General features: G+C 43.5%; 2 protein-coding genes across 2 annotated transcripts; one reads left to right on the forward strand and one right to left on the reverse strand.

Moving 5' to 3' along the window:
- Positions 1-26,276: 26,276 nt before the first annotated feature.
- LOC147033411 (E3 ubiquitin/ISG15 ligase TRIM25-like) lies at positions 26,277-92,890 on the reverse strand. The gene is made up of 8 exons (XM_085854293.1): positions 92,670-92,890; positions 86,995-87,628; positions 81,325-81,420; positions 78,542-78,775; positions 72,504-72,526; positions 60,205-60,332; positions 52,928-52,987; positions 26,277-26,954 (listed from the first exon to the last, which is right to left on the reverse strand). Exons 2-8 carry the CDS (start codon positions 87,601-87,603, stop codon positions 26,425-26,427), a joined length of 1,680 nt encoding a protein of 559 aa, XP_085710419.1. The 5' UTR covers positions 87,604-87,628; positions 92,670-92,890; the 3' UTR covers positions 26,277-26,424.
- A 32,183-nt stretch (positions 92,891-125,073) lies between these two features.
- LOC147033412 (putative CENPB DNA-binding domain-containing protein 1) lies at positions 125,074-125,412 on the forward strand. Its single transcript, XM_085851484.1, has one exon. The coding sequence runs from the start codon at positions 125,074-125,076 to the stop codon at positions 125,410-125,412; it is 339 nt and encodes a 112-aa protein (XP_085707610.1).
- Positions 125,413-144,179: the final 18,767 nt, after the last annotated feature.

Consider the following 144,179-nt stretch of genomic DNA (forward strand, 5'->3'; position numbering starts at 1 on the left):
CAGATTTTAGTTTCTTTAACTCACTCTTACAATGTGAATATTTTGTTGTACCAAGAGAAACTTCCTCAAATATTTGTCCTTCATTCCTCAATCGCATATGTTCCTCCACTGAAATATAGTGATAATCTTCACCTTTTACTTCTCCAGGTCTTATTGCTCTAGTTGTTGTTGATACAATGCGTATCACGGGGTGTTTTTTAAGTAAATTTACAATATTCTCATTTGTACTACACAAGAACCTTGATTTATGAAAGTTTTTTTCCAGAAGCAGATTTACCCACAAGATTTATAATAATAGTTGTCATTTATATATGTAATTGTTTATAAAACAAAAAATATATCCCTTAATATCTCATCTTGTTTCACAACAATATATTTATATTTTTCAGTCGTGTGCTTCATATAATCCTCAAATTTCTTTTTACTACATAATGTAGAACAATTATCTCTCCAAAAATTATTGATATCTATTGAATTTAACTTGAATAAAATAAAAGTATTAGCATTGTTTCTGATGGAACGACGAGGAAGTTGAAAGTACGATTGACTAAGATAAATACAATTACAAGAAGAATGTCTCCCTCTTGTGTAGTAGCTGTCCATTACCGTTTGGTTTCTCTCATTAACACAATCATCAAAGATAACGAGGTTCTTTTTTGATTTATCCAAATCTTTGGGAGACGGTATATCATCCGTATTATCACTAAGAATACAAGTTATAAGATTTGATTTCTTTTTACATCTCTGTGTATCACAAAATAGTTGAATTATATCTTCAATGATATAATCATTTAGGTTTTTTTGACATTTAAATAAACCTATTATATCTTCTTTTTGAAGACCAGCATTAAAACCTTGTGAGAGTAGTTGATACTCTGGTTGAAAACTCGACTTTGTGAAAATTATTAAATTATCATAATCTAAAAAGTTGGGAGTGAGGAGCATTTTTAAAAGTAAGCAGGTTTTTCCACATCCACTTGAACCAACTATGAGACATCTTAATGAATTTGGGAGATTTTTATGGTTGTTAAATTTTATCTTATTTTCCCAAATAGGTAAAAAATCATTCATTTATATATTTGAAAAACAGGTTATTTAATTTATTATTGGCTTTTTTAGAAACTCTATATTTTATCCTAAGTTCAGGTTTAATTTCAAGATAATCCATTATTTTATTTATACAATATCTTGTGTTGATATTTCCCTGAAAATTACATCCATGAATAATATACAACAACAATCCTTTGAACATTTCTCTTATACGTTCAGTTTCTTCCCTTGTAAGGAAAGGTGTGTTATCATCCTCATACTTTACATTCATTTCTCTAATCAATCTTGTAAAGTAATTCATTTTTGGTGTAAATCTAAAAGAATTATTTTCCTTTTTATATTTTTTATTATCATTAATTAGAAGATAATCACAGAATATACATTGTTTATAGGCTTTTGACTCTGTGTTTAATCCCGTCTTTCACACGCAGGACAATTCTCAAATTTGTCATATGGAGAATCAGGAAAGTCTAGCATATTTATAAAGTAAAACTTTACTTAAACTGAAATTCATCTATACTTTCAGTTGTATATTACCATCGATATCGATATACTTTTTTTCATTATCAGATTCAACGACAACATTTTTTATATTAAAGGTAATTTTAAAATTATCGTTAACTACTATTGAACGAAATGTCATTTCACCTGATATATTAACATCCTTTATTTCATCAAGATTTACATCTTTAGGGTTGTTGAAAAAAATACAAATTTCTCCTTGCATATTACAGATGGTCTTATCTTTTCTTTCTAAAGCTTCATCCATAAGGTTTTTGTTCTTTGATACTTTTTCTTGTTTCATTGCTTTTTCTAGTTTTGAATATATTACTAGAAGGAGAGGAGAAACTTTTGTTAGAGATACTTTAATTGATGTTCTACCAGGTATACTAAAAGCCCTTCCACTGAAGGAAATTGAAGAACTCATATTATTTACCATAATAGTTTTTATCCAATAGTTGTTATATTTATCTTTGTTCAATTTTACATCCTTGACATATTTCTCAGTATCTTTAACAGATGAAGAGATTGATTGAAACTTGTCTTTTGTGTCTTGAAACATTGTATTTATTAAGTGAAAAAGTTGGAGGATAAAATGTTTTTAAGCACAGATTCACCTATAAATTAAACGAAATTTTCATCAAGAAAATTTTAGTTTAAGCAAAGTTTTATTCCATAAATATGGTGAATACAACGTACTGCGATGTTTGTAATCACAAATATAAACATTATAGAAAACACCTCCGAACCAACAAACACACATTTAATCTATTTCATCAAATATCTCCTCTTGAGTTGGAAAGAAAACATTGTGATATCTGTTCAAAGGATGTTTTGAAGAGTAGTTATAATCAACATCTTCAATCACAAAAACACAAGAAAAATGAGTAAAGGGAGACTATTATATTAAAAACACTGATGAGGCATTTAAAGGGCATATAAAAATAAGGATTTTTCAATTTGGAGAACCCGGTCCATCATCAATAGCTGAATCAATTGAAATAGTGAAACCCGATGTTGAAAAATTTATTAAAAAGACATTAAAAGAAATGAAAACTTTAAAGTTTTATATGGGAGTGAAAATGAATATGAAAAGACAAGATGAAGAACAAACTCCTTATATGAGAACAGATCTTCATTTTATAACATCATTTCAAGATTTTTTGAATAGTGGGGTTTATGAAGAACTATCAAGACAAGAGGAGGATGTTGATAATACAGTGGTAGGAAGTGGATTCAATATTTAAAAAATCATCTTTTTAGATATACACATTCTAAAATCAAACCCTCTTAAAGCTTCTTCTTATATTGAATTAACAAAAGAAATAAAACTAAAGAAGGCAGTTGTTAATATTAAGAACAATGATAATAAATGTTTTCTCTGGTCTGTTCTTGCTCACTTACATCCACCAAAATGTAATTCAGAAAGAGTAAAACAATATATGAAATATGAGAATACCTTGGACATTAAAGATTTTAAATTCCCAATGCCATTAACAGATATTCCTAAATTTGAGAAAAAGAATAATCTTTCTATTAATGTATATGGATTAACGGATACAAACAAAGTTCAAATATTAAAAATTTCAAACAACTATAAAAATGAAGAAACACACATTGACCTTTTATATTTTAGTGTTGGAAAGAATTCACATTACACATACATCAATAATTTATCAAGATTAATCTCTTCTCAGGTATTCAGAACAGCAAACAAAATATATCCTTGTAAGCGATGTCTTAATTCATTTCATACAAAAGAACGATTAGAACAACATTCAAAATATTGTAGTAATCATAAATCAGCTGTAATTACAATGCCTAAACCTGGTGAAAAGATTTCTTTTGAAGATTATAATAAATCTATCATGCACCCATTTGTGATATACGCTGATTTTGAATGTATCCTTAAAAAGATAAATACTGCTTCTCCTAATCCAAAAGAACCATATACAAATAAATATCAAAAACATATTCCTTGTGGTTTCTGTTATTATATCAAATCATCTGTTGGAGAAAAGTATAACAAACTTGAACATTATCGTGGAAAAAATGCTTCACAAGAGTTTGTAAAACGATTAGAAAAGGATTGTATAAGACTCACTAAATTAATGAAAGAAACAAATGAACCGATGAAATTAACCAAAGAAGAAAAATTAGAATTTAGAATGAACAATATCTGTCATATTTGTGAGGGGGAAATTAAGGAGTCTAAAGTTAGAGACCATTGTCATCTTACTGGTAAATATAGAGGTCCCGCTCATTCCTGTTGTAATCTTAATTATAAATTACCTTCTTTTATTCCAGTCTTTCTTCACAACAGCGCCAACTATGATACACATCTATTTATAAATGAACTTTCAAAAACACCAGGGAATATTTCTGCTATAACAAACACAAGTCAAAAGTATATTTCATTTTCAAAAATGATATTCACAAAACCTTTAACTCGTATTAGGTTTTTAGATTCTTACAAGTTTATGGGAACACCACTAGCCTACCTCGCATCAAATCTAAGCTCCACGGACTCTTTTCCAAATCTTAATTCATTCTTTCCAAAAGAGGAAATTCTCACTAAAGAGGAAATTCAGATTAAAGAGAGAATTCAAAGTAAAGAGGAAACTCTAATTAATGAAGAAATTCTAACTGAAGATGAAATTCTAATTATAAAGAAAATTCGAACTAAAGAGGAAATTCAGATTAAAGATGAAATTCTGATTAAAGAAGGAATTCTTACGAGAGAGGAAATTCAAACAAGGAATGAAATTCAAAGTAAAGAGAAAATTCTTACAAGTAAGGGAATTTATCCTTATGATTATATGGATTCATTTATGAGATTTAAAGAAACACAACTTCCTTCAAAAGAAAGTTTCTATAATAACCTTTATGAAGAAGAGATAAGTGATAAGGAATATAAACACGCACAAGAAATATGGAAATATTTAAGATAAAGAACCTTGGAGAATATCATGATTTATATCTAAAAACAGATGTTTTATTGTTAGCTGATGTGTTTGAGGCTTTTAGAACACTCTGTCATAATAAAAATTGTTATGGATTAGACCCTGCCCACTATTTCACAGCTCCTGGTTTAGCTTGGAGTGCAATGTTGAAAATGACAAAACAAGATATAGATTTAATCAGTGATGTTGATATGCTTTTGATGATTGAGAAGTCCAAGAGAGGTGGAATATCACAAGTATGTTCAAAAAGATATGCGAAAGCAAATAATAAATATCTCCCAAATTATGATAGTGAAAAAGATAGTAATTATTTGATGTATTTTGATGCTAATAATTTGTATGGATGGGCAATGTCTCAATCTCTACCTTATGGCAAATTAGAGTGGGTGGAAGAAAAGGATTATGAAAAGGCTTTGATGAATATTGTTATTTCTTCTCAAGAGGAATTGAATGACGAAGAAGAAGGTTATTATTTTGAAGTTGATTTGAGGTACCCGAGTGATCTTCATAATAAGCATAAAGATCTTCCTTTTGCATGTGAGAAAGAAACTCCAAAGAAAGAATGGTTAAGTGATTATCATAAAAGTTTTAATATTAAAGGTAAATCAACAGAAAAGTTATTAACAACATTCTATGATAAAGAGGGATATGTTTTGCATCAGAGAAGCTTAAAACAGTTTTTGAGAGAAGGATTGAGAGTAGCTAAAATTCATAGAGTTTTAAAATTTAAACAAAGTCCTTGGGTGAAAAAGTATATTCAATTCAATACAGATATGAGAGCAAATACAAAAGTAAAATTTGAAGGGGACTTTTATAAATTAATGAATAATGCTGTATTTGGAAAGACTATGGAAAATGTTAGAAACAGGCAAAACATTAGATTCGCAACATCTTGGAAAGAAGCTTCGAGATTGATAAATAAACCAAGTTTTGAGAGAGAAGAGGTTTTTTCAGAGAACTTTTCTGCAATTCATATGAAAAAGGAAAGTATTGTAATGGATAAACCAATTTATATTGGAACAGCAGTTCTTGATTTATCAAAGATATTGATGTATGATTATTTGTATAATGACTTAAAGAAAGAGTATGGTGAAAATGTTTCATTGTTGTATATGGATACTGATAGTTTTATCCTAGATATAAAAACTGATGATGTTTATGAAGATATGAAGAAAAATATTGGAGTATATGATACAAGTAATTTCAGCAAGAAGAGTGAGTTATTTTCCAAAAAGAATGAAAAGGTTATTGGTAAGTTTAAGGATGAGTTGGGTGGAAAAGTAATGAGTGAGTTTATTGGATTGAGAGCAAAGGCATATGCTTATAAGTATGGTGAACAGATTGATAAGAGGTTAAAGGGAATAAAGAAATATGTAATAAAGAAATCAATAACTTTTAGAAATTATTATAATTGTTTGATGAATAAGAAAGAAGAATATAGGAAAATGAATACAATAAGAAGTTATAAACATAACATATATAGTGAAGAAGTAAATAAAAAGGCATTAGGAGCCTTTGATGATAAGAGATTTATTTTAGATAATGGAATAGATTGTGTTCCATATGGATATTGTATGATAGAGTGTATAAAATAGATTATGTTTTAACGATGGGAAGATGGGTTAGGGTTTTTAAGGGCTACCGCCGCGCTTTTTCACAATATATAAATGGTTAAACCAAGTATTAATCAAACTAAAGAGTGGAGAAAATCTCAGTCTTGGTATATAAATGGAAAACATAATGAATGTGAAAAATATCAAATAAGTCTTATTGAAAAAATAACTAAAACAAAGGTAAATAAAACAAATAAGCGAATCAATTTAAAAACTAGTAAGTTAGAGGATGTAAAGAAAAAAATGAATATCCTTGAATGGACTGAAAACTTTGATGGTTATCAATTGAACAATGAAAAAACAATTTACTATAATCTCAAAATGATATGTGGTTCAGGAGGTGGCCAGATGAGAGCATTAAGAGAAGTTTATCATTTCGTAATGGCACAAAAGGGGTATCTTCAAAAATATAAAGATTCAAATGTTTTGTTTGTCAATATTTTAGATGGGGATTATTGTGCAAAGAAAATTAAACTATTGAAGGAATTTGAGAATGAACAAATCTTTATAGGTTCAATGAGTGAGCTGTTCAACCCCCAGGTGTTCAATTCAATGAGGTTCAACCTCCAGGTTAAAAGGGGAGACAAATAAATATACCTTGGGATAAAAAGGGGATTTATTTTTAGGGAAAAAAAATATGAATCGCTGAAAATCCCCCATTCATTTACATGGGGAAAAGTGAGCCAGAATCAGTATTCTTACCCTACTTATATCTATATATATACATATATATATATATATATATATATATATATATATATATATATACATATATATATATATATATATATATATATATATATATATATATATATATATATATATATATATATATATATATATATAGTTGTGGTTGACAAAATTCGCAAACCACCATTCAGGTCCCTTAGGTGAGATATCTCTGTAAGTATATGTGTAGTTAGGCCCAAACCTGTTGTTTAGTGGGAATAAATGTCATTCATTCGGGCTGCGACCCTTCGGGATAGCCGTTTTTCTTTTACTATCTTTATTTTGGACCAGCCGCCATTACTACCACCACAACCACCACCAACCACGTCTCAACAGCCATCACACAACAACCACCAACCGCAACGCCGCTTCACAACAACAGCCACGGCCCTTGCCGTCACATCTCGCTCTCGCAACCATCGCATCACCGCCATTCCCGCGCCGCTTGTGGACACCGATCCTGGACTCGTGCAGGGCGCGCGCCGAGCGGCGGGTGCAAAAACACCAGCCTTTCCGAAGAAATCGGATCAAGACCGATTCACGCCCACTTCTGTTCCGTCCTATCGGCGAGCGTGGGGCGATTTGGCCCCGCCTCCAGGTGCGTCGGAGTATAATCACTATATGCAGATTCGCGGATCAAAAATCATTCACGCCCACTTTTCCTCTGTCCAATGGGGAGCCAGCCAGAGGTGAAGGGTCAAAGGTGAAGGAGCGAAGCCCCGGGGGCTATAGAGGGCCACGTTCGCTCGCCGAAAAGGCAGTCAGTCAAGGAGAGTTGAGAAGAGAAGAGTCAGAGAAAGCAGTTGGACGGAGCTGAGAAGAGTGGAGAGTGGGAGAGTTGGAGAGGTGGCGGCGGCGAAGGCAGTCGAGAGGGCGCTCGTGTCAGAGTCGGGGAGCTGCGGAGAGGGGAGGCCGGTAACGCGACCGAGGTCGCGGTGGAGACGCTCGTCGCGGGACCCGAGCCAGCGAGATATCCTCATTCCCCCGAGCATCAACAACCCCCTCCTGTTTCCCCCGCGCTGAGATAGTGTGAGAAGGGGGCCCCGTTCCCACCCCATTTCCAGGCAGTGCCAGCGAGGCCCGCGGAGTCGGGGCGCCACCGCCATTTTGCGGCTCATCACCAGACGGGTAGGCTCGACGCGGTCTCGGCCCCAGGCCCGTCTGCCCCCTCATCGTTGAGGGTGGTCCCTTTTTCTTTTGCTTTGAGTATATGTGTTGTCGGCGCCGTCTGTGAAGTAAAACTGTATAAGTGTTGCCGTGTGCTCGGTAGTCGGTAGTAGATCTGCATTGTGTTTCTCTTTTACATTTGCTTTTTGTGCAGAATTGTCGTGTCACTTTTACATTTGCTTTTTGTGCAGAATTGCCGTGTCACTTTTACATTTGCTTTTGGTGTATAATTGTATATGTGTGCTTTCCGTTTGCCGCGGAATAAATGTGCTTTATGTTGAACTGTTTTTCCCGTTTCGCTTCGTCTTTTCTTTTATTGAATCTCCATCTTACTTCACGTAAAGGGTTGGTCGTGGGCTAAATACGCCCAATAATTAATCGAACCGTCGAGGTTGACGATAACACCACTCGGTTATCCCGATAGTACGGAACGGGTCGCTTAAAGTGGCCCGTGTCCGAAGTCGACCTGCGGCGAGGTGCGATCGCCCGGTCTACCCTCCGTGTGGGTACTTAGGTCGGTCGAATTTGGCGAGCAACCCTATCCCACGCGGGGGGCTGATTGGCACGATCGTGGTGAGGCCGGAAGGCCCACCCGTGACTAGTTCCCGGCGTAAGTCCGAGAGGGTCACGACGGGATTGTCCGTCCGGTGGGCGACGTGCCGCGATTCGAGTTACGTGGCCGCTCGCACGCCAGCGGGTGCGAATACCGCAACAATATATATACATATAAATATATATATATATATATATATATGTATGTATGCCCCAGTTAGAATAGGTGTACCATATCCCTGTGTGTCATAAGAGGCGAACAGGGTTGCATCAGGAAGGACATCCGGGGTAAAAGCCGATGCCAAATCATTATGCGGACAACAAAACGAATTTCCATACCAGATCGGTCGAGGCCCAGGTTACCAACGACCGCCACCGGTACCCCGGTGGAAATTGTGCTACTGCTGGGCGAAGGAGGAGAAGGAGACAGGGAAGGCGAGTCCGGAGGCAGTGGGAGAGGGGGAAGGGTCGAAGTGTGGAGGTGAGAGTTGGAACTCTGAATGTTGGGACGATGACTGGCAAAGGGCGAGAGTTGGCTGATATGATGAAGAGAAGAAAGGTGGACATACTGTGTGTACAAGAGACCAAGTGGATGGGGAGTAAGGCTCAGAGCATTGGAGGTGGTTTCAAACTGTTCTACCATGGTGTGGATGGGAGGAGAAATGGTGTCGGGGTAATCCTGAAGGAGGATTATGTCAAGAGGGTATTGGAGGTGAGGAGAGTGTCTGACCGAGTGACGAGTGTGAAGTTGGAAATTGAAGGGGTGATGATGAATGTCATCAGTGCATATGCCCCACATATGGGGTGTGAGATGGAGTATAAAGAAGATTTCTGGAGTGAGTTAGATGAAGTGGTGGAGAGTGTATCCAAGGATGAAAGAGTGGTGATTGGAGCAGATTTCAATGGGCATGTTGGGGAAGGGAATAAAGAGGATGAGGAGGTGATGGATCGGTACGGTCTCAACAAGAGAAATGTGGAAGGGCAAATGGTGGTAGAGTTTGCAAAAAGAATGGAAATGGCAGTGGTAAATACGTATTTCAAGAAGAAGGAGGAACACAGGGTAAACATGACATACAAGAGTGGAGGAAAGTGCACAGAGGTGGATTACATCTCAAGCAGGAGATGCAACCTGAAAGAGATTAGAGACTGTAAGTTGGTGGCAGGGGAGAGTGTAGCTCGACAGCATCGATTGGTGGTCTGTAGGATGATTTTGGAGGTGAGGTTGAGGAAGAGAGTGACGGCTGAACCAAGGACCAGATGGTGGAAGCTGAAGGAGGAAGACTGTTGCGTGGAATTTAGGGAGGAGGCGAGACAGGTGTTGGATGGTGGTAAAGATGGGTGGGATGATTGGGCAACTACAGCAGAAGTGGTGAGGGAGAAAGCTAGGAAGGTACTTGGTGTGACATCTGGACAGAGGAAGGAAGATAAGGAGACTTGGTGGTGGAACGAGGAAGTACAGGAAAGTATAAGGAAGAAGGGGTTGGCGAAAAATAAGTGGATAGTCAGAGAGATGAAAAAAGAAGGCAGGAGTACAAGGAGTGGCGGCGAAAGGTAAAGAGAGAGGTGGCAAAAGCTAAGGAAAGGCATATGACGAGCTGTATGAGAAGTTGGATACAAAAGAAGGGGGAAAGGATTTATACCGATTGGCAAGACAGAGGGACCGAGCTGGGAAGGATGTGCTGCACGTTAGGGTGATAAAGGACGTAAATGGGAATGTGCTGACGAGCGAGGAGAGTGTGTTGAGAAGGTGGATGGAGTACTTTGAGGAACTGATGAATGAAGAAAATGAGAGAGAGAAGGTTGGAAGAGGGGGAGATAGTGAATCTGGAAGTGGGGTGGATCAGTAAGGATGAAGTGAGGACTGCTATAAAGAGGATGAAAAGTGGAAAGGCAGGTCGGGTTCGCGTCTCTCCCGGCAGATCCAACACGGTGCCTCCTTTGTTTGCTCGCTTCGAGACATGAGCCCTCCTCGTCGACTGCCTGCAGTTTTCAAACCGCCAAAACTGAACCTGTCCACGAGGTCCCCTTTTCCGCTCGCTTCGAAACACGAGCACATTCCGAGCGCCACTATTTCCACATACTCATCTTTTGTTTCTGCTTTCTCTCTCTTCTTTCGGCGACTCTCTGACCAAAGGCTCCGCCCCTTCACGTCACTGCCTCTCCAGGCCACACCCCTTCCTCTCTTACAGGAGAGGAAAAATCATCATCTCTCGTTCCACCACCGTATGAACAGAAAAACACAGTCTTCTACACCTCCCGACACACACATATCGTCCCTTACACCGAACAACCTATCTAAACAGGCATTTAATGGGGGATCTGAGCTAATCCTATTAAAGGCCATTTCCGTAACAATATATATATATATATATATATATATATATATATATATATATATATATATATATATATATATATATATATATATATACATATATACAGATATTTGGTACTACAGAACATTAATATGGACACAAACAAACGTGACATAATAGTGACCGAAGCTTTTTGTGCTGCACTCTTCAGGGTTAAAATAGCAGCAAGTGAAAGAGGAAGTGAAGGCGTGTGCTTTATATGCAGGTCTCAATAAGGTAGACGCTGATTGGTTCAACCGTAATGACGTCACGGTTAATCCGAATGCCCATTGGTCGGTCCATAACCGATACACCCATGAAAAATAAAATAAATGACCGTTTTACAGCCATTTTTCCCTGCTGTGCAAGAGTTGGGCTTTTTCTTGAGGCAATGTTTTATGGCTGGATGCCCTTCCTGATGCCAACCCTGGTCGCTTCTTACGACACACAGGGATATGGTACACCTATTCTAACCGGGGCATACACCGGGACCAGTACACTGGTACTCATTTCGCCGACCTCGTATGGATGACAGGCCGAGTCAACCCCCTGGTGTTAATTCAGCAGCCAACGGGGCTTGAACTCAGGAGCACTCAGGACCCTGGGATCCCAAGCCGCCACCCTAACCACGAAGCCAACACCAGGCTACCGATACACCCATGAGAGAGATGGATTTGCAAAGGCAGGACTAACACAGCAGCATGGTGATAAAATGCGTCCATCAGCATATTACAGCATGAAACTGGATCCGGTGGCACAAGGAATTTCACCATGTTTGCGGGCAGTCGCTACTGCCTCATATGCTGTGCAAACCAAAATCAGATCATGATGACATCGCCTTTAGTACTACAGGTCCCGCACTGTGTAAGTTCTGTATTGCTGAAAGCAAAAACGCAACACCGATCGGCAGTAAGAGAAATGACATATGACATTGTGCTAATTCAAGCAAAGAATGTAGTAATCAAAAGATGTCCTGCACTGAACCCAGCGTCCTTAATGCCAATTGCAGATGATGGGGAAGAACATAACTGTGAGGAGGTAATGACGGAGACTGCTACTTCCCGGACCGACTTAAAGGATATCTTGCAGCAAAACCCCGGAATGATAATTTTTGTGGATGGCTCATCAAAAAGAGCAGCAGACGGGTCATTACTGTCAGGATTTGCAGTGTGCTCTGAATGTGACGTTTTGGAAAGTCGTAAGCTTCCTCAACATTATTCCGCACAACGGGCAGAACTATGTGCGCTTATTGCGGCATGTAACCTCGCCAAGGAAAAGAGCATAACAATATATACAGAGTCCAGATGTGCAAATGGGGTGGCACATGATGTTGGGACACTTTGGAAAATAAGGAGGTATATAACATTACAAGGTATGCCAGTCAAAAATGGAAAATTTATCCCAGAACTGTTAGAAGCTATTCACTTACCAAAACAAATAGTGATAGTAAAATGCCGAACACATATGAAACAGACATTTGGTCTCAAAAGGAAATACTTTCGCTGATTTAGCAGCAAAACAAGTGGCGAAATCACAATAAATAGCAAATATCCTCATCAAAGAGAAAAATGAGGAAAGGGTGCCGACTACTGATGGCATTGCAGCACGACAGGAGGTAACTGAGGCAAGGAAGAGAGCCAAGTGGGAGAAAACAGGTTGCTGCTTTCACACGGAAACAAAACTTTGCGTCTCAAAGGACGATAAGGTGGTTGCCTCAAAGGGGCTTTTACCAAGGCTTACTCGTCTGGCTCATGGAAGTGGCCACTCAAGCAAACGGGGGATGCAGAAGGAGGTGCTACATCCATGGCAGAATCCGAGGTTTACAGCTGTGGCAGAAATTTTTTTGTAGAAGATGTGTGCATTATCAACACCATAATGTTGGGAAAGTGTTTAAGCAACTGGAAGGAGCTCATCCTCTACCCTGGGGGCCTTTCGTTCATATTTAAATGGGCTTTGTAACCATGCCAAAATGCTGTAATTCCACCCACATAATGGTAATGGTCGATATGTTCACCAAATTGATCGATGCATACCTATGCAGATCATGTGATGCAAGGACGGTGGCAAAACTTTTGCTCAAAGTATACCTTTGCAGGTATGGGATACCTTACAAAATATCCAGTGATAAAGGATCACATTTCACTTTGCATATTACCAAGGAACTTTGAAAAGCTTCGCAAATAAAACAACACTTCCACTGCCTATACCATCCTGAGTCTGCAGGGCAAGTAGAACACCAGAATGACATAATTAAGAACAAACTTGCTAAAATATGTGATGAAACAGGTTAGAAATGGCCGGAGGCTATTCCTCTGGCACTGATGTTATTGAGGTCAACGGTAAACAGGCACAGTGGATTGTCCCCACATGAAATACTGATGGGGAGAACGATGCGAGTGCCGGTAACCGCCCCATTTATGCTGAAACTTATGGACATACACATGATAGGTGAGACAATGATTAACTTTTGTGCTGCCTTAACAAAGGTTGTCAAAGAATTCCACTCACAGGTCAAACAAGCGCTACCAGAACCGGCTGCGGAGGAACACCATGGCATCTAGCCCAGTGATTGGGTGTACATCAAGGTGTTCAAGCGGAAGTACACACTGAGGGCTCGTTGGACCGGAGCCCACCAAGTATTATTGGTTACCCACACAGCTGTCAAGTACGAAGGTAAACAATCATGGACTCGCGCATCTCACTGCAAAAGAGCATACTGGAAGTTATAAAGAGAATAGAGGAAACCCACAAGTGGGAAGAACGTTACTGGGGGTTCATGACATATGTTGTAGTGCTTCTGATTACCATGTGCATAATCATGATAATATAGACGATAACAGATAGTAAGGGCATTATGGGAATGCCAAGGAGAGCAGAATATTTGGTAGGTCTGGAGCAGAGGAAGCAAGGAATGGGTCGTGACAGGGTCCGCAGGGCAGAAGAAGGTAAACATCGGGACCAATTGCATGAGAAAGGTGTGTATGGCATAAACACCTTTTTCACCCTGTTACACAATTACACAACGAAGGAAAATAAGGCAAAGTGTTGGGTATGTGCCCACCTCCTGCATTCTTCACGAACAGGACTGTCATTAGCAGTGATCCCCTTTGAGGAAATTGATTATTGTGAAGCTGGATGGTACCATAGCTATTCCTTGAATAGAACAAGCAATGAGTCATGCACGAGCTTTGCAGGCGGGTGGTACCCTCCTTTCAGCCGAGCAAAGAGACCCCCGTATTTTAGGATTACGTACAAATGAGCGGGGTTCATTTGCTAACTTGGACAAATTCTTCATCGTTAGCCACTTCGGATCCTGATGCTCGTCACCCTGATGCACAAGACACAACACAGACAAACGAAGTGAGGATGGGGACGACACTGTACAATGCATTCTGCGTGAAGGATGCTACAACTTCACAGCACCCACCGATGTACAGTGTAATATTTAATTATTTTAACTCGATGAATGATGTAAGCGTGGAACCATTTGACTGACAATGCAACGTCTTCCCAAATAAATAAAAAAAAGACAAGACAAACTCGTAAAAAAAGACATAAAATGTCATCACCCCCATTGTTTTAGTTATTTTGCTCGACAGAGTTAAAGGCCGAGCCCATATTTATGTACATCGAAAATGGCCGCCAGTCTTCCAGTTGGCCATCTTTGATCAGATCACTAAATAAAGTGAGGTGCGCATGTATGCCATCATCGACTGTGCTTCTGCCAAGTTTGAGCAGAATCGGGCGATGCATGTTGGAGAAATGGTTAAGGACGTGTTCAACATCAGGTTTTTAAAAACTAAAATGGCCGCCAGGAGGCCATCTTTGATCACATAGTGAAAAAATGATGTGCCAATGTCCTCCATCGTGTGGTGTACATATGCCCATCATATGTCCAACGGGGGCTAATAACAGGGACTGCCTATACAACATTACAATTCGTGTGTCCAGCCAATCTTGATTCGCAGGAGATCTCACGATAAGTGCCAGTAAAAAAACTTTTTTTTGGACAAAATGGCAGTTCCTCGGAAAGCAAAGTTTAATGTCCACTCATTTCAGTCCTCTTGGAGAAACGAATATGGATTTGTTCAACAAACACCATGCTGTTCGTACTCTATGTTGTCAGGGTGTTGTTTTCAGCACATCAAGTATCCAACGATATTTTCAGATGAAGCATGAGAAACACTTCAAGGATGAGGTGGACAAGGTGAAGTCAATGAAACGAGCCATAGTGAGGTACAGAAAGCAAAGCAGTGTCTTTACCAACATCTATGTCAATAAAAAAATCAAGCCACAGAGGGAAGTTACAAAACCCCACAATGTGTTGCACAACATGGAAAACCATTTACAGACGAAGAATATATCAGAGGCTTTTCTGTTGTTCAGATGTTTTGTACAATGGTTTGGTCAATAAAGACAATAATCTCCAGAATCAGAGGTAACTGTGTCTGCAGAATCAGTGTAGAGATGCGTAAGCGAAATGGCAGAAAATGTGAACAAACAACAAAGATGCTGTGGTACTTGGTTTCACGCTTCATGAGAGTGTGGATATAAATGATGTACAGTGGTTAGCAATTGTGAGATATTGTGACTCGGACAAAGTTTGAAAAGAGCAATGTTGCCTAAAACCCATACATAGCACAACAGGGGAAGATATAGTGAAGATGTTTGTTCATCATTTTGAGAAAGAAGAATTGACATCAGAAAGATATTATCTGTAACAGACAGTGCCCAGCTATGGTCCGAAAACAGAAGAGATTTGAAAATATCATTATGGATCAAATTGGCCACCTGACGGGAGATTTTCATTGCGTTATTCATCAAACAAATCTTTGTGCCAAGATTTACAATTCTGACCTTAATAATGAGATGACTGGTAGTGGACATATTGAATTTTGTTGTTGTTCGATCTGCCTTGATGCAGAGGCAGTTTCCAGCTCTGCTTGAGGAGTTGTCGAGTGTGTACACGGACATTCTACTTCACAGCAATGTTTGTTGGCTTAGCCATGGGAAGGGTTTGCCACGTTTTGTGGACTGTCTTGATGCAATCAAGATCTTTTTGTCAGAAAAAGGTCAAACCTTCCAAAAATTGATTCATCACAAATGGGTCACACAACTAATGTTTCAAACTGACCTCACTGTGCATCAAAATGAACTCAACCTCCATCTGGAGAGTAAAGGCCAAACTGTTATGGATATTTTTGAACCATGGAAGGCATTTCTTGTGAAACTTGCCATTTTTAGCTCGCCTGTTCGAAGAACAGAGAGCTATATCGATACCCCCGGCGTGAGCATCAGCATCAGCATGAGTGTGAAAATGTTAAAGTTTTTGGTGCAAGTTATTTCCTTTCTCATGTTTTTATCTACCACACTATTTTTTACTGATTACAATATACAAATACATTTATTGCTTTAAAATTATTTGGATCAGACTTCACTGCAATGCTTTATAATAAATATTATTAGACTAGTCTTTTAAAAAGGAAAAACTATAAATGTAAAAACAGGCGAGCATTGGGTGGCTTTGACACTACTCTGGTTTTCTCAAGCATTGGCATCTCAACTTTCCACGATTTCCATCTTAAAGAACCATCGACACATCGCAGCATCAGCGTTGCCAAGACTGGAATGCACCTGAAAGAACACGCATCAGAATTTTCTGTCAGATTTCAAAATTTGCAGCGTTTTGGCCTGATGTTTTCCTTTCTCATTAAACCAGCTAACTTTGAAACTAGCGACATAGATTTGACAGTGTTTCAGTGGATGGGTGTTGAGGATTTTGAAATGCAGCTCATTTCGTTACAATGCTCAAGATTTATGAGCCTCAAAGTTTTTGGATCTGCGGCGCACACTTGAGGCTACTGAGAGAGATCACGGGGTTTTTATCCTGACCTGTTGGAAGTCCCTGGCTGTGAAATTTGAAGAAAAAAGTAAAAAAAAAAATTTCGCCAAGAAACAAACAGACAGAAAGGGGTGAAAACATCATCTCCTTCAGACCTTCAGTGGCGGAGGTAGTAAGGGGAGATGTTTACAGAACGGGGAACCAAGAGCGTAAAAACAGCCTCGGGGGAGGCTGAAAGGAGAGGTGCGAGTCGGGCAACGGCTGTCCACCACAGAGGAGGGACGAAACACCGACACATTGGATAAAGCTGGTTACGTCTCATGGTATTCTGTTTAGCTCTTTACAATAGGCTGTATTTTTGTGGATAGATTTGTGTTGTGACTGTTAGTTTAAGTAAATAAATGTTTAATCTAGTTTACATCCCTTTAACTTTACATTCTGGATGAGCCATTTCTCAAATGCCACACCGTGGACTCACCCTGAGAGCCCTAGGTTCGAGTTTTCAAGCACAAGGGAAAATGACCGTTTTTACAGCCATTTTTCCCTGCTGTGCAGGGGTTTGGCTTTTTCTTGAGGCAATGTTTTATGGCCGGATGCCCTTCCTGACGCCAACCCTGGTCGCCTCTTACGACACACAGGGATATGGTACACCTATTCTAACCGGGGCATACACCGGGCCCAGTACACTGGTACTCATTTCGCCGACCTCGGAAGGATGACAGGCTGAGTCAACCCCCTGGTGTTAATTCAGCAGCCAACGGGGCTTGAACTCAGGACCCTGGGATCCCAAGCCACCATCCTAACCACTAAGCCAACATCAGGCTTCAAGCACAAGGGAGAAAGAGATAAATCGCCTCGACGTAACAGACAGGTAGGAGCTTTCCTGGAATCTTTGTGGGTCAGCCAATGACGAGCGGTTACCAGGCAGAGCAACAGGCGTGGAGGGGGGAAGCAAAAGGGAAAAGATATCCGACAGCCCAGGAGGGTGGTTGTGTGTGTGTGTGTGTGTGTTTCAACATCCCGCTGTGTATTCGATTTACTCGCACCAGGCGTATGCCACTTCCTTAGCCATGTGTGTGTGGTCCCTTTATACTAATTCTTGTTTGTGTTATTTCGAGCTCGTTCTGGCACCTCATTCTGTCTTCCTATTTCCTTCATTTTCTTTACTTCACCTCGGTCCTTTCGCTGCACTTCGCCTGTTTGGCTTCACGTCACTCACTCCTTCAGTGCCTTTCAAGTACGTTTTGCCTCTTTCTCATCTCCGAACACCAACACAACTTTTCACCTCACGCCTTGATGCATCTTCATTTCAACCCGGTTATCTCATCTCGTTCCCCTGGCCATAATTTCCTCACTTGACTGCCAGCTGTTCTCCTGCCACAAACTGCCGAGTACCATTGCGTGCGGCTGTCCATACTGTGGGGCACTCAAACCCGGGAGTGTATGCGGAGCATCATCATGTGCAGTCACCAGTACGATGGGGCACTCCAAGAGAGTGCAAGTGGAGTGGAGGAGGCAGCGTGAGGAGGTGAATCCAAGGACCATCAAAGCCTGACCATTGGGCAGCAGCAAACCAGGTGTGTTGGGGGCCCGCAACATCAACCAAACTCCTGCTTTCTCGCCTCTACCTCTTCTTACCCCTGCTCCAATCTTCCAATTCTTCGGTTATCTGAACCCATTAGTAAAAGTGCGGTCAGGTCAGGTCAGGTCAGGTCTGGCAGCATGTGCCGGAGCAATATGTCGTTGCGCCCACATTCTGCCGAGACTCCAAGGGCCTCCGTTGGGGCAAACGAAGGTGGTCCGCAAAAGGGATAGTAACACCCCTGACATCCAACTGAACAGTTGGTGCATCAGCCTGGTACAGCTGCTCAAAGCAACTGGCCGAAACAGGCCTTCACTTCGAACTCCTCTGTCAAGAGCCCACCACCCTCCACTCTAACTGCAGTACACCGAGGGACAGGCTTGGAGAAACGCAATTGACAGATCGACAGTGTATTAAAAAAAAAAACATGCACACATTCCCCTGTAAGCAGGACGAGAATCACTTGACCACAGATGATGCTCTTCCCCCTTACAGATTCCTCACACATAGGCCTCCATGTCCACCCTCAGCACGTGTGCAGGTTTACGTTTACGCAATGCTATCCAGTGTCCCTTTTGAGACAAAATTCTTATTCGCCACACGGTGAGTTCCAAGGAAGGCACTCCACAACTCTTCAGGATTGCCCAAAGCAATCAGACCCCCCAAATTCCCACTCAGCCTGTTCGCAAACTCCTCAGCTACCCTCTCATCCTTGATCTTGTCAACATCCAGCCTAGGTTGGGATGGTAGCATTCTCCCGGATTTAAGCTGAAACTTCAGAGTTGCTACCACAAGTCTATGGTCGGTCTTGAGGAACTGAGCACTCCGGTAGACCCTGCAGTTCTGGATCATCCTCCAGCGACGATAAATGAGCACATGCTCAATCTCCTTTGCCACACTTCGTATTGGAATAACAAGTCCAGGGATGAGCCTATGGGTGCTGAAACCATGAACCAGCCACCCTAAGTTCATGACTTATTGCAAAGTCAAGGAACTTCATTCTATTCTGGTTCATAGTTCCAGACCCATGAGGACCAACACATGTCTCATAACCATTCTCACCAGTTCCAGTTGAGAGCATTGAAATCCCTCAAGATGAGAAGAGTATCTCACCTGGGGCACTGGTCAACCACAAACTCAAGCGCGGAAAATAATGCGTCCTTCACAGTGAGATCACTCGCCTCAGTCGCAGCATATACAGAGATCAGGGAAACGACACCCAAGGAGTGATGAATCCTTCATCTCATAATAGGCTCGTTGACCGGTGTTACCTTAATTACCATTGCAGTCAGATTATTGGACACAGATACAGCAACTCCTTGGGCATGTAAACCATCAGAGCAACCAGACCAATAGTAGGTGTAACCGCCTGACATGATCCCACCACTATCCTGTCTCCGAACCTCAGAGAGTGCTTCAATACTGATGTTCCAATGCTTGAGCTCAGATGATAACAGATGGGTGATCATCCTCTCTTAGGGATAGAACATTTCAGACACCCACCCTAAGGGACCGCCTCAGGTTAACACAAGGAGAATGCTGTCTGGTGGACAACATCTTGGCACCACCCCAACACACACTTCCGCATTCTGACTCAGGAAGGTTACCCCGTGGTTTTCCTCCTATCATCAGAGTGGGGTCCCAATGGCTTTGCCCCAATCTCATCATCGGGTGAGTTGCCCTGCGAAGGGCACCTGCACAGCAAGTACTCCCATGGAGTGGGTTTTCAATTTTCTTTGTTTTTCTTGTGTTTTGGGGAGTGAAGGTTTTTACGCTGGCTTGGGTGCAAATCCTGCCACTAAGCTCCTAAAAAAAGTAACCTAAATGTAGGAGGATATCCACAGACACAGTTGGGCACTGGATATGGATTTCCGTTGGCTCACAAGGAGCTCATCCACCCTTTGACAGGTTTTGTTTTTAATCCTGTTGGGTGTCCATATCATACACCCACCCTCCTCTCCAGGAAACCTGGTTGGGGAGAGGGTTTAATTCCCGACAACCTGACCATGAAACAGGTTAGTTCAGGTTTACATGGTACTGTCGCAAGTTGCAGATCTGACAATACTTTGTATTTGACAATACAAAATGATTGGCTGAGAATTCCAATCTCAGGTATCTCTCGTAGAGGTAATGGAAATGTTTTCTGTTGTAAATACTCAACAGTAAATACTTACAGTGGGGAGAACAAGCATTTGATACACTGCCAATTTTGCAGGTTTTCCCACTTACAAAGCACGTAGAGGTCTGTAATTTTTATCATAGGTACACTTCAACTGTGAAAGACGGAATCTAAAACAAAAATCCTGAAAATCACATTGTATGATTTTTAAATAATGAATTTGCATTTTATTGCATGAAATAAGTATTTGATCACCTTCCAACCAGTAAGAATTCCAGCTCTCACAGACCTGTTAGTTTTGTCTTTAAGAAGCCCTCCCATTCTCCACTCATTACCTGTATTAACTGCACCTGTTTGAACTCGTTATCTGCATAAAAGACAGCTGTTCAGACTCCAACCTCTCCACAATGGGCAAGACCAGAGAGCTGTCTAAGGACATCAGGGACAAAATTGTAGACTTGCACAAGGCTGGGATGGGCTGCAGGACAATAGGCAAGCAGCTTGGTGAGAAGGCAACAACTGTTGGTGCAATTATTAGAAAATGGAAGAAGTTAAAGATAACAGTCATTCTCCCTCGGTCTGGGGCTCCATGCATGATCTCACCTCGTGGAGCCTCAATGATCATGAGAAAGGTGAGGGATCAGCCCAGAACTACACGGCAGGACCTGGTCAATGACCTGAAGAGAGCTGGGACCACAGTATCAAAGAAAACCATAAGTAACACACTACGCAGTCATGGATTAAAATCCTGCAGCGCACGCAAGGTCCCTCTGCTAAAGCCAGCGCATGTCCAGGCCCGTCTGAAGTTTGCCAATGACCATCTGGATGATCCAGAGGAGGAATGGGAGAAGGTCATGTGGTCTGATCAGACCAAAATAGAGCTTTTTGGTTTAAACTCCACTCGTCGTGTTTGGAGGAAGAAGAAGGATGAGTACAACCCCAAGAACACCATCCCAACCGTGAAGCATGGAGGTGGAAACATCATTCTTTGGGGATGCTTTTCTGCAAAGGGGACAGGACGACTGCACCGTATTGAGGGGAGGATGGATGGGGCCATGTATCGCGAGATCTTGCCCAACAATCTCCTTCCCTCAACAAGAGCATTGAGGATGGGGCGTGGCTGGGTCTTCCAGCATGACAACAACCCGAAACACACAGCCAGGGCAACTAAGGAGTAGCTCCGGAAGAAGCATCTCAAGGTCCTCGAGTGGCCTAGCCAGTCTCCAGACCTGAACCCAATGGAAAAATCTTTGGAGGGAACTGAAAGTCTGTGTTGCCCAGCGACAGCCCCGAAATCTGAAGGATCTGGAGATCTGTTTGGAGGAGTGGGCCAAAATCCCTGCTGCAGTCTGTGCAAACCTGGTTAAGAACTACAGGAAATGTTTGATCTCTGTAATTGCAAACAAAGGTTGCTGTTCCAAATATTAAGTTCTGTTTTTTCTGATGTATCAAATACTTATTTCATGTAATAAAATGCAAATTAATTATTTGAAAAATCAAACAATGTGATTTTCAGGATTTTTGTTTTAGATTCCGTCTTTCACAGTTGAAGTGTACCTATGATAAAAATTACAGACCTCTCTCAACGTGCTTTGTAAGTGGGAAAACCTGCAAAATCGGCAGTGTATCAAATACTTGTTCACCCCACTGTACCTGTCTGTGAGAGCGAAGACAAGCTTGAAACTGTCTTGACTTATCTTGTGCTGTCCTGTCCTGGCCTGTCCTGCTTCAATCGTGACAAAGCACGCCTGTGGACCATTGACACAGGGTTGATTGGCCTCTGATAGACGTTAGGGTGTGGCATGTAACCACCGGTTTGCTCGGCCAAATAACATTCGTTTTGCAGCCGCTGACACGGTTCCCAATCTGCTTCAATCATCTCACAGGTACGGTAAACCGACCTTGGGTGCGAAGATCCAGCCAGAGGTGAGTGTTGTACACTGTGTCCATCGTCTTTTTATGGACATGTTGGACTCTGAATATTGTGACAGACATTGCTGCTCTCAGATAACTCAAACTCACATCCCGCAAACTTGTCTGAGACTGTCCCTCTCAATATCCTATTCGTACTTCCAATTAGTTGACTGTATCTGGGACACTCGTTTTCGGCCTGGGTATCACTGACCACATGGTGACTGGGGACCTTGCATGATTCGGGCCGAATTTGGACATCTGGGTTATGGTGAAGTTAGACACAGTGAATAAATTTTGTAAATACGGGTTTTATCATCGGTCATTGAGGACTCTCGCCTAATGTGCCAAGACCAGTCATTCCAAAGCACAAAAGGTGATCGGCGGTGGCCCACTGGCAAAGCGGCAGACTGGCCCACGTGGTTCTGACCAGGCGACCAGACGGTCCAGTCCGCCCATGCCTCCAAGACACGGTGCGCCACCTCTCGGTCGCAACACTCAAGTGCAGATGTCATCCTGGCCCAGGTAAGTAAATGCTGCAAGTCATTATAATACAGTACTCCAACTCTGTGGGAATTGTCAAATCCCTAAGAATGGGTTCTTCTTCTTCGTCACTAGTTGAAACTCACCATGCACAATATTAACCTGTTGATTAAAACATACCGTTTCCAGCTTTTAGTTGATAAAACTCATCAACATACTGCGTTTTGCAGACGACTCCACATTGTATCGTACAGTAGGCAGACACCAGCTGTTTCTCTCTCCACTAATCTGGAGATGATGTGATCCTGGTCTCATTAATGGAACATGTCCTTCTATCCTGGAAAATCTCACCATCTCACCCTTTCACTCCAGAATTATCGTTAAACGAACCCCCCCATCTATTTCCATGTTCGACCACTGGAAGAGGTTCAGTCTCTTGAGCCTTACCATCAGGCACATCCTCTCCTGGGTCGACCATATCGCAAAGCTCACCCCCAAGATGTGCCACAAACTGTGCATCCTCTAACGATCCAAGTTTCTTCAAAAACCGGAATTGCTCACAGTCGACAAAGCCTTGTCTGTAGCTCAATGTGGTCGTGCTCTCCCCATGCGCTGGGCCACAGCATCACTCCAATCTCTCCCACATACCCAGATCTACCTGTCCACGATACCCAGATTTCCCGGTCCACGATATGCAGATCGATCCACCCAAGACACCACCCCGATCTACCTGTCCATATAGAACCTGATGACATCCTCTCTTGTGAAACTCTCAATTCTTGTCTCTGCAATTCAAACATGGATGCCCTTGACCTCAGTGCTGCTTACACTGACACGCTTGTCATGACTCATGGGGGACCTTCATCCATCCTTAAAAAAACTTCGAGCCCACGTGGTCAAACCTGGGATCACCACTTGATCTACCATGGTTTCACACCTCGGTGCAACAATGTGACGAAGGTGAAGGTATTTTCACTCACCTGCTCACTGTATTACCCAAACGCACTGCACTGAGCTTCCTCATCCTCAGCATTTTTACACCACTCACATTCCCAAATGCACACACAAACAGGGGTGCAAATGTAACCTTGGTCTACATTTGGTGGTGGAGGTAACACAATGAAGACCTTTGGCTGTGGGGGTAACACAACGAATGTGTGTGCTGGTGGAGGGACGTATGGAAACGAAATGAATGCGTGGTGGTGGTGGAGGGAGGTATTGAAACGAATATTATTGGTGGTGGAGGGCAGTATTGAAATGAAACGAATACTATTGGTGGTGGAGGGCAGTATTGAAATGAAACGAATACTATTGGTGGTGGAGGGCAGTATTGAAATGAAACGAACACCTGTGGTGGAGGGAGGCATTGAAACGAACACCTGTGGTGGTGGAGGCAATGAAACGAACACCTGTGGTGGTGGAGGCAATGAAACGAACACCTGTGGTGGTGGAGGAAATGAAACGAACACCTGTGGTGGTGGAGGCAATGAAACGAACACCTGTGGTGGTGGAGGAAATGAAACGAACACCTGTGGTGGTGGAGGCAATGAAACGAACACCTGTGGTGGTGGAGGCAATGAAACGAACACCTGTGGTGGTGGAGGCAATGAAACGAATCGATGTATTTTCAATGTGAACATTTAAATCCCAATTGATGAGTTTGATTGGAGATGCGTTCACTCGGATTTATTTAATTTTTCATCTCCGAGAGGGGACCAGGTGGAAACCAAACGTCACGGATTTATTTAATTTATCATCTCCGAGAGGGGACCAGGTGGAAACCGAACGTCACAGATTTATTTAATTTATCATCTCCGAGAGGGGACCAGGTGGAAACCGAACGTCACAGATTTATTTAATTTATCATCTCCGAGAGGGGACCAGGTGGAAACCAAACGTCACGGATTTATTTAATTTATCATCTCCGAGAGGGGACCAGGTGGAAACCAAACGTCACGGATTTATTTAATTTATCATCTCCGAGAGGGGACCAGGTGGAAACCGAACGTCACAGATTTATTTAATTTATCATCTCCGAGAGGGGACCAGGTGGAAACCAAACGTCACGGATTTATTTAATTTATCATCTCCGAGAGGGGACCAGGTGGAAACCAAACGTCACGGATTTATTTAATTTATCATCTCCGAGAGGGGACCAGGTGGAAACCAAACGTCACGGATTTATTTAATGCATCATCTCCGAGAGGGGACCAGGTGGAAACCGAACGTCACAGATTTATTTAATTCATCATCTCCGAGAGGGGACCAGGTGGAAACCAAACGTCACGGATTTATTTAATTTATCATCTCCGAGAGGGGACCAGGTGGAAACCAAACGTCACGGATTTATTTAATTTATCATCTCCGAGAGGGGTTCAGATGGAAACCGAACGTCACGGATTTATTTAATTTATCATCTCCGAGAGGGGACCAGGTGGAAACCAAACGTCACGGATTTATTTAATTTATCATCTCCGAGAGGGGACCAGGTGGAAACCAAACGTCACGGATTTATTTAATTTCAATGGAATCTATTATATTCTATCACGTGGTAAGGTTCGAATACGAACGTCAATTCCGGAGCTTCTGAGGTTCGTTCAACGATGAACTCGATATCTCCAAGAACAAAGATCTCGTACGAGGGAGTCCATGACACTCACTGACCAGCACGAGACCGGGTCCAAATCTCCGAGGGATCCAGTTGGATGGAGTGCGTACTGAGGATCAGCAAAGTCGCACAACCACACATCAAGGGGGTGAACATGTCTCCATTTTACTGCCAAATCAGCAGGTGGGGATGAAAGGGGGGGCAGGGGTGAGGAAGTTCGGGCGTGTTCAGTGACCAAGTCAAGAGCTAGTGCTTGCCAAATCAGCCGTTCCTTATCAACAGGTTTGAATTGAGAGCTTAAGCCACTTTTTCAGCGCACCACAAGAAACTCGGTAATTAAACACACCTGGAGAAGTATTTTATCTTCATTGTGCGATACTCACGGACAGGTAAACTAGATAGATATCAATTACACCTTTGGGGCTCAGATGTGACGTCATCGATAGGCCAAACACGTCGTAAACCCCATCGATTGGAAAAAAGGATTTAATAATTTGAAGGAGGAATAAGAGGATCAGAAGGAATTGTTTTAAAACCGAACAGCAAGTCGGCAATTGTTTTTGTTTAAATTTAACATTTATGGAGAGATTTGTACTTCTGGTTCAGGATCGTAATAAATAAAACTAGTTCCCTTTCTGAACTTTATTAAAAGTAAACAATCATCAGATGGTAAAGAGTCCGTTATACACAACAACATGATTATAATTCAATCACATGGAAACACATTTCATGCCCGTGTAAATATCACGAGTATTATTTTGTTAAAATTATAACCCCTCCCCCCGTCCCCCCCCCACCCCCCCCCCATTTTTCTGTAATGGTGCAGTACATAGTTTGAATCGGGAAACGGATAAAGGGGAACCCAGGCCCGAACTTCACGGACGGACAAAAATAACCTGCAGGTGGTGAAATAAACTTTCATAACGAACAGAACGGAACGAACAAAATCATCAAAACGAGCAAAACTGCACGGACTCATCAACATATTTATAAACCCCAATAACGGGTATAACGGGGTCCATGAAGTTCCCCCTGAACACGTGCAGGACCCGCGAGTCCCTGAAACACGTCAACTTTCCCGCATCGCAATCTAACAAGAACCCAACCCGTTCAGGATCCCCTGACACGGACAGGCGGGTACATTGATTGTTGTGCCATGCTGTGTAATTGTTATCCTGTTTCTCGAAACACCAAGACTGGGGATCCCCTCCCAATAAGCTCTCTTTCCCTCTCCATTTCCTCCTCATCGAGTTTAAACAGATTCCGATTCTGCACCAACTACTTGAACTCACATCGACCTCCCAGTAGTGACGGCCCGAGGAGAAACTATCAGAGGAAACAACTTGTGCATAAACATCAAACCGATCGGGGTGTTCCGGGTAGGGTTGTTTGATGATGGTTAGAGTCGCCGTCCTGAGGTCCTGAGAGATCACGATCAATGGATTTGCGGAGTTTGGGTCCAGACTCGGGGTCCGTCCATCTGAAGACACAAAGACACGGGTCGAGACCTTTGTTAGACAAACGGACAGAAACACACACACATTTATTTCTTTTATAACCTTCATGTTTATTCCTGAACTTCACATGATTCTCGAGCTCACTCTTCCATGAGCCTCGATATTGTAGAAAATAAAAACATCATTAAAAAAAATCTAAACACATCATTCCACAAGAATAAACATGTAAATGATCTTTATCTCTTGAACTCCTCCACGAGTCACCGTGTGGATAAAATCCCTTCTGGACATGTTTGTGAATACCAAGTGTGTAACAAGTGATGGGACCGTTTGGGTTAAAATGAAGATGTTGAAGTGAAACTGATTTTCTCTCCACGTTGATGTCAAACAACAAATAAAAATCAAACATGGAATGAGTGAAGGAATAAAACTAGAGAACGAAGAGTGGAAGGAATTTGTAATTTGTATTACTGCAATGACGTGTGTGTGTGTGTGTGTGTGTGTGTGTGTGTGTGTGTGTGTGTGTATGTGTGTGTGTGTGTGTGTGTGTGTGTGTGTGTGTGTGTGTGTGTGTGTGTGTGTGTGTGTGTGTGTGTGTGTGTGTGTGTGTTAAATATGAATGATGAAAGGAGGGAGAATGTTAAATGTGATTGATGTAAAGGAGGGGGGGGTGAATGTTAAATTGAATGTTGGAAAGGGGAGGGGAGGCAAATGTTAAATGTGAATGATGAAAGGGGAGAGGGTGAATTTTAATGTGATTGAAGAAAGGGGGGGCGAATGTTAAATGTGATTGATGGAAAGGGGGAGTGCTAAATGTGATTGATGGAAGGGGGTGAATGTTAAATGTGATTGATGGAAAGGGGGGGCAAATGTTAAATGTGTTTGATGGAAAGGGCGGGGGGCGAATGTTTGATGCGATTGTTGGAAAGGGCGGGGGGGGGGCGAATGTTTGATGCGATTGTTGGAAAGGGGGCGGACAAATGTTAAATGTGATTGATGGAGGGGGGGGGGGTGAATGTTCAATCTCATTATCTTCCTTGCCTCCAGTCATGCAAGAAATCTCTCTGGTTTCCATATTTTTACATTTATTTATTCTCTTTCTTTCCTCCCTCTCCTCCTTCTCTCTCTTCTCCCTTGCCTCCTTCTCTCTTGCCTCAGTTCCTTCAACTCCTTCCTCATCCCTTACAATCCTTGATATGAACCACTTTCACCCCATAGAATATCATACATATATTCACCTGGATTTCTAGATATTCCTGCATCCAAAATATTTTTTCTTACAACAGGAAACCAATAAAATTTCTTCTGAATTTCTAAGAGCCTTGCTTTTTGTCAACTTAAAAATTCTTCAATTATTTTACATGTTGGTTAAATCCAAAGTTGTTGGTTTAGTAACATCAGTATAAAGCCAATCTTTTATTGAAAATACCCCATTCTTATGTTGTACAACATATTGATGAAATACTGAATACCCTTTTCGTGAAGGTATGCTTGGACACAGAAATGATAATTTTCTTGAAGCCTTCTTGCTGTCATTGATGTATCAGAAATAAATGATAGATTAATACAATGACAGGAAAACCTCCCCATCTTCCCATAGTTAAGGCCCTGTCACAGCTTGACAATTTAGCCAGCGTATGCCGACGTATGAAAAATTTGTGTAAAACGCTGGCACAACGTTGAATACGTATGGGTAAGTTTTGTATACGTTAAGAGCATGCTGGCATACGTCATAGTACGCTGGCATATGTCGTAGTACGCTGGCATACGTCGTAGTACGCCGAGCTCGTCGACAAATTTTTCATGCTTGAAATTCTTCGACATAAGCCAGTATATGACTCTCACGTTCCGCATACGCTGGCCATAAGTTGCAGGCGCGTTACGCGATCGTTGACACACGTCGACACACGTTACTTGTAAGTTACTCATAAGTCGAAACACGTCGAGGTAATGTTTTGCATCAGTGTTCCAGACTCCGTTTTTTTTTTTCTTCCGCATGACGGTGATGTTGACACTTCGATTTCTAGTGCGGTTATAATATAATATAATGAATAGGCTGCTGCTCAACGATTTAAATCATAACCGCACTAGAAATCGAAGTGTCAACATCACCGTAATGCCGAAGAAAAAAACAAAACAAAAAAAAAACAGGGAGTCTGGAACACTGACGCTAAACATTAAGGCCCGGTCACACCTTGACGTTTTAGCCAGCGATGGCAACGTATTAAAATGTATCTAAAACGCTGGCTTACGTTGAACTTTTGATGTTTTTTTTTAAAGATTCGGACGTATTCATAGCGACTTGGTCTTATGTATAACGCATTGGTAACGGACACAGAACGTTTCGTTGTGTTATAGATAACTTATACCAACGAATGCTGAACCTGTTGTCGGCCTACACAACCGATGCCCAACGATAGTCTAACTTAGGCATAGCGCGTTGCACGCATCGCCGACGATGTCGTGACGTAGCCTATTAAAAGGCTGACGCACAACTATTCGAATCATAACTGCCGTAGAAATGGAAGTGTCAACATCACGGTCACACCTTGGCGATCTTGCCAGCGTATGCCGACCTAAGAAAAATTTGTCTAAAACGTTGGGGCACGTCAAATACGGTATGAGTAAGTTTGGTATACGTGAGTACAACGCTAAAGTACGCTACCATACGTCGTAGTAAGTAGAGTACGTCAAGAAATTTTAAACATGTTCAAAATTTTACGACGTACTCGGCGTATGACACACGTTCCGCATGCGATGGGGATAAGTTTTACACACGATATGTGGACGCTTACACACGTCCACAAAGGCTACTTATAAGCTACTCATAAGTCGAAACACGTCGCGGTAATGTCTTTTTTACGTGAAACTTATTTCTAACTTATGTTTGACGTGCTTTGAACCAATTCTTTACGTAGTCCCAACACACATCGACGTATGTAGACGTATTCAATGACGTCTTCCGGTCGACAAAAAAAAAAAAATTAACGTGTTTCTAGCTTATAACTGCCATATAAAGACGTGTTCCCAGCGGTTTTGGGAATTGGTATATAAAAATGCTGCTCATAAAAGGGGAACCCAACAGTGTTTTCGAGTCCTTTTTGAGTCGATGTCCATGTCAGCAGTAACAGTATCAGTATCAGTATTAGTATTAGTTTGTTCATGTTGGCAGTAGTAAGGTGAGTGTGAGGGGGAGGGTGTGGGTTATGATGGATCGTCCTTGCGTTTAACGATTTAAATGATAAACTCAACGATTTAAATGGCTGCATCTCCACTATTGAAAGTAGACGCTTGCACTCAACAATTGGATTTTTTTTACACTCAACGACTTTTAAACGGTACCACTCAGCTATTTTCATTGTTTACAATGAACGATTTAAATTGCTGTCATTCGCCTTTGTTTTTTGACGCTGAGGTTTTGAAATTTGAAACGTTTCTTCTGAACGTGTTAAAACGCTCAAACTCGACTATTTTAAATAGACGCTGCCGATGGACAATTGGAATCATAGCCAAGCTAGACATCGAAGTGTGAACATCCTCGTCATGCCGAAGAAAAGTTTGAAGAATGCTGCAAATAAGTGTCCTGGCCGTGGCCGTGGACGCTGAGGCAAGGACGATCCATTATACCGACGTCTTTCAGCCTATGAGTAACTTAAAAGTAACGTCTGTTGATGTGTGGCAAGGATCGCGTAATGTGCCAACAACACGTTAATCATAGGTTAGAAATAAGTTTCGGGTACGCTAAACATTACCTCGGCGTGTCTCAACTTATGATTAACTTACAAGTAGCATGTGGTGACGTCTGTCAACGATCGCAGACCGTGCATACAACTTGTGGCTAGCGTAGCGGAACGTGTGAGTCATACGCCGGCATACGTCGTGAAATTTCAAGCATGAAAAAATTTGAGGACAACCAAAAAGTACAACGTTTAAAGCCAACGTACATCGACGTATGGCAGTGTTTTTCAGCGTGCTCTCAATGTTATCAAAACTTACCCATAACGTATTCAACGTGTGCCAGCGTTTTAGAAAAAAAAATTCAAAAATCGGCATACGTTGGCTAAAACGTCAAGGTGTGACCGGGCCTTTACATCGACATGTTTCGACTTATGAGTAACTTACAAGTAACGTGTGTCGACGTGTGTCAACGATCGCGCAACGTGCCTATAACTTATGGCCAGCGTATGCGGAACGTGTGTCATATGCTGGCATACGTCGAAAAATTTTCAACATGCTGAAAATTTGTCGACGTACTCGGCATACTACGATGTATGCCAGCGTACTACGACATATGCCAGCGTGCTTCAGCGTGCTCTTAACATATACAAAACTTACCCATAACGTATTCAACGTGTGCCAGCGAATTCGGCAAATTTTTCATACGTCGGCATACGCTGGTTAAAACGTCAAGGTGTAACAGCGGCTTGACACTTCGATGTCTCGTGCGGTTATGATTTGAATCGTCGAGCAGCAGCCTTTTAATAGGCTATGGCACGTGATCGTCAGCGATACGCTGCCGCGCGCTATGCATAAAAGTTAGACTATCGTTGGGCATAGGTTGTGAACGCCGACAACACGCTCAGCATTTGTTGATACAAGTTATCCATATGTTATCGAAACGTTCTGTGTACGTTACTAATACGTTATGCAGACGTCAAACTCGTTATGAATATGTCCAAAACTGGAAAAAAAACAAATAGTTCAGCGTATGCCAGCGTTTTACATACATCTTGAAAGCTTGCCATACGCTGGCTAAAACGTCAAGGTGTGACAGGGCCTTTAAATCGGTTTGTATTCCCTTACTTTCTCAATATATAATCCTGTTCTTTGTTTTTTCATGATATAAACTATGGCAAAACCATTACTGATTTTAGCCTTATTAAATTATTTTATTTGTTGTTTGCTAATCGTGCTTCAACAAAACTCATTCCCGGTACCAAGTGGATAATATTCTTCCTTACGAGACTTCTTCTTCTTCTTCTTCTTCTTCTTCTTCTTCTTCTTCTTCTTCCTATTGCATATAGCAGCTTAGCTGGCGGGGTAGCCATAATTTCTTGGAAGCGCGACTGTGTCGCTGATGCAGTGCCCCTCTACCAGTACACACTGGTACTCATTTCGCCGACCTCGGAAGGATGAACAGGCTGAGTCAACTCCCTGGTGTATTAAATCAGCGGCCAACAGGGCTTGAACTCAGGACCCTTGGATCCCAAGCCGCCATCCTTATCACTCAACCAACACCAGGCTTTCTGACAAAACTGATTTAATTCTTCCAGGTGTTCTGGGTTAATTTTAAATGACCAATTATCCCATAAATCATTCATATTATATCCCCATTGTTCTATTCTCATGCAAACGATATGCCCTTCTTTATAAAATTTCATTTTAATTGGAACTGTGACTTCTTTATGACCCGGAGATAAAATCAACACTTCTGTATCTTTGGAATACAGAGCCGTTTTATTTAAGGATATATATATAGTTACAGGTTCAGCGGTGGCGGGGCTCACACCCGACTTGACCGCAGTGTTAAAGATTCGGACGACTGATGTCAATCACCGCCGTCTCTGGGGTTATAACGCCGACTGGCTCGGCACAATTCTCGGGTTACGCACCTCAGATCACGATACCAAAATACACCTGTGCCTTGCCAGCTGTGGGAATAGCCCCCGGCTACAGACTGGATTTGTCAGAGACTGAGCAGAGTCTCCCAGTCTTTAACCTGTTTGGGTTTTTTCTATTCAAATCGAGCGGATCGTTCCTCGGCGCGGCACGAATTAATTAAAACCGGCAACTTCATACGAATCAGCCAGATTTATTGGGGACACATCGGAGAACACAACACAAGCAAAGCATTCACGACAATGTTATAATTAATCTATAACCCGTTCTTAACTAGGGAGATACGGATTACGAGTTTCGAAGGGGACCCTAACGAGATAAACCTTAAACAACATGCAGACAAGACACAGAGTACTTGGTGATGCTTCATGGACGAGTGGAAAAGTGTCAAAAGACCGAATGTGGCTTGTGACATGCTGATGTCAATGGTTTCGAGCACCCAGCTCGATCACGCCGCGTGGCAAAATGGAGGCGTCGTCCATTTGTCGCAGCCCTCACGCACGCAGCCTCAGCGCGTTCAGACCCCGTGAAGTAAATTGCACCAGAGCGAAAGATTCACGGTGGTATGCTCCAGCTGGCTCCTCACAAGGTCCAGCATACAAGTCCACGCCTGGCCAGTTCACCAGACAAGGCCAAAGCGAGGTGTTGGGCTCCGCAGGCTGGGTCCGTGGCCGAGGAGGCACTGCCGGCCAAAACCACTCCTCCACAAAGTCGATCGCCCCACTCGACGTGCAGGCGGCCTCTCCCACTGCCAAAATGGCAGACTCGACGTGTAGGCCGTTTCTCTTACTGCCAAAAAGGCAGATTCGGTGCGCTCAGTTTCCCTCTCGCCTCTCGCCGAATGCAGTTTTCACTTCTCCTTTCTTTTGGGGCGCGCCGCTTCTCATGGCTCAGGCAGTTCCTCTTACTGCCGATCGCCCGTATCGTGGCTCAGGCAGTTCCTCTTACTGCCGATCGCACCACCTCCCAGTCCCACCTTCGCCTTCCCGGCGCTCTCTTCTCTTGGCCACACCCTCTTAGCCGACTGGGCGGGGCCTCGTCCGGAGAGGGGAAGGAAGAAGAAGAACCTCTCAGTACACCACCACCGCACGAACAATGAAATTCCTGCTATACCTCCCGACACACATGTAACATCCATTTACCGAACAAACTGGCTAAACATACATTTAATGGGGATCTGGGCTAATCCTACATTTAATAACATACTAAGGGCCATTTCCGCAACAATATTGTGATAAATCACTTAATCGCACCAAGTCATTCGCGTCAGTCAGGATTGGATAATTTATTAATTTATAAGCATTTTTCATATTAATAGTTTTTGTTGTACTTTATTTCTGTCGTTCAGCCTGTGCCTTTGTGTAATAATTTGATAAATCAATATCCAGTTCTTGGAATACACCAAAGGAAGAACCATCTTTTCCAACATGTCATTTATATGAGATTAAAAATAACATCACAAAAATATTTATTTGTGTTGAGTTGAAATAACACATATAAACATAATTGACCACAACACTTAGAATTTGATTCTTGGACTTGAAATGTTTGAAAAACACCATTCTGTAATGGTGGGGCAACTTAGCATAACAATTGCGCATTTTGTGAGGAAAGCACCAAATTTGGCACACCAGTAGCCTATCATATTATGAACAGATTTGGATATTGGGCAATCTCAAAATTTTTGATGGCAGTGGAAAATCGCTGCCACAGCCATCAGCGGCTGAATTTGAGTTGGCCCAATATCTAAATCTGTTCATAATATGTTAGGCTACGAGTGTGCCAAATTTGGTGCTTTCCTCACAAAATGCACAATTGTTATGCTATATTTAGCTAAGTTGCCCCACTATAAGAATATCATGACTTCAGCAGGTGGTGGAAGACCATAACTTTCAAAATAATATTTAACCTGATGATTATAAATACAAACCCAATGAGAACTGTTTCCATTATGATCTTCTAAATTCATAATAATATTCTTTGCATGTTGAGACAAATTTGTTAACTCATCTCTTGTACAAATAACCACATTATCAATTTTTAATTTCTTTCAATATTTGACAAGTTCTAAACTTGATGTATTCTTTCCAAATTCTTTGAACCACTCATCAATGCTCATTAATTTATGAGAAAGATATAATCCATTACCACCTTTAGTTAATTTTACACCTGCTTGTGCGATAGAAGACAGCATATCTCCAACTACCAATCTCGCTTTATCAGCAAAAGTTTTTCAACAAAATCTACAATTACACCACTTCCACTAATTTGTTTCTCCAACTCTGTTATGCCTTCCAAACCCTTTTTAAGCCTCGATTTGAGCCTTCCCTTCATTGGCGGATTTAACTGCTGCTGAAATGCCACCAGTCAATGCTTCAGCTGCACTTAAACCAGCAAATAAAGGAATTAGAAATGAGAGAAATCCTCCACTCATCTCTCTTATTGAATATTTCTTCAACATTGGTTTTGACATTTTAATTTTAAGTGAGCCAGTATCGTTCAAGATCTTCACCTGTTCTCTTGTGAGCAAAACATCAATTCTTACTTCTCCTTTTCTCTGAATTGTATTAACGTTAATCGTACAAGGCTTTTGATTTTGAACACAAGATGATAGTTTATGAAGATTGATTTGATTAACATATACCGGTACTTTGCCACTCATTTATTTAACAAAAAATTATGTGAGACGAATCAGAACACCATTATCTGAATTAATCTGTAATTCGGTTTCTTCCAAAAGCAATTTGTAGCAACTTCTTCACTCTCTCCTCTTTCAATGTATGGGGAAGTATCCACTCTATTAGACTTTATAGTTTCCTTTTGAGCACAGGTCAATCCTGAAGATTTTATACAGGCTTTTAAATGCTGTCGTATACAAAATGGGTTCTATATTTCCATTGCTTTCACACACCTTTTGGTAAGATTTTATGCTTCAGCATCATCATTTTTTTTACCCCAATCATTTTCCAATCTATCTCATGGATAAAATGTTCCATCTAGAGAAACATAAAGTTGTTTCACCATCGCATTATCACTCAACGCATTATTCATATCAGTAGCAGTATCTCCATCTGGTTTCTTATAAATGAGCCACAGGTATCACGGCTTTCCTTCCAGAATTCAAATTCCATATGCAAGTGGTTCAGTTCAGTTTAACGTGTTGACATCATCTTTTAAGGCATGATACATTGAGTGGCTTCTTTGAGTTAAGTCTTCCACTCAACATCTCTTATGTTTTAAGATTAGGAGTATATTCACTGATATTCCAACTAATTTCATCAACAACAAATAAATTCTGAGCACCAAAAAGCAATCTATTTTCATGATCATTCCTTTGCAGTTGAAATCTAATTTTAAGTCAAGAGAGAACTTCATCATGATCACAAAATCCAAATATACCTTTAAGAGGAACTGCCATGGTAAAACTAATACCTGCTTTTCTTCTTCTTCCTCTTTCGGCTTGCTCCCGCTAGGGGTCGCCACAGCGGATCAACTGTCTCCATTTTGCTCTATCCTCCACATCTTCCATTGACACTCCAACCACCCGCATGTCCGCCCTCACCGCATCCATGAACCTCTTCTTTGGCCTTCCTCTTCTCCTCCTGCCCGGCGGCTCCATCTTCAACATCCTTCTCCCGATATACTCCGTTTCCCTCCTGTGCACATCATATCAGCCAACTCTCGCCCTTTGCCAGTCGTCCCAACATTCAGAGTTCCAATTCTCACCTCCACACTTCTACCCTTCCCCCTCTCCCACTGCCTCCGGACTCGCCTTCCCCGTCTCCTTCTCCTCCTTCGCCCAGCAGTAGCACAATTTCCACTGGTACCCTGCTGACCACCGGTACCGGTGGCGGTCGTTGGTAACCCGGGCCTCGACCGATCCGGTATGGAAATTCGTTTTGTTGTCCGCATAATGATTTGGCATAGGTTTTTACGCCGGATGCCCTTCCTGACGCAACCCTGGTCGCCTCTTACGACACACAGGGATATGGTACACCTATTCTAACCGGGGCATACACCGGGCCCAGTACAACTGGTGCTCATTTCGCCGACCTCGGAAGGATGGCAGGCTGAGTCAACCCCCTGGTGTTTTCGACTTGGTTTATATATATTCATATATATATATATATATATATATATATATATATATATATATATATATATATATATATATATATACATACATATATATATATATATATATATATATAGATATATATATATATACACATTATATAAATACATATATATATATATATATATATATATATATATATATATATATATATATATATATATACATACATATATTAATTCAGTGTCCCAACGGGGCTTGAACTCAGGACCTCTTGGGTCCCAAGCCACTGCCCTTACCACTGCGCCAACACCAGGCTTAAAACTAATACCTGCTTTTGTATCAACATAATACATTGCCTTTCTTTGACGATAACCAGGGTCTGTGTTTGTTCCCGTTGCCATATTAGGAATAAAACCTTCGACAGCCCCCATACCCATTCTATCACTAAATGAATACAGTGTAAATTCCATCATTTCAGATGTAGCAGAGACAATCAATGGCTTCAACTTCTTGTGTTCGAATATACAAACGAACACCCTCAAACATTTTCCAGAAGAAATCATTTACGAGTGTTGCGTTTGTGTTATTCACAGCCTTCGTGAATGTAAATTAACACAAGAAACTTTTGGTGAGATTCAAATAAGTTCGTTGATTATTTATTTCAAAACTTTTTGTTCCATTTGTATTCCAGTCTGTTCCAGTTATTGCATTTACCTTGAAGTAGTCTTCTTTTTAGTAGAGTTTGAGATGACAATGGTATCATCCAAATCATAGATACTATCAATTGCTTCCATACTTATTGTTTTGTATACCTTGTCGAGGCTCGTATGAGAGCTAACACACAAGGCACATCAAGGGGGGCATGAGACAAGAGGGGAGGGAGTACACACACACACACACACACACACACACACACACACACACACACACACACACACACACACACACACACACACACACACACACACACACACACACACACACGCATTTAAAGGCCATTTTCCCCGCTAAAGCGGGGGTTAGCCTTGCAGGCCCCATGACAATCTTCTCCACTTTACCCTGTTTTGTGCATCTCCCCTTCTTAATCCCCTTGCCCACATTTCCTCTTCCACCACATTTAGCCAAGTTTTTCTCGGTCTTCCCCGTCCTCTACTTCCGACTACACTCATTTCCAACACTCCTCTCACCCAGTCACTTTCATCCTTCCTCAACATATGACCCAACCATCTCAACCTGTTTCTCTTCACAACCTCCATCACAGACTCTATTCCCATCATCTTCCGCAAGTCATCATTTGTCTTCCTCTCTCTCAACGATACTCCACACATCCACCGAACCATTCGCATTTCCACCCTTTCCAGCCTTTGTTGCTGCTCCATGTTCAGTACCCATGTCTCACTCCCATAAATCATTGTACTCCTCACACATGAAGCATACACCTTTCCCTTCAGCTTCAACGATACTCCCCTCTTTGTCAGCACGCCACTCAGTTCCCGAAACTTCTTCCATGCACATCTCACTCCAGCAACCGTCGAAGAGTCTGATCCACCTTCTCCATTCAGCATGTCTCCGAGATAGCAAAATGTTTTCACCCCTTCCAGCTTCACACCATCTCCAAGATCCAACTCAACAATTCCTTCATCTGCTGCTCCCTCGATGCACACCTTACACTTGAATGTAGCTGCCACACTGGTTAATGACCCTCTCACCCCACTACATTTTCGATGAACCCATTCAGCACACATTGTACACTGAATGGAGTTCACTCCGACACCCTTCCTGCACACAGCACACGGCCACTTCCCAGTCCTTTCCACCACACCACATGCTTTACCACTTGCCATCACCTTCGTCTTTCCGATATTCACCTTCAAACCTTTTGCCTCCATACATTCCTTCCACTTGTTCATCTTCTCCTTCAGTCCATCCATACTCTCTGCAATCAACACCAGATCATCTGCATACAGCAGCTCCCACAGTAAACCCTCCTTTACTCTCCGAGCCAGCACCTCCATCACAACTACAAATAGAAGTGGACTTAGTACCGACCCCTGGTGCACTCCTACCCTCACCTCAAACTCGCCACTGTTCCCATCCTTCGTCCTTACAGCTGTGCGTGCTCTCTCGTACATGGCCATCACTACTCTGATCAACCATTCCTCCACTCCTAACTTCCTCAATGCCCATGCCATTACTTCGCGTGGGACCCTATCAAATGCTTTCTCCAGATCAACAAACCCAAAAAACAACTTCTTCCTCTTCTCCATGTACTTCTCCTGCAACTGCCTTACAATAAAAATTGCATCTGTCGTTCCTCTTCCTGGCGTAAATCCAAACTGCATTTCGTCAATCTTTACCTTCTTCCTTATCCTCTTCTCCAACACCCTTTCCAATACCTTCATTCCATGCTCCAATAACTTTATTGCTCTATAGGAGCCACAGTCCAGAGGGTCACCTTTCCCCTTGTACAGAGGGACGAGGGTACTCGGTTCCCAATCCACTGGAATGCGGCCTTCTTTCACCACCAGATTACAGATCTCTGTCATTCTCTTCACACCCCAACTTCCCGCTGCCTTCAACATATCTCCCACAACTCCCGTCGGCCCTCCTGCTTTTCTACTCTTCGTTGCTCTTATAGCTTCCTCAACTTCCTTCTCAGTTATCTTCTCTGCTGGTCCTAAAACTGGGTTACTCTCGATGTTTCTATCCCATTCATTTTCTACATTCAACAGCCTTTCCATATATCTCTTCCATCTTCCTTTAATTCCATCTGAATCCACAACAATTTGTCCCACTTCATCCTTAAAGCAACTCACCCCCGTCACATCAAATCTCTCTCTCGCTATCTGCTTTGCCATCCTGAATACCGATCTCTTACCCTCCTCCGAATCCAAGCGTTCTCCAAACATTTTCCTATGGGCCTCCTGCGCCTTTGCAACCTCTTTCTTTGCAGCCTTCTTGGCTTCCTTATAACTCTCATGTGCAGCCTCTTCTTCCACTGTATCCTTTGCCTTTTGCCATTCCTTGAACTTCTTCCTCTTCTCTTCAATCGTCTTTCCAACTTCATCATCCCACCACCATGTTTCCGAGTGCCTCGGTGGTCCTTTTGTCCATCCACATACCTCACCAACGGCTCCCAATAGACTAGCTTTCATTGACATCCAACCACTTTCAAGCTCAACCACATCATCTTCAACCATACTCAGCCTCTCTCTTAATGCTTCCTTCACTGTCGCCTCTTTCAACCTCCACACCTTCATCCTCGGTTGGTACTTCACCCGCCGAATTCTCCGCGCACCTTTCACCCTTATATCGCAGACAACCAGGTGGTGCTGCGAAACAGTCTCCTCCCCTGGGATCACCTTTGTGTCCCGGAGGTTTCCCCTATCTCGCTGACGCACCATCAGGTAGTCAATGGTTGTCGTCAACCCACCTGACGTGTATGTAATAAGCTTATTATTCGCTTTCTGGAATTGAGTATTACAGAGCAACAAATCAGCTCCATCAGCAAACTCCAAGATCCTTTCACCTTCTCCATTTCTCACACCATATCCATAACCCCCATGGACTCCCTCAAAACCGTCTGGACTCCTTCCCACATGTCCATTCAAGTCTCCTCCAACCACAACAACTTCCTCATCTTTCACATTTTCCATCAACTTCTCCATCGCACACCAGAACATGTTCTTCTCTTCATCGCTTCAACCGACCTGTGGGGCATATCCCGAGATGACGTTCACCAACAGATTTCCGATCACAATTCTCACCATCATCAACCTTTCACTCACTCTAGTCACACTCACTACACTGTCTACAAACTCCTCAGAAAACATTACACCAACACCATGCACGCCTTCCGGGCACCCTTGCCACATAAACTTGTACTTCTGCCCCTGCCTTCCCTTCACCATTCTCACACCACTTCCCTTCCACCGTGTCTCCTGCACACAACATATGTCCACTCTTCTTCTGACCAATGTTTCAACCACTTCTCCAGATCTCCCTGTCATTGTCCCTACATTCCATGTACCAAACCTCAGAAACCGATCTCCATGTGGGGCATCAGACGATTGGTCATCATAAATGGAAAAATTTCCTCCCTTGTTTCGATCGGGTTCCCCACCTTGAGTTTTAACGAGAGGGGGTGAGGACCCCCACGGGGTACTTCGGGCTGTACCTGCCCATCAGTTGTACTCATCATGGTTTCCTTTTGAGGCGATGTTTTTATGGCCGGATGCCCTTCCTGACGCCAACCCTTTTAGTCGCCTTTTACGACACGCAGGGATACGGTGTACCTATTCTGACCGGGGTACACACCGGGAAAAGGGAGTGGGAAGAGGGAGTGGGAAGGACAAAACAGTGGGTTTTGAGACATTACAGACAAAACAAAACAGAGACATTAGGAGGTCTGTGGAAGGGAGAGGGATGGGACGGGGAACATGGGGAATAGAAGATGGACATTACAGGGACTTTCAGGAAGGAAAGCAGGGAATTTGAAGGAGGTGGGCTTGGGTGGATTATCAGGGGTAGAAAAGATTGAGGAGTTGGATGGGGGATGATAAGAGGTGGTGGTGAACAGCTGTTTTGAAGGCCTGGAGGGAAGAATGTGAATGAAGAGTGAGGGAGTTTATTCCAAAGGCAGGAAAAAAGAGGAATGAAAGAGTGAAGGTGAGCAGTGATTCGTGATTTTGAAAGTTTTACCAGAAGGGGGTTGTTGGCGGACCTTGAGCGCCCTGTGTAAATGCGGTGGGGACAAATCGCAGAGAGAGCAGGGGGGGCGAGGCTGGAGAGGAGACTGTAGAAGACAGAAAGACCACCGACCAACCTGCGGTGATTGAGTGAGAGGCCCAAAGACTCAGCCTCATTGCGGGAGATGCCAATGATCTGAAATGCCTTGGTTTCTGCAGCGTGAAGCCGAGAAAGGTGGGAGGCAGGAGCACCAGCCCAGAGGGGAGAGCAGTACTCCATCAGGCTGTGGACAAAAGCTTTGTAAGTGGTCAGGAGCTCAGGTGGGCCGAGGAAGGACTTTGCACGACGGAGGATTCCCAGTCGGTGACTGGCTTTAGAGGCGAGGTTTAAAATGCGGCTTTCCCAGGAAAGGTCATGGCAGTTAGTGAGATCCAGAAGCTTGAAAGAAAGGACTTATTCCAGAGGATTGTTGAGAAAGTGGATGGGGGGGTTTTCTAAATGGTCCTTTCGAAGAGACATCGTGAGAGTGTGAGATTTGTCTGGAAAGAAAGACATGTTCCATGTGTTGGACCAGTTTGTGATTTTATCCAGATCAGCAGTGTGCGAAGAGGCTGCTGCTTGCTGGTCTGAGGGATGACCGATGGTACGGCAGAGGGTGGAGTCATCAGCAAAGAGATAGAGAGGATTTTCCAGAGAGTTGGAGAGATCATTGATGAAAACCAGAAAAAGAGCAGGGCCCAGAACGCTACCTTGAGGAACTCCAGCCTGGACAGGAAGGGGGGATGAAAGAACTCCATTTGGGGCCACACGGTGACTGCGACAGGAGAGGAAGTCTGCGAGCCATGAGTGGAGATGGCCTTGGATACCATGGGAAGAGAGTTTGGTGAGCAGGGCAGGGTGCCAGACTGTCAAAAGCACGTGATATGTCCAGGGATACGGCTCGGATTTCCTGTCTGGCATTGAGGACTTCCATCCATTGTTGGGAGAGCAGAAGCAGCAAAACCAGGGTAGAGTGACCTGGTCGGAAACCAAATTGATGATCAGAAATCAAGCCATTGGAGAAGAGGAAGGATTTGATGTCTGAAGCGATGATGGATTCCATAACCTTGCTGATAATTGGGAGAAGGCTGATTGGTCTGTAGTTGCAGGGATCTGTTTTTGCACCTTTTTGTGCAGGGTAGTGATGTTTGCTGATTTCCAAGCAGATGGCAGATGACCTTGAGAGAATGAGAGGGTGAATAGAACAGAGAGAGGGTGATTTATTTACTTGTATTTATTTAGGAAAAAAAAAATGTTAAAACTTTTGAAACCCTGACCCAAGTATTTGAATTATTTTCTGTCGTACTTAGTGAGACAACCGAGTTTTGCCATTCTTCATTTCTTTTATTGCTTGCAATTTATGGGATTCCTTTTGGGCGTCTTTTATACTCTTTATAGCACCCGTGACATTTCCCACAGCAGAAGCAGTTGAACTAATTTGGTCTTTATGTTGAATAATAGATGAACCTATTCCCATTTGTGTCAATTATCCAATCTCCTTTACTTATAAATTGATTCCCTACACCCCGTTGTCTCTTAGGTTTACAATATCCTCGATACATACCTTCACCCTTATAGTATGGGGAAAGGAACATCCCATCCCCTGTAATTATTTTATATTTCCCCAAGTTGTGTTTCCTCACAATAACCATCGTATTTATTTCTTGGAAAAATTAATGTCGGCGAATTCTGATGGATGTAATTTCTCCATGAAAAGAAATCATTCGATTATCTTGGTCGGTTATCCTAAAATTTATTCTTTAAATGGTTTTTCCTGACACGGGAACATAAATCAGGTTTTTTGGTTCCATATTGAATTTATAACCAATTGGGGTTGAGTATGCGCTGAATGAAAATATTGTATTTGTTCTTATTCCATAATTATAAGCACCATCAATCAAATCACAGTGAATTAATACCGAATTTATGCCTGAGGATATTTGAACGACATTATCACTGTAAAACCTGTGATTACTTTAGTTTCAATCTTTTTTGAGTAGAAACCCAATTACTCTCTGAATGAATAATTATCAATTGTGAAATCAACCTTGCAGTTATTTTTCAGTTTAATCGTTGATTTTGAAGTATGCTTTTGAATATCTATAACAATAATTTTTGGTTCATCACCCTGTTCTTTCATAAGGCGAGCAATTTCGGAAGATATTTGAGAAATCTCGGAAGCTCCGGGTGAAACTGTTATAGTTTTGTTACTGCTTCCCAGATTATAATTAAACTTGTCATTTTTCTCTGTGATATTAAACAAGGTATTATAAGTTTCCATAGACAATAAAGACGCCTCATTCTTTATTGTCTTTGTTGCGTCAAGTTGTAGTGTATGGGAAAGAAGATGTGTGATCACTCGTGAAATTAAAACAAAGGATTGTGCTTCTCATTTCTAAGTTTTAAAAAGTTTTTATTTTCTGATACATTTCTAAGTTTTTATTTTTCTGAAACACCATACTTGTTAAATAGTCTTGCAAAGAAGACTTGTTAAATCGTCTTCCAACATTCAGTGGCAGTCATTCCACCATTAACTTATCTGTAAATATACGTACTTCTTTATCATCTTTCAACAATAAAAAATAATTCTCATTAACATCTACAATTGATGATATTTTTTTCATTTTCATCATGAGAGAGAATTTAACTCATTTAACATGGGATAAAATGTCTTTGTATCGACATTTATTAATTATTTTCATGTTCATTAACTGGTTGAAAATGGTGATGCTTCATTGAAACAATTGTTATTTCCAGCCTTCTTACTATCTAACAATAACAACAGTCTATTAACTAATTGTGATGGGTCATTTGGTAGAAAACTAACACCTGAACCAAGCCGACTTAAAGCCTCAATAATGTGTTTCTCCTTTTCATTCTTCCTTCCTTTACTGGCAACAGAAACTCCATAATCAAGCGAGTTTAGTCAATCAATATTTGCTCAATCATCCTCATTTTCTATATTCAATGGTTTATGGAAATAACTTGATTCACCCCTCACAGTTGAACCTTGTCTTCCATCTTTTGTAAGAAGAAACATCAATCTCGGAGTTAATTTAACATATGTTGAACAGAACTCAAGAACCTGAATTCATCATTAAATATCAATCCCTTTTCTTGAACAAGATGGAATATTACTGGTTGTTCTGTTGGAATGAGGCCTGCTATGGTTTTTGAATCTCTTGAATATTCATTGTTTTGGAGAGCATTCACAACATAATCAGGGGTTGATTTATCTCTTCCAATTGTTGAAATAATCCTTCATCATCATATTCTAATTATTCTCCATCTTCCAATTCTTTATGCATCATTTGACGAAAATCTTTTATCATTTGAAGTTTTTTTTAGGGGTGTATTCTATCGTTGGAACTGCAGACATTTGTTGAGACTTTTTTTTTCAAAGTGGTTTTAAAATTTTCTCTTGTTTTCTTTCAAACACTTCTTCACCCATTCGTTTCTGTCTACGTTTCTTCTTTATGTCTTCCTGTTGTTTTACAACTTTTGAAAACAACTGTTGATACTCCTTCAACCTTCTTACTCATTCTTTCACATTCATTTCTTATTCTTTCTTATTATTTCACATTCATTCTTTTTGTCCGTAGCCTGATGGAGTACTGCTCTCCCCTCTGGGCTGGTGCTCCTGCCTCCCACCTTTCTCGACTTCACGCTGTCGAAACCAGGGCTTTTAAGATCATTGGCATCTCCCGCAATGAAGCTGAGTCTTTGGGCCTCTCACTCAATCACCGCAGGTTGGTCGGTGGTCTTTCTGTCTTCTACCGACTCCTCTCCAGCCTTGCCCCCCCTGCTCTCTCTTCGATTTGTCCCAACCACATTTCCACAGGGCGCTCAAGGTCCGCCAACAACCCCCTTCTGGTAAAACTACCAAAATCACGAATCACTGCTCATCTTCACTCTTTCATTCCTCTTTTTTCCCGCCTTTGGAATAAACTTCCTCACTCTATTCTTTCCCATTCTTCCCTTCAGGCTTTCAAAACAGCTGTTCACCACCACCTCTTATCTTCCCCCATCCAAATCCTCGATCTTTTCTACGCCCGATAATCCACCCAAGCCCACTTCCTTCAATTCTCCTGCTTTCCTTCCTGAAAGTCCCTTTAATGTCCATCTTCCCCTCGCCATGTTCCCCGTCCCATCCCCATCCCTCTCCCTTCCACAGTTCACCTGTGTCTGTTCCCCAATGTTTTGTCCCTTCCACTCCCACCCCTCTTGTCTCATGCCTCCTTGCTGTGAGTTGTGTGTTAGCTCTCATACGAGCCTCGACCAAGGTATACAAAAAAAAAAAAAAAAAAATTTATTTATTGGAAAATATAATTTAGTATCTCATCTTGTTTCACAATAAAATATTTATGTCTTACAGTTGTGTGTTTCATATACTCCTCAAATTCTTTTTGACTACACAATGCAGAACAATTGTCTCTCCAAAAAATGTGTGTATCTCCTGAATTTAACTTGAATAAAATAAAGGTATTAGCATTATTTCTTATCGAGCGATGAGGGAGTTGATTGTATGATTGGCTAAGATAAATACAATTACAAGAACAATGCCTTCCTCTTGTGAAATAACGATCCATAACTGTTTGGTTTCTCTCATTAACACAATCATCAAAGATAACGAGATTCTTTTTTGATTTATCCAAATCTTGGGGTGAAGGGATATCATCCACATTATCACTACGAATACAAGTTATAGGTTTTGATTTGTTTTTACATTTCTGCGTTTCACAAAATAGTTGTATTATATCTTCAATGTTATAATCATTGAGTTTGTTTTGAAGTTTAAATAAACCAATTATGTCTTCTTTTTAAAAGACCTGCATGAAAACCTTGTGAGAGTAGTTGATAGTCGGGTTGAAAATTTGACTTTGTGAAAATAATTAAATTATCAAAGTCTAAAAAGTTGGGAGCAAGGAGCATCTTTAAAAGCAGGCAGGTTTTTTCCACATCCACTTGAACCAACTGAGACATATTCATGAATTTGAAAGATTTTTTATGGTTGTTAAATTTTATCATATATTCCCATATGGGTAAAAAAAAAATAATTCATTTACATATATATATATATATATATATATATATATATATATATATATATATATATATATATATAATGAATTATTTAATTTTTTATAAGCTTTTTTGGAAACTATATTTTATCCTGAGTTCAGGTTTAATTTCAAGATAATCCATTATTTTATTTATACAACATCTTGTGTTGATATTTCCCTGAAAATGACAAACATGAATCATATAAATCATCAATACATGAAACATTACCCTCATTTGTTCAGTCTCTTCTCTTGCAAGAAAAGGTGTATTATCACCCTCATACTTCACATTTATTTATTTTATTAATCTTGTAAAGCAAGTCATTTTGGTGGAATTTTGAAACAGTTACTGTATGTTCCTTTTATACTCTCTATTTTCATGAATTTGAAGATAATCACAGAATATACATTGTTTTATGGGCTTTTCACTCTGTGTTTAATCCCACTCAATCACATGCAGAACAATTCTTAAATTTGACATGTGATAAATCAGGGAATTCAAAAGGCTCAAGATCTAGTATACTATTCATATTTAAAAAATTAAAACTTTACTTCAAACAAAATTCATCTTCGGTACTTTCAATGGTGCTTTCACAATTATCAATAAAACTACTTTCAAAACTATCGTTTGAACACGGATTCTACATGTCACAACTGTCTTCTGTTCCAACATAGATACTATCATCACTCTCAACATCTTCAAAATCTTCACTTGAATAATGACTCATATTTAATTAGTGGAAAAAACATTACCATCTATATCTGTATACTTTTTTCATTAAAAGATTCAACTACTGCATTTTTAATATTAAAGGGAATGTTAAAATGGTCCTTAACTACTACTGAATGAAATGTCATTTCACCTGATATATTAACATCCTTTATTTCATCAAGATTTACATCTTTGGGGTTGTTGAAAAAAATACAAATTTCTCCTTGCATATTGCTGATGGTCTTATCTTTTCTTTCTAAATCTTCATCCATAATGCTTTTCTTTTTTAATACTTTTTCTTGTTTCATTGCTTTTTCTAGTTTTGAATATATTGCCATAAGGAGAGGAGAAACTTTTGGTGGAGCTACTTTCATCGATGTTCTTCCAGATATACTAAAAGCCCTTCCACTGAAGGAAATTGAAGAAGTCATATTATTCACCATAATTCCAAATACAGATCAAAACGAGAGGGGGAGCACTCGAGAGAGTGCAAAACCTCCGCCGCCAATACTGCTGGGTCACTCAAGTGAACCTTATATCTTATTCATTAAATATGATGTCAACAGTGCTGACAGTTATAGTTCTTTTCACCAACATTTTTTTTGGGGGCAGGGATTGGAAATCACTTAAAACATGTAGAAATGCAAAAAAAAGAAATCGAAATTTTGTTGAAAAAAAAAAAGTTGCAAAAATTTTTTTTTCTCTAACAATTTTTTTTTTTTGGGGGGGGGGGTTGGAAATCACTTAAAACATGTAGAAATGCAAAAAAAAAAAATCGAAATTTTGTTGAAAAAAAAGTTGCAAATTTATTTTTTCTCTAACAATTTTTTTTTGGGGGGTGGGGGTTGGAAATCACTTAAAATATGTAGAAATGCAAAAAAAAAAATATATATATTTTTTCAAAATGGTCACCATAGCAGCCATATTGGATTTTGGACCAAGTCCAAAATTTTATGGCATGATCCTTGGACCATACCTAACCCCCCCACCAAGCTTCGTCGAAATCCGTCGAGGAGTTTTTCCATAATACTGTTCACAAGCAAACAAACAAACAGAAAGGGGTGAAAACAGTAACCTCCGATCTTCGATGGCGGAGGTTAATTACATCTCATTTACAAAACAGATTTATGCTCATGAAATGGGTGTAAATGCAAAATATTAGATTTCTTGACTCATCAATTTATTACAAGCCCTCTAAGTTCTTTGATTTCAAACATCACTTTCTCATCAATTTAGGACTGAAGCTAACTTGGGTAAAGACATTTCTCTTCTTACGACAAAGGGCATTTACCCATATGATTATATGGATCCCTTTGAAAGATTTAAAGAAACAAGACTTCCTCCTCAAAAGCGTTTTTATAACACGTTGGGAAGATGTCATATTCCGGGTGAAGAGTATGAAAGAGCAAAACAAATTTGAAAGAGTTTGAGAGAAAGAATATTGGTGAATATCATGACCTTTATTTAATAACTAATGTTTTATGACTCGCTGATGTGTTCGAGATAATACGAGAAGTTTGTCATAATAAAGATTCCGATGGACTTGATCCTGTCCATTATTATACATCTCCTGGACTCGCCTGGAACGCTGTTAAAAATGACGAAGCAACCCCTTGATCTTCTTAGTGATGCAGATATGGTCTTGATTGAGAATGCTAAAAGAGGAGGAATTTCATAAGTTTGTTCAAAGATATATGCTAAGGCAAATAATAAATATCTTCCAGACTTCTCACCTGATAAGCCCACATCTTACTTCATATACTTTGATGCTAATAACTTGTAAGGCTGGGCAATGTCTGAATCTCAACTCTATGGTAATTATAAATGGGTAAAAGAATACGAGTTGAAATCTATCTTACATGATATAATCTCCACATGTCAAGAATATTTAGATAAAAAGGATTATGGGTATTATTTTGAAGAAGATTTAAACTATCTTCGAAAACTTCATAACAAACATAAAGACCTTCCTTATGGAGCTGAAAAAGAGAACCCCAATCAAGAGGTATTCGGTGGTTATCAACAACATTTCTTTAGTTCTTCAAATGAGTTTAAATATATTCTGTCAACTAAATTACTCACAGCATTGTTTGATAAAGAGAAGTAAAGTATGTTTTACATCAAAGAAATCTAAAGCAACTTATAGAAGCAGGACTACAAGTCAAAAAGGTATGTAAGGTACTAAAGTTTAGTCAGTCAGTGGTTCGGTCAATATATTGATTATAATATGAGGATGAGAACAAAGGCTAATAATGATTTTGAGAAGGACTTTTATAAGTTGATGAATAATTCTGTATTTGCTAAAACGATGGAAAATATTAGGAAAAAAAATCGACAAAATGTAAGACTTGCTACAACTTGGAAGCAGGTAGAGAAGTTGATAAATAAACCAAGCTTTAAAAGAGTAGAAATATTTACAGATAATTTTTGTGCTGTTCATGTGAATAAAGAGAGTATAAAGATGGATAAACCCATTTATGCGAGAACATCTGTTTTAGATCTTTCAAAGTATTTAATTTCTGATTACTTTTATAATAATCTAAAGAAAAGATGTGGTGAGAATATTGTATTGCTCTATATGGATATGGATAGCTTCATACTAGGGATAATTTCAGATGATGTTTATAAGGATATGAAAGAAGATGAAGATATTTATGACAAGAAATTATGAACCTAACACACTCTTTTCAAATAAGAATAAAAAGGTTGTTGGAAAATTTAAAGATGAATTCGGTGAGAAGATACGAAGTGAATTTGTAGGTATTAGATCAAAGACATATGCTTATAAATACTTAGAGGATTAAATGAATTCAAATGTGAAAAGAAACTTAAAGATCTAAAGAAGAGTGTATTGAAAGAGACCATGAACTTTCAATATTACCTTGAATGTATATGGAAGAGAAAGGATGTTTATAGAGAGATGAATCTTATTCGAAATTATAAACACAAAATATTCTCAAAGACTGTCAGGAAGAAATCTCGAACAGCATTTGATGATAAAATATATATCATGAGTGATGGAATAAATGCATTACCTTATGGGTTTAAAGTACAAGTATTAATAAAACATGGGGTTGGGGGTTTTAACGGGCCACCGGTGCATTATCTTTAATTGAGGAATAAAGTTATTCCTGAAAATAAAACACTCTTGTTATGATGAATCAATTTGATTCAAGAAATGATCATATGAAAGGGGGCGAAGCCCAGCCCCCGGTAGGGGGGAGTAGTGTCAAAGAGGAGCGCAATGACAAAGAAATGTGTACCATTTGGAAAATGAGAAATATGGGTGAGCATAAGCGAGCAAATATTGCGACTGAGAAATGGTAGACATTACTGCGGAAAAGCCTCCTATTTGTCACTACTCTCAAGGCTGGTGGAAATGCTGTTCTCATGTCTTTGCATGCAGTTCTGTGCTCCGTCTGGAACACAGGCATCATCCCAACTGACTGGAAGAGGGGCCTTGTTGTCCCCGTCTGGAAAGGGAAACATGATTGCTAAGACTGCAACAACTACTGAGGGGTGACGCTGCTCTCAGTGCCTGGCAAGGTCTTTGCTCAGATAATTCTTGATCGGGTTCGCCACCATCTGCTTGAGCACCAGCGTCCAGAGCAGTCAGGCTTTACACCAAAGAGGTCAACAATTGACCGTATCCTTGCTCTTCGGGTCCTCACCGAACGCAGACGAGAGTTTCGGCAGAGGCTGCTTGCAGCCTTTGTTAATCTCTGTAAAGCATTTGATTCAATGAATCGGGATGCCCTCTGGAAGATTATTGGCCTTCGTGGGATGCCACCAAAACTGATCAATCTGATGCCTGCACTATACTCTGGTACTGAGAGTGCTGTGAGATGTGGCGATACCATCTCTGACATTTCCAATTGTTGCTGGAGTTTGTCAGGGGTGTGTACTGGCCCCCACTCTTTTCAGCACTTGTTTGGACTGGCTTATGAGGAGGATATCGGAGAGATCAATTTTATTTGCAGTGCATCGTTTGGGAATGTCGAGATCTCTGACCTTGATTTCACAGATGATGCAGTCATCTTTGTGGAGACTCTGGATATCCTTTTTGGTCCCTCGAGGTGCTGAATGAAGAGTCAAAACTACTGGTTTTACGTGTTTCCTGGGTCAAAACTTAAGATCCAGACTTTCAATGACATCTTTGATGCTGCTATCCTGTCTGCACTTGTTTGTGGTGAGGATGCTGAGCTCACGGAGAGATTCACTTGCCCTGGCAGTGATGTTCATGTCTCTGCTGGCTGTGAGTCAGACGTCAACAAACATCTTGGTCGGGCCTGGCGAGTTATGGATTCACTGGATCATGGGGTGTGGCACTGCCTTCAGCTGTGTGGGAGGGCAAAAGTCTGAGTCTTCTGGTCCTTGGTGCTTCCAGTCTTGCTCTATGGATGTGAGATTTGGACTCTGACCAGGGATCTGAGATGGAGACTATTCCTTTGGTACCAAGTCTCTTCGGAGAATCCTTGACTTTCGCTGGTCGGACTTTGTGTCCAATGAGCCATTGCTAAAAGAGATTCAAATGAGATTTGTTACCTGCATAGTCTGTGAGCATCAGCTGTGGCTGTATGGACAGGTGGCTCATTTTCCTGATGCTGATACTACTCACCAGATTCTCTCAGGGAGGGAGCCTATTGAGTGGAGGGGGCCAATGGGCCGATCACGTTCCTCGTGGTTGCAGCAGATTGATCAACATCTCAAGGAGATGGGGATGGGCCAGGCATCTGCCTGGGGGATGGCCAGATGGAGGCCCTTGGAGCACCGGCGGAAAGTGGACGCAGTGACGCGCTGCTCTGGCGCATGCTCCCCAACCTGATCTGACCTGAAGATGCCGAAGTGATATGATGTCCGAAATGGACAAATGAACACTTTTTAGCAGTCGGAACTAATGCTGAAGTCAAAAAAGAAGTTTAAATTTTGAAATTCTGCTGAGATTAAGAAAGTCTAGATGTTATGGCATGTAAGAAATTGAAATAAAGCCATGATTGCTGGTGTCTCCAAGCATTTATAACCATTGCAATGTTCCAGCGATTCATAGGTATGATGATCAGGCATTCAATAATATAAATGAGGAAAGTGAAGAAAAACGAAAAAACACCATCTTTAAGAAATCATTGCAGCCTCTTCAAAATCAATGCATTGTTAAGCATGCCAAATAACATGGTGGCTAAAGACTCTTGCGAGCTCATGGAGGACGTAAGATGGCATGCCACAATCTTCATAAGGCTGATTTTGGGTTTTCCTGATGAGCACCCCCATACATTAGCCGCAAAAGGGGAGGTATAAATTAACCCAAACACCCAATTTTCATTCATGCACAACCTTGTAGTTCCCTTAGTATGCTTGAAAAGTTTGGGGTCACTGGGTTTCATGGTTTTGTGAGTTATGGAGGATACAGGTTGAGGGACTGATGGACAGATGCACAATGGCATTTATTCATAAAGATTGGAAAATGCATGACAGACGTAAAACTTCAGGCTTCTGTGAATGTCCGATCTGCATTTTCCAATCATTATAAAAGGCACCAAATAATCTTTCACAGAAACCTACTGAAAAAAAGCAAAAGAGGTGAACAGCTTGGGATATTAACTTAATTACCGATTAGCACAAATGATTAAAAAAAAGTTCAGCTTTGATTTTGAACATGAAATAAATCAATCACTGGTACGAGGTCAAAGATAAACAAAAAGATGAAGGTCGACACTTAAAAAGACAGTCATTTATCCTCCTTCTCAAACCTCATTAATCCTAATTTACACAATATATACCACCCTCCCTTCCACTCACAAAGACTTTTCAGGGTGCTGAACTCCAGGTTGTCAACTTCCACCTGCTTCACCAACTCTTCTGTGAAATTAATGAACAAGCAAATTGTAAAATTATATTTATTATTTTGCCAAAAAGAAGTTTTTGCAAGATATGTTAGTCAGCTTGTATGTTTTTTTTTGTTTGTCTGTAATCACGTATAAAAAATTCTGCAGAGCACAGTTATCATTGGAAATTTTTATAACTTCGCATATCAGAGGCCTATAGAGGTCCCTTTCAGCACATAAAATTTTGAATGTCAAGGTCAAAGGTCAAGGTCACTTTGTCGCAAATCAGGGGAGTTGACGAAACCCTTATTTTTTGAGTAATTTTGATCGGATCGTCTTCAAACTTTATGGGAATATAGTTCATGGTCTGGCGCTCAGCTGATTAATTTTTGGTGGCGATTGGCCTTGACCTTCATGGTTAGCGCCTCAGGTCAAACATATTTGACCCCAAGGTCAAATTTTCAAGTTTTAGGAACCATATCGTGTAGTACCTCAAATTGAACACCTCAATGAGTGCTTTCTAGATATGTCAAGCTTGAGACATTATGACATCATTTGGTGACATTATGAGGCAAACGCATATTTTTCATGGTTACTCTGTAGAACGATTCTCATCGGAATCTCTCGTAGGCAGATATTCCTCAAGGAGTCGCTCCTGGTGGATAGCAGCTCTGTTCACCTCAGTGTGACCTTAAAGAAGTCACACATGGTCACCTTTTGGCAAGATACGGGTCACCCTGTGGGTGACATTGGTTTATTTTGTGATTATTAAAGATACTTCATGTTATTATCTTGCATGACTGCAGCTTGGTTATGGGATGTCAGTTTTGGTGTTCGAGGAGGATATTTTTTAAATGCTGAGATCCGAATTTCAAATCCAGCATGACATCAATTTGTCCATTGTCTATACGTGTCATTAAAAAAAATTAAATTAGACTGCAGTCTCTGAATACACTCATCATATACAAGGCAAGCTTCTCCATGAATCCACATTCATGTCGATTGGCGATTCAGATTGGTGACGATTCCCTGCCAAGTTTAGCCACATGGTAAGGTTCAATATCACCAAAAATTCACATCCAATTTTAACCACCCCTGAAAATATTGCAACGTGGAAGGGTGTGGCGGTGATCCATGGCTAGACTATGGTAAGTGTACCATGGACCGGTATTTCCAGGAGGTGAGATTGTCATGTATCAGAGTAAGTCGTCTTGTTACACGTGATGCTGTGAGGAGGCAGCATATGTAATTTGTAGAAAATCTCGTCAGGGTAAGATTGCATGTGTAAACACCTCGTGCTCGCTGTGGGGCCTGGTCACAATTTACCACCACAAAGGTGCAACAGCAGCGCTTTCCACTTCAGCAAACTGATTAATGGCAGAGCTGAGCTGTTCAGGGAGCTGAGGCATAAAACTATGTGCAATTAGGGTGGACATGGAAGCATATGCGTGAGGAAATGGTGAGGGGGGTACAGCATCACCTGTGGTCAAGTGATTCTCGGCCTGCTTACAGGGGAATTCACACATTACGTTCCTCCAAGCCCGTCCCTTTGTGTACTGCAATTGGAGTGGAGGGTGGTGGACTCTTGACAGAGGGGTCAGAAGTGAAGGCCCTCTGGGCTGGTTACTTTGGTCAGCTGTACCAGGCTGATCCACCACCTGTTGAGTTGGATGTCAGGGATGTTCCAATCCCAATTACTGACCCGCCCATCAATTGTGATCCACCTTTGTTTGTAGAAACACGGGCTGTGCTGAACCGGTTTAAATGGGGTAAAGGTCCTGGGATGTGTGGCTTCTCAAGGCTGGTGGAAATGCTGTACTCATGTCATTGCATGCAGTTCTGTGCTCTGCATGGAACACAGGCATCATCCCAACTGACTGGAAGAGGAGCCTTGTTGTCTCTCTATGGAAAGGGAAGGGTGATCGCCAAGATTTCAACAACTACCAAGTGGTGACGCTCCTCTCCGTTCAGGGCAAGGTCTTCGCTCGGATAATTCTTGATGGGGTTAACCACCATCTGCTTGAGCACCAGTGCCCAGAGCAATCAGGCTTTACACCAAATTGGTCAACAATTGACTGTATCCTTGCTCCTCTGGTCCTCACCGAACACAGATGAGAGTTTCGGCAGGGGCTGCTTGCAGTCTACGTTGAGCTCTGCAAAGCATTCGATTCAGTAAATTTGGATGCTCCCTGAAGGATTCTTGGTCTTCATGGGGTGCCACCACAACTGATCAATCTGATGTCTGTACGATACTCTGGTACTGAGAGTGCTGTGAGATGCGGTGATGCAATCTCCAACTTATTTCCAGTTGTTACTGGAGTTTGTCAGGGGTGTGTGATGGCCTCCACACTTTTCAGCACTTGTATGAACTGGATTCTGGGGAGGATATCAGAGAGATCAAGCTGCGGTGCATCGTTTGGGAATGTCAAGATCTCTGACCTTGATTTCATAGATGATGCAGTCATCTTTGCGGAGACTCTGGATATCCTTTTGGGGGCACTCACGGTGCTGAATGAGGCGTTCGGGCTGCTGGGATTATGGGTTTCCGAGGTCAACACTGCCATCCAGGCTTTCAATGACATCTTGGATGCTGCTATCTTGTCTGCACCTGTTTCCAGTGAGGATGTGGAGGTCAGGGAGAGATTTCCTTACCTTGGCAATGATATTCTTGTCTCTGCTGGCTGTGAGCCAGAGGTCAATAGACGTCTAGATCGGGCCTGGGGAGTCATGGATTCACTGGATCATGGGGTGTGGCGCTGTCGGTACCTGTGCGGGAGGACAAAAGTCCGAGTCTTCAGGTCCTTGATGCTTCCAGTCTTGCTCTATGGATGTGAGACTTGGACTCTGACCAAGGATCTGAGATGGAGGCTTAATTCCTTTAATTCCAGGTCTCTTTGGAGAATCCTTGGCTATCGCTGGTCAGACTGTGTCCAACGAGCAGTTGCTGAGACTCAAATAAGATGTGTTACCTGCACAGTCCGTGAGCATCAGCTCTGGCTGTATAGAGATTTGGCTCATTTTCCTGACACTGATCCTGCTCACTGGATTCTCTTAGTGAGGGAGCCTCATGAATGGAGGAGGCCAATCGGCCGACCACGTTCCTCGTGGTTGCAGCAAGTCGATCAGCATCTCAAGGAGATGGGGATGGGCCAGGCAGCTGCCTGGGGGATGGCCAGATGGGGGCACATGGAGTACCAGCGGAAAGTGGACGCAGCAAGGTGCTGCTCCGGCGCATGCTCCCAAAATTGATCTGCCCTGACCTGAACTGTACACGATCTGTTTGGCCGGCGCACCAAAAGTCATGGTGGTGAGAAGTGCTGTATGTTAGAGGGGAAGACTCGCAGAGAACAGCTCTCCGGAAAAGTGGACACCACCTCACAATCCCTCGCCTCCACTGCATCCATAATTCCTGTTCCCCAGCAGCACCATCGCCCTGCACACGACTCATCATGTCAGAGGGAAGTCCTCACCTACTTACCCCATTGTTTGGTAAGAGAGTGGTCTGTGGTTCCTCATGGGGTTAGGATTGTTAACTCATCCTTGTGGATAAGTTTGCATGTCCCCATATCCAAGTGTTTGTCTGTTGACGCTGATTTAGACGTCCCATCCCATTTTCTCCATATACACATTATAAATGAACCCTTGTGAAGGGAAGACATTTTCTGTATTTCTGCCTCCCATGTGTGTTACCGTCAAATTCGGTTCATTTGGGGTCACCATGGGGAATGGGAAGTTGAAGGTGAATTAGATGGAACATAGTAATTAGACACCTCTCATCCGTTGGCGGGAAAAAAGATCCCGGCTGAGACGGCCCGTGTTAACAGAGACTGTCCTACGTGAAATTTGGTGCTGAGGATTGGGATATTAACCCATTTAATTTCATGAAGCAAAATTTTAAATCCAATTTTAACACAAATATGCCATGTTTGCCCGTTCAAAATTTGAATTATTTTATTTTCCCCGAGAAGAGTGCACAAAATGGTCGATGCCCACGGAATGGCAGATCATTGGAACGCATGAACGGAGGTGAGCTGGGGTGGGGCCTGGGGCCTGGTGGGGAAAGCTTAGGATAGGAACCTCCCTTGCTCCTGACGTCACTCGAATCCCTTCGCCAACTGGTGTGAGTGTCGATCAAGAGTCTGGTGCGACATTCATTCAGGACATGTTCGATCAACTAATTGGAGAATTAGGAGAACAAATGAGGGGGTGAAATGAAAGAAAATAAATATTATTTAAGAGAAGAAATGAGAGAAATGTGGGGAGAAATAAACAAACTCGAAGAAAAAAAATGAAAGAAACAAAGGAATAAAACAATGAGGTTTTTGGGGCACAGATAAAAAATGGAATGGTAAGTTGGTTTGGAAAAGTAAAAGAAAACAGAAGTTTTAAAGAAAGAAATGGCCTGGAAAAATATCGCAACAGTGTGGATGATGCTCTGCTTCCACACAGATAGTTTGCTGTGATTAAAGGGGCTCAGATTGGGAAGTCAGACCTGGGTTTAATTGGCATGAGACACATGGGATGATTGGCTGCAACAGGTGCTGCTGGTATTGAACGGGCTTCACAGTGGCAATTAAGATTGTCAAATTTATCTTTCCTCATTGGCACGACTCGCCATGCTTTGCTTTTGGGGGTATGCGAGTGAGTTGGGGAATTTGTATGGGTGACGGGCCAGAGGGCCTCCCATGTGTGTTACCTGCACAGTCCGTGAGCATCAGCTCTGGCTGTATAGAGATTTGGCTCATTTTCCTGACACTGATCCTGCTCACTGGATTCTCTTAGTGAGGGAGCCTCATGAATGGAGGAGGCCAATCGGCCGACCACGTGCCTCGTGGTTGCAGCAAGTCGATCAGCATCTCAAGGAGATGGGGATGGGCCAGGCAGCTGCCTGGGGGATGGCCAGATGGGGGCACATGGAGTACCAGCGGAAAGGCCATGAGAGGCAAGCACATGGACTGGGTGGAATGGGTTAAAAATGTCTGTGTGCCTTAAAATATTTCATGGGTGATTGTGTTTTTTTGGCGATTGTGTGTTGTGATTGTTTGTGTGTATGCAAGGCCTAGCACGTAGGAACACCACTTTTAGCATGTATTGCAGGTGGAGCTGAGAAGGAATGGCAGCCAGGGAGGGATAATTGCCTGTAAGGTTTGTGGGTATGGAAGAGGTGTGTGTCTGTGGGTGGATTGTGCTCTGATTGAGAGCAGGAAGCCTGCAGCTCCGCAATGCCCTGCCCTCGGTCGCCAAATAGTGCCTGGAAATGGAAAACCCACCCGGAGGAGGGATGGATGGGTTGTCCACAATGTGGAGGACCTTGGTGACCATGGAAGGCCATGAAGTGCCATTTGGGTGATCACCTCTAGCAGGTTATGCAGCGAAGGAAGCCTTTGTGGTGCTGGGGGGAGCGAGGTGGTTGGGGAGTCAGGGATTTCCCTCGAGATGGAACTTTGGGCTGTGGGCAGGCACACACTGCCACACACCAACCACCATAATATAGGACCTCTAAGGTGCTGAATTGAATCCACACTGGCAGGGAATTGAGATGCCCTGGTTTTTGAGGAAATTAATAGTTATTGCTAATGTTGAGTATGAGTGTGTGAATGTTCCTCTTGGTCGAATGCAACTTGATATGTGCTCTGGGAGGCAGGTAGCCTGCCCACGAGGTGGCTTGTAATTGGGAATTTGGGCTCAGCTGATAGCTGGAGCAGGTAACATCCATGAAGGGACGTGGTCAATTGCATGCGGGCTTTGAATTGGTGAAGTTAAATTGTGGATAAGGTCGATCTGCTTGTTTGTTTTGCCATCTTTTCTCCCCATCGTGGGAAACCTGAAGACGACACCAGAAGGACAGGGATCAAAACTGATGAGGAACTTTTTGTGTAAAGAATTGTGTACTTTTGAAGTTTTTGCCATGTTATTGCAACAAAGAATCGAGGTAAGGTTAGCGACTTCTCACCTCCCACAGTCCTCTCCAATTTATTTGGCAAGTTAAATAGGTGTGCGACGGAGAGTGTTGAGGCCAGAATCTTGAGTTTCCGATGGGGAACCGTGGCAAACTCCAATATTGCATAGAGGTACCTATCTAATTCCAATTTTAAATTTCCACTCTTTCTTCTGCCACTACCTTTCCAGGAAGAACATTCCATGCATCATCTACTCTCTAATTGAAATGATCCCTCCCTTATTACTGTCTTAACTCTCATCTTCTTTACTCTCAGACTATGTCCCCTGGTCCGAACACTGTCTGTTCTGATGAAGAACTCTTCTGCACTTCTTTTGTCATTCCCCTTCATTATCTCAAACATCTCCATCAAATCCACTCTAAATTACCTTCTTTGTCATGTAGAAAGTCCTGTCTCCTCTATTGGCTCATCTATAAATGAGTCAACCAAACACTGGAATCAACCTTGTAGCCTTCTGCTGAACCTTCTCTGCAGCAGCTATGTCATCCCTCAGATGTGATGATCAGAACTCAAAATAATATTCCAGATGAGGCCTTACTAAATTCGTTTACAGTATTTGCATGACCTCTTTTGATTTAGAATTTATCCACCCACAAATACAACCTAAAATCCGGTTTGCTTTCACTAAAGCTACCAAGCACTGTGCTGTCTGCTTATCCCCACCACAACATCTGTCTACTACCACCCCCAGATCCTACTCCTGCATGATATGCTCCAAGTCTGCCACATGCATTATGTAATCTGTATTTTCATTGTTCTTCTCGATCCTCAGCACCTTATATATTTGTTAAACTGCCTCTACTAATAATTTGCCTGATCAAATTAAGGTGTCTAGATCACACCTTTATCTCTAACCATCCCCCCCACCCCTCTCTGCAGTCTCCCTTACCTCCACAAGCTTTGTGTCATCTACTCATTTAGATAGCAGACTCCAAACCCCATTTTCCAAATCGTTGATGTCAACTATTAATAATAAATCACCCCAGTACTGATCACTAAGGTACCCCACACTTTCTCAGTCAGACATTCACCCAGTCACAGCCATTCTTTGCTTCCTAATACTAAGCCAGTTTCTAATCCAGTTAGTTACCTGACCAGCTACTCCACAAGCTCTCACCTTAACCAACAACCTCCTTTGTGGTACCTTATCAAATTTCTTCTGAAAGTCTCGATATCCTACATCCACTATACTTCATTCATCCTCAGATGTGGAACCGACATGATGAACTTCATTCTTCATTTCCACAATGCATTTATTTTCCATAAACCTTGTTTCCCTCATATCACTTACTCTGGATCTCTTTCAGAAGATTCTCATCGTGCTGGATGAGTGAGTCCACATTCTGCTCCTCCACCGAGAAGTCCAGCAATCTGGGTGGTGCAGGCTCTGTGGTTATAAAATGTGACCTGGACTCCAATCTGGGTAGGGAAGAGAAACATTCATTCAACAAGGAAGGAAGGTCAGGGTAGCCAAAGAAGATAAGGTAACGGATGAGATAAAACAAAACACATTTTTCAACAAACATCTAAAGTATATTAATAGAATAAAAATTAGACGAAGCTGCCAAATCATTTTTAGCAATGTATTGCAAAATCAACTGTTGAATAATTTTAATTTCCGTGTGGCAAAAAGATGAGACACATTGGGGGATCACCCACCTGTTAAATCATTTCAAGTTAAAACATGGACAATAACATGATTTTCGATGAAATTTGAGAAAACAATGGAGAACAAGAAAAAGAGCAGAGATTGCAGACTCTCGCCTGGACTTGCTTTGTGTGGCATGTTGTGTGGTGTTTGTGTAATTGTGCGTTACATAATTGCAAACATAAATAGAGCTGTCACTTACTAAATGCTGGTAGTGATGAAGGGTTCAGCCATTTCAAAGATTTTTGGCGGGAAAAAAAAAGATTTTTGACGGTCAAAAAAAAAAAAAACACAATATGGCTGCAAATCATGTGACCGATGACATCAAAACAATTTTTGTGGACCATTTTATCCCTACATTAGCCTCAAAAATTTTCATACTGAACGGATGTAGTGTTCTACATATGTAATTATGACGTCATAATAATCATATATATATATGTATATATATATATATATTCCCCATAAGGAGGACTTGCCATGTGCAAAGTTTCAAGTATATTAATGGTGCGGTTTCAGAAATACCGAGGTCCAAAGTTTTTCCGTTTTTCCAACATGGCTGCTGCACCACTTGACCTTTGATGTCATAAGTATCATTAAAACATTCCACATACAGTGGGGAGAACAAGTATTTGATACACTGCCGATTTTGCAGGTTTTCCCACTTACAAAGCACGTAGAGGTCTGTCGTTTTCATCATAGGTACACTTCAACTGTGAAAGACGGAATCTTAAACAAAAATCCTGAAAATCACATTGTATGATTTTTAAATAATTAATTTGCATTTTATTGCATGAAATAAGTATTTCATACATCAGAAAAACAGAACTTAATATTTGGTACAGAAACCTTTGTTTGCAATTACACAGATCAGATGTTTCCTGTAGTTCTTAACCAGGTTTGCACAGACTGCAGCAGGGATTTTGGCCCACTCCTCCATACAGATCTTCTCCAGATCCTTCAGGTTTCAGGGCTGTCGCTGGGCAACACAGACTTTCAGCTCCCTCCAAAGATTTTCCATTGGGTTCAGGTCTGGAGACTGGCTCAGCCACTCCAGGACCTTGAGATGCTTCTTACGGAGCCACTCCTTAGTTGCCCTGGCTGTGTGTTTCGGGTCGTTGTCATGCTGGAAGACCCAGCCACGCCCCATCTTCAATGCTCTTGTTGAGGGAAGGAGGTTGTTGGCCAAGATCTCGCGATACATGGCCCCATCCATCCTTCCCTCAATACGGTGCAGCCATCCTGTCCCCTTTGCAGAAAAGCATCCCCAAAGAATGATGTTTCCACCACCATGCTTCACGGTTGGGATGGTGTTCTTGGGGTTGTACTCATCCTTCTTCTTCCTCCAAACACGGCGAGTGGAGTTTAAACCAAAAAGCTCGATTTTTTGGTCTCATCAGACCACATGACCTTCTCCCATTCCTCCTCTGGATCATCCAGATGGTCATTGGCAAACTTCAGACAGGCCTGGACATGCGCTGGCTTGAGCAGAGGGACCTTGTGTGCGCTGCAGGATTTTAATCCATGACGGCGTAGTGCATTAATTATGGTTTTCTTTGATACTGTGGTCCCAGCTCTCTTCAGGTCATTGACCAGGTCCTGCCATGTAGTTCTGGGCTGATCCCTCACCTCTCATGATCATTGAGGCTCCACGAGGTGAGATCTTGCATGGAGCCCCAGACCGAGGGAGATTGACTGTTATCTTGAACTTCTTCCATTTTCTAATAATTGCTCCAACAGTTGTTGCCTTCTCACGAAGCTGCTTGCCTATTGTCCTGTAGCCCATCCCAGCCTTGTGCAAGTCTACAATTTTGTCCCTGATGTCCTTAGACAGCTCTCTGGTCTTGCACATTTTGGTGAGGTTGGAGTCAGATTGATTGAGTGCGGACAGCTGTCTTTTATGCAGATAACGAGTTCAAACTGGTGCAGTTAATGCAGGTAATGAGTGGAGAATGGGAGGGCTTCTTAAAGACAAAACTAACAGGTCTGTGAGAGCCGGAATACTTACTGGTTGGTAGGTGATCAAATACTTATTTCATGCAATAAAACGAAAATTAATTATTTAAAAATCATAAAATGTGATTTTCAGAATTTTTGTTTTCGATTCAGTCTTTCACAGTTGAAGTGTACCTCTGATAAAAATTACAGACCTCTACGTGCTTTGTAAGTGGGAAAACCTGCAAAATCGGCAGTGTATCAAATACTTGTTCTCCCCACTGTAAGTAGTTGCACCAATGGTGAAAATGTTGTCTCAATGCGACAAGCTGTTGCAGAGAAAATCACGAAAGTTCTTTGCGAACAAACAAACAAACAAACGGACCCAAATGCAATACCCTCTCCTTTGGCAAAAGTAACTTGATATATTACCTTAACTTTGGTAGTGAGGAAATAATTGTAAACCGATTTCACAAGTGGTGAGGGCCCGGCCCATCATATGACAATACACAATTTGATGTCTGTCTGCGATTCATTCAATCGTTACTTATCCAATCTCAGTAAAATGGTCCATGGGGACGAAGAGTGATACAATGGAGATTAGAGCAACTTCATTTCCCCTCATCCCCCCCCACCCCCCAAGGGGTTTTCCACCTTGGACAAATGCCGTGTGAAGGTGTTTAAATATCGCATTGTGGGGCAAACCTACCAGAAGTAAACATCAACATAACTACAAACTATTCAGTCAATATCGTCCAACGTACGATTACCTTTTCAAACAGTCGCTACCATTGCTTTAGTCTTAACTGAAAAAAATCTGTTGGGAACACAACGTTCTTGGGGCTTTTGATGCTTATTGCATCTCCCAGAAAAATGGACTACGAGCTATACACCTCGAGGTAGTCCACTAGCTAGGCCACAATAATCTTTAGCTAATAAAAGTACTTAATGAAATTTGGAGTCCCAACCCCATGGGGCATGAACTTAGGGGACAAATTTAAAAATCGTTACATATTTCATGCACCTCCCAATGTTGAATGCAGATACAAACTTTAATTTGAAAATGATTTAAAATGTTCCTGTAACTGAATTTTTCGGTGTTTGATCTTTTTACAGCGCCCCATGAAGTGTGGCCAAAAAATTTACTGCTCTTGCACCTTCATATGTGGTGGTGAATTTCTCCACAACCATTTAAAAAGAGATAACGTGACAGAAGGACGGATAGACAGACAAAGCCGATTACAATATCTCCTGGTTATTTTTTCAAAGAGTGTGGGGATAACTAGAGTGAAATTGATGGCCACCATCGCAAATCCCCACGCTTCCCTTCCGAAGCAAAGTTTAAAGATGGGAAAAAAAAAACCACCAGAAATTACCCAATTCTAAATTTTGAATTGAATATATTTGTCCCCTTTGGCAGCTGTGACCCCAAGTACACACCCCCCTGTGGTGTGAACCGGAGGAGGGGGGGGGAATCCAAAAAAACGTGAGATATTTAATGCGTTCCCCAATGTTGATTACATATACAAAGTTTAGTCTTAAAATGTTTGCAAATGTGCCCATAATTGCATCTGCTGTATTTGACCTTTTGAACGAGCCCCAGGAGGCGGGGCCAAAACGATATTGATTTTGCACCTTCATCCAGTGTGGTGATCACAACGACCAAGTTTGGTGAATTTATCCACAAACGTTTAGGAGGAGACGTGATGAACAGTTGGACAGATGGAGCTGATTCTCGTGTTTTGTTTTGTTTTTCTTTCTTTCAAAAAGCATGGAGATAATAACATGGCCGAGTCCAAAGCATCATGGGCTAAGTGAATGTGAAATGTATAAAAAAGGTGAAAAAGACTTTGAATACAAATAGAACTCAACTATGTGTAATGGTACGCACATTCACAAGACCCACCCCCTCCCCCCCCCACCCCTACCATTTCCTCACTACCAAAGTTAAGGTAATAGATTATTGTGGCCAAGCTCGAAGAGCATCAAGTGTCCTCCTCCAGTGTGTGTGTGTGTGTGTGTGTGTGTGTGTGTGTGTGTGTGTGTGTGTGTGTGTGTGTGTGTGTGTGTGTGTGTGTGTGTGTGTGTGTGTGTGTGTGTGTGTGTGTGTGTGTGTGTGTGTGTGTGTGTGTGTGTGTGTGTGTGTGTGTGTGTGTGTGTGTGTGTGTGTGTGTTATCTCCATTTTCAGGTTTCAGGAGGTGGCACGGAGTCCTCCCAGGCCTCAAAGTTTGCATCTCCGACCCGGTAAATCGACCAAGCTATTGAGTTTTGTTGTTCTCAAAGTTTTATTCCGAGGGCTCTTTTCCGGATCGTCACCGAACCCCGGACAGCCTCCAACTGTATTTCATTTGTGATGATATTCCCGGGGATGTTTTATAAATCTCAGTGAGGTTCTTCTTTCTCACTACTGTTGCTGCAATTATTAGTGGTACAATTCTGATGCTCTTCAGCTTCCAAAATCTCTTGATCTCATTTTTGAGTTCCTGATATTTGGTCATTTTCTTGATGTCTGCATTTTTTTAAGCCAAAATCACTGGGTGCTGATACCTCACTCAGCAATGATGTATTTTCCTTATTATTCTTGAGTCGCAAGGCTTTGTTTTCTATTTTCTATGTTTGGTCGTAAGGCTTTGTTTTCTCTTTTTAATGTTTGGTCGCAAGGGTTTGTTTTCTATTTTCTATGTTTGGTCGCAAGGCTTTGTTTTCTATTTTCATGCTCAATGGGATTGTCAGGTCGTAGATGAGCATGACATCCTCATTTTCCACAATTGCCCTTGGTTCGTGTTTCCATGAGTTTTCTGGAACTGGGATGTTGAAATTTTTGCAGAAATGCCAATTAATCACTTTGCATACTTTATTGTGCCCTTGTGTGTAAAGTTGTTCTGATAATAGTTTTCTGTATCCCAAAAGCAGGTGACCAGTATTTCCTGTTTGCCATGCAGGACCTACTAGTCCGGGAGCCAACCGATCAAAATTAAAAAAAAATTGCCCGGTCTGCTATAAAATTTTTGTGTTGATTTTCATAAAGAGACACCCTTTGAGTATATGAAAACCAATGTTGGCAATGGTGAAACTCTTGCGCAACAACACAGTCAACACTTTTGCGAGCCCCCTCTGATAACAAAATGTTGGCAAAAGCGAAGATGTAGGATGGGGGTAGGGGTAATTCATATTGTCCTAAAATCATAACCACTAAACCTATATACACAAATGACCCCTCATATTAAAGAAGAGTTCATTTCCTATATCACAATTGGTGTAGATTTAACCTACCTACAATTGACAAGGTTATATGTCAAACAACAAAAGATTTATGTAACTCAGAAATGCTTGACTGCTATCAATGGGGTCAGGAACAAGAACATACTTTTACATGCCATGGTTTTAAGGAAGATAAAATTAGAAATGGATTAACACAATATTGTGACATGAAACATCCTCTTCAGAGGAAGAGTCACTCTCTGAAACAACTCCACCACATGAACCTCTCTGACCAAGGCATATGCATGTCACTCAGCAAGGCACAGCAGCCTTTTTGCATGAACATCGTTTCCAGACATTTGGATAATTTGCACATGCAAGACACCGTTTTGTCTATGTTTGGCTTGGCTGGCTTAGACATGAGAATTGGGACCAGTTTTCCATTGATAAGGGTTCTGCCAAATGTTGTGGCTGGGGGAAGTGCTCGGTCACTGAGATGTGCACGTCTATACAGAAGCAATTGATACAATGCTCTTAAACAAGGAAGTAAAACGCATCTTCTGTTGCTGGCAGTGACCTAAGGTCTAATTTTGAAGAGACAAACATATGCTGCCTGAGGGTATCCAAACAGCTGAACCCTTTTTGGCCATGCAGAGCAGTCCAGTATACTCTGGCCTCATCAATGACACATTCTGTTGCTGCCATTTCACTATCTCTTCCAAAATCAACAAGGTGGGGAAGGTTTCCTATCAGTCCCAGAGAAACCTGTGCCGCTCTTCTTTTCACAGGAACACAGGCATCATCCCAACTGACTGGAAGAGGGGCCTTGTTGTCCCTCTCTGGAAAGGGAAGGGTGATCGCCAAGACTGCAACAACTACCGAGGGGTGACGCTTGCTCTCAGTGCCGGGCAAGGTCTTTGCTCGGATAATTCTTGATAGGGTTCGCCACCATCTGCTTGAGCACCAGCATCCAGAGCAGTCAGGTTTACACCAAAGAGGTCAACGATTGAGCGTATCCTTGCATTTCGTGTCCTCACCGAACGCAGACGAGAGTTTCGGCAGGGGCTGCTTGCAGCCTATGTTGATCTCTGTAAAGCGTTCGATTCAGTGAATCGGGATGTCCTCTGGAGGATTCTTGGTCTTCGTGGGGTGCCACCTAAACTGATCGATCTGATGTCTGAACTCTACTTTGGTACTGAGAGTGCTGTGAAGTGTGGTGGTACCATCTCTGACTTATTTCCAGTTGTTACTGGAGTTCGTCAGGGATCTGTGTACTTGCCCCCACACTTTTCAGCACTTGTATGGACTGGATTTTAGGGAGGATGTCGGAGAGATCAAGTTGCGGTGCATCGTTTGGCAATGTCAAGATCTCGGACCTTGATTTTGCAGATGATGCAGTCATCTTTGCGGAGACTTTAGACATCCTCTTGGGGGCCCTCGAGGTGCTGAATGAGGAGTCGGAGCCGTTGGGATTACGGATTTCTTGGGTCAAAACTAAGATCCAGGCTTTCGGTGACATCTTGGATGCTGCTGTCCTGTCTGTGTCTGTTTGTGGTGAGGATGTTGAGGTCGTGGATAGATTCACTTACCTTGGCAGTGATATTCATGTCTCCGCAGGTTGTGAGCCGGAGGTCAATAGACGTCTGGGTCGGGCCTGGGGAGTCATGGATTCACTGGATCATGGGGTGTGGCGCTGCCGGTACCTGTGCGGGAGGATGAAAGTCCGAGTCTTCAGGTCCTTGGTACTTCCAGTCTTGCTCTATGGGTGCGAGACTTGAACTTTGACCAAGGATCTGAGACGGAGACTTAATTCCTTTTGTACCAGGTCTCTTCGAAGAATCCTTGGCTATCGCTGGTCGGATTTTGTGTCCAACGAGCGGTTGCTGAGAGAGACTCGGATGAGATTTGTTACCTGCATAGTCCATGAGCGTCAGCTGCGGCTGTATGGACATGTGGCTCGTTTTCCTGACGCTGATCCTGCTCACCAGATTCTCTCAGCGAGGGAGTCTCATGAGTGGAGGAGGCCAGTGGGCCGACCACGTGCCTCATGGTTGCAGCAGGTTGACCATCATCTCAAGGAGATGGGGATGGGCCTGGCATCTGCCTGGGGGATGGCCAGACGGAGGCCCCTGGAGTACCGGCGGAAAGTGGACGCAGCGACGCGCTGTTCTGGCACATGCTCCCATACCTGACCTGACCTCTTCTTTTCCCCTTCTGAATGGGTAGCTCACTGTGTCACATCCACACAACACATATGTGCACAGAAGTGTAGCTGCGACATCAAGAGGATTTTCTGGTACTTCTTGCTCAACACTTCTACCAGCTCATGAATAGGTAGGTATTGATTCTGCCGTTGTATCCAGAGTTCTTGCAATGTGTTCAAGCAGCAGAAGTGATATATACACAGCATAATTATGTCTGTATCTGATGCATGCACAACAGCTCGATGGTGATCAAGATATTCCACACAATATGCAAGATGAGCAATAATCCTTGTGTCTGCCTCTTCATGTTCTTCACAAGGTAAGTCCAGAACTGAACTTGATGCTGATGTGATGGAAAGAGTGTGACCTTTGTTTTCCATCATACCACCAAGAATGATGGTCACTCTATCCGGAATAGCTTCAGGACTCTCACAAAGGGAAGTGCCAATGAAGTTCTGAAGATTTCCTTTATTTCTTGGATTCTTCATGAGTAAATTCCAGTCCAGAATTTCTAGACTCTTGGATGGTGAGAATTGTCTTGCCTGGTCTGTCTGGTTTCTCCTCTGCTGCTCATCACCCTTCAAATATGGCTATCATCAAAATCATACTGATCACCAATGATATTGACACAGTTGCACATTTCAGGTTTCAACTGCAGGAGCTTGCGAAGATACAGCTGGGGAAGTTCACCAAATGTTTTGCACCCATTTTTTGGTATTTATTTACAAATGCCATTGTGTCTACCAGATAAACTGTGTATAGGTCACTCTGTGGTAATGATGGCAGCTGTAAAACAACATCCTGCTCAGCTTCAGCAATTAGCACTGCCACGAAATCAGACTTGTTGCCTTTGCGCATTACAAACCCCTGTGCTAAGCGTGGATCAACCTCAAACAGGGATGATGGATAGTCTGTCCACTCATGGGAAAATGCAATCTGTCTTGTGACTGGGTCGGGCATCTCGATAGAAACACAGCACACGTGTAGTTGCAGTCTCATCTTGATAGATCCTGATTAAACTCTGTTTCCTTGATGGGTTTGATTTCTTCTGTGAGGAGAAAGTTACCAGCTTCAGTGGTTCAATCTTAATAGAGACCACCTCTTCTGCTTTCATAATGGCTTCCATGCCCTTAGCTTGAGCATGGACCAAGTCTTTCGAAGCAGCCTTCTCACCAGTTGCTCTATTGAGCAGATCCACTTGGTTGTTACACTGGAATGGGTTTATAATCTGCTGGCATATCACTTTCTTGATCTCCTCAACATGCATATGTTCTTCTGTTGCCTGCTTATGTGTTTCTCCATGATGAGTAGATTCCTGTTGGCCTAGATTAGCCATAGACTTTATGTTCTCTGATACAGCTGTGAGAAATGGTGCTGTCTTCACATATTTATCTTGAGCAGCTGGTGCCTGAGATATGCCTTTGAACAGAGATGTCTTCCCTTCATTGTTGTATGTCTGCTCCAGGGCCATGTCACTCCAAACACCATTGAATTTTCCTTTGGAAGAGTGAACTGTGAAGTACCCAACCTGGATCCAGCAAACCCTAACCGAACTGTGTTCAATAGAGTAAGAGGATTTTGGGGGTAGGGGTAACTTTGGTTGACAAAAATGTTAATTTTCTCTTTAAAAATTGATAGAACTCACTCAAATTTGCTGTTTTAATTAGCCATGGATACCATGTTCATATCACATTAAGAGAAATTAGTATTCTAATGCAGCATCTGCCTATGATAAGAAAAGTTCTAAAGGCCATCTTCAAAAAACGTTATTTTTAAGGCATTTTTCACAAAATTATGTACTTTTACGAGGTTTACTTCCACAAAGGCAATTTTTTTTTTGTCATTTTACAATGTACTGATTGAATTCTTACATTTAGTTCACATTTATTTTTCATGAATGTGATTTTTTAATTTTTTTAGAAATTTTATTGACAATTGCTGTTTTATCAAATTTTTCAAATCTTCCTCAAACAAAAACGTCCGCCAAAATTTTTCGCAAGAGCTTATGAATTGCCAACATTGGTTTTCATGAACTGCAAACATATATCTAAACATCCTGGGGGTGTAAAATTTTATAGCAGAGGCTGTAAGGTCCAACCCTAAAACAGCCTCGTACACAGGTTGGCTCCCGGACTATACACTTGTCTCTCTCACTCAGTCACACCATATTTTTAATCCATTGGTGTGGTGTCCTTGATCTTGGGCACTTATTATTATTCATTCTCCGTCCCAGTTGAGCTGACCTCTTAGCCATTCCAAAGAGCCTTTTTTGTCGCTCCCCACTCTGTCCAATTCTTTGTTGTATTTTCCTGCTCTTTTATCATTCTCTCAGCTGTTAGTGTATATTTGTTGACATTTCTTTCTTTCTTTTCTTCCAGTTGTTGCAATGGTATTTGATGCTATTCCATTTCCTGTGTGGCACTTTGGAAGTAAAATAATTAATTCCATCTTGTGAAATATCAGCATGGACATTTTGGTAATGGAAAGCTCAAGGGATCACATGACAATTGCAAAGCACTGGTGTATCTGTATTAATCACACAGAAACAAATATGTCAAATTGAGATAAGTGTTCTTTGTCCACAAATCATGTACTCATTTTTCTTGATGCCTTTAAACAACATGGAAGTATAAAATGTATAAAGTATGGGCTAAAATCACTCTGTATGGTTCACGTGTGCTGAATTGCGGGAGACTTCAATTGTCTGCAGGAAAATTATGCTCATCAGATCTCTAACAATGACAAGGTCAGAGCTCAATAAATTTGCAGAGTCAATCCTGACAGGCCACGAGTAAATGGAATAAGACTCTCTGTTCACTATCCTATGGCCTTGTTAATTCCCTCCAAAATGATATATCTTTTCCATTTCAAACCACAGGATCATTGATTACCCAATATAATAATAACGAATATATAATCCCCAAACTGGCCCAAGTACATCTGGGCCTGGAAAGGATCATATTGTTCATTCATGCTTAGTTAAAGGAAATATATACCCATCTGTTATGTTTGTTACCTCAAAAATACACACTGAAAGTTGTTTTATAAATGAACAGTTATAGTATGTTAGTTAACTATGTAACAATAGAATCTTCTACCTTTCACTTGGTTCGCAAATTAGGGAGAATTACTTTGGTGATGCCAGAGAGTTAAAGCCCCAAAGGCATTAGTCTCATTAACTATGGCCTTCCATTCAATTGTAAAGTTGCACAAACATGAACTCTGTCTTCCCATTGTTCTCTTATCAAGCAGGAGTCTCATCGAGCTGCTGAGGTCATGGACCTCGGATTGTTCTGCAAAAGCTGTGCAAACCAGATAGATACTCCATCTACATGCTGAGATAAATGCTCATCATTGTCTAAAGTAAATTAAGGCTTTCAGTGCATACACACCCCTGAGGGAAGACTCATTCTTTCACAGCACTATCTGCTTTAATTATGCACAAGATTGTTTTCTCTTTGCTTGAAGGACCTCGTGTGCAAACAAAGCTTTATTTTAGTCTGATATCAATTGGCCAAATGCCCTGTGATGTTCTGACCCCTCCCGATTTTGCAATTGTACAAAAGGCCATGTATTCTGGCTCAGAGGCAGATCTCTGCTTGGACACTTGAGACAAGCTCTTCTTTCCATATGTATGTGTTTTTGTATAAAAACGATCTGTGAAATTATGAAGGGTTTTCTCTTTTAGTTGGAAATCTCCACCACAGCATCTTCTATTCACAACTGTTTTTGGAAAATATTTTCAAGGTGAATGAGGGATACTTTTTCAGGTTTTTTTGTGTTCATGGTTGTTTACAAATTGAATCCGATACTCTGATGAGCATTTCAAATCCTCAGCTAGTCCTAAACTTGTCGCTCTGTGCACCTGGTTGGGTTCGATCAGGCAGCTCCCTCACTCTGGTCTCAGCAGGTAGATTTGCGGGATGCACCGGTGTTTGTCGAACATTTTGTGGATGATAATGAGTTTTCTTGTTTTGATATCAAACTTATTGCTTCCTGATTGGGGCCAGTTTATGATTCCACAGCTGTATTGGAACACTGGGATTGTGAGTTGGTTTACGGCTTTGATTTTGTTTCTTGGGGAGAGGTACATTTTCAGGATCATCTTCGTTCTACAATTCTATGGCAATTGTGTTTTGCATTTTTTGTGATATATTCGGTGGCCCTCTTCTACGAGGTATTTGTATGATGCTTCGTCTTCAAAGTGCTGGCGTACTTATCGAGTCCAAATTCCATTTCACTCAGAGAACCGTTTTACTAGTTTTGGTTATCTGTCAATTTTTCATCAGTTGGCTTTAAATCGTCCATGTCTAGTGTGTGTGTGTGTGTGTGTGTGTGTGTGTGTGTGTGTGTGTGTGTGTGTGTGTGTGTGTGTGTGTGTGTGTGTGTGTGTGTGTGTGTGTGTGTGCATGTGTGCGTGTGCGTCCCTCAAAACACTTAATGTTAACGTACCAGAAGGAATGCACCTGGGACAAAAGATGAATCGATATATTTTGAAAGGTGAAGTTAAATTACATGGTGAGTGATTAAAATATCCATTTTGTGTTGAAAACATGAAAGTGACATGATAAAGCACCTGAACGCTACCTTTCTCATCTTACCTGTGCAGCAAATTCTTGTAACCCTGAAAAGGTAAGAAATAAGCAAGGATCAGAATCAGACAGAGAAGGAAGTCCGACGCAGGAGGGGGCCATCCGTCCAAGCATTCCCACACATTTCCACCAGTATCCATGTTCCCCTTTATTAATCTATCCATAAAAATGTATCTGTCTGTCTGTCTGTCTGTCTGTCTCCTCCATAACTCCAAAAACTAGCAGCCCGAAACGGCATAGTAAGTGAACTTCAAGGGAGTGCATAAATAACTGCAAGGGCTCTGGAGATCGCATACCTCTGGCACGCAATACCTGATCCACAAAAATATATCCGGCCAAATACATTTTTCAAATATCATGCTATAGATATATAGTTTTGTCCCGATCTCTCAATGGTGAAGAATCATGTTTTAAATTCTAGTAGCCGGATCCGGATCCGGATCTTCACCAAAATCTAAGGTGTTCATTCTTGTCACACACCCAACCTGTCCACAAAATTTCATCGCACTCCATCCACAACATTTTGAGATATCCTGCACACAAACAAAGACAGACAGAAATGGGTGAAAACATAACCTCCTTCACATTCGGTGGCAGGAGTAAAAATAAAAACTGGGTCTTTGGGAAAATTTAGACACCCCTTTTGAAGATAATTAAAGGCTTGCCTTCATGAAAGGCTTACCCTTGATCAGCACTTCACACCTCGCAGGGGTCTTAGCCGCCATTTTGCTTCGGCCTACTAAAAATGCCTTGCCTTGGAAACACCATCTCCTCTCACGGACTAATGAAAGTTGAAAAACGATTTCAGATTGGAGGATCAGATCTTGTGGATAAAATAATGTTGAAATCTGGAGTGAAATCTGCAAATGTTATAAAATTACCGATTTTTATAACGAAGCAAAGCGTATTTATTTTATGAAGGTGATACTTCCACATTCCCCACATTTACACAAGAACATTTGAAATTGCCAAGGCATTAAATAATTTTTTCTTCTCTTCCAACAATTATATTGAGCGATCTAGTTGAGCAACCACGGCTCAGTTCTCCGGCGGAAATCCCTGGAGCTTGGTCGGCAATTTTTTTTTGAGAGGATAAGAATGAGTAAAATGAACTGGGAGTTCAACAGAGAATTTTAAAATGTTTTCAGAGACTACAAAGCAATGCATCCCCCACTCCACGGCAGGATGGCCGAAAGGGACACACACTCGCTCTAAGCTGTCTAGTCTTGGTTAGAATCTCAAATCAGCTATAAACTGTCATCCCAATGTTTCACAGGCAGGGTAATTAATCAATGTGCATGCTGTTCCTCAGATGGACATTAAATTGGGCAACACATCTGCCGGAATTAGCTGGTGGACATGAAATTCCTTTAAGGGTGTTCATCGTGAAGAGTTGGCCCCGGCATCTTAGCCAAATTCAAATTACTGCTCGAACCGACAGGGACACTGCATCAGCAACACTGCCACACCCTCAGTCAATGACGCGACTCGCAGCCTTGTGCTACACAGGAAAAACGTAGATGACCAGATTCCTATATACAGTATTTTATTGTAATGTTTCAATTTATCTACATTTTGAAAAATTTCCACTTATTTTGTTTGTTCTTTTGGGATGCATTCCCCATTTAAAACATCAAGTCAATGGAATTTTGAAGTTCGAGGAACATTATTTCGATTTAAATGATGATGATCTGGAATGCATCTATGAGGTAAATAGGGAAGTACTTCAATATAGATCTATGTGTATATGATCCATGTGTATACACATATGTGTGTGTTTGTGTGTGTGTTGTTGGTTGTTATCTCCATATGCGGATTTCAGAAGGTGGAAAGGAGTCCTCCCATGTCTCGAAGTATCCACCTCCGTCTCGGAAAGGGATCATGATTTATGGACCAAGTTGTGAGGTTTTCTTGTTCTCAAAGTTTTTATTTGCTCCCAGGGCTCTTTTGAGGATCGTCACCGAGCCCCAGACAGCTTTCAACTGCAGTTATTTTATAGTAATATTCCCAGGAATGATTTTTCAGATCTCTGTAAGGTTCTTCTTCATCATTCCTGTTGCTCCAATAATCACTGGTACAATTTTGGCTCTCTTCGGCTTCCATAACCTTTTCACATCATTTTTGAGATCTTGGTATTTGGCCATTTTCTTCATTTCTGTTGTTTAGGCCAAAATCGATGGGTACAGACACCTTGATTAACAATGCCTTCTTTTCCTTTTTGTACGCATTGGCAATGTTTACATGATTTTTATGGAACTGTGACATTGAGAATTTTGCAGATGTGCCAGGAGATTATTCTACATACCGTGTTGTGCCGTTTTGTGTGCAGCTGCTCTGACATGACTTCTTTTTTACATCCCGACAGGAGGTGCCTCGTATTTTCTGTTTCTACTTTGCAGAACCAACACTTGCCCACTTGCCCTGATATTTTCTTAAAGCCACTGGTGAAGTGTCCCTGGTCTTGGGAATTTTTAATGATTTATGAGAACCATTTTTGATGGTTCTCCATCCCAGTTGAACAGACGTCTTCTTGGCTATTCCAAAGAGCCTTCTTCGTCTATTCCCAATCTATCCAACTTTTTTGGCGGGGATTTTCCCACTCTTTTGTCGTTCTCCCTGTTGTTGGTATGTATTTGTTAATATTTATGTTTATATATTGATTTTGTATTTTTTGCAATCGTTGAGGCTGAGTTTATAGCCTGGTGTTGGCTTCATGATTAGGGTTTTGGACATCGTGTTCAATGAACTCTTTTTGTCTTGTGAGTTTTCCCCTCTATCTCTCTTCGTGTGAATGTTCGGGCCCAGATAAGCCTTAGGCTACTTAAAGGCCCTGTCACACCTTGACGATTTAGCCAACGTATGCCTGACGTATGCAAAATTGGGCTAAAACGTCGGCACAAGTCGAATACGTTATGGATAAGTTTGTATATTGTTACGGCTGTGGAAATTCGCAAACCACCATTCAGGACCCGTAGGTGAGATATCTCTAAGTACATGTGTAGTTAGCCCAAACCCATTGTATAGAGGGAAATTTATGTGATTCATCCGGGCTGCGATCCTTTGAGTTAGGCGTTTTTCTGTTCTATCTTTATTTTGAACCAACCACGTCCCACCGCCATTACACAACAACCACGCCACCGCCACCATCTATGCTCCCACATCATCGCATCACTGCCATTCCCAAACGGCACCATAACCATCAAACCACCACCCTCACCTCTCTCCTTCTACGGCCATTCCCGCACCACCTGTGAACACTGAGCGTCGGGCTGTCTCGGGCCCGTTCGGCGATTGGTGCCGAACGCACCGAGCCGCGAGCGCAAATAGCGGCTTTTCCGAGGGAAAATTCGGATCAAGAACGCTACAAGCCCACTTTTCCTCCGTCCAATTAGCAAGCGCGGGGCGGCTTGGACCCGCCTCCAGGCACGTCTGTGTGAAATCGATATATGAAAATTCTAGGATCAGGGGAGGTTCCGGGAAATAAATGTACTTTGTGTGAACTGTTTTCCCGTTTCGCTTCGTCTTTTTTATTGACCCTCCATCCTGCTTCACGTAAAGTGTTCGTAGTGGGCTTAATACGCCCAGTAATTAATCGGAACCGTCGAGGCCGACGATAACACCGCTCAGTTATCACTATAGCACGGAATGGACCGCTTAAGCGGTTCGTGTCCGGAGTCGGCCTGAGGCGTGGTACGATCGCCCGGTCGACCATCCGCGCAGGTACTTCGGTAGATCGAATTTGGCGAGCAACCCTATCCTGCGCGGGTGGGCAATTGGCACGGTCGTGGTGGGGTTAAACGCCCACCCGTGACTAGCTCCAGCATTGTTCCGAGAGGGTCACGACAGAATTGTCCGTCTGGTGGGCGACGTGCCGCGATTCGAGTGACGCGGCCGTCCGCACGCCGACGGGCGCGGATTCGCAACAATATGTGAAGAGCACGCTGAAAAACACTGCCATACGTGGTAGTACGTTGGCTTTCATCGTTGTACTTTGCGGTTGTCCTCAAATTTTAGCATGCTTGAAATTTTACAACGTATGCCAGCGTATGACTCACACATTCCGCTACGCTGGCCATAAGTTGTAGGCACTTTATGCGATCGTTGACACGTTACTTGTAAGTTACTCATCAGTCGAAACATGTCCAGGTAATGATTAGCGTACCCGAAACTTACTTATAACTTATGAGTAACGTGTTGTAGGCACGTTACACGATTGTTGCACACACGTCGAGGCACGTTACTTGTAAGTTACTCATAAGTCGAAACACGTCGAGGTAATGCTTGGCATACCCAAAACTTATTTCTAACCTATGAGTAACATGCTTTGAACCTATGTGTAACGTACCTCCAACGCATATTGACGTATTTGATTGACGTCTTCTGGACGACCACAGAACTTACTGAACGTGTTTCTAATTTACAGCTACTGTATAATGGCGTATTGGCAGCGTTTAAAAAAAAACAATAACTTCCGATATTTTGTCACGTGCCGTTACGTCACGCCCGATTTCCTCTTCAGTTTGCTCATATCTTATTCTTAGTTCCTCCTCTGTGAATATTTTCTGTTTGAGGATATTGTCACGTCGAAACTTAAAAGCAAATGTCCAAATATATTTTAAGATTCGTGATAGACAAAAAAATAAAATAAAAAAAAAAACCCAAAAAACAACAACAACAACAACAACAACAACAACAACAACAACAACAACAACAACAACAACAACAACAACAACAACAACAACAACAACTTCAGATATTTTGTCACGTGCCTTCACGGAGCCAAGGAGAAAAAAAGAAAATGTGCCTTGACGAAGAAAATAAGTTTCGGGTATGCTAAACATAACCTCGACGCGTTTCGACTTACGAGTAACTTACAAGGAACTTGTGTCGACGTGTGTCAACGATCGCATATCGTGCCTACAACTTATTCCCAGCGTAGTGGAACGTGTGAGCCATACGGCGAGTACGTCGTAAAATTTTCAGCATGCTTGAAATTTCACGACGTACTAAATGTACCACGAAATATGACAGCGTACTTCATCGTTTTTCAGCGTGCTCTTAACGTATACACAACTTACCCATACCGCAATTCAACGTGTGCCAGCGTTTTAGACACATTTTTCATAGGTCGGCATATGCTGGCTAAATCGTCAAGGTGTGACTGCGACGTTGACACTTCCAATTCTCAGGCGGTTATGATTGAAATCGGCGTGCGGCAGGTTTTTAACAGGCTACGCCACGAGTTCGTCGGCGATACGTGCAGCGCGCGATGCCCAAGTTAAACTATCGTTGGGGATAGGTTGTGAACACAGACAACAGGCTAAGCATTCATTGGTATAAGTTATCTATAAGACAACGAAACGTTCTGTGTCCGTTACTAATATGTTATGCATACGACCAACACGTTATGAATAAGACCAAAACTTAAAAAAACACCAAAATTTCAGCGTACGCCAACGTTTTACGTACATTTTTATACGTTGCCATTGCTGGCTAAATCGTCAAGGTGTGACAGCGCCTTTCAGACGAACCATTTGTTCCTGGAGTCGTGGGCACATACCTAGTAGTTAGGTAAGGGGAATTATTGTTCCTCTTACCCAACAACCCAGTTTCCAGAACTGCCAGCCAATCACATCATGTGACTTCGGTTGCTCATCTGAAGATTAAGATCATTCACGTGATCGTTTAACTGTGTGTCCCTCGCCCTCTTTGGGGACTCCAAACTGTACAGTTACACAGTCATCAAACGCAGACCTCACAGCAAGTCTTCGAGGTGGGTGATGGTTGCGGTTGTTTAGATACGACTCACCGGATTCAAACGCCGCAATTGGTGTGGACTGGTGGCTGTAACAATATAATATTTTAGGAATCGCCAATACTGTACAATTAAAAAATAGAATTGTCAGACGTGTGTGTGTCTCTCCACATATGTGAAAGCTTAATTCAAAATAAAAGCCTCAAGATTGTTCTGAAATAGTAATCAACTTCTCCTGAGGTGAAACTGTGGAACTTTTTCTCCTTTATTAAATGTTTATAACAAGCCTCACCTCCAGAAATGAAACGGCCTCCAGCTCAACGATTGATGCCTTCAGGGTGGATTCTTCTTCACAGAGAGAATCCATTTCCTGTTGCAACTTCTCCCTCTGGTGTTCAAGGTGGGAAAGCTTCGCACTCTGTCTCTCACTGAGCCACCTCTTCATCTGATTTACCTTTTCATCCACAGCTCGATACATCTCTCTTCGCTCCACTTCCAGCCATTGCTCTTTCTCTCTGCCTGACACCTGGAGAAAATAATTTATATTCATTAAAGTTTCATGAAAAATTAGAGGTTAACAAAATTCATAAAGGATTGAAAGTTTCTTTTAAACATCTCAATGTGATTGTTTCTGAAATCTGGAATTTCATTTTCTTTCATTCCAATCGATCTCATTTCTCTTCTCATTATTCTGTCCAATTTAATTTTGTTGAAATGAATTTTTTTTTGCCAATAAACCTCTGTCTTATTTCACAATCAATGTAAATACACGAAAAAGACAATCCTCTCTTGAAATGAAGATTGTAATCTTGTTCCATATTATATTTTCATTGTATTATAATGACTAGCAGAGTACCTGCCCCATGTGGGATTATGTTCCAAGCTGCATGCAACACGTTCTGCTGATGCATACCTTTATTTTGGCGGTGTATTGGCAACAATAAATAAATAGATAAAGAAATAAACAAGTCTGAAGACGACGATGGTTCACGAGCCGTATTTGACGAGGTAGATTGTTTCAGAAGTCAAGGATGAGACAATGTGATAATTTTTGACCAAGTTATAAAAATGATCAACATGATGTGGTACGAGTGACAGGTTATTAGCTGCAAAATGTCGAAAACCCGGTTTCGTGCAACAACTTTCAAAATTGACCTTTGCATAACCTTTAAAGTTCACAAAACAATGTTGTGGACATTAAAATAAGGAAACAGGATACGTGCTATAGCTTATTGGAGTTAGTTCGTCGAAGAAGGTCGAAAACCCGGTTCGATTCCCATAACTTTGAAAATTTGACCTTTGTGAACTTTAAAGGTCAAAGGTCAAGGATTATGACCTTTGGTGCAAAACTTCCTCTGGAACATTCCAGGAACAATATAATGTCATATAGGCTATATAGCATTTCGCACTCCTCGGATTATCCATACTTTGATGAAATCAGCGTAAAAACAAACTTGAAGGGGGCGCCACGGGCAAGGTGTTCGAGATAGAGAAAAATGGTGTGAAGACTTTCGGTAGGGAATGACCTCAAGATTATGCATAAAAAATATTGTCATCCAAGCTCTCAAAGTTTGGGCGGTCGTATGATTTTTATGTCAGAATTCGCAATTTTTTAAGTTCGTGACCTTGTGACCTTAACCTTGGGAAGAAAATGAAAAAAAATCTAGCTCCATGAGGCTATGCAGGTGCCATTGGGCGAACCAAATACCGAAACCCCTGCCAGATTCGACAAACCCCCTTGGAGAAGATGCAAATTGAAATTGGCTACCCCCTAAAAACAGATGTTTTTTTGGGCGTGGCTCCGCCCATAATGGGCGCACCATTCCCATTCTCAGGAACACACAACTAGATCATGATATAAACCTCCCAACAAAATTTTATCAGGATCGGATCAAAACCCACAGAACTATGCTCGGGGCAGACAAAGGGACAGACAAGCCGGTAGGCGGACATGGGTAGTCGAGTACCCAATAGAACCTGACGCGATGGGCCTGGTCGATGGGGAATGACCTGAGGATGAAACACAAGAAAATTCATGATTCTAGCTTCAAGGGTTAATGCTGCAGATTGTTTTTTGTTGAAATACCCCCACATTTAGAGGTTTTTCGGCCATTGCAAGGCAACGGAGGGGTCCATAGCAACGGTTCTTTCTCACACATAACTAGGACATACCATGAACCTGCCATACCAGTTTCATGTATATCTGACTCATAGTCTCTGAGATATAACGAACTTTGTTTTTTTTATTGTTTTCGACCAGGGTTCATTCAAAGTCTATCTTCTCCGACAGTTCTCATAGGATCCGGCTGGAAATTTTTGACAATATGGCTGAATGTACTGCCCACAGTCGCTTGTGGGCCGATTTTTGAAAAAATAATTTTTTTATGATTTTTCTAAATTTCAAAGTCCCGTTGCTTGGCAACGGTGGTGTCCATAGCAACGGTTCTCATTTGCACACAACTAGTTCATGGTATGAACCTACCAACCAAGTTTCATCGAAATCGCCATTGTATTAACGGAGCTCTGGACTGAGCAGAGGGACAGACAGACAGAGGGACAGACGGACAGACGGACAGACAGACAGACAGACAGACAGACAGACAGACAGACAGAGACAGACAGACAGACAAACATATCGACGGAAACACTGATAATAAGGGAAGAAAAAAAAGAATCTCAAAAACCTTTTTTTTTTTTTTTTCGACTCGATCGACTACCCAACAGACAGACAGACAGACAAACACCAATAACGAATATAGTGGTCACTTACTTTTTCGTGAACCAATAAATAACCTAGGTTACATCCATGAAGCAAAAACATAACCTCACTGTACTGGAAAACATGGGGACAGGAATACTGTCTGTACTGTAAATGGTCAAGACTTGTAACACCCTCTCCCACCTGTAACAGCACTACACAATACACAGCAAATATAAAAACACCCCTATACACTAACTGGGGTCATGCTGATCCGATGCAGCAGGTCTGGATGTGATCAGTCCAGAACTGTAGGAGTAGTGCGACAACCACACAGACACCATTCCATGAAATATAGTAAGGATAACCAAGCCTACCTTTGTATCCTCAACCTCCTGATGCACCTGCTGCAGCTGGGACCCTACTTGCTTTATCGACTCAACCAGAGGAGGATACTTTGCAGCCAAAATTCCCTGCATGGATTAAATACATTCAGTTAACTATAAAACCCCACAATTAATATGGAAATTGAAGATTTTACAGTCATTTTAAAGTGCTGAAGCCACTTCAGTATTAACCATTTCCATCCATCCATCAAAGGTGAAGAAAAATAACCTACTAAATGGTGTTAGTTGGTGTTAGTTAAATGGTAAGACGGTGATGTTGACACTTCAATTTCTCGTGCGGTTATGATTTAAATCGTTGAGCGGCAGCCTTTTAATTATACTATATTATAATCGCACAAGAAATCGAAGTGTCGACATCACCGTCATGACGAAGAAGAAGAAAAAAAAAGAAACCCAGGGAATCTGGAACACTGACGCTAACCATTACCTTGACGTGTTTCGACTTATGAGTACCTTCCAAGTAACGTGTGTCGACGTGTGTCACCGATCGCGTAACGTGCTTCCAACACGTTACTCATAGGTTAGAAATAAGTTTCCGGCACGCTAAACATTACCTCGACGTGTTTCGACTTATGAGTAACTTACAAGTAACGTGTGTCGACGTGTGTCAACGATCGCGTAACGTGGCTACAACTTATGGCCAGCGTTATGCGGAACGTGTGAGTCATATACTGGCATAAGTCTTAAAATTTCAAGCATGGAAAATTTGAGGACAACCGAAAAGTACAACGTTTAAAGCCAGCATACTATGACGTATGGCAGTGTTTTTCAGCGTGCTCTCAATGTTATCAAAACTTACCCATAACGTATTCGATGGGCACCAGCGTTTTACACAAATTTTCCAAAAATCGGCAAAAGCTGGCTAAAACGTCAAGGTGTGACTGGGCCTTTAGTGAAAGACAACAAATGCTCAAGCAGCACAGCAGGCAGGTCTGCAACAAGGCCTTGAAGACCAATGAAAATTCGGTCCAATGGTCCCACTAGCGATTCAAAAAGAGTTCTAAAAGATAATTCTAATAGGTTTTGTTCATTTCTAGGCTTTGCCGATTTCATATTAAAAATATATGCCTGGTGTTGACTGAATGGTGAGGGTGGTGGGCTTAGGATCCTTAGGTCCTGAGTTAAAATCCTGCTTGGCTGTTGAATTAATACCAGGTGGGGCTGACTCAGCCTGTCATCCTTCTGAGGTCAGAAAAATGAGTGCCAGCTTGCTAGTATCCTGTGACGGAGTGGCGACCCATCCAGGATTGTGCCCAATAGCCAAGGAGACCGTTTCGGCAGCACGTAAACCGCTTGGGTTTTTCTCCGCAACCGCTTGTCGGATTGAGACGAAAATTTCACCATCGGAGCAACTACTTATGTAGAATGTTCTAATCATAATTGTGATGTCATAGGTGACATGGTGTGGCAGCCATATTGAAAATAATTTGGACCTCTGCATCTCTGAAACCACACCAATGAAAAAATTGAAACTCAGCACTTGGCAAGTACTCCTCATGGGGAATAAGTGTGACATTTTTACGACTTCATAGGTGTCTTCATTATGACATCATAATTGCAGATGAAGAACGCCACATCCGATCAGTATGAAAAAATTTGAGGGTCATCAAGGGATAAATTAAGTCCACAGAAGGAAAAAAAAAAATTTGATGATGTCATCGGTCACATGATTCGGCAGCCACATTTTTTGGGGGGTTTAAACCTTCAAAAATAACTGAAATGGCTGAACAGATCAAGGCGAAACTTTACATGTATGACCACCTATTCATGAGGAACAAAACTTTCACACATATGATGTCATGGTTCACATGGTTTGGCAGCAATAGTCCAGCAGCCATTTCTCATATGAGGCCAAATAAGGAAATTCATTCAACACCCCCTACAGAAAAGGATTGACTTGACAGGGTGGTAGAATAGACCCTATAGAACACCTCCAGGTGGTATGTGGTTTCAAATTGTGGTATCATTAAAATTCGAGAGGCCATTTTACATACCAAGGGTACTTACCAAGAGGGTCACTGTGGGCTTGCAAAATTTAGGGGGAGGGGTAACGTAAACATGAATATCTTTGTCTCGACTCAACCAATTTTCAATATTGAGGTATCATTGGCTTCCTATTATAATTCTCTATCAGAGTATTACAGTTATTTGAAAATGGCCTTTGCCATGGCATCACCAAAGCTAAAATATCACAGCAATTCAATCTTTCTGACATTTTAAATTGTGTTCTCGTATGAAGGTAAACGATGTTTGTCAATTACTACTGGTTTGTATACATTTTGGAAATCAAACGCTTAAGAAAGTATTGTTCTGCAGAAATTCATATACATACAGAGGCACGCATAAAGAAAACCGCAACTGTTATTTTTAGCGTTCGTCTTTTACTATTGTATAGCAACACGGAAGCACATACATCAGAGCCGAGCATAATAGTTGTCTTTGGCAACATGGAAGTACATTAGTGAAAGCAGAGTATAATAGTTGTCTCTGGCAGCACGGAAGCTACTCATTCATCATAGTGGATGATAATAGGTATCATGGTCGACACTGGGAGCTGTGCATGACAACACAGAAGCACATTAGTGAGAGCGAATCATAATAGTTGTGTATGGTTGCACGAAAGCACATTCGTCAGAGCGGTTTGTAATATTTGTGTCTGTCAACAAGGAATCACATTCGCCTTGGAAGCATGAAGATGTCATCTGTTGTAACTTTTAGTCAGCGTCTTCTTCACCACTGGATTCAAAGATTGTTCTTGGATTTTCACAAGTTTCTTCGGCCATACATGCACATGCTTCTGTGCATGGCATGTGGTTGGTTCTGCATGTGCAGTCGGCTCGGCGACATAGAGACTTCTTGCAGTGACAGACAGTCAGCTCCGGAAGACCCCGTGGTGCTGGATCTTTGGTCATGAGCACAGGCTGCAGGACACCATCCTGAATATTCCAGCCATGTCTAGCTGCTGGTGGAAGGCTCTGTGTCGGCTCCAATGCTCTCTTCCATACATAGGCCTGATAATTTCCTCGCTTCATATGTTGCTGTAAGCTGTCGAATGTAGGGGGAGATTTTTATTTCTTTGTCCCTTTTTGACAGAAGTGCCAGTATCTCACATTGTTCACTTTCCTCCCAGTCCCCTTGGTTGTTGAGTACATTGCACATATGAAGGCTTCGCGTGCTTCTGAAGTGCTGTTGCTGAGCTTGGGTTCTTCTCCAAGCTGTCCCAGACTGGTCTGATGCTCTTTACTGTCAAGTAAGACATTGAAACCCTTTTTCTTGCCGAGTCCTGAGAGTGCACTGTTTGAATCGCACCCAGTGAGTGCGTGGAAGCCAAGTAAAGCATTACACAGCTCAGGTCCTAGTTTGTGTGCCAAGCTGTGGATAGGAATATACCTAGCTTTATCCTTGATTCCAGTCCGAAACCACAGCTCCCGACACTGGAGTTTCCTGTAGTGTGTGGTGCAGAGGACAGCCACATCTGTGTCAGGTGATTGAATCACAATCCTGTTGTGATAATGAGAGGCATGTTTTGCATGTAGCAATATTCGTGTGTCTGCCTCTTCATGATCTGTCTGGAGGGGAACCGGTTCTTCGCAGTGCCCTCTGATGACTAGCACAGACTTCTGCGGGTTCTTGAAACCACCACCGATGACTAGGTGTTGACCATCAAGCAGAGTGTCTACCCCCATGTGGCACCATGTGTCTGCCAAGAAGGCACACAAGTTGACTTTGTTTTCGACATTTCCAATGTATTTGATCAACTGCTTTGGAATAGGAGTGGCTGGCCCTTGGATTGTCACCTCGAAGGCTGCAGATGTTCCTCGTTTCTCTTGCTCCCCAGCTTTGATCGAGAGGCTGGAGTACCAGTCGAAGACAACATCAACCCGCTGACGACCATTCCGACGTAGAGGGGCAGTAAACCAGGCTGTAATACTTGAATGCCATTTCACCGAAGTTTGCAGCACCAGCGGACTTTGTCATCTGTACCAGCGCCATTGCATCGACGATGTGGGCCGTAGACATCTGGCTAGTTGTGACTTGTGGCAGTTTTGGATGGACATCTACCTTCTTCTCTAACTCAGCAAAGAGTACGCTCTTGTTGGTCTTCCTCAAGCTGCCATCGTAATGGGCCAGGGATAATGGCACTGTTGATAACTCGTAGCTGAGGAGTTCTCTCAGATTGATGTCCCTTGACTTTCCTGTGATCAGAAGGAGGCCAAAGAGTTCACGGTCAGCACTAAGAGTGATAACTTTCTCATCAATTAGCTTCACAGTTTTCTTCTTGCTTAGTGTGGCAAATGTTTTGATCTTCAGGTTTGGCAGGGAATCCCAAAATGTCACTTCATTGGTATTCAGTCTCTGTTCAACAAATGTTGTCATTTGAGCTGTGTCGATCTGGTAGGAGTTAACCATGCGTGTAGCAGCATCTGCGGGCATCCTGATACCTGTGGCAATGTAAATCAGTGATGATATTCCATCATCAACGTTGTCGAGGGAGAAGGGATCGGTATGTATAACCACTGGTAGGTATAATGGCCTGTAGAATTTTAATGATACCACAATTTGAAACCACATACGACCTGGAGGTGTTCTATAGGGTCTATTCTACCACTCTGTCAAGTCAAACCTTTTCTGAAGGGAGTGTTGAACGATTTCATTTTTTCCAGGTCCTTGCTCCTGGACTACAATATTGGATTTACCCTGAAACACATTAAAAAAAATCCTCTCCAGAACGGCTGGACAGATCAAGGGGAAACTTCAAACAAATGTTCCCCAATCTTTTGAGATACCAGGTTAATCACGAATAATTAATGTCACATGGTCTGGCAGCCATTTTGGAAGAAGCGAAAATCATTTTTTTTAAAATTATTTCGCTTGAACCACTTCATCAATTGATGTGAAACTTCACAATTATGATCGAGTCGGCGTAGGGAATATATATGTTTTAAATTTCATCTTGATCAGATGCATTGTCTGGCAGCCAGAATTCTATAATTTTTTTATCTGCATTCTTTTCTTTCTTTTTTTCCCCAATGTGGCTCATTTGGCTGTGTCTGGATGGGTTTGAGGGTACAGGGTACAGGGTAGAGCAGTAACAGCTGAAACTCAAATTCTACGCAGGTTCCCCCTGAGGACTTCGTCTTTGCTTTTTGCTTGGTTGGGATCCTTCTGATGACTCCAATACGGGACTGTACCTGCAGTATTTGGTCTTACATTTGACTTGAACTACATTTATTTTAATCCCATTCTGAATTGAATTAAATAATAATAATAATAATAATAATAAAGTCATGGGTCAGGGACAGGTGTCTGAGCAAAGAGGAGTTGCATCAAAGCGGGACGTCTTCGTACTCGGCCATTACTGCCAGCAGTTATAAAGTGACACTTCGAGTTATGCTATTAACTACGTAACACACCAGTACACAAACACCACACAAAATACACCACTCAAAACAAGTCCTGGCAACGGTCTGCAATATCGGATTGCTCTTTTTATGTTTCTAATAATTATTGACAAGTCTTCTTAAAACATGGAGGGCAACCAACATCAATTCATTCATATATTTCATTATTAAGCCAAAAATCAAATCCTTAGCAAATTATCCAGAAATTAGAAAAAAAAATTTTTACTTATTCCAGTACCTTGAATTCACCAAGAGCGATCTCCACAGGTACAACTTCATGGTCCTGATGTTCACCTTTATATATCAGAGACACCAAACTCCCATCGTCCTTGCAGTAGAAGTGGATCGAGTTCCGATGCTCGATACATCCGGGAACTTCCACTTTCATTTCCGGCTCCACAAGTTTGTGCCCTTTGTGTTTATGGGGCTTCACGTGTCTTTTACAGCACATGATCTCACATGGTACACACCACATGGTTGCCATTTTTCTACAACTATAACATTGACTCTTATATCCTCCCACCTTCACTGCATCATCACGTTCATCATTCTTTGCTTTAGCTTGACCCACAACCTTCGGACTATCTTCACTTTCTCTCAGCTTCATCTGTTCTACCAAGCTTGCAAGGATTACACTCTTTTTGAGTTTTGGTTTTTGAAGAAAGACCTCACGACAGTTTGGACAAAAACAGCTAGTGGGTTCTTCCCTGCTGTCCCAATAATTCTCGAGACAGTTCAAACAAAATGAGTGTCCACAAGGGAGTGTAATGGGCTCCTCAAACAGTTGCAAACAGACAGCACATGTGAGCTCATACCTACGATCATTGATATAAGAAGAAGACGCCATTTCCCCGGGAAAACAGAGATGGAATCTGCTGGACAGAAAGAGCAATTACAGGAGTCATGATTAACAATTTTTAAACAATACTCAGTTGTAAATGTAGAAAACAAGACACCCCCCCCATAAAAAAATAATTCCCATGTGATGTTCCTTCTCCCACTTCTCCTACCAGCTCCCTCCCCCTGGCCAATAAACATAAGTACATAATCTCTTGGCGATGGAATCATTTTTAAAAGGCCATTTTTTTCCATCATGGCGGCCATGATGGACCAACATCAACTCCCCAATTCCTGCATATCATTCTCTCATCTTCTTCCCAAAGTTCATCATACCTTCATTCTCACCGACACTCCAGAGGGTTAGAGTTAAAGCAGTTACGAGATGATATGAGAGGCCAAGTCTGATGTCATGTCTTTCAAGCGGTTTGTTGTTACCTCTCTAAAAACCTGTTATAACACAAATCCTCAGGTGTCCTGTCAGGGTGGGCTTCTGATCACCCACAATGGTCTCCCCACGTTTGTAAACAAAGATTAAAATGTATATTCCATTCGGGATTTCATTATTTCATTAATCGACAGAGTTCATGCAGTTTACAAGGAAGGGGTAAAAGGCGGTGTCCGCAAGGAAGGGGTAAAAGGCGGTGTCCGCAAGGAAGGGGTAAAGGGCGGTGTCCGCAAGGAAGGGGTAAAAGGCGGCGTCCGCAAGGAAGGGGTAAAAGGCGGTGTCCGCAAGGAAGGGGTAAAAGGCGGCGTCTGCAAGGAAGGGATAAAAGGCGGCGTCCGTAAGGGAGGGTAAAAGGCGGCGTCCGCAAGGGAGGGGTAAAAGGTGGCGTCCGCAAGGGAGGGGTAAAAGGCGGTGTCCGCAAAGGAGGGGTAAAAGGCGGCGTCCGAAAGGGAGGGGTAAAAGGCGGTGTCCGCAAAGGAGGGGTAAAAGGCGGTGTCCGCAAAGGAGGGGTAAAAGGCGGTGTCCGCAAGGGAGGGGTAAAAAGCGGTGTCCGCAAGGACGAGGTAAAAGGTGGTGTCCGCAAGGACAGGGTAAAAGGCGGTGTCCGCAAGGACGGAGTAAAGGGCGGTGTCCGCAAGGACAGGGTAAAGGGGGGTGTCCGCAAGGACGAGGAAAAGGGCGGTGTCGACAAGGACGAGGTAGGAAAAGGGCGGTGTCGACATGGGCGAGGTCATAAAAGGCGGTATCAACAAGGACGAGGCAATAAAAGGCGGTGTCAACAAGGACGAGGCAATAAAAGGCGGTGTCGACAAGGACGAGGCAATAAAAGGCGGTGTCGACAAGGACGAGGTAATAAAAGGTGGTGTCGACAAGGACAGGGTAAAAGGCGATGTCCGCAAGGACGAGGTAAAAGGTGGTGTCCGCAAGGACGGAGTAAAGGGCGGTGTCCGCAAGGACAGGGTAAAGGGCGGTGTCCGCAAGTACAGGGTAAAGGGCGGTGTCCGCAAGTACAGGGTAAAGGGCGGTGTCCGCAAGGACGAGGTAGGAAAAGGGCGGTGTCGACAAGGACGAGGTAGGAAAAGGGCGGTGTCAACAAGGACGAGGTAAAAGGCGGTGTCGACAAGGACGAGGCAATAAAAGGCGGTGTCGACAAGGACGAGGCAATAAAAGGCGGTATCGACAAGGACGAGGTAATACAAGGCGGTGTCGACAAGGACGATGTAATAAAAGGCGGTGTTGACAAGGATTTTTTTTTTTTTGTATACCTTGTCGAGGCTCGTATGAGAGCTAACACACAACGCACATGAAGGGGGGCATGAGACAGGAGGGGAGTGAGTGGGAAGGACAAAACAGTGGGGAACAGAGACATTAGGAGATCTGTGGAAGGGAGAGGGATGGGACGGGGAACATAGGGAATACAAGATGGACATTACAGGGACTTTCAAGAAGGAAAGCAGAGAATTTGAAGGAGGTGGGCTTGGGTGGATTATCGGGGATAGAAAAGATCGAGGATTTGGATGGGGGATGATAAGAGGTGTTGGTGAACAGCTGTTTTGAAGGTCTGGAGGGAAGAATGGGATTGAAGACAGTGTGGGAGTAAATTTCAAAGGTGGGAAAAAAGAGGAATGAAAGAGTGAAGGTGAGCAGTGATTCGTGATTTTGGTAGTTTTACCAGAAGGGGGTTGTTGGCTGACCTTGAGCACCCTGCGGAAATGTGGTGGGGACAAATCGCAGAGAGAGCAGGGGGGGCGAGACTGGAGAGGAGACGGTGGAAGACAGAAAGACCACCGACCAACCTGCGGTGATTGAGTGAGAGGCCCAATGATTCAGCCTCATTGCGGGCGATGCCAATGATCCGAAATGCCTTGGTTTCTACAGCGTGAAGCCGAGAAAGGTGGGAGGCAGGAGCACAAGCCCAGAGGGGAGAGCAGTACTCCATCAGGCTGCGGACAAAAGCTTTGTCAGTGGTCAGGAACTCAGGTGGGCTGAGGAAGGACTTTGCACGACGGAGGATTCCCAGTCGGCGACTGGCTTTGTAGGCGAGGTTTGAAATGTGGCTTTCCCAGGAAAGGTCATGGCAGATAGTGAGACCCAAAAGCTTGAAAGAAAGGACTTCTTCCAGAGGATTGTTGAGAAAGTGGATGGGGGGGTTTTCTCAACGGTCCTTTCGAAGAGACATCGTGAGAGTGTGAGATTTGTCCGGATTGAAAGACATGTTCCACATGTTGGACCAGTTTGTGATTTTATCCAAATCAGCAGTGAGCGAAGAAACTGCTGCTTGCCGGTCTGAGGGATGACCGATGGTACGGCAGAGGGTGGAGTCATCAGCAAAGAGATATAGAGGATTTTCCAGAGAGTCGGAGAGATCATTGATGAAAACCAGAAAAAGAACAGGGCCCAGAACACTACATTGAGGAACTCCAGCCTGGACAGGAAGAGGGGATGAAAGAACTCCATTTAGGGCCACACGGTGACTGCGACAGAAGAGGAAGTCTGTGAGCCATGAGTGGAGATGGCCTTGGATACCATGGGAAGAGAGTTTGGTGAGCAGGGCAGGGTGCCAGACTGTGTCAAAAGCACGTGATATGTCCAGGGATACGGCTCGGATTTCCTGTCTAGCATTGAGGGCTTCCATCCATTGTTGGGAGAGCAGAAGCAGCATATCCAGGGAAGAGTGACCTGGTCTGAAACCAAATTGATGATCAGAAATCAAGCCATTGGAGAAGAGGAAGGATTTGATGTCTGAAGCGATGATGGATTCCATAACCTTGCTGATGATTGGGAGAAGGCTGATTGGTCTGTAGTTGCAGGGATCTGTTTTTGCACCTTTTTTGTGCAAGGCAATGATGTTTGCTGATTTCCAAGCAGATAGCAGATGGCCTTGAGCAAATTAGAGGGTGAATAGAACAGAGAGAGGGTGAGCAAGAGCAGAAGAGCAGGTTTTGAGGACAGGTGGGCTGATGCAGTCTGGACCAGTTTGCAGAAGGATGAGGTAACAAAAGGCGGTGTCGACAAGGATGAGGTAATAAAAGGCGATGCCTACAAGGACGAGGTAATAAAAGGCAGTGTCGACAAGGACGAGGTAACAAAAGGCGGTGTCGACAAGGACGAGGTAACAAAAGGCGGTGTCGACAAGGACGAGGTAACAAAAGGCGGTGTCGACAAGGACGAGGTAACAAAAGGCGGTGTCGACAAGGACGAGGTAACAAAAGGCGGTGTCGACAAGGACGAGGTAACAAAAGGCGGTGTCGACAAGGACGAGGTAACAAAAGGCGGTGTCGACAAGGACGAGGTAACAAAAGGCGGTGTCGACAAGGACGAGGTAACAAAAGGCGGTGTCGACAAGGACGAGGTAAAAGTAGTGTTGACAAGGACGAGGTAAAGGGAGTGTTGACACGGAAGAGGTAACAAAAGGCGGTGTCAACAAGGACGAGGTAATAAAAGGCAGTGTCGACAAGGACGAGGTAAAAAAAAAGGCGGTGTCGACAAGGACGAGGTATTAAAAGGCGGTGTCGACAAGGACGAGGTAAAAGTAGTGTTGACAGTGACGAGGTAAAGGGAGTGTTGACAAGGAAGAGGTAAAGGGAGTGTTGACCAGGAAGATGTCAAAGTAGTGTTGACCAGGAAGATGTCAAAGTAGTGTTGACAAGGACGAGGAAGAGGTAAAGGGAGTGTTGATAAGGAAGAGGTAAAGGGAGTGTTTACTAGGAAGATGTAAAAGTAGTGTTGACAAGGACGAAGAAGAGGTAAAGGGAGTGTTGATAAGGAAGAGGTAAAGGGAGTGCTTACTAGGAAGATGTAAAAGTAGTGTTGACTCAGAAGATGTAAAAGTAGTGTTGACCAGGAAGAGGTAAAGGGAGTGTTGTAGCCAAAGAGTAAAGTTATTTTACATTTCATTATAAAACCCTTGTTACCTCCTTCATTATTCTCTTCTTAATCGATAATCCCCAGTGTTGTGATAATGAAGTACCGTACTGCAATTAGTGGCAACGGTGATTGGGTGGAAGTGGCAACACTGTATATGGAGATCAATGGCCGGTGTTGACATGTATACCACATACTCCGTGGAAAGTCATGCTGTAACAATATAGGAATGTTATACACTATATTAGGAATAATGCACTCTGAGGAATGTAATTGGTATTCCAGGAATGGAATTGGTATTAGAGCATGGAGTTTAACTTTGTTATTATGTGATGTGTATGTGGTATTTGCCTTCAGTATTATGTATACTCCTCATTGTATTTTGTTATCCTTCCCCGATGTATATTTCTGTTGTTGTCGATATGCGTATGAGTTTTGTGAGAATAAAGCCGACAGAAAAGGTCTATTGTTGATTAATTATTATTTCAATCCCCACTCTGAACAGATGCACCCCCACAACAATGGGGTTCACAGATTGCAAAGAACAATTTCACTTGATTACAAGTGTTCCTGATGTACCGTGTTAGAGACATGCACATTGTCTACATAGACACACCTTGTCTCGATCTGAATTATTCAATTTACCTGTTAATATCAGGAAAACAGGTGCATCTGCTCAACAGTATAAATCCACCACACTACCTGTTCAATACATAAGTACGTGGTTGTGGTTGTTGTACGTGGATGCTGTGCATGGGACTCACCGTATAAATTGTTAACTGAAATCCGAGACTCCACCAACAAATACAACAGATGTACAATGGAGGAAGGAAACAGTTTTCGATGTTTCAGAAATATAATTATCACAATCTGTAACCAGATTAACTTTCCCACGGTTAGGGAATCGATCCAGTTCGTGAAAGTCTTACAACTCGCGAGCCAATAACGTCATTCGGGGAAGTGAACAAAATTCCGAGAATCCACGTCATGGTCGACTTGGGGTGGGGACACGTGTTGGGGGAGGAGTCACGCGTTGGGAGAGGAGTCCTGGAGAAACCTGGATGGATGATAATGACGTCACTGCAAAGTTCAAGTAATATATTTTCACATTTACTCACCCAGTAAACTCGATATTTGTGATGTTTCCGTTTACACTCGAGCTTGTCCTGGTGAAGAACACTTATTTATTTATATAATGGCACCGTCCACTCACCTGGGACCTCCCCACCAATGGGTGGAAATTTCAAACAACTGGGTGTGGTCTCCCCGACACAGGCCCCTCCCCTTTCCGTGAGTTTTGTTGCAGTCAGGATGTCACCACACGAGTTGATAACTGGTCACCACTGAACAACTCAGCGATGTTTACCCACAATGGACCATTCGATCACTTTTATTGGGTTTACAAATTCCGAATCGACAAGGAAACAGGAAACTTGTTCAGATTTGTCGAGAACATTCCCACCGTCACGTGGTTTGCTTTCTCATGAACGTCTATTTATTACGTACTTATGGCTGGGGATCCATCCATCCATCCATCCATTCACTGGGACCAGAATGGACAGAGGGTCAGTGCTGCTGTAACAGTCTCCTGGGCTATTGGGCACAATCCTGGACGGGTCGCCACTCCGAATGGACAATCCACCAGAAGAGGTCTTTCCTCTTTATTATGGACCAAAGCATGCTGGGAAACCTGATGCTGATGAACATTGAGTCAGGAATAATTAACTCAAATGCCGTTTCCCGCCTTATTGCTCTCATTTGCTGTTGTAAAGTGAAGTCGAGTTTTCTAATTGTACAAGTGATGGATAGAATCATGTTCTTATAAATACTTTAAAAGATTGGTAGTTGAATGTAGGGGGTAGTTGGGGACATCAGGACTTCAATGTGATTTCTCAGATTCATCCATTGATCCATGAAATGATTTATCAGATTGGTTCATTGATCCATGTAATGATTTCTCGGAATCATCCATTGATCCATGTAATGATTTCTCGGAATCCACAACAATAGTTCTGCATGTTTTTTTTAATCCTTCTGAAAAATTAAACCATGCATTGATATCTCATTATTAACAAGATTAATTAATGTCATTGTGACATTTAAAGCATCGTGAAAACAATCATTGAAGTATTCATATTTGCAATGACTCTAACCCTTTCAGTTTTTAGAACTCCCATCAAGTCTCATTCAAAAGTTGCCAATTCTCTGTTCGTGTGAACATTATGGAATGGAATACAGCTTGGCTGGTCTTCACCAAATTTTGCATACGTGCTTGTAGTGATGATGGTCAGGTCATTGGCATGTGGAATTAAATTCGTGTTTTTTGTCTTTCTGGTCGAAGGTTCATGGAGGGGCTGGAACACCAATCAAGCACACACGTGCAGACAAACACATGAAACAAGAAGGACGGCACTCGGTGGAGCACATTCCTGTACCAGGTATACGTTTTGTATCCCACTGATGAGCCAGATCTGGAGCCAGACATGAACCAAAATGTAATTGGTCTGTTCTCGTCACTGACCCAAATAAGCCACCAAGTTTTGTCATACTCAGTCCACAACTTTTTGAAATATCATGCTTTTCATCGTTTTTCGTCCCATCTCTCAAAGGTGAAGATTCACTTGAAAAAACACAAAATTAAACTAGAACGGGCACTCGTAGAGAGCATATACCTTCGCCGCCGCTACTGTTTTGTTCTTGGCATAAGAGTGTGGGGAACAGAACAAGGAGCATTTTGGTGCTGATTTCATACGAATCGGATAAGAATTGACTGCGTTATGATAAAAATACGCACATCTGCAAGGTCGTGACCCCCCTGACCTTTGACCCCCAACCGCGAGTAAGGGCAATTACGTCATTGTGTCAAGTTGCATATCACAAGATTGGGCATTAAATTCTGAACATATTGGCATTAGTTTCATGCAAATTGGATAAAAATTGACCGCGATATGGTAAAAAGACGATTTTGACCTTTTCATGACCTTGACCTTTGACCCGATTGCTCCCAAAATCTAATCAAATTGTCCTTGGCTAATAACCAATCATCCCACCAAATTTCATGCAATTCGGTTTAATACTTTTTAAGTTATGCGAATAACAAACAAATAAATAATCATTGGAATCTCCCACAGACATATATTTTGGTACTGATTATAATGCCAGGATTTGGGACATTTTCTTTTAAAAACAAGGATAATGACGTAATTGTGTCATGTCGCACATCACAAGATTGGGCAATGAATTCTGAACATTTTGGCATCGGTTGCATGCCAGTTAGATCAAAATTGACCGCACTATGGTAAAAATATGAATTTGACCTTTCCGTGACCTTGACCTTTGACCCGATCGCTCCCAAAATCTAATCAAATGTTCCTTGGATAATAACCCATCATCCCACCAAATTTCAAGCGATTTGGTTTAACACTTTCTGAGTTATGCGAATAACAAACAAACACACATATTCACAAGTAAATAAATAAATAAATACACAGCGACCAATACATAACCTTTCGCAGAATGCGAAGGTAAAGATTCTCGGATCGGGATTTTCACCAAAATCTAATTCGTCCTCGTCATACACCCAAACTGTCCACAAAGTTGCATTCGAAACACCTTAGGATGGTGAATGGAATCAGTGTGATTTCCGACTGCAGTACGTACTGCATACAACCCAAAAAAGCTTGAGTAGCTTTCACCCACCCTTGTTTTGGGGGAATTTCAATGAATATAAAAAACAACAACATTGCATTATAGATGTTTCAGAGATGTGCTGCCAATCATCATGTGACAGGTGGAAAAAAAATTAAAAAAAAATGGTTCTGCAATTAAAAAAACACGTTAATACGGCAATTGGCTGTTAGGGTTAGCCAACAAAAAAACCAATTTAGAATTGCACGGACCTCTACCTTGTAGCAACTACCGACTGTACCTCCATCGACTGTCGGTAAGCCGCTTAAATCCACAGCCACACTCCAATTAAATGGGTGATAAGGAATGGCTGGCTTGGCAAGTAAATAGCAATTACCGAACCGTAATATTAAACACACTCCTCCTGGAGACACCGAAATGTCAGATATGTCCGAATTGGACAAATAAACACGAAGGTATGATGAACACGCATTTGATAAGAGTGAGGAAAGTGGGGAAAAAAATAAAAATAAAAATAATCGGGAAGAAATCGTTGCAGCCTGTTCCAAGTCGAGGCATGGTTAAGCAGGCCAAAAAAACATGGCGAATACCTCAGCGAGGTAACTCAGGATGCGCCATCAGACCGCATCGAGTGTAAGGTGGTCGAGAATTCACCTGACGAGGGATATAATTAAATAGAGCCGTTAATCATCTTCAAAAGGGGTGTTTTAATTAACCCAAACACCCAATTTACACTCTTGCACTTCCTTGGAGTTCCCTTACAATGCGTGCAAAGTTTCAGGCTGCCAGGTTTCATGGCTTTGGAGTTATAGAGGAGACACACTGACACACCCTGTCACACCCACACAGATGTAATCCACATCAGATTGCTTGGCACGCATGCCAAGCTGGTAACGAAGTAAATGGGGATGGCCTGGACATGTTTAATCAATGCCTCCCAGATAAGGATGGGAGAATGAAACGACTAAATCACTTTTAAAGAAGCCAAAAGTACTTGGAAGCGTACCTGCGAGAAAAGGGTGTGCCTCTGCACAACAAAACCGTTGGAGAACTTCCCGATGCCGTCGATATTTCTCATTACTATTTCCTTGCGAGTCCGATTTGCATTCAGGAACAGAACCATAATGGTTAACTACTATGAAACACTCTGTTGAAATGCCGAAAATTATGTTTAAAAGACGATTTTAATTTTTTTGTATACATTGGCGAGGCTCGTATAAGAGATAACACACAGAACATTGAACAGGTGAGCAGAACACAAGATGGGTGGGAGAGGGAAGCACAAAACAGTGGAAAACAGACACGAGGAGATCTCTGGAAGGAGGAGGGATGGGGGCAGGGAACACGGGGTAAACAAGATGGACACTACAGGGACTTTCAGGAAGGAAAACATGGAATTTGAAGGAGGTGGGTTTGAGGTAGATTAACAGGGGTGGAAAAGATCGGGGTTTTGGATGGGGGAAGATATGAGATGGTGGTGAACAGCTGTTTTGAAGACCTGGAGGAAAGAGTGGGATTGAAGAGTGTGACAGAGCATGAGATGTTGGGGGGGAGGGGGGATACCAGAGAGGAGACTGCGGAAGACAAAGGCCACCAACCTGCCTGCGGTGAGAGAGTGAAAAACCCAAAGACTGAGCTTCATCGTGGGAGATACCAATGATTCTGAAAAGCCTTGGTTTCGGCGTGAAGCCGAGCTTGGTGTGAGGCGGGAACACCGGCCCAGATGAGAGCAATACTCCATGAGGTTGTGGATGAAAGCTTTGTATGTGGTTAGGAGCTCAGATTTCACACAGGTTACAAGTGCCCAGCAAGCCAAACCGAGTCAATGCAAACATACACACATCGCACGCACAAAAACCCTCATTTAGCATTCATACGTCATTTTGAAAGTTGCGTATTGCCTTTTCTTTTTTTGTATACCAAGTCAAGGCTCGTGTAAGAGCCTAATTTAATGTCATAAGGATTCACACATAACATCATAACCAGTGAAAAAAAAAATCCTCCAGGAAGCCTCAGTCAGTGCTTTACAAGTTAGATTTGCAGTCATTGCAAAGAAAACTCCACAACTTTCAACATGGCAAAAAATGAAAATACTTCGATTATGCCTACCTGTCAACAAACAGTTTACACCATTTCTGAAGGCCTCCACTGCTCCAGGTAGGCCTTGTTGTCCAGCTTGGAAGCCAATCAGTTTACAAGTCTTGCACAAGTTACCAACTGTAGACTCGTCAGCAATGCGAAGGGCTTCAATCGGAGAGGTCACAGAGTCCACATCAGACCCCTTCATTTCAAGCTTCCTTTTGGCAGTGAACCTCAAACACAAGGAACAGAAGAAAAACAAAAATTCCCAATTATAACCAAACTAACCTCACATTTAAGAACTAAAACAAAATCAAAATGCAAGCAACATTCAATTACTTACAACTGTTTAATTTGCCAAAATTAAACTCCTTTCATATTTTTCTCAGAATGGCGATGACAAAAAAAAAAAAAACTTTTCATACATTTTTGGTTCACAAGCAATTTATTCATATACTCACTGCAGTTTACGCGGCACATTTGAAACTGCACGATGACGCAAAGCAATGGCAAGGGATTCATTGATGAGCCAAGCGGTGGTCCAAGGCTTTTCATCTCCTTTCACCAATGCCAACAGCTGCCAGATCAGGCAGTACGGCCGATAGGGTGGTTCGTGAGCGATGAGAGCCCAGGCCTCCTCAGGAATGAGGGCAACATCCTCCACTGAGTCCTTGACACAAAAAGAGAACAGATTAACAAGTGGCAATTGAACAAAAGACCACAGACGAATACAATGTTTGCATTGTAAACAGTTCTCATGCGATAAAGAGCCAAGTATAGTCCCCTCTTGCATAAAAAATAGGAATGTGTATCCTGCAGCTCACCAGGATCAGGAGCAACAGTCACTCAAACCCCCTTAAACCCGGATACGTTTTTTTTTAATGCTGTGAACAAACTCTGGTACGTCATGGGTGAGGAAGGTTGTGGTCAAGTTTCATCGACATTGTGTGTGTGGTTTCAGAGAAGAGAGCAAATACCTATTTTGAGGAGCGATCAAACCTCCCCCCCCCCCCAACATAGACCCCCTTAATGAGCACAGATTTTGATACGGTCAATACACCTTCATTTGGCACCAGATATGAAGCTTCTGGCCAAGTTTCATCAAAATTGTGTTTGGTTCAAGTGATAATGACCGACATGTTTACAGTGATTCACTGACTCGCTCACTCACCTAAGGACACTGCTCAATTGCATAAACTCACCAGACAAAAGTCCAAGTGAGTGAAAAAAAAACACCTTCTGCTTGGAAACCTTCAGGAAAGGAAAGTTCAATTGCCAAATTTAACAAGGCCAGAAAAGTATTCTTCTGGAAAACTTTTGTTTTCATCCCAGTGGCTGTAATACTTTATTGCTCGAGTAACATCACATCTCCAAACTTGTCACTCACTGCTCTGATCCTCCTGTAATATCAAGGAAGGATAATGGAGACAGCGAAGCCCCCTCCAACCCTCAACATCTTGGCGCTCTGAGAATCAAGAGTTATTGGCAACTTGGGCAGAAGAATACACAGGCTGAAATGGTATCATGTTCAAGGGGTGATACAAGATTGCTACTGGCATTTCAGCACAGCTGTTATCTCAAGATGGCACATTGTTCTCCAAAGCAATGTCAGGTTAAACTCGAAGGGCAGGCACTCATTTGAGTGCATACCTCTGCCAGGCTGATTACTTTACATTCTACATCCCACCAATAGGTCAGATCTAGATTCAGACCTGAACTAAAATTTAATCAGCTTGTTCTTGTCAACTCACCAACCCATCCAACAGGTTTTGTCCGAATCCATCCGTAAATATTTTTAAAATACTGTATCATGCCATCTATCGTTTCAGCCCTATCATTCAATGGTGAAGAATTACTTTAAAAAATTATTGGATCCAGACTAGGATCTTCACCAAAGTCGAATCAACTCTTCCTTGTGACACACCCAACCTGTCCACCAAGTTTCATCCAAATCCATCAACAACTTGAGATTGTTTGTTTGTGAACCAGGCTAACACAGACAGACAGGGGTGAAAACAACCTCGATCCACCTTCAGTGGCGGAGGTTAATATGCAAGCTGAAATATGTGTACAGGCAAATGAAGGACCACAACAGAAAAAGCAGGGGATGCCAAAAAACATGCCAGTACCAGAGAAACTCAACTGTCCTTGGGAACAGGATTGCAACAGCTCTTCCCGACACATATTATGCAATCACCTCACCCAAAGCACCATAGGGACGAAGAGACACAACTTTGCTGATGGTCATACTACTGAATTGGAATATCTAGAGGTGTGATTGAGGCACAAATCGTTGGCTCACATTATGTGAGCAGCAAATAAGCCTCACCCTCTGCTGACCATGACCCGCTGCTCTCTGTTGATGTACTTTGCTCCTCGCAAGTAATCTGCTCCAGGAAGACGGATCTCAAGGCTACGGATGCCTCCTGTGTGTGTAGGCTGGTGTGAGGCCGGGCTTTGTCATGAAGGAGAGCACCTCGTTCATATCTCACTTCGGACGAGCTCTTCATAAGCGGCATTTGTTGCATAAATGTCTCGATGTAACGCTCTGAGTTTACCATAGCACCCTTTGGCATAAAGTCCAAAGCAGGATCTCCTCTCTGTCCCAAAACACAGATGCCATGACTTTACCCGCAGAGGCCTGCGTTTGAAACTTCTTCCTTGCTGGTGATGCCTCATGGTGCTACTCCATACATTGGCACTTGGTTTGGGGGTCATCATGGTGAACCCAAGTCTCATCATCGTGATAGAAATTCCTCATCTTCGACTTCGTTGCGTTCGAAGAATTCCACACAACTGTAGGTATTGGAAAACCAGCAGTGTTGTGATGTGGCGATCCTGTTTAATGAGCGCAATCAGACAGGTTTTCTGGTGTCATTGCTGTTGCAGACCGACCATTTGAAGACTCGTCATTGATGTCGATTTCCCTGCTCTTGAAAAGCTTTGCCCAATATCTAGCAGTGCTCCCCATAAATGGTAGAGTTGTTTAAACACCCATGAATATCTGAGGAGGAACCTCTTCCAGAGTAAGAAATTCAATTAATAATCTCTGTTTCGAACACCCATCTAGTGGGGCAGCAATTTTGAAAGTGTAGTGTGACGTCACGTTGACTGATCGCAGTGCGGCTCAACAAATTGGGTGGGAGATACAAACCACTCATTGTGATCTTGCATTGCTTTCTTATGATGCTTTGGTTGTAAACTGAAAAACAAGACATTACATTTGTACCAACCCTCGTACACTTTTAAAAAGTTTTAAAACCTAAAAACAAGAGTGAACATCAATTTCACCACATCAATGAGTGTTCAAATGAATCACAAAACGTGGCTGTTATTTTTATTAACAAAATAATCTTTCACTTAAAAGAAACCAAGGTATAAAAAAAAAACAACAAACTAGAACTGGACTTTGATGTCACATCAACAGACATGCTTCCACCAACATTACTACATCATTATAATACTTGTATCAAGTTCGATTTAAATCCCTGAACACAGATTCAAATTATTAAAATAATAATAATAATAAAAATAATTCTGACTGCCGGACCATGTGACCGATCAGGTTGAAATTTAAAATTTATATTCCCCATTACTACGAGATAACAATTGTGAAGTTTCACATTGATCGATGAAGCAGTTGAAGAGAAATAATTTCTTTTTAAGATTGTCATTCAAATAAGATGGCTGTCAGACCATGAGACCTATCAATTATTTGTGAACACCCTGGTTGGTGAACACCCTGGTTGAACACCCCAAGGCTTGGGGAACATGTGGGTGAAGTTTCCCCTCGATCTGTCCAGGCATTGTAGAGATTATTTTTAAAGGTTTTTTTTCTTCAAAAAAAAAACATCACAGCTGCCAAACCATGTGACCTACAACATCATAGGTAGAGAACTTCTTGTTCTTCTGAACAGGTGATCACACCTGGAAAGTTTCGCCTCGATCGGTTCAGCTATTTCGGAGAATAAGGTTTTTGAAAGTTTGTCAAAAAAAAAAGATATGGTGCTGAACCAAATGCCCAATGACGTCATCAATCCCCCAGTCCCCCCCCCCCCAATACAATGTTGCCTGAGATGAACCTCAAAAATTTTCATAATGATCTGATGAAGCCTTCAATATATGCAATTATGACATCATAACAAAGCCACCGATGACGTCATCAAAAACAAACAAACAATTCTGAGTTCCGGTTATGAGTTTTTGGTGTTTCTTGGTTTTGATTCTCTGAGTTTATTGGTTCCAGTTCAGAGTTTGAATCAACGGCAGCTTCTCTCAGGGATCTCTGCCGACTTTCTCAAAGTTAAGTTTCCGGTCGTTATTTGTCACGTTTTAACTGTTTATTTTCTCACCAACTTGTTCACCGTGTTCCTCGTTCAGTTTTGTTTCAAAAATCGTGCTATTTGTGAGTTTTCATCGAAATTGACTTGTCGGGCTCCTTGAGGCATACCCGTCCTCCCCGTCAAAGTGTACGATCATATTATTTGTATTGTGGCGTCCACGGGACTTGAACAGTCCCGCCAACGTAGAATGAGCCGAAACGATGGAGGCGGTTTATTTATTTATAACCCAAACATGGCGGTTCTAATCGCTCTACCGCAAACGGGACGAGGAAGGTGGCACGAGTCACTTTTTACTGAGTTGATGATGTTTATTTGTTTTTATTATTACCAGAAATAACAAGACTCGGCAAGAAGAGGGATCCGGGGCGATTCGACAGGATGGTGTGGGATCGGGCGTGGGGAAAAACACAGACAATTCCAATGAATATACAGTTCTCAATCCCTCTAAGGCGCCAAGCACGCACACACACACACACACACACACACATACACACACACACACACACACACACACACACACACACACACACACACACACACACACACACACACACACACACACAGTAGCTATTTCTGGTGGTCAGGCTGGACCGTGGTGTGGACGCAACTGTCCCTGGATCGGCGTCGGACGAGCTGGCCTTGCTCTCGTCAGGGGGGGCAGGAGAAACCGTGGTGCTGTCGACCTCCTGGTCTTGGCCCAAGTCCGCTCACAGCCGCCAGGGAACCAGTTCTGGAGCCAAGTTGCGAGCAGGAGAGGGAGGCAGGTCCGCCCGCCGTTCGACCCCGTACTCCGAGTCAGCAGAACCCCAGAGCCAACCAAGGTGAGGGACGAGGCTCAGCAAGGCTCCAAGACACGATCAAGAACACGATCGACTCAGCACAACAACAAGGATGCTCCCCGCGCAACAGCCTCCCCACCAAAAAAAACACGATCTTTTGGTTGTAATCTTCTTCCTCTTCCTTTTCGACCCCGAACAAAACCTTTTTATCCTCCTGCCCTCGTCATCTCCAATCGAGCCGTTTATTGGCCCACCGCCGTCGCCTTCTGCCAATCGTGATCACGGGGCGGAGCCATCCGCTGCACTGTCCTGTGACGTCACGGCCAGTCTCCAGAGAATACCAAAAAGGGGTTTACGCAGACACACTTACCCTATCCCGTGTCCCTATCTAATTACGTGACAATTATCATTTCCCCCCTTGAAGAAATGAACATTTACTAGACAACTTATCACCACTGAATTGCTACTTATTACATCGAGATCCTGGTAAACTCGAACAGCATGGCATACCTAATTAAACATCCTAATTACCCTTTGAATGCATACCCCCCCCCCCTCAAACGTAACAGTATTCTCTCCCTATTACCATCAATTCCTATTTTCTCCACTTTCCTCCAATGCCCCCATCTATCTCTCCCAACAAACTGTTTCTTGTCTTAAATTAAAAAAAACTAGTGCGGGCCCGTAGGTACGTGCATGGCCGTACGTGCGTGACCGTACGTGCAAAAAAAACATTTAATTGTGATGTCAATAGTGACGTCATAGCACCGTGTCCTGTCATTGGTTGATAAATAAATGGCCATAACTTGGGAACCGCTTGTCCGATTAATAGCGAACGTAGTGAGCTTCATACTTAACGTGTGCACATGAGAATAGGAAACAACAACAACACAATACCCTGGCAATTTGGAATCCGTGTCGTTAGCTATGACCCTTTTGCTTCTGGTTTATTTTTGCATGAGGAATGATGCATGCCGGGAGATAAAGGCATCGTCGGAGACATGAAAGACCCAAATATCAGACATGGTGTACATTTCCTCCACTGATTTTAATAAAGATATCTACCGCATCATCAAAAATAATTTTTAATCGTGATTTACATTATTTGATCGCTCATCCAAAATCCAGGCCGAAGTAACCAGAAATTGTGTATACAGTTGTGAACAAGTTATAGGTAAAGTCAGAAGCGAATGTAAGAAGAATTCTAGGTTCACTTCTAGTATTTATTTTTTTAAGATGAGATCCTGTTCTCGGCGGTGTAGTTGTCGTTGTGAAGGTAATGGTGAGGAATTTTTTTTTTTTCACATGAGATCCTGTTCTTGGCGATGTAGTTGTTGTTGTGAAGGTAATGTTGAGGTAATATGCAGTAGTGTTATCACGGTTATAGAAATGCACAGATAATTAATTTGATCTATAGTATACCCAATCACACCTTTATGACTAAAAAATTAACAACAAAACTCGAGAGTAAATACTTTCGCAGTTTTAAGTCTACCTAATGTTATAATAAAGATATCTCCCGCATCATCAAAAAATAATTTTAAATCGTGATTTACATTATTTGATCGCTGATCCCAAATCCAGGCCGAAGTAACCGGAAATTGCAGCATCAAATGTAAGAAGAATTCTACGTTCGCTTCAAGGCTTTGCCTATTCCATATCATCAAACCTTGAAAAGGCACATCCTTGGGTCCCTAGCAATATTCCTGGCAAGTTTCAATTAGATCAGACCAGGGGTTGTCGAGAAACGGCGGTTGCAGACACACACACATACAGACAGACAGACACACAGAGATTGCTGGAATTATAGATAGATAAAATAAAATTAAAAAAAAACCTTCTCGCTCCATACCCACAAGTACCGATCCTTCTTCTTCCTATTTCTGCCAGCACACCATCTTTCTTTTCTTTGAGCTGACCCTCTCTCACCATTACCTTTACGATTTCTTCCTACAACCTTCCATTCTCCAATCTTATCCAATCTTCAAAAATAATAATTTTCCTTGTATCCTTTGAATCTATACACCTTCTGGAACTACGTGTCTCTCTTCCCTCTACCTGATACTTTTCATTGATCCATCAGCTTCACACTGCATTTACCGTTCCAAACTCACCATACACCTCCATGATTTTACTTCCACCTTTTCTTTTCCGAATCGAATGCAATCCTTCTTTAAAAAAAAAACAAAATTATAATAATAATCAAAATGATCTCTTATAATACTTCATCTTCCTCGTTCATACATGTGGTTCTCATAACTGCATTACCATGCACTACTCTTTCTATTTCAACAGACTGTTCTCAATTCAACCTTTCCTTCATACCTCGTCTGAAAAATCCAACTGTTACAACGTTTCTTCTCTCCATTCTCTTAATATTCGCCTTTATTGCAACCCTCAAGAAATGTCTCAAGTCGCATCTCTGAACTACAAATTAAAAAAAACCCCAGTCTACTATGCATGTTTGCTTTCCTTCAACCATCATTTTTTTGCAACTTCAGTGCCAATTCACCCCCCTCACCCCTGCCTCTCAAAGCAACCATCACACTCTTTCCCCTCCAAGCTTCCCTCTCTCCTTTCTCAAAAACTCCCCCCTCACTCACCCTTCTTAAAGTTGCCACCCCCCTTCTCATCCATAAAGCTGCCTCCTTCCCCTGCCCTCTCTCCTCGATCTCATCACTGTACATCCTCAAATCCTCAACTGCCTTCTGCCCCCTCTCTTAATACTCCCCACTGTACCTCAATCCAGCACCACAGAGCCTTTTCTCCTCCTCATCCGGCCACCTCCCCAAGCTCTTCTGCAATCCCCCACACTCTTTCAACAACTCTCCTTACCTCCCACCCCTCCTCCCTTGTCCTACCCTCCCTCTCCCCTCCCCTGCACCCAAAGCCTCCTCCCCTCCCTCTTCATGAACAGTGTGGACCTTAAATATCCACGGCCTTCACTCAAACCTGCCAGATCTTTCCACACAGGTTGCAACTGACAAGCCAGACACAATCAGCCTCACAGAAACTTTCCTCCCTCAAGACGTCTCTGACTCCCAAGTATCTCTCCCTGGTTACTCCCCCCTCCAGAATGACAGACCTGAGCCTCGTCCTGGTGGAGGAGTTGCTCTCTTCATGAAAGACTCTATTCCTCCATCTCCATGCACTGCCCTCACTCTCCCCACACCCCCAGGAATACCTCTGGCTACGGCTTCCCCTCCACTCCCACCTCATTTTATATGTGTGCTGTACCGTCCACCAAACAGTGATGACTCCATTTACACCTCACTATCCGAAAACATGGACCAACTTCTATCTTTTCATCCGAACTCTCTCTTCCTTATATGTATGTGGTGACTTCAATTGTCATCATGCCAGTTGGCCAGTCCACTTTGTCAAAAGAAAAGGACACAGAGTCCAGGGACAGTTGGGTACAGAAAGCCATGGGTTTTGGACACAAGATTTCGATGCAAACACCGAGTTTAGGCATTAAGCCTTTTCAGTGCAGCCATTTGAAGTAAGGGAGGGGATGGAGAATTTTATTAGACATACAACCAGAAACAGATTTGATTAGACACCACCAGGATTTGGAGGAGGGAGAGGTTTGAGAGTTCAGACTTGAGCTGAGAAAGATGTTGTTTTCTGGCTCTCCTGAGGGTAATTACAAACTTGTTCTGAGTTATCTGGAAGGAACTGAGATTACCCTCAGTTGAGTTTGCTTTCCATGAGGCAAAGGTAAGTTGTTTCAGGCCAACTGCCTCGCCACAAGCTTCATTGAACCATGGATGGGAGGAAGGGTAGGACAACTGAAGACGAGAGGGGATAAATCTGCAAGAAGGAGAGCAAGTTTCTTAGAAAGAACTCCCAGGATGAGTTGAATGTGGAGAAAGTAGTGATGGGAGACCAGTCTCGAAGTTTGATGGCTGCTTGGAGACCCTGCCAGTCGGCTTGAGTGAAATGCCAGACTTGGCGGTGCTGAGGTGGTTCTCTGATAGCCAGAGAAATGTCCACTTTGATAAGCAGGTGGTCAGAAGAACCAATTGGAGTGGAGGAAGAACAGCAGATATTTTCAGGGAAATTTCTCAAAATTAGATCCAGAAGAGATAGAGTACCATTGGTTGAGATCCGGGTCGGGAAATTGACCGATTGAGTCAGTCCCAATGAGTCCTAGAAATCTTTTGCTGAAGTGCCATGACAGGTGAGAGAGGTACCCACACCTAGCCAACTGGCATGATGACAAGAAGTCGCCACATATGAGAAAGAGAGAGTTTGGATGAGAAGATAGAAGTTGGTCCATGTTTTCGGATAGTGAGGTGTAAATGGAGTCATCACTGTTTGGTGGATGGTACAGTACACATATAAACATGAGGTGGGAGGGGAGGGGAAGCCGTAGTCAGAGGTATTCCTGAGGGTGTGGGGGAGTGAGGGCAGTGCTTGGAGAGTGAGGAATAGAGTCTTTGATGAAGAGAGCAACTCCTCCACCAGGACGAGGCTCAGTTCTGTCATTAGTCCAGGCATTATATGACAAATAAGGACTGAACCTCACACAAATTGCAACAGAAAATCTGATAACTGTTCATCTACTATATAAATGGCATTCCTTCTGTCTGTCTGTCTGTAACCAATAAGCTCCTAGACTAATGAACCGATCCTGATGAAACTTTACACACATATAGACCTACCATTCAGCTCCAGGATGCGCTGAGTGGCTTTCCATAAAAATGAAAAAATATATATTTAAAAAAAAATTCCATTAAAAAATAAATGGCTTTTGAATAGTGCGCCGGCGTATTAATCGTAACAAAAGGCTTCATGGTTAAAAACGCCAGGGTTTTTTGAAATACAAAATGTTCGTATTCGTTGACTTTTTAAACATACACATTCTCCTCCTGTTATTTGAATTCTTGAACTGCACGCACACGGCAACAGCTAACTGCTGATAGATCTGCTCATGAAAGAGCCAGGCAAGCAGAGTCGGCTGCAGAGAGAGAGAGAGAGTCGTCTTACTGCTGATATATCTGCTCATGAACGAGCCAGGCAAGCAGAGTCGGCTGCAGTGAGACAGCGTCGCCTAACTTCAAATAGAGCGTCACACCGACGGGCGAGAGAAGCAAAAAAAACTCACGTTCCAGCTTTCTTGGTCCGGGTTTTGGCAGGACATCAAGGACAGTTGCCACTGCTGCTAGAAACAGAGTGGCTCAAGGCCGCCTTCAACTATGACCTCTCTGAGGATTACGGCAGCATAAAGCCTTCCTTCCATAAATCTGAGGAATAAAAGAAGCCTTCCTAATTTTCTCCATACAACTAATGCCTCAGTCTAACTAGCGTGAGGAAAATAGGGCAAATTTCCCGGGTATTACCGGGTACTTCAGCTAGTTACTCATAAATGTGTCCTCGATAACATATTGTTACGGCTGTGGAAATTCGCAATACACCATAAAGGGTCCTCAGGTGAGATATAATCGGTAAGTTCATGTGTAGTTAGCCCAAACCCGTTGTATAGAGGGAATAGATGTGATCCATTCGGGCTGCGATTCTTCAGTTTGCCGTTTTTCTTTTGCTGTCGTTATTTTGGTGCAAGAACAACAACGAACATCGCCACAACCAACATCTCAACGATCACGCCATTCACTACACGACGCCAACAATCACGCTATTCACACCACGACGCTACCTTCCACAACTACGCTACCACCATCTTCGCCACTCGCCATTCAACGAGCACCGTGCGGTCACGATCTCCACGGGATGAAAGGAGCGGAGTGGCAGCAGCAACAAGGGTGCGAAGGGGCATCTCCCGCCCGAATCTTCCTTCCCTCGTCGTGCGGCGCGTGGAGAAGAAAACCAACAACGCCTGTGGGGTTTTCGCGCCATTTTTCCCCACGCTTGGTGAGAAAGGGGGAGGAGGTGGCGCGTCCTCTCCCGATTGGCGGATGCGCGGTGTGACGCGGCCGTGGGAGAGGAACGCCCCCTTCGAGGCATTTTCTGGAAGCGTCTCGAAGGAAGGAGGAGCCGAGAACGGGGCGGAGCGCGGGGCAGAGCGAAGGGCGGAGCCTGACCCTACAAAAGGGTGGGTGTGGAGAGTCCCTGATCCCTTGTCCCTGAATGAGAATTGTCGAGAGTTGTTGGAGAGTCCCTGCTTATGGTTCGTTCGTTCGGAGGACGAGGTTGAGGTTCTGTTCGTTCGTTCAGGTCTGGTCGTGGTCGGGTGAAGGTCGTCAAATTGGCGCAGGTCGTCAAATTGCCACGGGTCGTCGAACCTGGTCCCTGGTGATTGTTCCTGGTCAGAGGGTTGATCGGAGCCGGTGCAGTCCCGAGACCCCGCTAGTGGGATGGAGCGCCTGCCATCCCCCCCCCCGCCCGCACCGAGATAGTGGCGAAAACCCGGCCCGTTCCCCCAAAACCCCGTCCGAGCTGTTGGGTGGACGACACTTGCAGGCGCGAGGCACGAGCCCGCTGGACCACGCCGGAGGGACTCGGAGTTGCGGTCGCCAAGGGCTGGACGAAGCGCTCAGGGAAGTCGTGACTTCCTTTTCTTTTGAGGTTTTGTATAAATGTCTGTGGGTGGCGCCAGTCTTGAGAAGTAGAACTGTTTTTAAGTGTTGCCGTGTGAATTGCATTATTCGGTTGTAGATCTGCGTGTCTCTTCGCTTGCTTTTATTGTGTTTTCTTGCTTGACTGTAATATACGTGCCTTCCGTGCTTCCGTGAATAAATGTGCTTGTCCAATTGTTCCCCGTTTCGCTGCGTCCTTTCCGTTGTTTGAATCTCCATCTTGCATCACGTAAGGGATTCATAGTGGGTTTTAACAGCCGGTAAATAATCTGAACCGTCAAGGTCGATGATAACTCCGCTCGGTTATCCCTGTAACACGGAACGAGCCGCTTAAGCGGTTCATGTCCGGAGTCGACCTGTGGCGTGGTACAACTCCTCGGTACGCTACCCGCGCGGGTACTTAGGTAAACCGACCATTCAGCGATCGGACCCTATTTCGCGCGGGTAGAATGCGGACCGAATTGTGGTGAGGTTCAACCCCCACCCGTGACTAGCTCCCAGCGTTGTTCCGAGAGGGTCACGACTGAATTGCACGTTCGGTGGGCGAAGCGGCCACTATTGGTTAAAAGCGGTCGTTCGCACGCCGACGGGGCGCGAATTCGTAACAATATAAAAAGTCCTAATGAATCCAAGTGGTGGAATTTTTTTTTTTTAATAAATTGAAATTATTTTGAATTATTTTTTAATCACTATTATTATTATTTTTTCCAAAATGTTTCTTCACCGTACTCTGATACCACTTTTTGCTACTTTATAATGGGACATTTCGCAACACTAACTATATTTGTAATACTAAACACATATTTCCATAGGAAGATGGTCTGGTTGTATTAGAGATGACCCGTGCCTTCAGATCAGACCTCTAAATGATTTAAATCCATTTATTATGGTCTGGCATATATACTTTAATAGTACATGCACTGATGTTAAACACAACTAATATAATGTGGAACGATAAAAAGTCATGTGCTTCTGAAGACATTATTTTAAAGTAACAGCACGATTATACTATATAAGGCAACATAATATTTTAGATTGTCTGGTTACTCAACCACTGGTTTCATCATCGTCGTCGTCATCACATTCAGTCTGAAATGAATTTGCACACCCTGATCCTTTGCAGTTGCTACATGCAACAGAGCACTCAATGTCGTGCTTCTTGCATGTGCACCACGGCGTTGTTTGCATAGACGAGCTCCAGAACTTCTTGTAACCCAGATCCAGCCATTAAATGCCCGATGGACCCCAGGAAATTCATCTCGGTCTGGAAGCCTCCAAGTCTCAGGACTATGTTGCTCAAGTCACTTCCTTCTGGTTCAGCATTGATGATCAAGAGGACCTTCCACCATATTGGTTGATCAAAGGTAATGATTGGTGTGGCATTGTGGCGGTGGGCATGCTCACTTACAAGCTTCAGTGTTGAGAAGATGCATGTGGTGTCACTGGGATTCATGTCGATCATTGGAAGTAAGACGAAGGATGATTTCCCTGGATGATTGCCATGCTGTGCAAACTGCATCATCCCAGACCATGCTGGCCTTGGGGAGGCAAAATGATAGCCGTCTTCCATATAAGATCCAGGTCTGCCGTTGGGTCTTGTGCCTCCATAGTGACAAGCTTCTGGTATGTCACTGCGTCTGTTCCACCATCTACTTCCCTGTGGAACAGAATTGGAACTCTTCCCACCATGGATACATCAGGGGTGACCTTTGCTCTGAGGATGGGATTGATGGACTTGGTAGCTGGTGTAACGGCAGCAATCATCCTCATACCATGGAAGGGGTTGTTGTCATCCAGGGTGCGAATGTTGTGGTCCACATTGTCAGCGGCATACTGGACGAACTCACCGGAGAAGCCAGGAATGTCAGTTCTAAGCGACACCACAGTATTGCGAACAAATCTTTGCACCTCCTTGTAGGAGCAGCAGAATCCAAGCTTGTGAAGCATATCAACCAGGAAGCATGATGCAAAGTGGTGGTGGACCTGGTCTCCGAGACCAATCTGCTTTGGCGCCAGAATAACTCTTGGTCGGGTCGCCTGCATGATTGCTTGTCCGATGGAGGCAGTTTTCATGCCGGCATTTTTTACCCCAAGCAACCCTTTCAGTAGAATCCTGAGGCTTTCTGGAAGAAAGTTGATGGCATCCTCTTCAGACTTCAGTGATTCAGTCAGGATATACATTATGGTATGTTTCCACTGATTTGATGTCATTTTTGATAAGTTTGGCAGCAGTTTCAATAATCCTCTTCTCTGTTTCGGGGTCAGCTTTTCTGTGAGCATAAAAGACCTGGGGGATCCTCCTGGTGTAGGCCCAAGTCCGCTCACACCGCCAGGGAGCCATTTCTGGCGCCAATATGCGAGCAGGAGAGGCAGGTCCGCCCGCCGTTCGGTCCCGTACTCCGAGCCAGCAGAACTCCAGAGCCAACCGAGGTGAGGCACGAGGCACAGCAAGGCCACGAGACACGACGAATCCAGGAACGAACAAGCGCAATGAGAGAGCACACTCCGAGACCAACAGCCTCGACCAGACGCTTTCTTTTTATGACTCTTCCTCCCCGGTCTTTTCCCGAACAGGACCATTTTATACTCGAGTCCTCGTCACTTCCAATCGAGCCCTTTTATTGGCCTTCCGCCGTCGCCTTCCGCCAATCGTGATCAAGGGGCGGAGCCATCTGCAGCACTGTCCTGTTACGTCACGACAAGTCTCCAGGGAATACTAAAAGGGGATACGCATACACACTTACCCTAACCTGTCTCCCTATCTAATTATGTGACAATTATCATTTCCCCCTTGAAGAAATGGACATTTACTTGACAACTTACCACCACTAAATTGCTACTTATAACATCGAGATCCTGGTACAACTCGAACAGCATGGCATACCTAATTAAACATCCTCATTACCCTTTGAATGCATACCCCCCCCCCTCAGACGTAACTATATATTTATATATATATATACATACATACATACATACATACATACATACATATATATATACATATATATATATATACATATATATTGTTGCGGATTCGCGCCCGCCGGCGTGCGAACGGCCACGTAACTCGAACCGCGGCACGTCGCCCACCGCACGGACAATCCCGTCGTGACCCTCTCGGACTAACGCCGGGAACTAGTCACGGGTGGGCCTTTCGGCCTCACCACGATCGTGCCAATCGGCCCACCGCGTGGGATAGGGTTGCTCGCCAAATTCGACCTACCTAAGTACCCACACGGAGGGTAGACCGGGCGATCGCACCTCGCCGCAGGTCGACTTCGGACACGGGCCACTTTAAGCGACCCGTTCCGTACTATCGGGATAACCGAGCGGTGTTATCGTCAACCCCGACGGTTCGATTAATTATCGGGCGTTTTAGCCCACGACCAACCCTTTACGTGAAGTAAGATGGAGATTCAATAAAGGAAAAGACGAAGCGAAACGGGAAAAACAGTTCAACATAAAGCACATTTATTTCGCGATGGCACACGGATAGCACACATATACAATTATACACCAAAAGCAAATGTAAAAGAAGAAGAAACACACAATAATGCACAAAAAGCAAATGTAAAAGCAAAACACAATGCAGATCTACCACCGACTACCGAGCACACGGCAACACTTATACAGTTTTACTTCACAGACGGCGCCGACAACACATATACTCAAAGCAAAAGAAAAAGGGACCACCCTCCACGATGAGGGGGGCAGACAGGCCTGGGGCCGAGACTGCGTCGAGCCTACCCGTCTGGTGATGAGCCGCAAAATGTCGGTGGCGCCCCGACTCCGCGGGCCTCGCTGGCACTGCCTGGTATGGGGTGGGAACGGGGCCCCCTTCTCGCACTATCTCAGCGCGGGGGGAAACAGGAGGGGGTTGTTGATGCTCGGGGGGATGAGGATATCTCGCTGGTTCGGGTCCCGCGACAAGCGTCTCCATCGCGACATCGGTCGCGTTATCGGCCTCCCCTCTCCGCAGCTCCCCGACTCTGACACGAGCGCCCCCTCGACTGCCTTCGCCGCCGCCACCTCTCCAACTCTCCACAGCTCCGTCCAACTGCTTTCTCCGACTCTTCTCTTGACTGGCTCTTCCCAACTCAACTTAACTTAACTGCCTTTTTGGCGAGCGAACGCGGCCCTTTATAGCCCCCGTGGCTTCGCTCCTTCACCTTCGACCCTTTACCTCTGACCCTTCACCTCTGGCTGGCTCCCCATTGGACAGAGGAAAAGTGGGCGTGAATGCTTTTTGATCCATGAATCTGCATATAGCGATATTACTCCGACGCACCTGGAGGCGGGGCCAAATCGCCCCATGCTCGCTGATAGGATGGAACAGAAGTGGGCGCGAGTCGTTTTTGATCCGATTTCTTCGGAAAGGCTGGTGTTTCTGCACCCGCTGCTCGGTGCGCGCCCTGCATGAGTCCAGTATCAGTGCCCACAAGCGGCGCGGGAATGACGGTGATGCGATGGTTGCGAGAGCGAGATGTGACGGCAAGGGTCGTGGCTGTTGGCGTTGTTGTTGTCGTGAAGCGGCGTTGCGGCTGGTGGTTGTTGTATGATGGCTGTTGAGACGTGGTTGGTGGTGGTAGTAATGGTAGTAATGGCGGCTGGTCCAAAATAAAGATAGTAAAAGAAAAACGGCTATCGAGAGGGGTCGCAGCCCGAATGAATGACATTTATTCCCTCGAAACAACGGGTTTGGGCCTAACTACACATATACTTACAGAGATATCTCACCTAAGGGACCTGAATGGTGGTTTGCGAATTTCGTCAACCACAACACTACCCCCTCCCCTTTTTACAGACTCGTCCCGAGTCGTCAAATTTTCGTGTGCCATCATGTGTAGTTTTCCCCTAGTACATTTTACCTACGGATCCCTGAGTGCGACATTCATGGTATTCGTGTCCCCAAAATAAATAACCTGAGGGCTGAGTAACTACCTAAACAAACCCACTCACACGGACGACTTAAATAAAATTGCCGGCGCGAAGACAGACATGCCGGGGGTGCACTCATATGTACAGTACATCTTAACCTTAACTTACAAATTTTACACGAAACCATGGCCCAGGATCAATGAACTCTGCAAAAAGGAAAGCAGTTAGCAGGGAGCCAGGCTGCTCGCATGCAGTCTCTGGCTCAAACAATGCAGGTGACAGGGAACGTGGCCGGCTGCTCACATGCAGTCCAAGGCCTTCCCTTTTTAAAATGAACCCAGTGAACCACAACGGTGCATGGGCTGCACAAAAACGCAGTCTCCGTGCCAGCTCAAGTGGCACACGCAATGAGCACAACGAATGGATGGATGAATGGATGCACGCAAACACGGTGCACAGGCCGCCACTGCAGGCCCGTGTTGTAGCTGCCAACAGGGCAGTTCTTGCAGCTTGCAAACTGTTGCTTTCTGATCCTGGCGCACATGGCAATGAACAGGGGGGGGCAAGCAAAAATTGAACGGGGCAGTTGAACAGGGGCAGTGGGCATGGCATGGCAAAGGTGATCAGGCAAACACAGCCTGCAGAACAAGGCCGCTGCAGGAAAACACAGCCGGCAGATGAACTGGCCGGCACAGGCCTTAAAGCACAGCAGCTGCAGATAATCCGACCGGCACAGGCCTTGCAGCACAGCAGCTGCAGACGATCCAGCCGGCACAGGCCTTGCAGCACAGCAGCTGCAGACGATCCAGCCGGCAGAGGCCTTGCAGCAAAACAACAGCTGCCGATGAAGTGGGCCGGCCTTTGCCTTGCAGCAACGCAGCCAGCAGATGAAGCTGGCCAGCCTTTGCCGTTCAGTGGAGGTTGGTGGAGGGAGTGCGGTGGTGCTGGCCACTCGGAAGGCGGGCTCGGACCTACCCTACGGTCTCCCTCCCAACCTATCGCCTTTGCCTGTCACTGTCTATACCCACTCCCTTAATTTGTCAAACCCCAATTTAGCCCCAACTTATTTTTTTATTTTTACTTCCCCACTATAAATCGTCCCCTAACCCCCTGTACTGTCCTTGTTCGGCGAACCTATGCTGTCACCTAGCCTACTCCCAACCCCTACGTTCCCTTCCCGGAGGGGAATAAGGGAGAGCTAGCGTCCTGTGTCGAGGCCCAACTCAAGCCTCAGGATGGCCTCCCCAGAGTTCAGCGATCTATAACCAAAGTGGGTCCAGCGGCCCACAACGAGAGCAAGGGGATGGATGGTGCGGAGGGGTACATCTCCTAATCTACCCTAACCATTTAACTGTTAAACTACCCCGGGGCTTTCAACAAGCGCCTCTCGCTTAAACTATTGGTTCTAACAACCCAGATTCCCGTCGCCTGTGTTGGTGTCCTCACAATTTCGGGCCTCGCCCCCCAATTTTCTCTCCGTGCCCTCACACGGTCTCATGGCTGGGACACGTGGCTCCCTTTGGCAGGCACGACCCTCTGCCGAATCTCCCGCTATGGCACCCCGGGCACTACACTGCCTCCGAGCCTACCAGCTCCCTAACACCGGGGAGTGCCCCCCATGGCACCTCCCCTGAAACGCACACGTGGCAGGCTGGCTTCCCAGGCCCCTTTCCGAGGGTCACCCGTGCCCACAACACTGCCCACGCGGCTAATGGCGCCCCGGGCCCCCGCACCAAGCAGGCGCACCCGTGCCCACTACGCTATCCCGGCCCCCCATGGGCCCTTGGCCTACCACGGCCGACTAGCCTGGTGCTCGGGGTACCCACTCAGCGATACTCACCTTTCGCCACCACGCTCCCAGCCTGTCAACAGGGCTCCTGCACCCCTCCAAATGGGTTTCGAGCCTACGTTCACACCAACAACAAAACGACCTCCATTTTTCAATTGAACTAACCCCCTAACTCACTCTACACTGACCCCGGGGTCCCTTGGGCGGGAGTCACTCCTCCCCCCAATCACTCATCGCACCATGCATTCCCCATTCGCTCCATTCACACAGACCCGCTGGCCTCACTCACTCATCATGTACTCACCTCACAACTCTTCAACACACACACCGCTGAACTCTGCCATCCTTCTAACTACCTCCCCTAACTAACTCGTGCTCCCACGTCGTCCCTTAAACTACAGCACGTTCCTTTTAACACTACGTAGCTAAGCTACGTCCAAGCTACACATCCACAAGTCTGTCAATGTCTCCAAATAATCCCATTAATCAATTTCCCAACCTAAATCTCGCTACAATCCCTCTAACTCATCCATTCCACGGACTCCATGAGGACTTACCCCTGCCCCATGAAGTCGGTCTAGCTAAGCTAACCCTTCCCCCTAACTAGTTTCCATCCTGTGCCCTGGTCAAGGGGGTCTTCCACCCCTTGCCCAGGAATCCTGTGCACCCGAAAGTGAGGCTTGCTTTTTTCTTTTTTTTTACATGCGCAGCACCAGCGCGGCAACTCACAGCTCGCGCACTTTGCACCTGCCCGTGACGTCATGCAGCTGCACGTGTTCCTCGTCCCTCCTTGGACGGTACCATCCGGCAGGGATACCCCTCCTGCCGGATTCCAACCCCGCGTGCAGCCATGACGTCACCATGCGCATAAAAAAAACACAAGCCCCACGTCTCGAGGGGTTCCCCACGTGAACACATGTGCTTTGCCCGTTGGAGCTCAACACACACGATCGCGTGGAGAACCCGTCCGGTCCAAATCCATAATCCTGCCTAAACTTTGTCCGTCCGCGGGATCGGTAAATCCACCGCTGGCGTTTCCGGACCGGGACTTCACTCTCGCAAGCGAGCACATGGGGGCCTCGTGCGTTGCACAGCACGGACCTCGTGCTCAATGCTGGGTGAACCCGGCACGGTCCCCGAAACAACTACAGCCGCTACTCGGCTTTCTTTCTTCTGTCGCCGTCGTCGTCGCCATTCAACACACGCACTCCCGCGTGTTACGACGCTAACACACCTCACCATTAAACTCACACCGGGAGACGCGGCTGCATGTTCACACATGCCGACCGACATCTCCCTTACACACAACGACCTTGCACACGCTGTCTCTCTCACGCATACCACCTCCCTCGCACACGTGGCTCCACTCACTCGCGGCCTTCCACTCACTCGTGCCATTTCCCTCACACAAACCATACCACCCACACACGCGGGGGCACTCGCCCGCGGTCCCTCACTCATACTGGCCGTTTCACTCACACACACAGCCTCTTCCACTTGCGGTGCCCCTTTTACACACGGCGTGCTGGGAAGCACGTACTCCGGCACAATCGCCACCACACCACTCACACACGGGGTCGCTTCCACACACGGGGACGCACTCACACCTTGCACCACACACACAGGGACAACCACACTGGGGATTCGTGTCCCCACAAGGGTCTCCGGGGCCTCTATACCCCCCAAGCTCTCCGTGCACCTGTCCACAGCACTCCTCCCCTCGACCTCGAAAAGCACGACCGAACCCACCTGGTCGTGACTCGCCTCAAGGGGGCATACTCCCTCCCCTCGTTCCTGGAGGAGGCCATCCAGCTGCTCGCACCGGGCCTCCACCCAGTCCGCGAGCTCACCCCCATTATCCTCCACTACCTCCGTGTGTGTGTGTGCGTCACTTACCCCGTCTTCATCGTGTAGTCTTCCCTCTATCGTTCCCATCTCCCGTGTCTCTGTCAACTCAGTCACCTCTTCACCCTGTACCTCCCTTGTCTCAACAATTATTTCCGTCTCTTCCCTTGTTATCTCCCTCGTGCACGTCTCCGTCACCCCAATTAGTTTGTCCCTCTCGGTTACCGTCACTTTTTCCGTCACGACCCTCGCCCAACACGTCCCCCGAATTATTTTTTCACCCGCCTCCACCGCGGGCTCGACAACCGATGCACTCCCTCCCAGCTCGTTCGCTCCCACACGTGGCGTCGCCATTTTGAGCTCCCCGGTTACTGCCTTCATGCCCGCCTGCAGGCTTCGGCTCATGTTCTGCGTCTCACCCCGTAGCTTTTTCGTTTCTTCCTTCATTTGCTGTGTATTCACATCCATCTTTTCGTTCATGCCTTTTATTTCGTTTATAATTTCATTTGCGTTTGTATCCATCTTTTCGTTCATTTGTTGTGTATTCGCATCCATCTTCGCTGTCATTGCCGCAAGCATGGCGCATAGCTGGGCCATGTCGGATGCACTCAGCTGAGCCGTTTCGGCAAGGATCGGGGGGTTTTGGCGGAGGGGGGGAGGGGAGGCGTCATACACCGCGGCCGCCGCCGCACCTATTTCGGGCTCTGGGTTCAGTTGGGGGAGTTCGTGTTCCTGCACAACCAACATTTCCTGCACGGGGTTTTCATCCTGGACCATGGATCCTACATTACTACACATATACATTTCTAATACCCCCGGCTCCCGCTCGCCTTGAGACGCCATCTTATTTCTCGTAAAGGGTTAATTTGAATCGCTCGTAATTTGGAGGGAATCGGGGGTCGCTTCTCTCACCCCTGGACCGATTCCCGTGAATTTAGCTGGAGACAGGAGAGCCCGTTTTCCCGTTCTCCGATACCAGTGCCGCGAGGAGGGCGATGAGTTTATATCGCACGACCTGACACCAGTGTTGCTGATTCGCGCCCGCCGGCGTGCGAACGGCCACGTAACTCGAACCGCGGCACGTCGCCCACCGGACGGACAATCCCGTCGTGACCCTCTCGGACTAACGCCGGGAACTAGTCACGGGTGGGCCTTTCGGCCTCACCACGATCGTGCCAATCGGCCCCCCGCGTGGGATAGGGTTGCTCGCCAAATTCGACCTACCTAAGTACCCACACGGAGGGTAGACCGGGCGATCGCACCTCGCCGCAGGTCGACTTCGGACACGGGCCACTTTAAGCGACCCGTTCCGTACTATCGGGATAACCGAGCGGTGTTATCGTCAACCCCGACGGTTCGATTAATTATCGGGCGTTTTAGCCCACGACCAACCCTTTACGTGAAGTAAGATGGAGATTCAATAAAGGAAAAGACGAAGCGAAACGGGAGAAACAGTTCAACATAAAGCACATTTATTTCGCGATGGCACACGGATAGCACACATATACAATTATACACCAAAAGCAAATGTAAAAGAAGAAGAAACACACAATAATGCACAAAAAGCAAATGTAAAAGCAAAACACAATGCAGATCTACCACCGACTACCGAGCACACGGCAACACTTATACAGTTTTACTTCACAGACGGCGCCGACAAAACATATACTCAAAGCAAAAGAAAAAGGGACCACCCTCCACGATGAGGGGGGCAGACGGGCCTGGGGCCGAGACCGCGTCGAGCCTACCCGTCTGGTGATGAGCCGCAAAATGGCGGTGGCGCCCCGACTCCGCAGGCCTCGCTGGCACTGCCTGGTATGGGGTGGGAACGGGGCCCCCTTCTCGCACTATCTCAGCGCGGGGGGAAACAGGAGGGGGTTGTTGATGCTCGGGGGGATGAGGATATCTCGCTGGTTCGGGTCCCGCGACGAGCGTCTCCACCGCGACCTCGGTCGCGTTATCGGCCTCCCCTCTCCGCAGCTCCCCGACTCTGACACGAGCGCCCCCTCGACTGCCTTCGCCGCCGCCACCTCTCCAACTCTCCACAGCTCCGTCCAACTGCTTTCTCTGATTCTTCTCTTGACTGGCTCTTCCCAACTCAACTTAACTTAACTGCCTTTTTGGCGAGCGAACGCGGCCCTTTATAGCCCCCGTGGCTTCGCTCCTTCACCTTCGACCCTTTACCTCTGACCCTTCACCTCTGGCTGGCTCCCCATTGGACAGAGGAAAAGTGGGCGTGAATGCTTTTTGATCCATGAATCTGCATATAGCGATATTACTCCGACGCACCTGGAGGCGGGGCCAAATCGCCCCATGCTCGCTGATAGGACGGAACAGAAGTGGGCGTGAGTCGTTTTTGATCCGATTTCTTCGGAAAGGCTGGTGTTTCTGCACCCGCTGCTCGGTGCGCGCCCTGCATGAGTCCAGTATCGGTGCCCACAAGCGGCGCGGGAATGACGGTGATGCGATGGTTGCGAGAGCGAGATGTGACGGCAAGGGTCGTGGCTGTTGGCGTTGTTGTTGTCGTGAAGCGGCGTTGCGGCTGGTGGTTGTTGTATGATGGCTGTTGAGACGTGGTTGGTGGTGGTAGTAATGGTAGTAATGGCGGCTGGTCCAACATAAAGATAGTAAAAGAAAAACGGCTATCTGGAGGGGTCGCAGCCCGAATGAATGACATTTATTCCCTCTAAACAACGGGTTTGGGCCTAACTACACATATACTTACAGCGATATCTCACCTAAGGGACCTGAATGGTGGTTTGCGAATTTCGTCAACCACAACAATATATATATATATATATACATATATACATATATACATATATACATATATATATATATATATACATATATATATATATATATATATATCTATATATCTATATATACATATATATATATATACATATATACATATATACATATATATATACATATATATATATATATACATATATACATATATACATATATACATATATATATATATATATACATATATATATACACACAAGCCGGTAGGCGATGAGGGATCCGCGAGGATCGAAGAGCTGGATACGATGCTTTTCATTCTGACCGATCCACCGAAGAAGATTCATTGCCAAGACGTATTGGTTCACATACAAAGTGGCCCTTTTCTTTTGCTTTTGAGTATATGTGTTGTCGGCGCCGTCTGTAAAGTAAAACTGTGTAAGTGTTGCTGTGTGCTCGCGTAGTCGGTAGTAGATCTGCATTGTGTTTCTTTTGTTGCAATTGCTTTTGGTGCATAATTGTTGTGTTTCATTTACATAATCGTTGTAATTGTATATGTGTGCTTCCGTTTGCCGCAGAATAAATGTGCCTTATGTTGAACTGTTTTTCCCGTTTCGCTTCGTCTTTCCTTTAATTGAATCTCCATCTTACTTCACGTAAAGGGTTGGTAGTGGGATAAATACGCCCGACAATTAATCGGAACCGTCGAGGTTGACGATAACACCGCTCGGTTATCCCGATAGTACGGAACGGGTCGCTTAAAGTGGCCCGTGTCCGAAGTCGACCTGCGGCGAGGTGCGATCGCCTGGTCTACCCTCCGTGTGGGTACTTAGGTAGGTCGAATTTGGCGAACAACCCTATCCCACGCGGGGGGCCGATTGGCACGATTGTGGTGAGGCCGAAAGGCCCACCCGTGACTAGTTCCCGGCGTTAGTCCGAGAGGGTCACGATGGAATTGTCCGTCCGGTGGGTGACTTGCCGCGATTCGAGTTACGTCACCATTCACACGCCGGCGGGCGCGAATTCGCAACAATATATATATATATATATATATATATATATATATATCGTGACGTCCACGGGACTTGAACAGTCCCGCCAACGTAGAATGAGCCGAAACAATGGAGGCGGTTTATTTTTTTTATAACCCAAGGATGGCGCTTTTAATCGCTCTCGAGCAAACGGGACGAGGAAGGTGGCACGAGTCGCTTTTCACTGAGTTAATAATGTTTATTTCTCGAACCAGAACGATAATGAGACTCAGCAAGAGGAGGGATCCGTGGGCGATTCGACGGGAGGTGGTGCGGGTTCGGGCGTGGGGGAAACACAAACAATTCCAATGGATATACAAATCTCAAACCCTCTAAGGTGCCAGGTACACACACACACACAAAACATACCTAGTGGTCAGGCTTGCCCGTGGTGTCGACGTAACAGTCACTGGATTGGTGCCGGACGAGCTGGCGTTGCGCCCATCAGGGGCAGGAGACACGGTGGTGCCGAGGTTCCGTCAGCCCTTCCGCATAGAGCCGTGGTTTCCGGCCGGTGAGCTCCAACCAGCCACCGTGGTGCTGTTCCTGGTGGTGTCGACCTCCTGGTGTAGGCCCAAGACCGCTCACAGCCGCCAGGGAGCCAGTTCTAGCGCTAAGATGCGAGCAGGAGAGGAAGGCAGGTCCGACGCCGTTCGGTCCCGTACTCCGCGCCAGCAGAACTCCAGAGCCAACTGAGGTGAGGCACGAGGCACAGCAAGGCCACGAGACAGGACGAATCCAGGAACGAACCAGCGCAACGAGAGATCGCGTTCAGAGACCAACAGCCTCAACCAGAACCTTGCTTTTTATGACTCTTCCTTCTCCCAATCAGAATGTTTTTATACTCGAGCCCTCGTCACTTCCAATCGAGCCCTTTTATTGGCCCTCTGCCGTCGCCTTCCACCAATCGTGATCAAGGGGCGGAGTCATCCGCAGCATCGTCCTGTTACGTCACGGCAAGCCGACAGGAATTACTAAAAGGGAATTCGCATAAACACTTTCCCTAACCCGTCTCCCTATCTAATTATGTGACAGTTATCATTTCCCCCTTAAAGAAATGGACATTTACAACACAATTTATCACCACTGAATTGTTACTTATTACAGAGATCCTGGTACAACTTGAACAGCATGGCATAACTAATTAAACATCCTCATTACCCTTTGAATGCATACCCCCCCCCTCAGACGTAACAGTATATATATATATATATATATATATATATATATATATATATATATATATATATATATATATATATATATATATATATATATATATATATATATATATATATATATATATATATATATACATATACACAAGCCGGTAGGCGATGAGGGATCCGCGAGGATCGAAGCGCTGGATACGATGCTTTTCATTCTGACCGATCCACCGAAAAAGATTCATTGCCAAGACGTATTGGTTCACATACAATTTTTCCTCTGCCTGGCAAGATTTTTCCTATTGCGTATTTTGCCAACTGGCAATCCTCACAGGACTCCCATTTGAAAAATAAAACCTAAATCAAAAATCGGCTCGAGTAAAATTTTCTAAATATCTCGAAGTATTTAATTCCGAAGTCTCTTTTTTCCACATTCAAAACTGTAGCACAAGTATTGAAAATAGTGAAGTAGGTCGAGAATATTATTAGGTCATGCTTGAAGAGATGACTTAAAAAAGTATTTTTTCGAATTTGGCGTATTTCAGCCCCGACACCCTTGGTGATCGAATCTGGAAAAATGCTGCGGTTCAATTTTGTAGTAGTTATTAATCTCTATCCATACACCGAATATGAACGTTCCGCCGTCGACGGTTTCCGAGGTCAAGGTCACTTGACATATTCCCTGGTTCACCACCTTTCCGCATTCGGAGGGCTGCCATTCAGAAACTATGAGAGATAGAGGAACGTTCTGCTGTCGCGATAAATAGATGGGGATGCAAGGAATAGGCAGGAGTTGGTCGGGTCGCTCTTCCTATCATAGAAGATATCATCGAAGGCCTGTCAATCTGTGCCACTTAATGATTTTATTGGGGTGGGGTCAGGCCAACTGTCCAGTCAACAGGTGTAAAGCAGTGAGGGGAGAGTCTAGGCAGCTGAACACTGACCCATGTATAATATTTTATATTTTCAAAATGTTTTTTTTTTTTTTTTAAGGGCGTAACTGTGAAAAATTGACCTAATGCACTGGAACTCAAAATTGTTCTGCAACTTATCATAATAAAGCCATGTATAAAGTTTCAGTTGAATATGTTAAAGGGTATGGAAAAAAAAGTCTGAAAAACGACAGGTGGGAGGGATGGACAGACAGACAGACAGACAGACAGAGCAAACACATAGTCCTCCTCCGGTGAAACGGGTAGGGGGACTAATAACCTGGGTTATGTGCATGAAGCAAAAAAAAAAAAAAAAAAAAAAAAAAAAAAAAAACATACCGACTGCTTACAATTCAAAACCCCTAACTGCACAGGAAAATGTGAGGACAGGAATACTGCCCTTAAAGGGTGGGTGGGGACTTGTAATACTCTCCCACCTGGAGCGGCGCTACACATGTACAGAGGAAATTTACCCCCATCCCGCTCTCCCTCCAAGACCACAGGCAAAGATGAAAACACTCCTATTCACCAATTGTGGTCCTGCTGATCCTTTGTAGCAAGTCTGGATGGAATTGGCATGTGGTGTTCGAGCGCCCTTTTTCTAATACAAGGTGCTGTTTCTTCCGTCTCCTCAGTACGTGTTCCATGCAGCGTGGGCGTCGTGCTGAGTGTGCTTTCTACAGAGGGGTGTCCAGCGTAATGCCTGCTTGGCCTTCGCTGAGGACCCATCTCACAGCGAAGGGTGCACATGGCTCAGATTTACCTCAAGAATAATCAGAAAAGAAGAGTAAGAATGAAGTTAGAAATGAAATGAGAAAGAATGATGTAAGCAAACCGAACTATGAGACCCTCGCAACGCACGCCACTGTTGTCCCGCTAGACAAAAGGGAAGGGACTATCGACATGTATATTAATGGAATATCTGTCTTGGGATCACTATTTGTGGGATGCATGCTGTTCCGAGAACCGCAACATATATATATATATATATATATATATATATATATATATATATATATATATATATATATATATATATATATATATATATATATATATATATATTTAATACCTTGACATAGGAATGCACTAACTTACGAGTATTCAGTTACGAGTCGTTGCTCGGACGATTTTTTGCTTTGTGTTACGAGTTGAGATCCGAGTTACAAGTGGAGCAAGCTCCGCCTTTTCACGCATCTCCCGCCACTCACTCGTTCAGTTCTCTTGATTATCTCGTTGAGTAGGGTCGTACCGTAGTAATCTGCATTGTGTTTACCTCTTGTTTTTTCATTGGTGCAGTTATTTTGCCAAATTTCTTTGTTGTAACTCAACCATGAGTCCTAAAAAAAGTAATTGCAAAGGACAGTGCTAAGAAGAAACGAATGATGTCGCTTGAAATGAAGCGTGAAATCATTGCAAAACATGAACATGGAGTGCGTGTTGTCGAGTTGGCGAGGGAGTTTGAACGTAGTACTTCAACGATATGTACTATTCTCAAGCAGAAGGATTCGTTGAAGGCTATAACGCCAGCCAAGGGCGTTACGATTATTTCGAAGCTGCTGACCTCTGTTCGTGAAAAGATGGAGAAGCTGCTTTTGGTGTGGGTGAGGGAGAAGGAGCTCGCAGGAGATACCGTGACGGAGGCTATAGTTTGCGAGAAGGCACGAGTCATTTACGGTGACTTGTTGAAGCAGACACCAGGCACTTCAACGGACGTGGCATAACAAGAGAGTCAGAGAGTTGGTCAGAGAGTCGCCGAGAGAAGTGAGAGAAAGGAGAAACAAACAGATGAGCATGTGGGAATAGTGGCGCTCGAAGTGTGCTCGTGTCTCGAAGCAAGCGAACGAAGGAGGCACAGTGTTGGATCTGCCGGGAGAGACACTAACCCGACCTGCACGTCGGTGATTCGACCGAGAGAGGCACTGAGAGGATGGAGCGGGAGTCGGGCTTCGAGGCAGGAAGGCCGGAGAGGAGACACCGGACCTTCGGACGGTCCTTACTCACCAACGGCGCGTCACATTTGCCGATCCGCCTGTGGAACTCGGACCTCGACTTAGGCCTTGTGGAGACTAAAGGAGGAAGAATACTGCACCGCCATCTTTCCGCGCAGCACGTTCGAGCGGGAGTTTGAACCCGTGGACACCACCGCTTGTTACGAGCGATATTTGTGCTTTTGGACACGGTCCTCTCGTCCATTAGCCATCTCCAAGTACTCTGTGTGCATGCATGTGGTTTGTCTGTCTGTTTTGTTTGCACGTGTTGTATAAGGCATATTTCGTAGAATCCCCTCGAAACCTTTAGACCGTGGTTCCCTCGGTAAGAACGGGTTAGTGATAGTTAGTATAACCATTGTAGTGTTTATTGCTTGTGTTGTGATCCCTGATGTTCCCCAATAAATCTGGTTAATTCTTATGCAGTTGCCGCTATGGATTAATTTGTCGCGTCGAGGAACGATCTGTTCGATTGGCATATAAAACCAAAAAGTGGTTACAGACTGGTAGACTCCGCTTGGTCACTGACAAAGCCAGTCTGTAACCAGGGTTCTATCTCCCCAACTGGTAAGGTAGAGGATTACGTTGGTATCGCGATTGAAGACACGTGACCCGAGGCCTGTGCCGAGCCGGCCGGCGTTATAGACTCCCGGAGATGGCGGTGGCGAGGGTGGCACCAGGGACCGGGTCATATTCCCGCCACCCCAGATCCGCAACAATATTCCATTTTATTATATTAATTATTTAGAAATACATTTCTCATTTTTAAAACAAGGTAACAAAGAAATTAGGGTGTTTTTGGGGGAGAGGGCTGTAACTGATTAATTTCAATTGGGAAAATTGTTTTGATATACGAGCAAACCGAGTTGCGAGCTCGGTCACAGAACAAATTAAACTCGTATGTCAAGGTATTACTCTATAGATATATATATATATACACACACATATATTGTTATGGCAGTGGGGGTAGATGGAGGAATTTAATGGGAAAGTTAGGATTGAATGGAGTTGCTTGGTCCGTGAACGTGGAGGAGACATCTCAATGTAATTAAATAAGGAAACTGTGAGTTTCAGTGTTACGTGTCACCACAAGGGGGTTGGGGGGTGGTGCGGTGTCAATGAGATAGGGATTAAGGATAAGTTCCCCAGTATGGAATTGCCCCCCTGTGAATTTTCCCTACGTTTTTGTATTGCAAACTATGGAAGAATTACATTTTCATAACATGACCAAGTAAGCAAGAAGCCCCGCCATCACACGCCCCCCCCCCCCGAGGCTGATTGATGGGCGTAACGTTAATGGAGAAAGAAGGGGAGGGCTTGGGAGGCATGCGATCAGAGAGGATGGAGGAAGCTCGTAGCAAGGAGGAAGGCACGAGTGCGGAGTGAGGGACGCACGTGGTCGAGAGAGAGAATGTAGCTTGAAGATGGCCTGTAAGAACAGGGCTTCACGGCTGGCTTTCCTTCGATGCATGAAGAAGACAGCATGATTCTCATATTCAGAGGAGATTTTGGCTCAGGTGGTGAAGCGAGACCCTGGCCATCGACTCTTGGCTGGTCGTATGAGATGGGCCTTGAAGCCTCATCCCTCATCGAAGGGGACGGCGCCATTCTAAGCTGCACAGGGTGTCTGAGCCTTGGTGTTGAATACCACTCACGAATTGTTTGACGAACGTTCACGCTGCGAGAGAGCGACTTGTCACCTTTTTGCGCGTGTCTACACGTGCAAATCAAAGCCCCTCAATTCCACGTTCCAATCAAGATAATCTCTGGATGAAGCAAAGTGCCAGAATAAACGAAGGATTTGCTTTTATTTTGTTTCCCCGAATCTGTGTGCAGAGGTGCCTCAAACTTTGAACTTCAGTTTATTTCACCATTATCATGATATCTGAATTATTTTCCTTTGTAAACATTTGTCTATTTTCATTTAATTCTGTGGTTATTTTAAGTTGATGTGTCCGTGTATTTGTCGTGGGGTTCGAGTATAAACCACCCTGTGCTGTGCTTCCCGGTGCCTCCATCTCTCCGCCATTGCGCCCTTCTTCTCCTACACACGTGATAATCTCCAAGGATCGTGTCCACCTTCTATTAATAAGGAACCGCTCGGCTATCCGGGCTGGCGGCGTCAACCGCCCATCACCACAAATTGGGTTGGGGGGGACTAACCAAGACCGACAGCTCCGTAACTATAGATATATGTCAATAAACACAACTGAGGCGGTTGAAGTGGAACTGCCCCAAAAAGGAAGAAAGGACGAGGGTTTATAAGGAATGAATAAAAAGGAGGTGAGAGGCGATTGGATCAAGGAATTTGTTTAAATACATTCTGAATGGGAGCAGCAGGTGGTGAAGGGAGAAGGGAGTGGGGGAACCATTTTGCATATGTGGATAAACACAGAATGGTTTGAACGAATGACCACCAAGGGTGTGTTTGTGCACTGTGCCGCTTTGCACAAAACATGGAACATCATGAAAGCACCACAAACTGTACAAACTCACAGCATTCATCTGTAATGGGCCGTAAATTAAAAACAGGTCAACTACAATTTGCCAAGTAGAGCATGGTTTGCAAGTGGTAGTTAAGATTGCAGCAGAGATAAACAAAAACAAACAAAAAAAAAAACAACAATAATAATAATAAACAAAGGATTTATACCCTGCTCTTATCTGGCATGAGAACAAATGCATGTTCAGCTTGTCTGCAGGCAAGTCTGCCAAAACGTACTGCTTGAGAGTGCAGTCCTTGCTGCAGCAGACTCTGAGAAAGGTTAAAAGCCACAGCACCTGCAGCAGGTTACAATCAGCAACATTCCTCCAACTGTATAGTTTCAACACAACGTCACTGCATTGATAATTATAGCAATCTCAATTCCAGCACCATCAATACAATTCCTGTGCACATCACAATATTAATAAACGAAGAACCACCCCATTCCATACCTGCTGCGAAAGCCTGATTTTTGGCATCATCTCCATTCTGTGCTGCCAATATTGCTCCAAACCTTTCAACAGCTACTCGAGCAATATCCAGCACCTTGTCCACAGCATCATGCTGTGCACAAAGCAAAATCAGGACAGAGAAATTAGCACGGATTGGAAATATATTACAAATAAAAATAAAGGCAAACTACAGTACTCTTCAAACTACAAGATTTCATCATTTTTAACTTCACTTTCCTTACTCTTGCAATTCATTACCTCCACCGCCGAAGGTGGAGGAGGTAATGTTTTCACCATTTTCTGTCGATCTGTTTGTGTAGAGGATATCTCAAAAAGTTGTGTATGGATTCGGATGAAACTTGGTGGACACTTTGGGGTGTGTGACAGGGAACAATTGATTTGATTTTGGTGAAGATCCGGATCCGATAATTTTTAAAGTGCTTCTTCACTATTGAGAGATTGGGATAAATTAATATATAGCACGAAATCTCAAAAAGTTGTGGACGGATTTGGAGGACAGGTTGGGTGTGTGGCAAGAACGAATCGATTTGATTTTGGTGAAGATCCGAATTCAGAACTCGATATCGGAATTATTAAATTGTGTTAAGTGATTCTTCACCATTGAAAGGGCCAAAAACGAAATAGTACTGTGTACCATGATATTTCAAAAATGTAATAGGCCCGATACGTTCTCATGGATCAGGCATTACGTGGCGGAGGCATGCGCTGTACCAAGTACCCTTCGAGTTTCACCCTGTTTTCTTATTCCTTTTTAGTTCATGAAAAAAATAAGTGACCACTATCGACTATAGGGGATGTAGTCAAAATCCCTTCAGAAAGTGCTTTTTGTGGTCTCCACATTGGAACTACATATATTATGTCTTAAAATATAGGTATTGCATGTCTTATCAATATCCCCTTTATTCCCACGCTCAAAAGTGGAGCATTAATTAGTAATTCCCGCCTAAAAATAATTCGTCAAACAAGTAATGATTTTTAACGGGGTACTATGGGTGAAAAAGACCTGACAACATTCAAGAGGTATTATCTTGCCAATGTTTGGACAAATGATGCCATGTTTAGTATCAACATAATCATATAAGTATCTAGTTTAAAGAAATACATTAATTAGCGCAAGTCAAGGTCAATCTTGTTAGTGACCCGAGGTCAAATGTCAATGACCTTAAATTTGGGCTAAGGTAAAATTAAAAATTTGCTCATAATTTTGTACACATTTACAAATATCAGATCATGCTGTAACATCACCAAGTTGTTTATAGGTTAGCAAGCTGTGATCCAATGGAGTTTTTTTTGAAAAAAATATTTTGCATCTTGCCATGGAAACGGTTTGCCAAATTTTGTGATTTTTTTTTCTTGCTGATGAACTATTCGGATTAACATAAATTCTGAACTAAAGATATTTTCCAAAAATGCTCTCATTAGATCACAGTACATAAAACAATCAACAATTGTGCCAATTTTCAAGGATGTAGCCCACTCACAACCTAAAAAAAAAAAAATTACGATCAAATCACGAAAAGCTGAAAAACGATAGAAGCCAATAAAGATTCGCATCAAAATGGCCGACGTTACATTTTGCAGATCAAAGTAACGAATGTCTGTTTACATGTCAGCACATGCAGCTCAGTGGGTGAATGCATTTAGACAATATTTAGATCAACAGATGGCAGTATTTTTTATTCAATAGGTAGCAGGACATGCTGTGAACATATAGAAACACTTAGACTCTATTTAGAATTGCAAAACTTGCTTGAAAATAGGTGAAAAGGGGTTATTTTTAGACAAAAATTACAACCGGAAGTGGATTTTAGCACTTCCGGTTTGTAAAAAATGAGATGAGGGTTGTTAAATTGAACTTAAAAAGTAATGTTTGGTAATTTTTTAGAGGAAAAATGTATGGATCCAACAAGATTAATATTGTATGGGTACAAAAAACAAAACAAAAAATATCCACCTCCCATAGTCCTCCATTAAAAGGGAACGTGGGTGTTGCAAGTGAGAGCAACAGATATGCTGTTTAAAATGGTTTCTTTACACAGTATTCCGGAGTTATAATCCCATGTAAGTTTACCTTACCATTAAAAAGGTTCTTCTTCTTCAAAGTTTTCTTCATCGAAAATAATGTTATTTTGCTCTCGTGGAATTTACAGGTGGGTCGGTACATTGGCATGCTTGTTTTTTGTTGTTGTTTTTTTTTAAATTATAAAGTAAAACAGAAGTTTGTTTAATTGAACATTAAAAAAAAAATCAAATGCTCTCGTGATTGTCAGTGGAGGTCAACACAACAATTTTTAGGCCTAATCATTCATACATGTAACTGATGCAACAATCAATTTACACACATGTGCAGCAGATCTGCTTGGCTTGAAAAAAAAAAGTTTCCAAAAGCTATCCAAAATGCACCATTTTTAAAAATGAAAATTTTGGGTAAGGATTTCTTAATCTAAAAATTTGCTAAAATTACACATATTAATGGTCAATTCAATTATAAAATAGGTTAAATTGGGAAAAATATAAGTTTGTGCAGCACTATAAAGGATTTTAAAAGAAACTAATTTTCTAAAGCAAATGGCTCCTTGGAAGAATTTTCCTCTGTATTTTTAAAATGAAATAACTAGATTTTCAAACCCCAAAATGCTGTACTTTCCTTTAAAAACTAATCAAAAAGTGTATGTGGCAACCTACTGAAATATATTTCTTCTCTAAATAGAACTTTCTCTTTGGTATTAGTATCTCTACTGTTGAGATTTTTTTTTAATTGTTCAGTTTTGCTGCAGTTATAATTACTGCACTAACATGGACTACCAGACAAATACAGTGCACATGTTAGGCAGAAACAAAAACAAAAAAAAAATTCAAAACATTTGCTTGCCCTCCCCCAACTGACTTATTTTTATGTAAAGGAATACCAACCTAAATTTCAACATTCAAAACTGCACACATTTTTTTTTTTCTGTTAGAAATTGCACATTCTAAATTACATCAAATATGATGAATTTTAAACAATCATTCACAAGGGAGGAAAAAATTATTATGATTAATGATTAAGTTGGTAGAATATATTTGGAAAGGTCTTCTATCAAGTCATGCAGCAAACATTTTGCTGGGTCTTGCAGGGTGCAGGTTGGCTCCCGACCGAGACCCTAGTCCTTGTAATAAATCCTCCAACAGGGATATCTATGGTAGGCATCTACCTTTTGTAGGGCAGGGTTATGTCAGACGATTGAAAATGCCCGAAGATATATGGAATCGATCTACTTAATGGAAAAACAAAAGTCCCACATTTTACGATTCATGTAGACTACACAAATCACAACATTTGGGACTGACCTGACCCAATATCATAGGCCTCCCTACGTGATTGTACATGCAATTTTCTCATTTGTGATGTATTTGTAGGCTACTTTTAACCTTACCGGATGATTGGGTGACATTCTGATGCTTCTGATAAGCAGTTTGGGCACGTTTTTGCTTGGTAGAATCAGTGAAATACCGGTAACACACTGCAACCCCCAGTTTCAGGGACCGGCAATGCACTCCCACATGCGCTGCAGTGTAGACCATGATCGCGGACAAAAGACCTCGCTAAATTGGCCTGGTTTACCACCAAATCGCTCCAAATATCTACAGCACTCAAGAATGTTCTCCACCTTTTTTTCGGTAAATGGCACAATATCACCACTGGCACCTGGACCATGTGCATAACACCTATTTTTTTTTTTTTTTACACCAAATTTGACACCAACTGATGCCATTTTCACCGATACTTTTCACCAAACAGCATCTGTTTAGACACGTGACCTGCTATTCGCCGTACTACAGCACTCTCGTATGATGTTGCTGATTGGCTCCTTTTCAAAAATGAAAAATCGCAGCAACGTTGATAAATGAAACGTACAATTTTATTGAATAAATATCGAGGTCGTGGTAATTATTTTACCGACAAAATATTAGTTATTCTAACCTAAAATTCAACAAAATGCTCCAACTGATGATGCGGCAATATGAACGATAATTCATAAAAAAAATTTAACTTAATTATAAAATAAGTTTTATTTAGTCGGGAGATGGAGACCACAAGTCAAGCTCTTAGGACCACATGCCCTATCATCTACTATATTCGTTATTGTTGTGTGTCTGTCTGTTGGGTCGTCGATCTCGTCGAAAAAAAAATTAAAATTGTTTTTTGAATTTTGTTCTACCCTTATTACCAGTATTTCCGTCGATATGTTTGTCTGTTAGGTAGTCGATCCAGTCGAAGAAAAAAAAAATTTTTTTTTTTAATTTTTTTGAAATTTGTTCTACCCTTATGATCAGTTTTTCCGTCGATATTTTGTCTGTCTGTCTGTCTGTCCCTCTGTTCGGTCCAGTGCTCCGTTAATACAATGGCGATTTTGATGAAACGTGGTTGGTGGGTTCATACCATGACCTAGTTGTGTGCGAATGAGAACCGTTGCTATGGACACCACCGTTGCCAAGCAACGGGACTTTGAAATTTTTGAAAAATCATAAAAAAATTATTTTTTCGAAAATCAAAAATCGGGCCACGAGCGACTGGGCAGTACATTCAGCCATATTGTCAAAAATTTCCAGCCGGATCCTATGAAAACTGTCGGAGAAGATAGACTTTGAATGAACCCTGGTCAAAAACAATAAAAAAAACGAAGTTCGTTATATCTCAGAGACTACGAGTCAGATATACATGAAACTGGTATGGTCGGTTCATGGTATGTCCTCGTTGTGTGTGAGAAAGAACCGTTGCTATGGACCCCTCCGTTGCCTTGCAATGGCCGAAAAACCTCTAAATGTGGGGGTATTTTAACAAAAAAAACAATCTGCAGTATTAACTCTTGAAGCTAGAATCATGAATTTTCTTGTGCTTAATCCTCAGGTCATTCCCCAATCGAACGGGCCCATCGCATCAGGTTCTATTGGATAGGCGACTACCCATGTCCGCCTACCGGCTTGTCAGTCTGTCTGTCTGTGTCCCGAGCATAGCTCCATGGGTTTTGATCCGATCCTGATAAAATTTTGGTGGGAGGTTTATATCATGATCTCGTTGTGTTTTCCTGAAAATGGGCATGGTGCGCCCATTATGGGCGGAGCCACGCCCAAAAAAAACATGTGTTTTTAGGGGGTAGCCGGTTTCAATTTGCATCTTCTCCGAGGGGGTTTGTCGAATCTGACAGCGGTTTCGGTATTTGGTTAGCCCAATGGCACCTGCATAGCCCCACGGAGCTCGATTTTTCATTTTCGTCCCAAGGTCAAGGTCACAAGGTCACGAACTTAGAAAATTGCGAATTTTGACGTAAAAAATTTTCTTCTCCGAGGGGTTTGTCGAATCTGGCAGGGTTTTCGGTAAGTGGTTAGCCGAATGGCACCTGCATAGCCCCACAGAGCTCGATTTTTCATTTTCGTCCCAAGGTCAAGGCCACAAGGTCACGAACTTAGAAAATTGCGAATTGTGTTTTTCGGGGGTAGCCGATTTCAATTTGCATCTTCTCCTAGGGGGTTTGTCAAATCTAGCAGGGGTTTTGGTATTTGATTAGCCCAATGGCACCTGCATAGCCCCACAGAGCTCGATTTTTCATTTTCATCCCAAGGTCAAGGTCACAAGGTCACGAACTTAGACATTTGCGAATTTTGACTTAAAAATCCATCTTCTCCGAGGGGTTTGTCGAATCTGGCAGAGGTTTCGGTATTTGGTTAGCCCAATGGCACCTGCATAGCCCCAGGTCAGGTCAGGTATGGGAGCATGTGCCAGAACAGCGCGTCGCTGCGTCCACTTTCCGCCGGTACTCCAGGGGCCTCCGTCTGGCTATCCCCCAGGAAGATGCCAGGCCCATCCCCATCTCCTTGAGATGATGGTCAACCTGTTGCAACCATGAGGCACGTGGTCGGCCCACTGGCCTCCTCCACTCATGAGACTCCCTCGCTGAGAGAATCTGGTGAGCAGGATCAGCGTCAGGAAAACGAGCCACATGTCCATACAGCCGCAACTGACGCTCACGGACTATGCAGGTAACAAATCTAATCCGAGTCTCTCTCAGCAACCGCTCGTTAGACACAAAATCCGACCAGCGATAGCCAAGGATTCTCCAAAGAGACCTGGTACCAAAGGAATTAAGTCTCCGTCTCAGATCCTTGGTCAGAGTCCAAGTCTCGCACCCATAGAGCAAGACTGGAAGTACCAAGGACCTGAAGACTCGGACTTTCGTCCTCCCGCACAGGTACCGGCAGCGCCACACCCCATGATCCAATGAATCCATGACTCCCCAGGCCCGACCCAGACGTCTATTGACCTCTGACTCGCAGCCAGCAGAGACATGAATATCACTGCCAAGGTAAGTGAATCTCTCCACGACCTCAACATCCTCACCACAAACAGACACAGACAGGACAGCAGCATCCAAGATGTCACCGAAAGCCTGGATCTTAGTTTTGACCCAAGAAACCCGTAATCCCAATGGCTCCGACTCCTCATTCAGCACCCCGAGGGCCCCCAAGAGGATGTCTAAAGTCTCCGCAAAGATGACTGCATCATCTGCAAAATCAAGGTCCGAGATCTTGACATTCCCAAACGATGCACCGTAACTTGATCTCTCCGACATCCTCCCTAAAATCCAGTCCATACAGGTGCTGAAAAGTGTGGGGGCAAGTACACATCCCTGACGAACTCCAGTAACAACTGGAAATAAGTCAGAGATGGTACCCCCACACTTCACAGCACTCTCAGTACCAGAGTAGAGTTCAGACATCAGATCGATCAGTTTTGGTGGCACCCCACGAAGACCAAGAATCCTCCAGAGGACATCCCGATTCACTGAATCGAACGCTTTACAGAGATCAACATAGGCTGCAAGCAGCCCCTGCTGAAACTCTCGTCTGCGTTCGGTGAGGACACGAAGTGCAAGGATACGGTCAATCGTTGACCTCTTTGGTGTGAAGCCTGACTGCTCTGGAAGCTGGTGCTCAAGCAGATGGTGGCGAACCCTATCAAGAATTATCCGAGCAAAGACCTTGCCCGGCACAGAGAGCAGCGTCACCCCTCGGTAGTTGTTGCAGTCTTGGCGATCACCCTTCCCTTTCCAGAGAGGGACAACAAGGCCCCTCTTCCAGTCAGTTGGAATGATGCCTGTGTTCCAGGCAGAGCACAAAACTGCATGCAACGACACGAGTGCAGCATTTCCACCAGCCTTGAGAAGTTCGGCATGGATGCCACAGATCCCTGGAGCTTTGCCCCGTTTAAACTGGTTCACCGCAGCCCGTGTTTCCACAAGCGAAGGTGGACCACAGTTGATTCGAGGGTCAGCAACAGGGATTGTAACACCCTTGATGTCCAACTCGACAGCTGGGGGATCAGCCCGGTACAACCGCTCAAAGTAACCGGCCCAGCGGGCCTTCACTTCAGACTCCTCTGTCAAGAGCCTACCACTCTCTGCTCGAACTGCAGTGCTCCGAGGGATGGGCTTGGATGAACGTAATGCGCGAATTCCCCTGTAAGCGGGATGAGAATCATCTGTCCACAGGTGATGCTCTACCCCCTCACAGATTCCTCGCACATAGGCCTCCTTGTCCACCCTCAGTGCACGAACAGTTTTATGCCTCAGCTCCCTGAACAGCTCAGCTCTGCCATTCAGCCTGGCCCTGCGACTCTGGTCAATGGTATCCAGTGTCCCTTGAGAGACAAAATTCTTCTTTGCCCTGCGGTGAGCTCCAAGGCATCCACCGGAAACATCAAGGACGGTGGTCTTGAAGGCGCTCCACAACTCTTCAGGACCCCCCAAAGCACCCAGACCCCCAAAGTGTCCACTCAGCCTGTTCGCAAACTCCTCAGCTACTCTCTCATCCCTGAGCTTGGCAACATCCAGCCTAGGCTGGGATGGTACCATTCTCCAGGATTTAAGGTGCAGCTTTAGAGTTGCTACAACAAGCCTGTGGTCAGTATTGAGGAACTGAGCACTCCGGTAGACCCTGCAGTTCTGGATCATCCTCCAACCACCGTCAATGAGGACATGGTCAATCTCCTTTGCCACACCGCCAGCGTTGGAATACCAAGTCCAGCGATGAGCTTGTGGCGCTGAAACCATGAACCAGCCACCCTAAGTCCGTGACTTCTTGCAAAGTCAAGGAACTTAGTGCTATTCTGGTTCATAGTTCCTGACCCATGGGGACCAACACACACCTCATAACCATCCCTATCAGTTCCAGTCGATGCATTGAAATCCCCCAAGACGAGAAGTGTATCTCGTCTGGGGCACTGATCAACCACAGACTCGAGTGTGGCGTAGAATGCATCCTTCACGGTGAGATCACTCGCCTCAGTCGGAGCATAAACAGAGACCAGGGAAATGACACCTAAGGAGTGATGAATCCTTAATCTCATAATACGCTCGTTGACCAGTGTTACCTCATTTATCATTGGGGTCAGCTTATTGGACACAGCTACAGCAACTCCTTGGGTATGGTAACCATCAGAGCGACGAGACCAATAGTAGGTGTAACCACCCACCATTATCTCGCCGCAATCCAGTCTCTGAACCTCAGAGAGAGCTGCAATCCCGATGTCCAAACGCTTGAGCTCAGATGATAACAGAGACAGGTGATCATCCTCTCTTAAGGCCCGGTCACACCTTGACGTTTTAGCCGGCGTATGCCGATTTTTGATTTTTTTTTCTAAAACGCTGGCACACGTTGAATACGTTATGGGTAAGTTTTGATAACATTGAGAGCACGCTGGCATACGTCGTAGTACGTTGCCATACGTCGTTGTACGTTGGCTTTAAACGTTGTACTTTTCGGTTGTCCTCAAATTTTTTCATGCTTGAAATTTCACGACGTATGCCGGCGTATGACTCACACGTTCCGCTACGCTGGCCACAAGTTGTAGGCACGGTCTGCGATCGTTGACAGACGTCAACACATGCTACTTGTAAGTTAATCATAAGTTGAGACACGCCGAGGTAATGTTTAGAGTACCCGAAACTTATTTCCTACCTATGATTAACGTGTTGTTTGCACGTTACGCGATCGTTGCCACACGTCGACAGACGTTACTTTTAAGTTACTCATAGGCTGAAAGACGTCGGTATAATGGATCGTCCTTGCGTCAGCGTCCACGGCCACGGCCAGGACACTTATTTGCAGCATTCTTCAAACTTTTCTTCGGCATGATGAGGATGTTCACACTTCGATGTCTAGCTTGGCTATGATTCCAATTGTCCATCGGCAGCGTCTATTTAAAATAGTCGAGTTGGAGCGTTTTAACACGTTCAGAAGAAACGTTTCAAATTTCCAAACCCCAGCGTCAAAAAAAATAAAAAAAATAAAAAAAAGGCGAGTGACAGCAATTTAAATCGTTCATTGTAAACAATGAAACTAGCTGAGTGGTACCGTTTAAAAGTCGTTGAGTGTAAAAAAAATCCAATTGTTGAGCGCAAGCATCTACTTTCAATAGTGGAGATGCAGCCATTTAAATCGTTGAGTGGCAGCCTATGAACCTACCCGTGGACACGCGGACGCAAGGACGATCCATCATAACCCACACCCTCCCCCTCACACTCACCTACTACTGCCAACATGAACAAACTACTACTAATACTAATACTAATAGAAATACTGATACTGATACTGTTACTGCTGACATGGACATCGACTCAAAAAGGACTCGAAAACACTGTTGGGTTCCCCTTTTATGAGCAGCATTTTTATATACCAATTCCCAAAACCACTGGGAACACGTCTTTATATGGCAGTTGTAACCTAGAAACACATTCATTTATTTTTTTTGTCGACCGGAAGACGTCATTGGAATACGTCTACATACGTCGATGTGTGTTGGGGCTACGTAAAGAATTGGTTCAAAGCACGTCAAACATAAGTTAGAAATAAGTTTCGCGTAAAAAAAGACATTACCGCGACGTGTTTCGACTTATGAGTAGCTTATAAGTAGCGTTTGTGGACGTGTGTAAGCGTCCACATATCGTGTGTAAAACTTATCCCCATCGCATGCGAACGTGTGTCATACGCCGAGTACGTCGTAAAATTTTGAACATGTTCAAAATTTCTTGACGTACTCTACTTACTGCGACTTATGATAGCGTATTTAGCGTTCTACTCGCGCATACCAAACTTACCCATACCGTATTTGACGTGCCCCAACGTTTTAGACACACTTTTAATTTACGTCGGCATACGCTGGCAAGATCGCCAAGGTGTGACCGCGATTTTGACCCTTCCATTTCTACGGCAGTTATGATTCGAATCGTTTTGCGTCAGCCTTTTAATAGGCTACGCCACGACATCGTCGGCGATGCGTGCAACGCGCTATGCCTGAGTTAGACTATCGTTGGGCATTGGTTGTGTAGCCCCACAACAGGTTCAGCATTCGTTGGTATAAGTTATCTATAACACAACGAAACGTTCTGTGTAGTTACCAATGCGTTATACATAAGACCAAGTCGCTATGAATACGTCCGAATCTTTAAAAAAAAACATCAAAAGTTCAACGTAAGCCAGTGTTTTACATAAATTTTAACACGTTGCCATCGCTGGCTAAAACGTCAAGGTGTGACCGGGCCTTTAGGAATAGGACATTCCAGGCACCCACCCGAAGGGACCGCCTCAGGTTAACCCAAGGAGACCGCCGTCTGGTGGACGACACCTCAGCACCACTCCGACACACTCACGCAATCTGACCCAGGGATGTTACCCCATGGTTTCCCTCCTATCATCAAAGATTGGGGGTCCCGAAGGCTTTGCCCCAATCCCGTCATCCGGTGAGCTGCCCTGCGAAGGGAAGCTGCACAGGAGGTACTCCCACGGAGTGGGTTTTCAGATTTTTTTGCGTTTTGCGGAATGAAGGGTTTTACGGTGGCCGGAGTGCAAATCCTGCCCCACTGAGCTCGATTTTTCATTTTCATCCCAAGGTCAAGGTTACAAGGTCACGAACTTAGAAAATTGCGAATTGTGACATACAAATCATACGACCGCCCAAACCTTGAGAGCTCGGATGACAATATTTTTTATGCATAATCTTGAGGTCATTCCCCACCTAAAGTCTTGAAACCATTTTGCTCTATCTCGAACACCTTGCCTGTGGCGCCCCCTTCAAGTTTGTTTTTACGCTGATTTCATCAAAGTATGGATAATCCGAGGAGTGTGAAATGCCATATAGCCTATATGATGTTATATTGTTCCTGGAATGTTCCAGAGGAAGTTTTGCACCAAAGGTCATAATCCTTGACCTTTGTTTGACCTTTAAAGTTCACAAAGGTCAAATTTTCAGAGTTGTTGGAATCGAACCGGGTTTTCGACCTTCTTCGATGAACTCACTCCAATAAGCTATAGCACGTATCCTGTTTCCTTATTTTAATGTCCACAACATTGTTTTGTGACCTTTAAAGGTTATGCAAAGGTCAAATTTTGAAAGTTGTTGAACGAAACTGGGTTTTCGACATTTTGCAGATAATAACGAGTCACTCGTACCACATCATGCTGATCATTTTTATAACTTGGTCAAACATTATCACATCATCTCATCCTTGACTTCTGAAACAATCTACATCGTCAAATACCGCTCGTGAACCATCATAGTCTTCAGACTTGTTGATGATTTATAGTACGTTTTTTTTCATGATGTCTGAACTTGCGGTGTGACCAAAGAGGAATTTCCCTGAATACGGGACAATAAAGATTCTCATCCGCAACAAATAATGAATTTCTGTCTGTTATATTGCAATGAAAAACAAGTGTACCACAACAACAACAACAAAAACAAAAACATACTTACAATTTTGTAAATGTAAATATCCATAAAAGGTGGCTTTCAAACCAGCTTGAACCTCCAAGCCTTTTGAGCACAAGGAAACCAGGAATTTGTTTTCGTATATTACACTACAGTCTTAGCCTTAAGATGCATACAAGAATACATCACAACACCCACAACAAAGACTGAAGTCAAATCTGTGTGCCTTTGCTTCTCACCTGTGTCAACATCAGGTAAGGAAGTTGCAAGTCCACCAACATGACTAATAACCCAAAGTAGCCTTGTGACTGACCCAAACGTAGAGACTGAAAATTGAGAAAAGGGGCTGGAAAAATGACAAACTTGATCCAAAGAAAAATGCGATAAAAATGTTTGTACAGTACAAAACATGTCTGAAAATAACATCCCAACCTTTGCAGGCTCCTGTTGCACGAGATCCACATACACTTGCAAAAACTTGTGTAGGCCACAGATGTTCTTGACACTGAAGCCAGACTTCCAAAACAGCTCATAACTGGACTATGCATCAGCAATTCGAGTGCAAAAAAGAAGAATCTCACAGCTTTCTAACACGCGTGAATCATTTGAGCAGTCCAGCGATTTGAGGCGGCATGCCAACGGGGCAAAAGTCGGAACTTTTTGCAGCTCAGGCTCAGCAGAAGAAATATCAAGCAAAGCATAGCAAATGTCCATAGCCAACAAAAGCACCCTTCCACAAAAGCTAGTGTTGTAAAGTTTCCACGCAATTGCACAGCGATGACAGGTTTCACTCTGGCAGACCCAGCAACAGCCACCAGTTTTGCCTGTTGCAGAAGCAGGTGAAATTGCTGAAACTGTTGCTGAGAGTTTGGGAGGTCTATCTGACTGACTACCATCTGTCGGAATGGAGAGAAGAGGTTCGAGTCGAAAGTAATCAGTTCATCTGAAGTCAAATCTTTGAGGTCTTCCTTGAACTTGAGTACCACTGCCAGACTTTGCATCACCAGTGGTGGCAATACAGCAGTCAGCTTTTCCTCTTCATTTACTTTTCTCCCGGAATATTCAGAAAGTACAAGACATTTCAATGCTTCTGCGCTTGCAGCCAATGCCTTAGGTCACAGATCTGTCTGTGCAGCAGCTTTCCACATAAGGTTGTGAGAAAATTTGATGAGCACGTCATAATCACATTTCAACCGAGCATTGTTCACACATATAGGCTGCCAGCGAAGTAAACCAGCCAATAGCTCCTGAAACAATGACACTGCAGCATCCACCTCACGGTTCTGGAACAGTGATTTTACGAGATTATACAGGATCTTCTCTGGGCTGTCCCCCAAGTGCCGTACACATGCTCGCAACACGCGATCACAAACGATGTGCAAATTTGCGATCTGTGTCGAGCAGTCTTGCTGCATGACTGCAGCCACTTGGACCTGGAGAAACAGAACAATCTTTCAGCAAACAACACTCAAAATCAACGACTGAAGGGCAAAGAAAATCTCATGGATGCAGTTAATGGTACACTGAAAGCTTATTTGTTGCTGCAAATATGGTACACTTATGGTTAAAAAAAAATACAAAAATTTATGTAAATCAGAAACTTGGATTTTTTTTTCTTCATTTTCTTTACAGAAGTGAAGCTCATGGAAGGGCAACTCATAATTGGCAGTGACAAAAATAAGGGAATAAATGAACAGGAAAAGATGAGAGGGAAGAAACAATCCAGAAAGTAAAATGGTCGAGTTTGGAGAGGTGAAAATGGAGAGCGAGCGATTTCCCACAATCATGGAAAACAGAGGGGATTCACGAATTTGGTGTCTTGCAAGTGATTGCGTGCGTGCGAGGGGAGGAGGGGGGACATATTAAAAAAAAAAAAGACTGCCGTTGTACATATTTTTTACATGCCGACATTTTTAATTAACAATACATGGATGTCATAGATAATTGACCATACATGGATAACCCCTCCCCCCTCTCAACCAACCAACCCCAAGTTCTCAACCTCCCCAATCCCAGGTCCTCACCCTCCCTTTGCCGAACATAAGGCGTCAATTCCCTCCCCACCACCACCCCAAGGAAAAGTTCTCAACCTCTCAATTGTGTCCTCCCTTCCTCACCCACCTCAAGGCAAACGAGCATTCCTACATCGAAAGAACATTCCAGGTAGTTATTTGGGCGGTGCATCGGGCAACAAATGCTGCCTCAGTCGCTGAGGCCTATCTTCACAAGGACTGCAACATCCATAAGCAACCTTTTAACTGTCACTTCTGCCATTTTACACGAAAGGGAAAATTTATAGGGAGGGCATGGCGATTGCAAACATGACGGCTTCAAAGACATTTAGCTTCGCATAGCAGAGAGCACCAATGTGGTAGCCATACAATTCTTATGCGCATGCGTGTTAGATCCATTGCCACCACCCACTTGCACGAACAGGAAATTAAAGGAACTCGACACCTGTCATCCACGAATATTTCTCATGAGTACGATTTCCATTCAAGAACAGAACAATTATGGTTAACCATTTTGAAATTGCCACTTTTTCGTCTAATTGCTGAAAATTGTTTAAAAGACGACATGAATTCGATTTTGTGCGAATAACAGCAGGTTAAAAGTGCCCGGTGAGCCGAACCGAGTCACTGCAAACACACACACACACACACACACACACACACACACACACACACACACACACACACACACACACACACACACACACACACACACACACACACACACACACACACACACACACACACACACTGTGCAAAAGGCTTCATTTATCATTCATACGTCATTTTGAAAGTCACGTATTTGTCAATAATTGGTACAACAGGATAAGAGTTTAATTTAAATGACGATCAGATGATTCCGACTGGAGGATTAGGTTGTATGTGCAATTTGCATAAATCTGCAATCAATAGATTCAGGGTAACCATTAAAAATGCGATTTCGCATTTGTTCAATCCGAAGTTACAAGAAATTCTCACAAATGAGGGATTGCGGACAGACCCACCACTGGGAGACCTTAAGCCTTCGTTTTTCTGTTACCCATGACCATCATTTAAGCAAAAATACCTTTAGGACTAATCAGACTTTTATGCAATTAAACACCCCAGGGCTCCAGGACTATTGATTCAACGATCGTTTGGTTCAGTCAAGTGTTGTTGTTGTTCGTCGTTCGGCTGCTGCCGTTAGGGGTCGCCACAGCGGATCATCCGTTATGATCCGCATACTGATTTGGCATAGGTTTTACGCCAGATGCCCTTCCTGACGCAACCCTGTTCGCCTCTTATGACACAGGGATAAGGATTGGGTTTCGCCATGATTCTGGGCTGCCCTACACCCTCTCATAGCGCGGCCCAGTGCAGAGCTCCAGTCTTCAAGCGATCCTCCAACCCAAGCCTCCGAGTAGCCGGATTACAGGCGCACGCCACTACGCCCGGTTGGTTCAATCAAGTAAATACGCAATTTAAACCCTTAAATCCCAGAACCTCTCAAAAAGAGCTGGTCCAAAAGTCATGCATTCAGGCAGAGGTGAAGAGAAAAAGAAAGATACAGAAAGCAGGATAACTAGGGGTTGGTCCGCAACTCAATGGCACGGGCTGGTTCCACAGCATCCAATCTGTCTCTCCTAGATTGTGTGGGAGAAAAAGCTCAAAATCTTTGGAATCTCTCATGATGAGGCTGAAGCACAGGGTTGATGACTGTCACATCGCAGGCCGGGCTGTGGTCTCTCTTCTTCCGTCTATGCTCCAAGTGTTCTATCAATCCTCCGGCACTCCCAATTTACTGC

This window comes from Eptatretus burgeri, chromosome 2 (genome assembly GCF_056783735.1).
Source record: "Eptatretus burgeri isolate ZD-2024b chromosome 2, Ebu_testis_v1, whole genome shotgun sequence".
In the NCBI taxonomy this organism is placed as follows: Eukaryota; Metazoa; Chordata; class Myxini; order Myxiniformes; family Myxinidae; genus Eptatretus; species Eptatretus burgeri.

What these genes read in the sequence shown, in the direction of transcription:
- LOC147033411 (XM_085854293.1), bottom strand. Translation starts at nt 87,603, where the DNA reads ATGGCGTCTTCTTCTTATATCAATGATCGTAGGTATGAGCTCACATGT. An exon ending in TACAAGAATTTGCTGCACAG is followed by an intron (nt 60,333 to 72,503) that starts GTAAGATGAGAA and finishes TTCCCTACCCAG; the next exon opens with ATTGGAGTCCAGGTCACATT. An exon ending in TCTTCTGAAAGAGATCCAGA is followed by an intron (nt 52,988 to 60,204) that starts GTAAGTGATATG and finishes TTAATTTCACAG; the next exon opens with AAGAGTTGGTGAAGCAGGTG.
- LOC147033412 (XM_085851484.1), top strand. Translation starts at nt 125,074, where the DNA reads ATGTCGCTTGAAATGAAGCGTGAAATCATTGCAAAACATGAACATGGA.